The sequence below is a fragment of the Cuculus canorus genome, chromosome 27 (assembly GCF_017976375.1).
Source record: "Cuculus canorus isolate bCucCan1 chromosome 27, bCucCan1.pri, whole genome shotgun sequence".
Taxonomy (NCBI): Eukaryota; Metazoa; Chordata; class Aves; order Cuculiformes; family Cuculidae; genus Cuculus; species Cuculus canorus.
Window position 1 is genome coordinate 2,686,886 of NC_071427.1, and position 141,721 is coordinate 2,828,606.

The 141,721-nt window shown below is 54.7% G+C and overlaps 1 protein-coding gene across 16 annotated transcripts; it reads right to left on the reverse strand.

Moving 5' to 3' along the window:
* Positions 1 to 4,270: 4,270 nt before the first annotated feature.
* Positions 4,271 to 104,279, reverse strand: TCF3 (transcription factor 3). 16 transcript variants are annotated; one of them, XM_054049791.1, is made up of 20 exons: positions 104,148 to 104,279; positions 95,984 to 96,091; positions 87,394 to 87,466; positions 47,173 to 47,246; positions 46,005 to 46,098; positions 36,764 to 36,831; positions 32,756 to 32,885; positions 29,839 to 29,888; positions 23,135 to 23,237; positions 22,698 to 22,837; positions 22,465 to 22,591; positions 21,562 to 21,620; positions 20,769 to 20,847; positions 19,057 to 19,130; positions 17,878 to 18,081; positions 16,754 to 16,877; positions 16,160 to 16,307; positions 11,894 to 12,117; positions 11,205 to 11,349; positions 4,271 to 10,101 (listed from the first exon to the last, which is right to left on the reverse strand). In XM_054049791.1, exons 2-19 carry the CDS (start codon positions 96,059 to 96,061, stop codon positions 11,207 to 11,209), a joined length of 1,992 nt encoding a protein of 663 aa, XP_053905766.1. In that variant the 5' UTR covers positions 96,062 to 96,091; positions 104,148 to 104,279; the 3' UTR covers positions 4,271 to 10,101; positions 11,205 to 11,206. The 16 variants fall into 16 exon arrangements, with proteins under 16 accessions (XP_053905766.1, XP_053905765.1, XP_009568803.1 ...); XM_054049790.1 differs by having other exon boundaries at positions 11,894 to 12,120; XM_009570508.2 differs by lacking the exon at positions 11,894 to 12,117 and adding an exon at positions 14,996 to 15,234.
* Positions 104,280 to 141,721: the final 37,442 nt, after the last annotated feature.

The window sequence follows — 141,721 nt, forward strand, 5'->3', positions numbered from 1 at the left end:
TTCTCCAGGCTGAACAACCCCAACTCTCTCAGCCTGTGCTCATACAGGAGGTTCTCCAGCTCTCGGATCATCTCTGTGGCTCTTCTGCACTCCAACAGCTCGAAGTTCTTCTTATGTTGAGGATTCCAGAACTGGACGCAGGACTCCTTTACAGAGCAATCCCAAGCACAAATCCATTCTGTGCGGAGAATGGATTGAGAGCAGCCCTGAGGAGAAGAAGTTGGGGTGCTGGGGGAGGAGAAGCTCAACATGAGCCAGTAACGTGTGCTCACAGCCCAGAAACCAACCGTGTCCTGGGCTGCATCCAGAGCAGCGGGACCAGCAGGGAGGGAGGGGAGGCTCCCACCTGGAGCCTTGTGTCCACCTCTGGAGTCCTCAGCACAGGGAGGACATGGAGCTGTTGGAGCCAGTCCAGAGGAGACCACAAAGGTGATCCGAGAGCTGGAGAACCTCCTGTATGGAGGACAGGCTGAGAGAGTTGGGGTTGTTCAGCCTGGAGAAAAGAAGGCTCCAGGGAGACCTTAGAGCAGCTTCCAGTGCTGAAAGGGGCTCCAGGAAAGCTGGGGAGGGACTCTGGATCAGGGAGGGCAGGGATAGGATGAGGGGGAATGGTTTTCAGCTGAAAGAGGGGAGATTGAGATGACCTACTGGGAAGAAATGTTTTTCTGTGAGGGTGGGGAGGCCCTGGCCCAGGTTGCCCAGAGCAGTGGTGGCTGCCCCATCCCTGGAGGGGTTCCAGGCCAGGTTGGATGGGGCTTGGAGCCCCTGATCCAGTGGGAGGTGTCCCTGCCCATGGCAGGGGGTGGGACTGGATGGGCTTTGAGGTCCCTTCCAGCCCAAAGCATTCCGTGATTTCACGAGTTTATGACTCTATTCCAACAGCAGAGGGAGTTTCGAGCCAGATTATTTTTCAGCAGAAGGTCCTAAATCCACTATCGGTTCTATAACGTCGCTCAGGCTCTGCTCTAAGCCAGCTCAACCTCTTGTGACCCTGCAGTGTTCATGTGCCCAGGACCTTCACCTGGGCTGCCAAAGCTCCAGGGCTGAAAATGCTTCCCATGGTCCTTGTGAGGACCTGCAAAAACAGTGTTCCATCAATGCTGCCGGCAGCCATCACCTTCCCATCCACCCTGGAGAATCATAGAATAGTTTGGGTTGGAAGAGACTTTGATAGTCATCCAGTTCCAACCCATCTGCCATGGGCAGGGACATCCCACTGGATCAGGCTTCTCAAGCCCCATCCAACCTGGCCTTGAACACCTCCGGGATGTGAGAGTTGAGAGCCCTTTGCGTCCCCAACACCACCCATTTCACATGGATGGTTCTGGTGTTTCCGTGCCTGGGTGCCCACAGGGTGATGCGGGTCATTGTACTGTGTGATTTTGGGTTCGTTCCAGCGAGTGATTTCCCTGCTGCTCAAGATGCACAAGGACAGCAGATGGGAGCTTCCTGGCATGAGTTCCTGCAGGAAGCCAGGGCCTTTGCCGCAGCCACCGCATTCCCAAGGGCTCGGTGGGGAAAGCAAGCCTGGTGACCAGGCTTGCTTTTCCTTGATAACGCTTAGCTCTGTGTAATCGCACACGCAGGAGAGATCTCTAACCTGGGGCAGAACATGTGCTACCCCGTGCAAGCAAAGCTTCAGAGGTGGTGGGGGATCCCATCGCCAGCACCTACACCTCTGCCGAGGTGGTTCCAACAGCTGCTGGAGAAGATGCCCAGATCCCACATTGATGGGCAGCACTGGAAACCTTCTCTGAAGGCCACTGTGTGTGGTTCAGGCTGCGTCACAGCGCTGATTCGGGTGGGCAGGACTCATGCCTGGAGCACAGGAAGAGGGACAATCACAGAATCGTAGAATAGTTTGGGTTGGAAGGGACCTTAAAGATCATCCAGTTCCACCCCTGCCATGGGCAGGGACACATCCCACTGGATCAGGCTGCCCAAGGCCCATCCAACCTGGCCTTGAACACCTCCAGGGATGGGGCAGCCACCACTGCTCTGGGCAACCTGGGCCACTGTCTCACCACTCTCACGGTGAAGAAATTCTTCCTTATGTCCAGTCTAAATCTGCCCCTCTCCAGTTTATACCCGTTCCCCCTCGTCCTATCCCCACGAGCCTTTGGGAACAGCCCCTCCTCAGCTTTCTTGTAGCCCCTTCAGGTACTGGAAGGTCACTCTAAGGTGCCCTCAGAGCTTTCTCTTCTCCAGGCTGAACAACCCCAACTCTCTCAGCCTGTCCTCATATGGGAAGTTCTCCAGCCCTCTGATCACCCTTGTAGCCTCCTCTGGACCCGTTCCAACAGCTCCATCTCCTTCTTACGCTGAGGATTCCAGAACTGGACCTAATCCTCCAGATGAGGTCTCTCAAGACAGGAGCAGAGGGGCAGAATCCCCTCCCTCCCTGCTGGCCACGCTGCTCTGGATGCAGCCCAGGACACAGTTGGTTTCTGGGCTGTGAGCGCACGTTCCCGGCTCATGTCGAGCTTCTCATCCCCAGCACCCCAAGTCCTTCTCCTCAGGGCTGCTCTCAATCACATCACCCCCATCCAGGACTGAAACTGTGGATCATCCTGTCCCAGGTGTAGGACCTTACCCTTGGCCTTGTTGAACCTCCTGAGGTTCTCACAGCCCCACTTCTCCAGCCTGTCCATGCCTGAAACTCGCCCTGTCTTGTCTTATCTTTTTTAGTACAAGGTAAAAACCTTTATTACAACTTTTCATTCATCAGTATACAACACCTGAAAGACAGATATGGGGAAAAAAAAGGTAATATTGTTATAAAATGTCACATTTATTGCTACATTACTGTTATATACAGGACAGTTCTCAAAATCTACTTTAAAAAAGTTAGGATTATTTAAAAATTCCAAATAATCCAGCCAGCTGTTTTGACACTTGTATAAAATTATTTAAAAAAATGAAAACAATTCATATCTTGAGGCACTCAGAAACACAATTTTATCCCCCAATTGTGATTCCTTTCAGAGAACAATGCATTTTCCCACCCCCAAATACTTTATTTTTCACTTCTTTTTTTTTCTTTTTTTTTCTTTTTTTTTTTTTTTTGCTGGGTTAGGCATATATATATATATTTACTATATATATAGTTCAAAACTATAATGTGTATCTGATTTAAGAACAAGGATTTCAGCCACTTAAGTACATCTGGATTTACAGGTAGGCAGCATAAACATCAAAAGCAAGGACCATTTGTTTTTATTTAAAGGCCAAAAACCAAAAACAACCCAAAACTTTCTACAGGGTTAAAAATAAAACAACTTCCGCAGGCATTTCCCATCTGGTCTCCCACCCCCTCGTCCTACAAAAATATATAGGAAGGGCAGCCCAGCTTTGTTTCCCCACCACGCTGGAGCCCTCCAGAGAAAATGGGTCATTTCCAGCAGACCATGAGGTCCAAGTGTGGGGTTGTGGCCATCCTTGCTCCACTTCTTCTCCTTTCCCTTCTCCCAGCAAATTGACTCCCAGAAGGTTCCTGGTTTCCCATGGCTCCATCCCTCCTCGAGAAGCTCCAGGTTTGTCCAAAAGCTGGTGGGTTTCAAGTGATTTGGGAAGACGTGGCATGGGGAAGGGGGGATCCACAGTGCTCCCAGCTGGTTGCGATGGGAGTTCCGTGGTTCCCCAGGGGATGCCGGGCACAAGAATGCTCTTCAGCTAACGAACTCGGTACCCAAACGGCCTCGGTACCCGGGATGCCCCGTTGTGAAGCACAAAACCCGCTGTGCCGAGATGTAACAGGGGAGGAGGTTTATTCCCCCTCCTTCCAACGTGGTGGGTGCTGCTGGGCAGGACCAAAGTGGGCGTTGAAAGACCTGAGGAGCAAGAGGCGTTCAAAAGCCAAAGAATGGAAATACCGGCGTGGAAACTCATGGCAGGGCTGCCTCGTGCTCCTGGAAGGTGAGATGCAAGATGGACACAAGGTTCACCAGAAAGGACACCGAGATCTCCTCCACGCTCGGCTCTGGTGGGAGCCCTGCAAGCAAAGGCACTACTGGTGCCGGCTCTCTTGAACGGATGAATTGCCCTGAAGATCAAACCTCTGCCCAGGCACCCGGTCCCTAAGGGCAGTGGGGGAGCGAGAGACAACTGTGCCATGGACTGACCTGCAGCGTCCACCTCCCAAATCCTCCTGCCTCCACCGGTAGCTGGTGGGATGGTTCTGCCCCACTGTGAAGACACCCACGGTGGCTGCACGCAAAGGGAAACGGCTCGGAGGTGCTGGCTGGAGAGACTGGGGAGCACAGGAGGAAGGAGGAGCACAGGAGGAAGGAAAACACACCTTCAAGCTTGAAGGAAGCCAAGCCAAGCCAAGCCTGAGGCTCAGGCATCAACGGAGCAGCCCATGGAGCTGGGCAGCAGTGTGGTGGGACACAGCTTCTCCATTCAGGGGCAGAAGAAGATCATGCAAGATAAAGGATGCTGGCAATGAGCTGCCAAGCATTGAGCAGAAGGCACAGGAGGGTGAAGGGAGCATGGAGAAGCCCTAGGGACAGGCCTTGCCCCCTCCAATTTAGTGCTCAGCTCCTGCAGAGTGAGCTGGAAGAGGTGTTCCTGCGGTCTCACCTCTCACATACCCATCCCGGCTCCAGGGCACAGGTCTTGAAATGCTTGGGGAGCTGCAAGAAATGAAGCTGGACCCTGAGAGCAGAGGGGAGCAGGAACTCAGCGATCACGGACAAGAGCAGAGAGAATGGTCTGGGCTGGGATCTGGAGAGCCCTGGTGAGAGGAGAGGGGGTTGCATAGGATTTAACAGGGGAAAGACGTTATGTGAGCTCGTGGTATGGAAAACAGGTCTTGCTATTGCTGGTGTCAAGCAGGAATGGGGGAACCCAGTGGCCACGGCTTGCTCCAGGTTAGCCTGCAGGGGACTGATGGCTTCTCCCAGTCCAGCTCTGGTACGAGCTGTGCTTCAGCTCCCCATGCTCAGCCCTTTTCTAAAACCCCAGGCCAAGGGCTTGCTGAAACTGGAACCAGCCTGTAGTCACCAGTACAGCACAAAGAAGGGGCTGCAAAGGGCTCCCCGGTACTGAAGGTGGCAGCTTCTCCATGGGAGCAGAGCTCAGGGGTGCAGGGGATGGGGGTTTCTCCCGTTTCTCACGGCTGCCGAGGGGGAGGATGTGCTGGGTTGCCCAGCAAGGGCCCAGTGCCCAAAGGCTCTGCTGGCTTCACTGGGTACAGGCGTGAGACACAGAGGACCTTTGAGAGCACCTTCTGCACTGAACCTGAAATTGTAGACTCCTGGGGAAATCCCAACCCGATTCTGTCCTTCCTCTTCAACCGCTACTGCGCAGCCAGAGCAAAACCTCTAGGAAACCAGCTCGTCACTGACACACAGGCTGGGGGAAGAAGCGGTTCACTGAAGTCACAGCTGGGGAGGTTTCACATCCCAATTCTGCATTTCTCTGCTGGAAAGGGCAAAAACCCCAATGGCAAAGGAACCAAATCCCTGACCCGGGAGTGCTGGCGCACAGGGAAGGGGCAGCAAGTTGACTCCATGGTGTGGGGCTGGCATGGACCTGCTCCCAACAGCCGGATGCGAGATCTTGGGGTGCAATTCAGCTACAAATCGTCTGCCCAGGCACTGCTGCGCCTCTTGCTCCCACGCTGGAGCTCAGTGTGGCCAGACTGGGATCCAGATATCCCAGGTCCTGTCCAACAACACTCTGAAGGACACCAGAGTGAGCTGTAAAAGCAGAACAGAGGAACCTGAGGAGATGTTGGCAAAGAGCTGGAGCTGAAGTCAAGCCAGGCAGTTGGCTCGGCTGGGAGAAGGCCTGAGTGATGGGTCACAGGCAGGGAAACGACTGCAAAACCAGGGGTCAGCTGGAATTTTGCTCCCTGGGGTGCACTGGCAGCAGCTGTGGGATTGGGAGCAGGAGCAGGCAGGCTGCCACCACCTTCCATCAATGCTGAGCACCACCAGGATGGGACTATAAAGATGCAGTCTTGGAGGCTGCAGCTGTTTTGCTCTGGGGCGAAAGCAGGCGAAGAGGGAGAAAGAACCAAAATCTGCAAGTTTTACTGTTAATAACCTGGATTCCAGACACTCCCCCGCACCTGGTGGCACGCATGGCTCCTGGGCAGGATGCGCAGGGAGCTGCTGGAGCGGGAGGAAAGAGGAGCTGCTATGGGCTGGGGAGGTGAGGATTGCACCGCAGCAGGTGGCCCGGCTGCACATGGAGTGTCCCACGGCAGCCCGGCGCCCCAGTTCTGCTGTTCGGCTGCGACGCAGCTCAGCCTCTCCTGCCTGGGAAAAAACTAGGAAAGGGGGAAGCAACCTCTTCCCTGGTTCCTTATCCGAGGATGGGAGCTTTGGGGGTGTTGGGAGCCCCAGTGGCGAGGGGCACACAGCCGGGGAGAACCCATGCATGCAAGGCTGAGAGAGGAAGCAGAAAACCCAATGCCATCCTGCAGCACATCACCCACCCGGGACACCTCTTCATGCAGGACCGCAGGTGCAAGGGACACACAGAGAAGCAAGTTTGGGGAGAAAAGTGATCTGCAAGCCTGAACAGCTGAACGCCAGCAGAGCTGTGGGCTGCAGAGGGCACAGACCCTGATATCTCTGACCATAACACCTAAAGATGCGAGTTTCATTGCAACAGGTTGGGATTTCAGGGCTGGGCTGATGGTATTCTGAACATAACGCCTGAAAAGCCACTTTTCCTGGCAGGTTGTAACACCAGCCTCAAACAGAGCCAAAACCACCGTCAAGCCAAAGTAACTTTTCCTTGCTGTGCTCCACACAGCCGAACACTGGGCTGACCTTCGCCCAAGCCTTGCTAAAGGTGGTCCTGCTAGCAAGAAAACAGCATCTGAGCCACCTAAATTCAGATGAAAAGCCCTGTCTCTCTCACAATGCCTGGTGGATTTGGGATGATGGGAAAGGCTCCATCCCATCTGAAGTCACCCCTGGCCTGCGGAGCGTTAGCCAGAACTCGGAGGGGATGACAGAGTTCAGCAAAGTTTGCAACAAATCACAAATCTTCTCAAATTTCCAGTTTGGTTGAGTTTCTGGATTTTTCTTGGCTACAATCTCTTTTCTTTAACTCCAGTTGTACGTGACTGCCACCTCAAACTCTTTTTTGCAAAACCAAAGTGTGGGGGAAGCACTTTTGAATGATTTTTGTCCAGTTTCATGCTTGCCAGGGCTGGGACATTGCTTTATCCCTCCTGGTCCTGGGGCAGTGGCACCGAACCGGCAGAAATCCCGGAGCAGCAAGCGCCCCGCCAGCCCCAGTCCCATCCTGCTGACATCGCTCGTGGGATGAAGCAGCTGAAGAGTCCCCAGTTTCTACCCCAGAGCATGGATCGGGGCTGTCTGAGTGCCCAGATCTGGCTGGTGGGCTACAGAGGGGCACTGCCCCCTCCCTGCCTGTTTTACCATCCTCAACTTCAGCATCCGAAGCACAACCCAACCTGGCGGGATGCTTTGGGAAGACACGGCTTTTGCTGCAAGGGAACAGCTCCACGGGGACAAGGATGTCACACATGGAGGAAAACCTCATCCATCTCACGCTGGCCAGCGTTTAAGCAGGCAGAAGAACCCAAGGGAAGGAAGAATGTCATAACCTGATGAGCTAATTAGGCTGAAAGACGTCTGTTGACACAGGGAAGAACACAACACGTGTTCCTGGGCTACGGGGACCACGGCCACCGGCCTTTCTCAGCCTTCCTGAAGGCAGAGCTGGAGGTGGCTGTGGTCTCAGGTCTCAGCACACAGAAGCAAGCAGTGGGCTGCAGGCAGGAAAAGCCAGGAGCACCAGAAAGCCTCAGAGTTAGGGTTGGACCTTGCAGAGGCACAGGGTGACGCTGGTGCCAGGGGCAGCAGGGAGAAGATGGTCCCATACAGCTCCGCCTTGGTACGTGGCTTGGCTCTGCTCTGCGATGCTACAAAGGCTGAGCCCATGGTACCCGGGCACAGGTGGGAGCTGAGCAATGTCCTGAGCATTTCCAGTGGGCTTTGCTGGAGCACAAAGCACAGCTATGAGCGCAAAGGAGCACCAGGATGTTACACCAAAGCCTGGGGTTGCTAGGAAGTGCCACAGGACCTAACCCTGCTCACCAGTCCTTCCCTTTCCCCGGGGCCAAAGCAATACGGTTTCCTCAGGAGAACAGGCCAGAGAAGCCGAGGGGAGAGATGGACCCTGCTGCCACGGTCTACCCTATTCCCTGTCCCCACGTCCCCCCTTAGGGCCACCAACTCATGAATTATCCTTCCTGACTGATCTCTGCCAGGCAGATCCGGGCAGCAGCCGTTCCCAGTCCGAGAGCATCACAGGCACCACCGATAGGATTGAACACCCCCCTGGGGAGCTGAGCCAGTCAGCCTGCAGAGCTGGGAAGAACCAGGCACAAAACGTTTCAGAAAGGGAAGGAGAAGGAAGAAACAAGAATAAATTCCTGGTGGATGCTTTCCCATTGCTGACTCTAGAACAGCTGCAGCAGCTCAGCACCACCAACCACCTCTTCGTCTGCTCTTGCATCTCTGAGGCACCCTGCCACGCAGCGGGGCTGCTGCTTCCTCCCACTGAGCACACCAGAGCAGTCTGGAGCGATGCTGGGAAACCCTCGGAGGGAAGAGATGCTGCTGGAGCATCTCGTGCAGAACAGGCGCTCGCTGCTCCCCTCCTTGCCAGCATGGAGAGAGGAGCCCATGTGCAGCTGACAGTGGCCACTCTGCACCCCACAGCAAGCCGGGCGGCACGCCGAGCTGAGATTGCTCCCGAGGATACTTTGGAGCTAGAAAAGCGGGTGAAGGTGGGGTATGAAACCACCTTTCTCGCAAGCCTGCAGTGTGTCGCATTTCCCAATGGTGGGAACTCCAAAGACGTGTGGAGACGGAGATCCTGCTGCTGGTTGGGGCTTGTCTAGGGCTGGAGCGAGCGCTCCCATTCCTGCCACCTTGAATTCCGCCGGTCTGTCTGCTGCAAGGGCGCTGAGCACAGTGTCCTGCTGCTGCCTTTGCTCCATCTGCCTCTTCCCAGTCCTCCAGCTTTGTTCAGTTCATCTTTGTTCAACGCTACCCCTGGAAGCGCCTCTGACAGCGGGTGTTCGCTGAGACACGTGGGCAAAGGGCGCTTTCCTCCTCCCTGGGGCTTCCCTCTTGCATCCGTGTCGCTTACCTTGAAATTTTCCAGCTCCTTGGTTCTCTTCCACCTCCTCGGCAGCTCATCCTCCCCGTTGCGATGCTCTGGGGTCCCAGGAGGGACGCCAGGATCCTCCAGGAGCAAATCGAATCTTGCAGAGACCCTTGATGGACCCTGGTCGGCTCCTGGGAGGAGCGGGAGCAGCGCTGAGGGACACTGCCGTGATTTGCTTTGCTGTTTAACTTCCTTTGCCCCCAAATCAGAAGTGGCCGAAGCAAAGAGATGGTGAATTCAGCGCAGGTGTTTGTTTTTTTATAATGGAAGGTACAAGCCAGGCAAGGAAGAACATCCCCTCGCTGTGGCTACATTCGCTTTTAGTGGCTTTCAGAGCCGAATCTGAGAATTCCTCTCTTTATATCCAGTCTCTCTTAATACAATTTTAATATTCTGGTTGATCCTAAAGATGCAACGTTAACTATCGAAACAGCAGCAGAAAAGCGTGGGGGTACAAGACATTATTTTTTTTATACAAAAAAGAAATTCTTTTTCGTTGCTTACAAAAAACATATGCAAAAAAGAAGCTAAAAAAAAAAACCCAAAAGGCATTGCTATTTGTTCTACATAAAAAATCTCATAACTAATGTTCTTTTTTTTTCTTAAAAAAAAAGAAATATCAAGCTTAGGCACAATTTTGCTGCTGGCTGCTTGTGAACAAGCCAAGAGAACACGCCACCCCCTCCTAACTGAGTGATATGTATTGACTGTTCCGCACTTTTCACTTAAGGCAATTTTGTTTTCGTTTGCGTTTTTTTTTTGTTTTCGACAAAGTATTTTGTGGTTTTGTTTTTTTTTTTTTTCCACCCCTTACGTCATGCCAGGATCCGTCCACGTGTGTCAGTATTAGCAGTACTAAAGTTTATGGTTCGAGAAGGTCGCAGGTCGCACCGAGGGTTTTCTTCCTACAGCTCTCTCTCTCCAGAGGAATTACAAGATCTACAAATGTAAAGAGAAAAAACAAAAGCCTCAAGTGAGAGAAGTCCAAATGAGAAGAAATCTCTGCTTCTGTCACAGGCTCAACAGCCCCGAGGGCTCCGTGGGGTTGAGATGTGAACTCGATCTTCTGTGGCTTTGCCTTTGATTATTCCAGGGCAGCCCAGGAACTCAGGGGACGTCGGAGAGCGCAGCTCTTCCGTGCGAGTTGGGTGCTGTGCGCTGAGGCACCGATGTGCTCAATCCCCCTCTGATAATCCCTCTCTGGAGCAAAAGTCTTAGCAGGAGCAGCTGAGGGCCCTGGGGCTGTTTAGCCTGGAGAAGGGGAGGCTGAGGGGAGACCTCATCGCTCCCAGCCACTACTGGGAAGAAGGTTGTGGTGAGGTGGGTGCTGGGTTCTTCTCCCGAGTAACAAGGAATAGGACGAGAGGGAATGGCCTCAAGTTGCACCAGGGGAGGTTTAGATTGGATATTAGGAAAAATTTCTTTCCTGACAGAGCGGTAAAGTCCTGTCAGAGGCTGCCCAGGGCAGTGGGGGAGTTTCCATCCCTGGAGGGGTTCAAATAGTGTGTGGCCATGGCACTTTGGGCCATGGTTTAGTAGGGATGGTGGTGTTGGGCTGGATTAGCTTAGAGGGCTTTTCCAACCTTAATGATTCCATGATTTTATGACACTCTGACACCACTCTGGTCAAACAAGTTCAGCTATTCCTGACCAAGCACAGTGTTCCTTTAAAAACGGGGACAGCCCTGCTGGGACATGTCACTTTCTATGTCTTTCTTGGTGTTTCTGGACCTGCCTGTTCCCTCCCACAGGACCACCGGGGAAGGGAGTTACTGGTTTCCAGTAGCCAACAGAGCAGAGCTGAGCTTGCTCAGGGTGGGGACAGCACCGAAACCTCCATCCCGGCTACGGGGCTGCACCTCTCCTGCGGGGCAGAGGCTTTGGAAAGCCACGGATGAGCAAACGCAACGCAAATGCGAGTCATTTACTTAAGGTAAATGAAGAAGGAGGTTGAGGAGGTCGGACTGAGTAGGGCTGAGCTCCAGAGCAGAGCAGCGCGTGCTGGCAGAGGGATGCCGGGATCACAGGGCAGGGGACGATACCTTTACATGTGTCCAACAGGGTTGTGACCATCTCCTAGACCAGGATGTGAAGCTGAAAGTGTCATCTGGGGATCTCCTACTACTCCGGACACTTTCTCCTCTTCCCGACGTTTCAAGCAGGCTGCTTTAGGGTTCAGATTGCGCTCTATGCCAAAAAAACAGCAAGGGAGGGAGGGAAGCAACCTCAGTTGGAGCAACAGCATCGCGCGCAGCAGCAGTAGCATCCAACAGAGAGAGCAAGGACAGCGTCCCAGGACAAACAGACAGGACCATGCGAGGAAAGAACCTCAGTGCAAGCTGCTCTTTGCCTGCAGTGGCTGCAGAAACTTGGCGGGACCCCTGCTAGAGCCAAACCCCATGCCCAGCTGGAGCACCACACCAATTCAAAACATCTGCTTGCCCACAGAAAAACCCAAGTTGAGGACCGAGTTTTCCAAAGTTGCTTAATTTGGATCCAGGTGCCAAATTCCCATTAAGCAGGAGGAAAGAAGGACAGAGCAGCCTTGAATCTACCCCGGGCTGGGGCTTTGAAAAGCTCAGCCCGTGGCACGGTGCACCCGAAAGTGCCGCTGGCGATGCGAAAACACAACCTCGTGCCGAAAGCAAGAGACACAACAGAGATGCACACGCATAGAGAGATGTGGGGGGAAAGAAAGGCCCCGAAATGCCCCTGCCAGCTGTTACCATACCTCGTACTTGCTGCTCCAGGCCCAGAATGACCTGCACCGCTTGCTGTAGGATGATCAGTTTGGTCTGTGCTTTGTCCGTTTTTAAGTGCATCTGACACATGCGTCCCAGTTCTTTAAAGGCCTCGTTAATGTCCCGCACACGCACCCTTTCCCTGGCGTTATTGGCCATTCTCCTCTCCCGGTCCCTCAGATCTTTGTCTTCCAGTGACAAGGCCTCGTCTGTACTGCTGGGTTCATAGCACCACAGGGATTAGTCAGGGGGGTGGTCCAAGGGTGGGGGGGGGCTGAACGTTGCCGTGCTGGAAGTGCTTCTGGTGTCCACTGGAATCGGCTCAAAGAGCCTCACTTCACAAAGCCAATTGGCCTCGGCGAGGCTGGGGAAGGTGCTGCCAGCACTCCCGCGGGGCTGGAGGGTGCTGCCGGGGGCGAGGCTGCAGTATCAACACCCACACCTTCTCCCCTCTCCAAAATATTGCCTTTCTGGGCATTTTGGGCTAAAAAAGTCTTAGTTCAGGGGAGATATCAACTAAAAACATCAAGTTCTGTCCCGAACGAAAGACTTTTTGGCAGAAAGCAAATTCCACTTTGTAAGATTTCCTTCAAAACTCCATCTGCAGCAAATTCCTCCCGGTGAAGGCGTTTTGGGGAGCCTGGCCCAGCACCCTCTTACGGGTGGGGGCAGCACCCAGGGTGCTCTGGCTGCTGCTGCGGGTCAGTCTTGGACGCAGACACTGAATCCATGACTTTCAACACAGCCAAAATCCCTCCTGAAGGGGGCGATTTTCTTTTCCAGACATGGTCAGATGTCTTTGGGAGAACCTCCACAACTGGCAGCACCCTGGGGGTGCCCGAAACCGGCGGGGACAGGGGAAAAGGCAGAGTCGTGCTGGCAGCATCTTAAACCATAGCTTGGCCCACAGCCCAAGTCTCCAATTTACTGTGCAGACGACCTTCTCCCCCAGAGCAAAAATTCCTGCAGGAAAGACACTTATCTGAGGAGGGTCTGGACTGGACTGGATGATCTTAGAGCTCTCTTCCAACCTTAATGATTCTACTGTCCTTGGGTGAGACCTGGCACTGGGACAGACTGTGGCCTTCAGCTCCAGCAGAGCCACGTGGGGATAAACCTTCATCGAAGAGGGGCTGCAGTCAGAGTCTTCCTGGGTGTGTGCAGGGTCTGGAGAGGCTCCAGATGGTGCCCAACCATGTAGAGGAGGAGCAAAGGCTCCCCAGGAGGGCATTCGCCTGTGTGGGACAGAGGGTTGCCCACTGGACCTGCCTGCATCCTTTCCTCACTGCCTTGTCCTGCCTGTGTCCCCTCCTCGCTGCCCCAGCTGGCACTGCCACCTTCTCTCCAGTTCATCCAAGAGGGCTGGGAGAGAACGGAGATGTCCTGGCAGCCGTACCCACCCACAGCAGGAGCCCAGCTCCTTCCTCCGAGCTGCAGCTTCTGGCTGATGGCTTCCCTGGCAGGGACCCAGCGCCCCGCTCAGCGCAGCTGGGCAGGATGGAGCTGTCTCCTCACGTGCTGCTTCGTGCTCTGCATGGCCACAAGGGTCCTCTGGATTATAGGGATGTGCGGTGGTTTGGCTGCCTCGTGTCCTGCTTCAAGCAGGCACTGACCTGCCTACCCGGCCCCGCAATGGCCCTAAATCTTCTCTTTTTTCTCCCTTCCTGCCCCGTAGCAGCAGGAGGATTCCAGCAGCCCCAACTGGGACGTGATGGTCCCACTCCACGGCAGCCCTGCAGGAGGGGAGGTTGAGATCAGCTCCTTTCATTGCCCGAAGGCCAAACTGCCAGAAGAAGGGGCTCTCTCACTGCCTGCTGACAGCAGCACACGGGGCTCCGTTCGTTTCCCGGCTGCATCCAAGAAGGGTTTAAAAAGGGACAAGCGTGGGAGACCAAAGTGAACACGGTGCCAACTCTGTCTACCCCTCGCCCACCGCCGCCCCTCGGCTCCTGCCTCGATCCGCGAGCAGCAAGTACAAGGTAGAGAGTGGGACCAGCGAGAGGTCACGGCTGGGGACTGTCTGTAGGAGATCAGAAAGAACAGAACGACGAAATAAAAAACTCAAAATAAAAATAAAAAAAAAAATTAAAAAAAAAATAAAAAAAAAGGAAGGGGAAATTAAAAAAGAGACAGGAAAAAATATACATGTTATGAAAGGCAAAAAATTACAAACTGGAGAGAGGCACAAAGGACTCCAACATCAATGCAACAGCAGAGGCCAGCAGAGAGGAGCACAGCCAGGCACAAACCACCGATGCGTGTTACAACAGCCTCTGCAGAGAGAAAGGGAGTTAACCTGCCACGGCACCCTGCGCGGCGGGGCCGGCAAGCGGGAGCATGCACTGCGGGATGCGGGAACAAAGCAGCCAAGTCCTTGGGAGAAGGAAAGCCAAGCTCTCTGCTTCCCCTCCCACCGGGCCACAGCAGTTGGGACAAGCACAAGCGGCTGAGACGGGCGTGGGGACGGGAGAGCCTGTGCGCCCGCCTGCAGCTCCGGGCTCTGCTAGGGATGCACAGTGCTTCCAGCTTGTGTTGGAGACCGCTTTGTACAGGCACCGTGAGCTGCCCAACCCTGAGCTCGGCGTCTCCACCCCTAGCGATCCCCAAGGATTCGCTGTGTGCCCCTAAACCCAGGGGTGGGGACAGAGCCCCGCAGCAGGCGGGCAGCGAGGACGGGGCATTGCTCACTGCAGCCACGGGCAGAGATGGGCTCTGTGCTCAGAGCAACCCTCGGAGAGATCTCAGGTCTGGGAGATTTGCTGGGTTTTGGGTTTCTTTTTCATTTTGCTGGCCAAGCAGCTGAGCAGAACACCTGGCTGGAGGAAAGCGAGGACGGCGCAGGTGCCCCGTCGGGGAGCAGCATGCAGCACAGGCAGCGGGGAACAAAAGAGAACAGCAGGGATGCAAAAAAGGGGAAAAAACAAAATTAAAAGAAAAAAAAAAAAGGACATCCACAGCCTTGGGAATGCAAGGCCACAGAGGAGAGAGAGAGAGTGCGAGGCACCACAGCACGTGTCACAGGAGACAGACAGACAGACAGCCCCGTGCCGATCAGATACGTAAAATATCACCACTCCGGGACCCTCACTGACCTCTAACTTGTTGCTCCAGGTTCAGTATGACTGATACGGCCTGGTGTAGGATTAGCAGTTTGGTCTGCGGTTTTTCGCTGTTTAGATGGAGTTGGCACATGCGTCCGAGCTCTTTAAAGGCCTCGTTGATGTCACGGACCCGCAGGCGCTCACGGGCATTATTGGCGACCCTCCTTTCTCTTTCTCTCTCGGCTTTTTGCTCTGGGGGAAGAAGATCGTCCTCCTCATCCTCATCTTGACTAATGGTTTAAAATAAGAACGAGACAGGGACATTCCTCGCGTGCACTCTCAGCACTGGTCAACTCACAGAACAGAAACACATGGTGAGGTACCGAGACGCCAAACCCCGCACGTTGTACCGCACCCCACCGGGACGTGCCAGCCCGGTGCCCCGCACTCAGACACGGGGACACGCAGTGGCTTTGGAGAGAAGCAATTAAGGCTCTTCTTTGCCTCTTTTTTTTTTTGTTTTGTTTTGATTTTAAACAATCAAAAGAAATCACGGCAATGCAATTCAGGCCTGAGCTTGTTGTCAGGAGGTCGCAGGTTGGCATGGAGAAGGCGTGGGGGCCAACACCAGAGCCCCAAGCTTCGCGACACCGCAGCCCTCTGCCTCCAGGGCAGGAGGTGGCTGCAGGTGGCAGGAGCAGGACTGGCACTGCTCCTCCGGGCAGCATCACCCTGGCGAGGTCTCTGAGCTGATGGAGAGGTCGCCGACATGCTGGTGGGCTGGAAGGACTCTACCTGATCAGCTGCCACATATCTGGCTGGATGTGACAGAGGATACAGGAGCCCGAAGCTGACAACGGAGACAGCTGGAAGCAGGGAGGAGGTCAAAATCTTCCCTGCTCCTGGCTGAGGGGAGCTGAGCGCTCGGTCCTGCCACAAACAATGCCCTGAGCGAGCACGCCAGTGGGTGTAGCTCATGTGGATAAATCATAGAATAGTTTGGGTTGGAAGGGACCTTAAAGATTATCTAGTTCCAACCCACCTGCCATGGGCAGGGACAAGTGCGAGCCCTCTGCTTTATGCAAGGGCTGAGGGGGCTGTGTCGCTGGATGACCCCGGCCCAGCGTCCGGTGGGTCACCACGGCCAGACACCAGCCCAAATGCCCCCAGCCTGGGAACAGAGTAAGTGAAGGGAGAGACCTGTTCAAAGAGCACCTTGTTCTATTCCGGGAGGGTTTTAGTTCCTTCTTGTCCTCTTCCGAGTTATCTGCCACCGACGTGTTCTCTTCATCCTCCTTCTCTTCCCTCTTTATTTCACTGGTTCCGGAGGAGACGCTGCTTCGTCCCAGCCCCCCTGACAAGCCTGCCGAGGAAGCAGAGCCACACACGGGGGTTAGAGGGACCTGACCCACAAGAAAGGTTGGCAGGGAGGCAAAGCCCTGCTGTGCTGCATTGCCAACAGACAGCAGCCCAGTCTCATCCCGCATCGCTGGTTTGCAGGAAGAGGAGCTGGAGGGGTGCAGGCTCTGCCCTGCCTCCACTCACTGTTCTTTTCCCCCAGCCTCCCAGACCCTCCGAGCTGGAGATCAATCTCCCCAACCCGAGTAGGTCCCAGGGGCATTGTGCACCCACAGCTGGCAGGAGGGGCAGGAACATACAGGATAAACCTCTGGAAAACGTTCAAGGTAGAAACTGTCCTGCGGATGCTGCAAGGAAGCACCAACCTTGCATCTCTCCCAGGGTTGGACCTACAGGGTGACCCAAAACCCTCTGTGGCAGGTGAGCCTCAAGCGTGCAGAGCTGCCTTACCGCTGTACGTGTCTGGCTGCCGGCTGAGGTCAGGGAGTGAGCTGGGCTGAGATGGAAGCGTGACGTGGTTGTGGAGCATGCTGGGGTTGCTGGACAACCCATCTTCGGCGTGACCTCCTCCCACCTACGGCAGAAAAAGGAGAGCAAGCCTTGAGCAAGGGAAGCGTCGCAGCCAGCAGGCATGGGTACAGCCACGGCTCCACACACCAGGAGCGGGCACAGGCACTCGGAGCACAGCCACAGCTCCGCAGGAAAAGGAGCAGCACTTCCACCACCTCTGCTTGCCCAGAGAAGGGCATGAGGGAACTGTATGCAGGGCTTGTCACCAAAAGCCACCGCTGTGCCGACTGCAGATTCAATCTCTCTGCACAAAGATAACAAACCACTGCGCTTCTGTGCATATCACCCATTCAACGGTGACCCAAGCTGGACCACCCCGAGCTGTTCTCAAACCAAAAGCAATGTCTCTCTGAATCACAGAATCATGGAATGGTTTGGGTTGGAAGGGACCTCAAAGCCCATCCAGTTCCATCACCTCCCACTGGATCAGGGGCTCCAAGCCCCATCCAACCTGGCCTTGAACCCCTCCAGGGATGGGGCAGCCACCACTGCTCTGGGCAACCTGGGCCAGGGCCTCCCCACCCTCACAGCAAAACATTTCTCCCTAAGATCTCATCTCAATCTCCCCTCTTCCAGCTCAAAATCACCCCCCTCATCCTCTCCCTGCCCTCCCTAATCCAGAGCCCCTCCCCAGCTTTCCTGGAGCCCCTTTCAGCACTGGAAGCTGCTCTAAGGTCTCCCCACAGCCTTCTCTTCTCCAGGCTGAACAACTCCAACTCTCTCAGCCTGTCCTCATACAGGAGGTTCTCCAGCCCTTGGATCACCTCCGTGGCCTCCTCTGGACTCGCTCCAACAGCTCCATGTCCTCCCTGTGCTGAGGACTCCAGAACTGGACATGAGGCTCCAGGTGGGGGTCTCACCAACGCGGAGTAGAGGGGCAGAATCCCCTCCCTCCCTCCTGGTCCCACTGCTCTGGATGCAGCCCAGGCCATGGTTGGCAGGGGACTCCGTGATGTGGGTTCCCAGCATGTCCCCACCAGCTCCCACAGCGCTTCCCCACTTACCAGAGTTGGGTGCCTGTTCCCCAGGGACATGACGGAGGTGGGGAAGGCCTGGCCCAGGCTGCCCACGGTGGCACTGTGAGCCGGCGCTGAGCCCAGGAGTCCATGCATGTCCCCATGGTTGCTCGGCATGGTGGCTGTCTGGCCCACGGCGTGATTCCTCAGCACGTGGATGGCTTCGTCCAACCTGTCTTCCATTTTGTTTTGCTTGAGGGACAAGACAGGACAGAGAAATAGGTCTGTGCTAACGCCTGAAATGCCCGCAGCAGGTCTCTACGCCAAGGAATGGCTGGTGGCAACCACACGCTCAGCTTCCGCAAGGAAGAGAAATAACTCCTGGCCCCACCACTGCCATCCCCTCAATGACAAAGGGTGACACAAGCAGAACCACTCAGGAAAGGGAGGAGAAGCCAACCAGGATCTGTTTGGCTGGGCCAGGCCCTCAGGGATGTGCATGGGCCCTAAACAGGGGTAGGAAATAAGACTGTGCGTCTGCCAGACAGACTCTGGGCACAGGGACCCAACTCTGCTCGGCTGCTTCCACTCACGTGTCTATCTATCAACCACCTACCTTCCCTCCAGCCGTAGATGCTGGGGATGAGGACTTCACCCCAAAGCTCTTCACCTACATGTCTATCTATCAACCACCCACCTTCCTTCCAGCCGTAGATGTTGGGGATGAGGACTTCACCCCAAAGCTCTTCACCTACATGTCTATCTATCAACCACCCACCTTCCTTCCAGCCGTAGATGCTGGGGATGAGGGCTTCACCCCAAAGCTCTTCACCTACATGTCTATCAACCACCCACCTTCCCTCCAGCCGTAGATGTTGGGGATGAGGACTTCACCCCAAAGCTCTCCACCTACATGTCTATCAACCAACCACCCACCTTCCCTCCAGCCGTAGATGTTGGGGATGAGGGCTTCACCCCAAAGCTCTTCACCCCAAAGCTCTTCACCTACATGTCTATCTATCAACCACCCACCTTCCCTCCAGCCATAGATGTTGGGGATGAGGACTTCACCCCAAAGCTCTTCACCTATGTGTCTATCTATCAACCACCCACCTTCCCTCCAGCCCCAGATGTTGGCGATGAAGACCTTCACCCCCAAACTCTCCACCACCAGATATGCGGGGATGGAAGAAAAAAGGAGAAGGTGAATCCTTCGGCAACACTTACCAAAGTGTGGAGGCTCCCTTCGTAGCTGGGAGATAAGGCACCCTGTCCACTTGCTCGCGACCACTGAGATGTGCCTGCAGAGAAACAGGGAGAACTTGCCACTAGATGGGGCTGGAAGCTGGGCCACCACGCACGGCTCCGACACGGGCCACCACGCCACCGCACAAGCCATTGTGCCAAGCATGGGACCACACAGGCCACCACACTGCTAGATGGGGCTGGAAACTGTGCCACTGCGCTGAGCACGGACCACCACATGGGCCACTGTGCCACGCATGGCACTACATGGGCCACCACATCACTGGATGGGGCTGTAAAACGGGCAACCACAGCGTTGCATGGGCCACTGTGCCATGTATGGTACTACATGGGCCACCACGCTGCTAGATGGGGCTGGGCATGGGCCATCACGGCACTGCACAGGTCACCATGCCGTGCATGACTTTGCATGGGCCACCACACCACTAGATGGGGCTGGAAGCTGGACCACTGTGCCACCACTCTGGGTACGGCAACATATGGGCTACCACGCATGGCTCTACCTGGGCCACCACATTGGACATGGGTCACCAAGCCACGCATGGCTCTACCTGGGCCACCACATTGGACATGGGTCACCAAGCCACGCATGGCTCTACCTGGGCCACCACATTGGACATGGGCCACGACAACGGGCCATGCCTGGCTCTACGTGGGCCACCACGATGGGCATCAGACCTCAAGATGTTTTTAAATGCACATTATCTCTGGGAGGAGAGGACACCGTGCTCACTCTGAGCCCACGTACGTCACTCTGCACCCCATGTACCAAGGAGCCTCAGCACCAGCTCTCCTGGGCAGGAACAAGACCTCTCCCACTGGACGGGAGTAGAGACGGGCTTTTGTCTCTAAAAATGGCTTTAAGGAGTTGGCTGCTTCCCAGTTCCCACTGTGCTCCTCCTACAGGTGACAAACCCAGAGATGAGTCCTCCCAGGCTCCCCCAGATCACGTACGTGGGGACAAGGTGTGTCCAAAGGGCAGGAGGGGTCCCAGAGATGGGGCCAGGCTCGTGCCATGGGCAAAGCCGCTGGCTAAAATGCCTCTGCAGGGGCAAAACTGGACATAGGCAGAGCTGGTGTCTAAGAAAGCTGGGGAGGGATTTTGTACAAAGGTATGGAGTGATAGGATGAGGAGGGATGGCTCTAAATTGGAAGGGGAAAGATTTAGTGTAGACATTAGGAAGAAATTCTTCACCACGAGGGTGGGGAGGCCCTGGCCCAGGTTGCCCAGAGCAGTGGTGGCTGCCTCATCCCTGGAGGGGTTCCAGGCCAGGTTGGATGGGGCTTGGAGCCCCTGATCCAGTGGGAGGTGTCCCTGCCCATGGCAGGGGGTGGAATTGGATGGGCTTTGAGGTCCCTTCCAACTCAAACCATTCTATGGTTCTACGATGCCTGCACACGCGTGGGGTTCGCCGCACCCAGGCACCGCTTGGCTCCAAACAGGGAAACAGCTAAAATCGATTCAAGGAGATGCAACCTCTCAGGAGTCTTTAAAAAGCATCTTTGAGACCGCTCGTCCTTCCTCCTCACTCCCCTGCTTTTAAAAATCAAGAAGTTTTGGCAAGATTGCCCCAAGTGTCTTTAATGGGGAACTGGGGCTACTCTGGGGAGTAACTGCCTTGGCAAGCAAACCCGACACCGCCTTTACATGAAGAGCGAGGTTTGTCACCTACCTGCAAGCCCCTGAGGGGAGCCGACTGGTGTAGAGGGGTTTGACGAGAAGTTATTGCTAGAGTGATCAGGGGAATAAATCTGGAGCGAGAGAAGCAGGGCATGGTCAGCAGCGCCCACTCTGGGATGGGACTCCCCCACCCCAGCAGCCCTGCCAAGTGAGAACCTCGCTACGAACCTCCCTTCCCGTACCAAAACTGCTCCCAGTAGCCCAACAGCCCAGCCTGAAGGTCCCCAATTAATGCTGAGGTCCCTCTCCGTCCCCACTGCCACCATCTCTGCAGCTCCAGCCTCCATCCTTCAGGTCCCACCTTGGAGGGAAGCGCAAGCCCCAAGATATCATTGCAGGAGATGCGGTGCTGAGCACCCCTCTGCCATCCTGCAGAAGCAAAGGTCCCTGCACTGCAGGCAGACCAGTGGGACCAGTTTGAACCAGCACACGCAGGGCCAGGACTATTGGGACCTGCAAGTCCTGCTCTAAGGGCTGTTGGAGGGTCTTCTTGCCAAACCAGGACCAGGCTGGCTCATGGATATGGGTCTGTGAGGCCACTGTAACAGCCAGCGCCTCAGTTTCCCCATCTGCAAAGGTGCTTTGCACAGCACCAGGACATAGGATGGCAGCATGCAGAGGGGGGAACCCCCTTCCCTCAGAGGATGCAGTGGGTTTGGGATGCGTTCGCCCAAACATCTCAATGTGTCCACCTTCCCCGCTGCCTAGAGGGTTCCTGTTAGAGAGGGGAGGTTTAACGCTGCGACAAGACAGGGATGGGGTCAAGGATCTACAGGAACTCTTACTGAAGCTAGTGCCTTCCCGAGTGCGTCTCCTGAGCTCCCAGCCGTGGTTCCTCTGTTACCTGTTGAGAAAGGACACAGAAGTCAGTGCCAGGGCACCAGAAATCCAGCAGGACAAGGCACCCATACAAGACCTTCTCTGCTCCAAGATGGAAATTTCTTGCTCCGACTGCTTTGCTTGAAAATGAAGTGGATGCCCAGCTCAGAGCAGCCCAGATGAGGGTACACACGTCTTTATGAGACACCAGGTTGAAGGTGTCATGCCATCAACAGCAACCAAATGTCTCTGTTCTGCAGCACAGCCCATTTTCATGGCGCTTCTGAAGCCCCTGCAATCTCAAACTTGCTTCCCCTCCTCTAAACAAGGGTTTTTCTATGAATGAAGGCCAGGATCCTCATTTCCTGGGGAACACGAGTTCATTTCAGCAACAGGTTTTGTAACAGGTTCAGCAAGGTTAGAGATTAAAGCTCTTGGGGGTTTAACGTAGTATCCAAATGCAGCACAAACATTCCTACTCCCGATTTAGACAAACGGCTTCACACGTTCCCCCTACCTTCCCTCAATACAGGTGCAAATCCTTCCCGCAACTCATTTGAGCCACGACACCTCCAAGAGGTAAAGTCACAGCTCCTGCTCTCCTCCCAAATCCACCAAACAAAGCCAGCACCTCGTCCCTGGACCAGAGCCTGCTCAGGATCCAGCAGCAATAATCTCACTGCGCCTCTTCCTCGTGCACGAGGTGATGCACGAGGGATAAAAAGTGTCTGGGTATGTGGAACATGGATATCGCAGCCTCAGGTACCAGAACTTTGCACAAGGCTTTGATTTACCAGTTAGGTCTCTGCCAGGCAAAAAAGTGAGGTGGGAGATACCGGGGACCACCGCATCCCCGGGGCCGTACGTACCCATCATGCTGTCTGTCCCGCTGATCGGCGGGGTGTGACTGGAGACACCGTATGGCGTGGAGGCAGAGGAAAAGCCGGACACAGAGGGGATTCCACCGTTAACCTCTCCTGAATGAAGCTGGTAGTTCTAACAGAGAGAGAAAGAGGAGTGAGACGTGCCCTCAAAAAGCCTGCCAGGCTTCAGCAGCCAAGTCACCTTGCAGAGCCCTCCAGCCCACCCGGGGACACGTTACCATGCGCTCGTGCTGGTGTAAACTGTTGAAGCCACTGGATTGCGGGAGCGGGGAGGAGGAACTGCCCAGCATGGCACCGTAACTCGACTGGCTCATGGCACCCGGTGAACTCCACAGGTCTGGCGAGTTATGGAGTCCGTCTGGAAGGAAAAACTGGAGCTGAGTGGAGCAAAGACACCGATGTGCATCCCACAGCCCACACTGGGGTGAGTCAAGCCAGGCTGAGGGGCTGAATCTGGCCCCATCGTGTCCTGCCTACGTTAAGCATCACCTGCTGGGCAAATCAGAGCCATTATGGGGCTGCTTTGTGCCTCAGGCTCTCCTGCCCTGAGCTCCCTCCGTCTCATGGGCTGTGAAATTCATCCCGTCATCTGTAAGGAGCCAGGCAGCCCCTGCTCTGTCCCCCTTGCAGGACACTGGAGTTGTTAATAACTCACCTGCCATATAAAAGGCTCCGGGGTACACAGTGCTGGGAGGCTTCGAGGGAGTATATCCAGCTGGATCCCTGCTGTAGTCATCACCTGAGTTGGATGGATACACCTGTGGAGCAGGAAAGGGGTTGAAGAGAAGTCCTTGGCCACCCCATGATCCCACATCCTCCTTGTAGGGCACCCAACCCCGTGCTGCTTCGCTTTTATCCATCACAGATGACAAAAGCTGGTCCTACAGCAAAGCCGGGGGGGAGGAACCGAAGCGGCTCAGCCAAAGTCACTGTGGTCGTACCGCACGGTGTCCATCTGCCTTCCCGTAAGAGCGCGCATCCCCGCAGCCCCCTCCGGCAAAAGACGTCGGTCCCAGCAGCAGTTTCAACTCTCAGCTCTAGTTCCTTTTTCTGCGGTTACAACTTCTGACGGGTAACCACAAAACCCAGCGTTTCTGCGGGCTGACCCCGCACCGAAGGCTGCCCAGAGGCGACAGGGACCGGCCAGGACCTTCTCCCCCTGCTCCAACCCCACCACTTGGGCAGCCTGAGCCAGTGGGATGTCCTTGCCCGTGGCCAGAGGGTTGGAACTGGATGATCTTTAAGGTCCCTTCCAACCCAAACTGTTCTATGATTCTAAATCAGCCGCTCCTGGAAATCAGCTCCAGGGGAAACTGAGGCACAGGGGAAGCTGAGGAATGAGCAGGGCACGCGGGAGGGAACGATGCTCAGACAACCTATGGTTAGATTTCTGCAGCACCGCTCAGCTACTTCATTTAACAGCACAAAACCAAAGAAAAGGCTTTTTTCCCCCCTTCTGAATGAATCAAACCCATCCTAGAAAGCCCTGACCTTGCGCCACAGCAAAAACATCCTTTTCTTCTTCTTTTTTTTTTCCAAACCCAGAAATTCAACACGCAAAGAAACCGAAATGTCACTCAAAATTACCTGAGAACTTTGGTTACAGCTTATTTTCATCCCCATCGAGTCATTCTGAAACCGCTAATCATTATTTTTTTAAACACAGACGAAAGCAGAGATGGGCACGGAGGCTGCCGGGAGGGCTCAGCCCGCTCTGCCTGGAAGACACCTCTCTCTCTGGAAAGGAAACCTCCTCGAGTTTCTCTTTCCCCACACCCATCGGCTTCCTCTGATCCCTTGTCACAGCGAAAAGGGGTAAAATTCTTCTCTATTTCTGTAACTGCTCAGAACACAAAGATTTTCTTCTTCTTTTGTGCGTTTGTAATAAAAAAAATGGGGGTCTTTTTGTTAAAATAGAAAGCACCAGAGACGGTATTTAACGATATTGCTCCATTTTCCCTTGGTAGCACAGGTTCTGGCTTCTGGAATCTGCTTTGTGCTCAGGTGGCCAAGGTGGCAACCAGCATCCTGGCTTGGATCAGCCTTGGCGTGGCCAGCAGAAGCAGGGAAGGGATCGTCCTCCTGGACTCGGCACTGGTGAGGCTGCACCTCGAATCCTGGGGTCAGTTTTGGGCCCCTCACTCAAAGAAAGACATTGAAGGGCTGGAGCGCGTCCAGAGAAGGGAACGGAGCTGGGGAAGGGGCTGGAGAACAGGGGTTATGAGAGGGAGCTGGCGTTGTTCAGCCTGGAGAAGACGAGGCTGAGGGGAGACCTCATCACTGTCTACAACTCCCTGAAAGGAGGTTGTGGTGAGGTGGGTGCTGGGTTCTTCTCCCAAGTAACAAGGAATAGGATGAAAGAAATGGCCTCAAGTTGCACCAGGGGAGGTTTAGATTGGATATTTGGGAAAATGTCTTCACTGACAGAGTGGTGAAGCCCTGGCAGAGGCTGCCCGGGGCAGTGGGGGAGTCTCCATCCTTGGAGGGGTTCAAAAACCGTGCAGATGTGGAACTTTGGGACACGGTTTAGTAGGGATGGTGGTGTTGGGCTGATGGTTGCACTGAATTAGGATGTTGAGGCTCTGGAGTGTGTCCAGAGAAGAGCAACGAAGCTGGTGAGGGGCTGGAGAACGTCTGACGAGGAGCGGCTGAGAGAGCTGGGGGTGTTTAGCCTGGAGAAGAGGAGGCTGAGGGGAGACCCTATTGCTCTCTACAACTCCCTGAAAGGAGGTTGTGGAGAGGAGGGAGCTGGGCTCTTCTCCCAAGGGACAGGGGACAGGACAAGGGGGAATGGCCTCAAGCTCCGCCAGGGGAGGTTCAGGGTGGATATCAGAAAAAAATTCTTCACGGAAAGAGTCATGGGGCACTGGAACAGCTGCCCAGGGAGGGGGTCGAGTCGCCTTCCCTGGAGGTGTTTAAGGAACGGGTGGATGAAGTGCTGAGGGACATGGTTTAGGGAGTGTTAGGAATGGTTGGACTCGATGATCCAATGGGTCCTTTCCAACCTGGTGATTCTGTGATTTCTGTGAATGAGCTTAGAGGGCTTTTCCAACCTTAACAATTCTTTGACACTGGGCGCAGCTCCCCTTGAAGCTGGAGGGTCAGAGCCCTGCAGCACCCCCAGCCGCTCGCGGGGTCCTGCGGGGCGATGGGGAGCTGAAAGCAACTTGTAGGCATCGATGCTAGAGACCAAGAGCAGGAGATTTGTAAAATAAAGGGGGGGAAAAAAAAAGAAAAAGACATAAAAATCAAATAAAGAGAGGGGGAAGGGAAAATCCTGACGGATGCTGGCAGCTGCCCTTCATCCTGAGCTCCGAAAAGAAAATTCATGGTGCTTTGCCTTTGTGCGATGTGGGTGCACGGAGCCACGCGTGGGTAGCGCGTGCGGCCGGGGCGAGCGAGGGAATGGAGGGTGGGAGGCTGCAAAGAACAAGAATCCAGTAAATTGACTTTTCCTATAATTTGATTAAATAGCGGGAGCCGGGCGAGGGAATCGAATGAAGCACAGCTAATAGCCCCGCGCCATCTGCCAGGGGCTGGCGCCCGGCCAGCGCGCGAGGCAGCTGTGCGGCAGCAGAGAGGGGGGGGCCGCAACAGCCATTTAATAAATCCAGAGCAAAAAGAAGAATAAAATAGCCAAGATGAACAGATCACGGTCGCAAAGCAAGGGAAGTCAGCTTTGCTGCTCCGCCATCCCCTCTCGGATCTCAAAGCTTTTTACGCCAGCAACGATGTTGGCCTCTTCTAAAATCTTTCATTTCCCTGCTCGGAGCAAGGGGGGAAGGTTGGGAAAAGCCAACTCCGCTCTTGAGGCCAAGCAAGGAGCATCCCAGCCGTGCTGTGCACGGGGGAGCCGGCCGAGCCCCCCGGCCGCCGGCCAAGCGCCACAGGAAGCGGTAAATCAGGGCCAGGGCCCCGCTCCCCACGCCATGGCCCCAGCCCTTGCACCGGCGGCGGCCTCAGGGACCTCCAGGTGAGGTCATTTCCTCCGGTTAAAACTGCCAGCGCGGCGAGGGAGCCGCTTGAAAAGCCCCAGCGCTGGGATTTGCAGGGCTTTGTGGCGTTGTGGGGTTTTCTTCTTTTCCCCTCACCCCTCGCCCTGTTGTTCTTGCTTAAATGGATGAACTGGGCTGGGATTGCAGGCAGGCGAAAGCGGAGCGGAGCGGTGACCAGACTGTGAATTCGCAGCCTGAAGCGGCTCTCAGATACCACGTTCGCTGCGGCAACAAAACCCTGCAGGAACCAACGGGCACAAAATCCCTTCCTGGCTTCCTCCAGCAAAGCCGGCTGATGGGCAGTGGGGGCTTGGGGGTCTCATCCAGCCCCCGGTCCTGTGTCTTGATGTAGAATCATGGAATGGTTTGGGTTGGAAGGGAGCTTAAAGATCATCCAGTTCCACCCCCTGCCATGGGCAGGGACACCTCCCACTGGATCAGGGGCTCCAAGCCCCATCCAACCTGGCCTGGAACCCCTCCAGGGATGGGGCACCACTGCTATGGGCAACCTGGGCCAGGGGCTCCTCACCCTCACAATAACATTTCTCCCTAAGATCTCATCTCACTCTCCCCTCTTTCAGCTGAAAACCGTTCCCCCTCATCCTCTCCCTGCCCTCCCTGATCCAGAGCCCCTCCCCAGCTTTCCTGGAGCCCCTTTCCATACTGGAGGCTGCTGTAGGGTCTCCCCAGAGACCATACACCAACGTGTGAGAGAGCAAACACCAACTCTGCATTCCAGCTCTGCGGCACAGGGAAGGAGGAAGGGGTTCGTGGCCCAGGGACAGCCCCAGCCCAGCACCTCTTTGCCAAGAATTAGCCCCAAAAGGCCAATGGTTACTCTGCACCCAGTGCAGTCAGCATCGAGCGGTCCTGTCACCCTTCCCATCTCTCTTCATCCATCTCACACCGTCTCTTCTTGGCAGAATCACTCCCCTTCGAACGAGTGAGGGCAGGCGGTGATGGATCCCGCTCCGCTGCCACCAGCTGCTCCGCGCAGGGAGCGTTGTGGCTCCTTCCCCCCAGTTCACTGCAGCCTCGTGGTTGTTCCCCATTTCTCCTACTTAGGAAGCTGTAGCCAAGACCTGCCTCTTGGGCAGAATCAATCCCCTTTCCTCCACCCTCAACTCTTCCAGCTGCTGACCTCTCCAAGTTTTCCAAGCAGCTTGGGAATTACAGATTAAAGCGCTTGATTTTAATAAGATGCTGATTGACCTATTTATCTTGCACAGGGTCCAGTGATAACACGGGGCGGGCTCCTGCGCGGGCGAGCTGGACAAGAAAGAGCCTTTGATCGGCTGCCTTTGAGGCCGGCAACTCCTTTTGCTCCACACTTCTTTTTGCCACCTTGGTGCCGATTTCTCTCCCAAGGTGTGGAAGTTCAAAATCAATCCATGAAGGCGGAGGTCACGGAAAAGAGAGGGCAGGGGAAAGAGGTAGCACCAGCCCACAGAGCAAAAAAATGGAGCTTTGCAGGCAAGGGGTGACCGAGATGACAGCCAGGGCTGACAAACCCATGTGCAGGTGCCGGCTCAGACACAGGGAAGGGGTTGATCTTTGAGAAATGCCGATCGAGGCCCTTCAGGGCATCAACGGGCAGAATGCTCCATCACCTTTGAAATCTGAGGCCAATAAAGGGCCATTTGTCAGGACCGATGTTTTCCCCACATGTCTACTGGGGTTTAAAAGCTCTGAATTTCACACAGAAACTCGAGGCAGCGATAGGGATTCTGCTTTGGGTAGGTTTTCCCAGCCAAAACACAGACACTTGGAGCAATCGGCACAGCTGACAGGAGCTGGTTTCTGCAGGAAGCCTCCAGCACCCTTTGGTCGGCGAGCCCATGCTGGCAAGCCCTCAGTGCCTTCCTCCCCATCCACCCTTCCATCACTGGCAGCTCAGGGTCTGCTCCCAACGGCACTGCCGTGGTGGAGGTTCCAGACCAAGCGGTGAAGGAACACAGCAGATTTCCCCCAAGGGTGGATGCACACAGGTGTTCATAGAATCATAGAATAGTTTGAGTTGGAAGGGACCTTAAAGATCATCCAGTTCCAACCCCCTGCCATGGGCAGGGGCATCCCACTGGCTCAGGCTGCCCAAGGCCCATCCAACCTGGCCTGGAACACCTCCAGGGATGGGGCAGCCACCACTGCTCTGGGCAACCTGGGCCACGGTCTCACCACTCTCACGGTGAAGAAATTCTTCCTTATATCAAGCCTAAATCTGCCCCTCTCCGGTTTATACCCATTCCCCCTTGTCCTATCCCCACGAGCCTTTGGGAACAGTTCCTCTCCAGCTTTCCTGTAGCCCCTTCAGGTACTGGAAGGTCACTAGAAGGTCTCCCCAGAGCCTTCTCTTCTCCAGGCTGAACAACCCCAACTCTCTCAGCCTGTCCTCGTATGGAAGGTGCTCCAGCCCTCGGATCATCCTTGTACCTTCCTCTGGACCCATTCCAACAGTTCCATCTCCTTCTTATGTTGAGGATTCCAGAACTGGACACAATACTCCAGACAGGGTCTCACAGGAGAGGAACAGAGGGGCAGAATCACTTCCCTCGACCTGCTGGCCACGCTGCTTTAGATGCAGCCCAGGATACAGTTGGCCTTCTCCCCAAGGAATAGGGGAGCTGGTGCCTGATTCCCACTCCCTCCGGCTCAGCCCTGGCCCAGGCTTCAGCTCTCCCGAGGGACAGAGCCTGCCCGAACCCCTGAAAGCACGTAAACGCTCCAGCAAGGAATGCAGCCTCGGCTGCCGCACAGCCAGACAGCTCCTATATTCCTGCGGGAACCTTCCAGCCCGCTCCAATTAGCTTTCCTGGAGATCCCATTACTTGCAGCCACAAAGACATTGTTCAGTTTATTCGCCGGCAACAGCCGCGGGAGCACGGCTAACGTATTCCTACAGGCTGCTCGGCTTTCTTATAAACCAGCCCAGCAGCGCACACACCTGGAGCAGCCCCAGCTGCCTGCCCGCCTCGCAACTGGCTTGCTTTCCCTCCTGGAGTGAAATCCGATCGCACCGAATATTCCATTTCACTCAGGCCCTCGCGACATAACGTCAAACAGGCGAGAGAGCCAGCGAGGGCAGGAGGCGATGGGTCCAGGAGGTGCCGCCGGCTGCTGCTCCACGCAGGGAGCGTTGCAGCTCCTTCTCCCCACTTCGCCACAGCCTCATAGCACTTCCCTATTTCTCCCACTTAGGAAGATGCAGCTGGAAAAACCCTTCTCCATCCTGCTAAAATCCAAGCCCTTGATGTCTAGGGTGGTTGGATTCCTAAGAGTAGCAGCTATCGCAGCGAAGGGAGCAGGGATGCCCAGGGGACGGAGGAGAAAAGGAGGGGATTCTTGCAGGGTAGATCCTGCCACTTACCGAGGAGGGGAGTCCAGGAGGCACCTTCCGAACCTTTTTGGGCTGTCCATCTGGTTTAAAGAAAAGAAGAGAGGATGTAAGTTTTGAAGGGGATTAAGGTGAGGGAAAACAAGTTACAGCGAAAAGTCTCCAAGGATGGATGATGCAGGTACAAATAGGGCTCAGATCCCAAATGCCCCACGGCCAAGGAAGCATGGATAGTGAAAATGCCTGAGGATGAACCCTTCCTCCTCACCTCCTCTGTGCCCTCTGAGTGCTTCACCCACAGAATTCACAGGGTTCACCTCGAATCCTGGGTTCAGTTTTGGGTCCCTCACTACAGGAAAGACATGGAGGTGCTGGAGCGCATCCAGAGAAGGGAACAGAGCTGGGGAAGGGGCTGGAGAACAAGAGTTCTGGGAGCAGCTGAGGGCCCTGGGGGTGTTTAGCCTGGAGAAAAGGAGGCTGAGGGGAGACCTCATGGCTCTCTGCAACTCCCTGAAAGGAGGTTGGAGAGAGGTGGGTGCTGGGCTCTTCTCCCGAGTAACAAGGGATAGGATGCGAGAAATGGCCTCAAGTTGCGCCACAGGAGGTTCAGATTGCCTATTAGGAAAAATATCTTCACTGAAAGAGTGGCGAAGCCCTGGCAGCGGCTCCGTCCCTGGAGGGGTTCAAAAAACGTATGGCTGTGGGCGATGGTTTAGTAGGGACAGTGGTGTTGGGCTGACCCTTGGACTGGATGAGCTTAGGGGTCTTTTCCAACCTTATGATTCTATAAGAGGTACTCACCACACAGAGGAGGGCTGTGCTTCATTGGAAGCGACTGAGCCCACAAATAACCCCCAGTTAGGGTTTTTTGGAAACCATTTTTAACCTCAAGTGTGTTTGTGGAGACGATGCAGAAAGAGAACAAAGGCAGGGATGGGGCTGTATTTTCATTTGCTCCTTGGACAATAATAACCTCAGGAAAGCTTCACTCGTGTTGGAAGGCAGGGACAGTGCTTGCCCTGGGCCTCGGTCCCTCCCCAGCCCATCTCTCCAGGTCCTGCTCCAAGGGGAGGACGCAGGGTCTCGGAAGGGGGAAGGATCCAGAGGAGCAGCTCAAAGGGAAGCACTGGTTAAAAATTTGAGGTTTTTTTTTAATTTCATAATTAAGAAAAGCCCGAGCTGGGGATGCAGCACACAAACAGCATGTCTACCAAGCCAGGGACTCTGCTGGGCTGAAGGTGGGGAGAAGAAACTCATCACAGAACGATCTGAAGCAAGAGAATCATTTTTGAGCCTGACAACACAGAATCATTGAATGGTTTGGGTTGGAAGGGACCTCAAAGCCCATCCAGTCCCACCCTCTGCCATGGGCAGGGACACCTCCCACTGGATCAGGGGCTCCAAGCCCCATCCAACCTGGCCTGGAACCCCTCCAGGGATGGGGCAGCCACCACTGCTCTTCACAACCTGGTTCAGGGCCTCCTCACTCTCACAGCAAAACATTTCTTCCTAAGATCATAAACCAGCAAGGCTTTCAAGTGGCAATATCAACGTGGAAGCCTTTTTCTGAAAAGCATTGGAAAAAATACATGTAACACTGGGTTGCTTCTGGTTTCGTTTGTTGGGGAAAGCCCGAAATAGCAGCACGGAAGTGACTTTGAAGGGTGCGAGGGGGAACTATGACAAGAAACACAAGTTCTGGAGAACTGGGGCTTGTCTGCACTCGAAAGTCACATTCACACCAGAATATAGCCTGTGTTAAAAGAAAAATGGTGTATTCCCAGGTATATCCAGACATCAATCATAGAATAGTTTGGGTTGGAAGGGACCTTAAAGATCATCCAGTTCCAACCTCGTGCCATGGGCAGGGACATCCCACTGAATCAGGCTGGCCAAGGTCCATCCAACCTGGCCTGGAACCCCTCCAGGGATGGGGCAGCCACCACTGCTCTGGGCAACCTGGGCCAGGGCCTCCCCATTCGCATGGTGAAGAAATTCTTCCTTATGTCCAGTCTAAATCTGCCCCTCTCCAGTTTATACCCATTGCCCCTCATCCTATCCCCACGAGCCTTTATGAACAGCCCCTCTCCAGCTTTCTCATAGCCCCTTCAGGTACTGGAAGGTCACTATAAGGTCTTCTTGGAGCCTTTTCTTCTCCAGGCTGAGCAACCCCAACTCTCTCAGCCTGTCCTCGTACGGGAGGTGCTTCAGACCCATGGGCAAATGCTGCTTTGGAACGTGGAAGCATGCAGGTAGGCAGAGAGAGGTCCTGGAGGAACCACCATTCACACAGTGCCTGGACCTCATGCTGCTTCTTAATGAGGTGTTCCTGGCCTTTCTGTTTGTTTGCAGCACGACAGGGCCTCCGAGAAGGGCCACTGGCTGTAAAAGCAGCCCTGATGGCAGCCCAAGGTTTTCCAGGAATTCCTCTTGATGTGCAGTGCGGCTGGAGGTCCTTTTAGAAGAACCTCAAACCATTTGCTGCTTTCACTTGACCTGACGTTCCCACAGAATCATAGAATCATGGAACGGTTTGGGTTGGAAGGGACCTTAAAGCCCATCCAGTTCCAACCCTCCTGCAGTGAGCAGGGACACATTCCACTGAAGACAATCAGATTGCTCAGAGCCCCTTCCAACCTGACCTGGAATGTTTCCAGAGATGGGGCAGCCATCACCTCTCTGGGCATCTTCCAGCAAGAAGGAAATTCCAAAGGACTGAATCTAACCCCTCTTTTTTTTTTTTTTTTCCAAATTAGCTCTCTATCTTTCCCACTCCCTCTCTAAAAAACCCAAAAATGGTAAATTCTCATCTGTGTATGCACCCACGGCAACACCAGGGCTTTCACTCCAAAAAGCAGATCTGAGCTTGGTGGTGGACCTTGTGGTCTCCCAACAAAGCTGTAGGACAAGGCAGAGTGGTGGCACCTGAGGGTGACACGAAGCCACTTACCTATGTTGCTCTCAGCACCTCTTCTGCGAGGATTGTTGGGGTATGAAAAATACTGAGACCCGCTTTTCACCCCGGTGGGAGAAAGTGTGCTCGGACTCGCGATTCCCATTTCGCCGGGCAGGAAACCAGTCTGCAAACAAGGAGACAGAAAAGCCCTTCCATGTAATTACGCTGGAAAACCACCACGCTTGCTGGGAGAGAACAGAGCCTCCTTGAGCTGCCTGTGCACACGTTCAGCCGAAGGGGAGGGAATAAAACACAAGCCAAGGGGGCCAGAAAGAAAAAGTAAATACATAAATATGAGGGTTGCTGTGGGGGAATAGGCGTGCAATAAGAAAAGGGGCTTTCAAGATGTGTTTTCCCAGCAAGGAAGTTCTCTACAAACCAAGGATGCAAACCAGCAGGTGCCATGGTGAGGAGCATCGTGATCTCACGCTCAAGGATGAGATCCTGCTGATGGCCCCACTTCTGAAAGGGGGTTGGGGGGCTCGTAGGCAGCATTGCCTGCCCCCCTCGCCAGCCTGTCTCAGTCCTAAGGGCTCAGCGGTGTCTGGGGCAAACGAATAAACTCTTCCTGCTCCTTCTCTGAGGCTTTACAGTGAGGGATTACAGTTTCTGATGGGATCAGCACTTTGGTGCTCACAGGGGACGTACCTGATGGGCACCATGTGTCCACCCATCCTCAACAGGCGCATAGAATCATAGAATAGTTTGGGTTGGAAGGGATCTCAAAGATCATCCAGTTCCAACCCCCTGCCATGGGCAGGGACACCTCCCACTGGATCAGGGGCTCCAAGCCCCATCCAACCTGGCCTTGAACACCTCCAGGGATGGGGCAGCCACCACTGCTCTGGGCAACCTGGGCCAGGGCCTCCCCACTCTCTTGGTGAGGAAATTCTTCCTTATATCAAGCCTAAATCTGCCCCTCTCCAGTTTACACCTGTTCCCCCTCATCCTATCACCACAAGCCTTTATGAACAGCCCCTCTCCAGCTTTCCTGTAGCCCCTTCAGGTACTGGAAGGTCACTAGAAGGTCTCCTCGGAGCCTTCTCTTCTCCAGGCTGAACAACCACAACTCTCTCAGCCTGTCCTCGTTGGGGAGGTTCTCCAGCCCTTGGTTCATCCTTGTAGCCTCCTCTGGACCCGCTCCAACAGCTCCATCTCCTTCTTATGTTGAGAATTCCAGAACTGGACACGAGCAGCCCGCGCTGCTCTCACCCCTGCGACGCTGCCAGGAGCTCAGCTCAGGCAGAGAACGGACACAGCACCCACTCCCCCAGCAAACCCAGCAGCCCTCAGGCTGTCACATCTCTCCACCCAAACCAACTGGAGGAGATGGGAAGAGGTTATGCAGCCGGTGCCCATCTGGCTGTGCCTCTCCCAGTCCCCGCCGGCTGCCGGCACTGATGGTTTCTCTTCCATTCCCATCTCCACAAAGCCGGAATGATGCGATGGAGCTGCAATATCACTGCTGGGGGTAGTTCACTCTTGCATTTTATCAGGGAAAAGCTAAATCCCTCTTTCTATAAAGAGGAAACTCCTCCCTCGTGTTTATCCCAGCTGACCTTGGGCATCCTGGGAAGCAGCGTGGAGCTGGCAGGAGCTGGAGCCCAGGGTGCTCGCTGGCTTGCAGGACAGAGCACACCCGCCAGCATCGCCCCTTTCACCTCCAGAGAAAGTAAAATGTATTTATATGGAATTTAAGAAGGTTGTTGAGGGGCCTTTGAGTAAGAAAAGCTCAGCTTTGACCCATCTTCCGAGGGCAACGTGTTGAAATAAAGGATGATTTCAGGCTTTTGAGAAACTGGAGAGCAAAAAACTCACTACTTTCAAACTCCTTTCTCCTCCAGTAAGGGGTTGGGAAGGAAAGCGGAGCTCGTGTATTCACAGCTGGTGAAATTCCTGCAATCTGTTCCACCGGTCAGATTACCTTCGCGCTGAAACCGCTACGCCCCACAAAGCAGCGCGGCCAAGAAAAGCAAGCAGCGCAGTACCCTGGAGATGCCGGAGGGCTGAGTCGCCGTTGCCCGGCTCCTCCAGCGGGCACCTCCGGAGAGACACGGAGATTTTTAAGGCAATTTCCTGGAAAAAGGGATTTTCTTCCCCATCCTCTTCCCTGGGGATGCCTTCAGGGGTGGGTGAGGGTTAAATGAAGGGGGAGTCGCAGGTCTGCCCTAAAAGAAGGTGTTTTAGGGAGAAAAGCGCTCCCCCATCCAGGGCATCGGCCACCAGCCAATTTTCCAGCGCTTTTTAAAAGGAAAAACAAACCAATGCCCCCCCCTAAACCAGAGCCAGAAGCAACAACTGTTCTAGGGGCCACAGCGAGCGTGCAGACAGCCCCGCTCGCCTCCCACCACCCCGTACAAGAGGGGTTTTGTCTCCCCTCCACATCAAACAGGCTCCGTCTCTCACTTGGCCACCCGATCCGCACCCACGAAGCCCGCGCCGGGGCCTCTCCCAGTCCGTGGCACCATTTGCCCACCCCATTTCTGTTACCTTATATCTCCTCCTCCCCCTCCTCCACGAAACCCCAGCAAAACCATAACATTAAAAAAAAAAAAAAGCTAAGACTTGGCAACCTTCCCGTTTTTATTTTAGCAGCTTCAGTGGTGAATTAAATCCACTCTGGCACAGCCAAGCCAGCACAGCTGTTTCAGCAAAGGAAACATCCTCAGTTCAGAGAAGAGGAAATTATGACAAATTTGTGTAAAATTAAAACATGTAATAGGTGTGTGTGTACATGTTTAAAAGAAAAAGCTGTCCGGCCAAGAGCTGCTCCCTCGAATAAAATGGTGGGATTGTTTCTCCAGGGCACTGAAGGGGCAACGCATCAAAGCGGAGGTGCTCGCTCCTTCCCAAAAAACTATTTATGGATGCCGGTGGCAGCAGGTTTGAGTATCTCAAGGTTGATGGACTGCGTTCCCAGGCTCTGATTTACACCTTGGGTATTCCCTGTGGGAAGCAAACCTTCTCCCCAGGGCCCAGCGCTGGTTGTCTCATGGGGGTTCACATGGGGTGACCCCACTGGGCAGGGACGTTGCTGCAAGAGGAGCTCTCCCTTGCTGGGTCCTTCCCTGACTGCGGAGATCATAGAATCATGGAATGGTTTGGGTTGGAAGGGACCTCAAAGCCCATCCAGTCCCACCCCCTGCCATGGGCAGGGACACCTCCCACTGGATCAGGGGCTCCAAGCCCCATCCAGCCTGGCCTTCAACACCTCCAGCGTTAAGGTGAAGAATTTCTCCCTCGTGTCCAATGTAAATCTTCTCTCTTCCAATTTAAAGCCATTCCCCCAGTCCTATCACTCCACGCCTTTGTAAAAAGCCCCTCTCCAGCTTTCCTGGAGCCCCTTCAGGTATTGGAAGGCTGCTCTAAGGTCCCCAAGAAGCCATCTCCTGGAGGTCAAGCATCAGCAAAACCACCATAAAACCAAAGCACTGCTTGATATCCACCCAAATGATGCTACAGCAGCCCAGAAACCATCTCACAGCCTCTCCCTCCCCTGAACCAGCAAACACGGAGATGTTGGCTGGAAGGAGGAACGTGCAGGACCCAGCATGGTGCTTGGAGGCAAAGGGAGAGCCCCAGGACAGGGAGCTGGAGGGAGACGGTGCCTCCTGGGCACCCTGTGACAAGGAACAATGTTTGCTTGGATCCTATCCCTGAAACTCCCTGTGTGGGCAGTGTTGGCTTGGCCATATCAGCTCAAATACAAATGAGCCAGGAACAGGATGAATAAGGAAAGAAGCGAGCCTGAAAAAGGTTTTGAAAAGAAGCGAGAAGCTGCTACAACCCTATTTTCTAAACTCTGACAACTCTTCCCAGCCAGCACCACACACTCGTAGAAACCTCCACCGCTCAACAGACATCCGAGCAGAGCAGAACCTTTCCAGAAGCTCATGTACAGAGATGAGATGGAAACTGCCAGGTTCCTTTTCACTCCCTGCCTCTTGCTCCTAGCAGCTCAGCCAGTAAATTGAAGTAAAAATCCACGCATTTTATCATTACCTGGTTTAGTCCTGGCATCCCTGTGTCTCTTCCGAATGTGGAGTACGAAGCTCTTTCACTGCTCTTCCCTGTGGAGAAAAGTAAAGACAAGGTTTTCGGTAAGAAGGAGAGGTTTTGTGTACACCACCCTCCCGGGGCATCCTGCCGAGGTGCAAAGCCGTTCTCGTAGCGCAGTTTCCTCCGCCCATAATAGCTTGTTGCTAAAACAGGAGCTCTTTTAAAGTCCACAAACAGCAGGGCTCGACCGGTCCATAAACAGCAAAAAACCTCAAACCTGCAGCAAAGCAGAGAAGTGCTTGTGGCCATGGAAACTGGTAGTGTGGGACCAGAGCGAAATAAAAAGCCCTCCAGACACATGGAAAAAAAAAAGCCAGGCGAATTTGGCAGAGGCACTGACAGAGCAGAACGAAAGCCAGGCACGAGTGGCCAGGCTCTGCGGGCGCTCGCCGTACAATAGGGAACACAATTCCAGTGCGTGGAGCTGAGCTCCTGCTCCTTACGACGCAGGAAAGCTGGAGAGGGACTTTTTAACTGGGCATAGAGCGATAGGATGAGGGGGAATGGCTTTAAATTGGAAGGGGGAATATTTAGATGAGACATCATCTAAAGAAGAAATATTTTGCTGTGAGGGTGGGGAGGCCCAGGTTGCCCAGAGCAGTGGTGGCTGCTCCATCCCTGGAGGTGTTCAAGGCCAGGTTGGATGGGGCTTGGAGCCCCTGATCCAGTGGGAGGTGTCCCTGCCCATGGCACAGGGTGGAACTGGATGGGCTTTGAGGTCCCTTCCAACCCAAACTGTTGGAACGGGTCCAGAGGAGGCTACAAAGATGATGCGAGGGTTGGAGCACCTCCCATAGGAGGACAGGCTGAGACAGTTGGGCTTGTTCAGCCTGGAGAAGAGAAAGGTCCAAAGAGACTTTATAGCGACCTTCCAGCACTGAAAGAGGCTACAGGAAAGCTGGGGAGGGACTGTTCATAAAGGCTTGTGCTGACAGGACGAGGGGCAATGGGGATAAACTGCAGAAGGGCATATTTAGGCTTGATATAAAGAAGAATTTCTTCACCGTGAGAGTGGTGAGGCCCTGGAACAGATTGTCAAGGGAAGCTGTGGCTGCCCCATCCCTGTAGAGGTTCAAGGCCAGGTTGGATGGGCCTTGGAGACCCCTGATCCAGTGGAAGGTGTCCCTGCCCATGGCAGGGGGTTGGAACTAGATGATATTTAAGGTCCCTTCCATCCCAAACTCTTCTATGATTAAAAACTGTTTCATGATTCTATGATTCTTCCCCTTTCCCAGTGGAGATTCAGCTTTCCAAAAACCCACCCAGAGCTAAAAAGCAGGCATCTTTCTTTTCCAAGCCCCTCTATCAGCTCCCACCAAGCAGGTTCCCACCAGACTGCATCCATCCTCACAGCTGGAGCATCCTCTCCGACCGGGAGCAGCCCCGTGCGAGCCGAGCCCACGTGCCCCAGCGCTGCCAAGTGAACTTTAGCACCCAGCACCGGGTTTTATCAAACGGGTTCAACCTCACCCTGCCCACACGCTGCTGAAAATAGTGTTTTCAAGAGGGGGGGGAAAAAAAAATACCCAGAAACCAAACACACGTGGTGAAATGTTTCCATTCTGAAATGTCCTTGCAGTCTCTTCCCTCATGAGTGCTGAACCGGAGCAAACAGTGGCTCCCAGCAAGCGGCACCCATGGGTGCCAGGGCAGCATCACAGCCCTGGAAAAGGATGTCAGGGCAGGGAGAAAGAGAAAAGCTCTGCACTGGGGCACCTGGCAGCACAATGAAGACCTTTGGGGTTCCCCCCTCAAAGCAAAATAGACATTTCTCTAGTGGGGAACAGGCACTTTTCCAGTAAAAAATGGAAAATCTGGCCTGAAAATCCATGAGGAATTTTTCTCTGCTGTTAACGGCGCCACCACGGAAAAGGGAGAGGGAAGAGGGAAACAGGAGATGACTATCATAGAAGCATAGAAACATAGAATAGTTTGGGTTGGAAGGGACCTTAAAGATCACCCAGTTCCACCCCCTGCCATGGGCAGGGACACCTCCCACTGGATCAGGGGCTCCAAGCCCCATCCAACCTGGCCTGGAACCCCTCCAGGGATGGGGCAGCCACCACTGCTCTGGGCAACCTGGGCCAGGGCCTCCCCACTCTCTTGGTGAGGAAATTCTTCCTTATATCAAGCCTAAATCTGCCCCTCTCCAGTTTACACCCGTTCCCCCTCATCCTGTCACCAAAAGCCTTTATGAACAGTCCCTCTCCAGCTTTCTTAGTCACCTTTCAAGGTCACTATCAAAAAGGTCGCAATCAAAAAGGCTCTGAAACCAGGGCAGGAGGGGATGCTTCTGCGCAGAAGCTGGATGGTGTTGGGCTCTTCCCTGAAAAAGAGGGATCGCATCCTGCCTCTGGCCTGGCTTAGTAAGCAAAATTGAGAGAGGAAGGATTTGGCCCATCTGCTTGACCTAAAGCTGTCACCGAAGCCTGCTAAGATGCAGGTTAATGCACCAGGGCAACGCTGGGGCTGGCAGGCAGCTCCATGCATGGATGAGAGGTCTGGGAGAGCAGACGAAGGCGAGCACCTGAAAGGGGACTACAGGGAAGCTGAGGAGGGACTTTTTCCACGGCCATGGAGTGATAGGATGAGGAGAATGGCTTTAAACTGGAAGGGAAAAGACTTAGATTGATTATTAGGAAGAAATTCTCCGCAATTCTTCAGGTGGTGAGGCACTGGTTGAGGTTGTCCAGGGCAGCTGTGGACACCTCAACCCTGGAGGTGTTCAAGGCCAGGTTGGATGAGGCTTGGAGCCCCTGATCCAGTGGGAGGTGTCCCTACCCATGGCAGGGGGTGGAACTGGATGGACTGTAATGTCCTTTCCAACCCAACCCATTCTGTGATTCTATGAGGAAGGTTTTGTTTCCCCAAACAAGCATCCCTGAAGCACAGGGCAATGGGAAGAGAGAGGTGGCCGCTCGGGTTTCAACCTTCGCATGGGGCCCTTGAACTCTATCCAGGAGTGGGTTTCCCCACAATAACCCCCAAACCCAAAACCTGATGGTGCCAGGGGTCAGAGAGCAGCACAACAGCATCCTGCTGCCCCTCACCTCCAGCCAGACACACCGAGCACTGCTGCCCTTTCATTTCAGAGGCTTAAATGTTAAGTAAACAAAGGTCAAAATGTCAAAGACAGGATCTCCTAAATGACCTAATTTCTAAAAGCGCTTAGCACTCGATTTGCCACAGCGCCGGCAACGCTGCACAAATATCTCCATCAGTTGTGGCATCTGGTGGGTCACAACTCCTCCTAAACCAGAGGAAAAGCACAGGGTAATGCCAGGCTCGTTTATCTGGCCAGCAACGGCCAGGACTCCCGGCTGATAACACATCGCCACTTCCACACATGGCACTTCCACTGCCTCCACCCGGCAGCCTTGGCACTAACCCACAAGGTGATCAAGGATGGTGGCATCAGACCACATCGGGACTGTGCTGCTCCTCCAGAGCCTGGGTACCAACCATCTCGTGGGATGGGGAATATGGGAGAAGGAGAGAACCTCCCCAGCCAGGCCCTGCGTCCTCCTTCGTCATCACACAGAAGAGGGAAAAGCGGCAAAAATCTCAGTAGTAGACATTTGACATTTCATTGACCAGGAAAAGAAGGTGGAAGAAGGAATGGCAAAACTTTTCTGGATTGAAATGTATCTTTGTTGCCTTCCAGAGGAGACCACAGATATGATCCGAGGGCTGGAGCACCTCCCATGCAAGGACAGGCTGAGAGCTGGGGTTGTTCAGCCTGGAGAAGAGAAAGCTCCAGGGAGAACTTAGAGCAGCTTCCAGGGCTGAAAGGGGCTCCAGGAAAGCTGGGGAGGGGCTCTGGATCAGGGAGTGCAGGGATGGGACGAGGGGGAACAGTTTGCAGCTGCAAGAGGGGAGATTGAGATGAGATTTTAGGAAGAAATGTTTTGCTGTGAGGGTGGGGAGCCCCTGGCCCAGGTTGCCCAGAGCAGTGGTGGCTGCCCCATCCCTGGAGGGGTTCCAGGCCAGGTTGGATGGGGCTTGGAGCCCCTGATCCAGTGGGAGGTGTCCCTGCCCATGGCAGGGGGTGGGACTGGATGGGCTTTGAGGTCTCTTCCAACCCAAACCATGCCACGATTCTAGAGCCTGTGGACAAACAGAAGTCCACAAGTTGGGCAAGGAGGTGTCCTGCTGTTCCTGCTGCCGGGGGGATGCCAGCCGGCACTGGCAGCACTCCCAGCTCCACTGGGATTCAGCCCTTCACACCCAAAGCCCAGAGGCACCAACCAGGAAAGGCAGCGAAACCCTGGGACTGGCGAGGATGGAGTCAGGACTTGGCAGAAAACCCCACGCATGTCCCCAGACACCATCTCATTGATGACTGAACTGCTGAAATCCCACCGATTGGTACTACGGGATCTTGGGGGCAAAGGGAGAAGAGAAGTCAGAAGTTGGTATTAATCCCTTGAGTGGGAGAGGGGATTCATTTAAGATTCCTACCTGTTGGATTTACCTCTGCACATTTTAGGATGCAAACTGGAAGCAGAGCAGAGCAAGGTGCATTCAGAAACCCGCTAAGAACATTTCTTTCCAGCTCTTCATGGCATTGCTTCCCTGTGAGTCCTGGCATCCTCTTCTCCTGCCTTTCCCACCCCTTCCAGCTCCTTCCCCTGCCCCTCGCCTGCCCACGCTGCCTTCAACCCTGCTTCATAAGCGATTTCCCAACCTCTCTCCTCTCCCACCATGTTCTCTCTTGCCGGATCCGGCTCTGCCGGGCTCAGACGGAGCATCCCTGAGGGCTTTCGCAGAGGAAACCCCGCGCCCCGTTTGTGTGCTCTCCTCCCAAAGGCAGGTTTGCTCCTGCGCTTGGAAACAAGGTGGAATAAAGATTCCTCTTTGCCGATGTTGCCGCCAGCTCTGACAGTGGCAGAGATTAACCTCAGCACCACGGCAGTGTCTCACGTCCACCCGAGCAAACCACGCTTTTAGGTAAAGGTGCAGCTCTGCTGTTTCTCTCCCCAGGACAAGCTCGCAAGATGTGTATCAATAAGCCAAGAAAAGGCAATTCAACACTACTGGTGGGTTTTGTCGGTGCCTGCCAGGAGGAAGGCAGGTGCTTTGCCAAGCTCCACGCTCCTGCCAGCCCACGGGGAGTTCACACCAGTGCCCCCGCTCCGAACCAGAGCCGCGGTGCAGCCCCCGGCACCCACCACCACAGCCCCAGCTCAGCCACCCACCGCGTGCTGCCTCCCAGCCCCAAGTTGATAATTTCATTAAGAGTTACGGCCCAAGGAAAAAGGGGAGGAAAAAACACAGCCGGGGATTAAAAGTGGGGAGAAAAAAAAAAACACGGTTAAAAAAACCTGGAGCAGCGACAAACCCCGTCCGTGGGCAGATTAAAACCATTGTCCAGGAAGAACCCAATCCACAATACACACAAGATTAGAAAGACTCCTCTGAAAAGAAGTTAATTACTAGAAATAATTACTAGAAAGAAATCTGTTATGGCTTATCAGTTTCCTCGCTGTTTAAGCAATCCCCCTTGCCCACCCCCGCTGAAGATGAATGGTAAAAGAGTGGCTAATGATGAAGACTGGTGACATAAAACAACAGAAAAGCCCTCCTCATGCTCTGGGATGAGCTGGTTCGTTACCAGGCGGTGTCCCGGCACCACCCTGGGCAGCCAGTGATGGTTCTTGTCACCTCTTCCTCCTCGAGGCTGGGATGCTCAGACCTCGCCAGGATGTGTCCCTTCCTCCAGGGAGCAGCACCAAGGGCTCAAAGGTTGGGAACTCAGAGGAGGGAGCGATGGAGCTTGAAGGCATTGCTGCTGCAACCCCGTTTATTGGGTTCACTGATCCCTAGGATTTCTCTTCCCAGCGCTGACACTACTTCCATTCAAAGATTTACTTCTTTTTATTCTCTAAAATTCTGGTTCTCCTGTCCAGCGCAGCCCTGTCCAGAACTCCCTGCCCAGTTACTTTGCAGACAGCTCTGATTTCCCCCATCACCTCGTGCAGCTGATGCTGTGGCACAGAGGGAACCTGGGGCTTAGGAAGCACCCAACTGAAGACTGTCCTTGCACCATCCCCTTCAAAAAGTGCATGAGTGGCATCACCCGCGCTTCCTGGGGAGCCCTGAGGGCAGCGAGGGCTTGCTCTGAGAGCAGCACCCAGTGTCAGTGCCCATCTCTCCTGCTCTGTGCTCAAGGTGCCTCCCAAAGCCAAGCTCCCATCGTGCCGGATGCTGTACGTTCATCCAAAGAACATCCCTGAGCCCCAGATACCACAACTGCATCGGCTGAATAAGAATCAGTGCTTTTTCTTTCAAAGTACGCTTCGTGAATACAAATGCATTATAGTTTTTCTCCTTTCCCTTCCCCTCCACGTATCATTTTGCCACTTGATAAGTTTTCTGAAGCAGCGTGGTAAAGATGAAGGGAAAATCCCACCCATGGTCTTCCTCCAGTCCATCCATCTCAGCAAACGAGCACGGGGGCAAAGCAAAACTTATCTATTTTGGAACCTGCTGCAGGAACTGAAGTTTTCTACTTCCAGCACATTCAATTTTAGGAAAAAATGTGACTTAGAATCATAGAATCCCTAGGTTGGAAAAGACCTTTGAGGTCATCAAGCTCAACTGTCCGTGTCCACTACTAAAACACATCCCCTAAGCACTCCATCTGCCCGTCTTTTAAACACCTCCAGGGATGGGGACTCCACCACCACCCTGGGCAGCCTCTGACAATGCCTGAGAACCATTTTTCCTAATGTCCAGCCTGAAAAAAATTGGGAAGACAAGGAGCCTCTGCTCTCCTGGATGCTCTCCTGGCCTCTCAAGCTCCCGTTTTGGAAGTGGAGCTCCTAGTGCTGACCTGTGAGCAGCAGCCAATGCGCCATTGTGGGGAGATGCAGACTTGAGCCCCAGGGACGGTGCGTGGCCACCAGTCTTGCCCTCCACCGTCAAGGCAGTGGGTGGAAATCGCCCACAGAGGCTTCAGCTCCACGTGCTGGGGACCGGCCGGGCTCGCAGCCTCGTGGGGGAGTGCCGCGCCGCTTGCCAAAAAAGTGGGAGCCCTGTCTTTGAGAGGAAGCCAAACGCGTCTTGCCTGCACACATCAAAGGAGAAACCTCGGTGTTCCTCCTCGGGCAGCTCCTTCTCGGCTGGAAACTCTCAAGGCTGCCTTGGCCGCAGGCGTGGGACGGGCTGGGCTGGGTCCCCCCCACGCATACCCCCAGGGAACCCTGCAGAACTGCATCAAGGCTCCCCCCTCCCCCGTCTGATTAAGACACATCTCTTCTGCTTTGCTTACATTCTCCTGGGGCAGAAAATGAGAAGGAATTACTGTCCTTGCAGAGGGACAAGGGGGAGCTGCTGGGAAATGCTCTTCCACGCCTGCGTGGAATTAAACAGCGTTCCCCCCAACAGCAAGAGGAGCGAAAGAGGGGAGCAGAGCTGAGCGCAAGTCCCTAACCCCGGTCAAATGTGTGGCTGTTGGCTTCCCAGCACAACCCTGCTCCTCTCTTCCCCTTTCCGACCAGGAGGAACCTCCTTTCGTGGTGGGGTTTTTCTGTTTCAAACATAATTCCCTCTTCTAACTCACCCTTCAAAGCATAAGCAAACACCACCCTGCCCCGATGCTGCTCCTTCCATGCTCGCTGGAGGGTTTGAACCACTGCTGCGTGGGCAGAGGTGGGCAGGACTAACCCCAATTCCTGACCTAATGTCATTAGAGCTGCCTAATCCCTTCAGGATGGATATTTTCTGCTCTTAATACCTCCTCCCACCCTCAAGCTCAGAGAGGTAACTGGGTAAATTGTCAGACACATCAAGTCCCAAGGGATCCCTATCTCCAGCAGAGCTGCTGGGGCCACCAAGACACTTGCCGGTCCCCGCCAGCTCCCCACACCACCCAGTTGCTGGACGGGGTTGCTGGACACAAGAGGCAGCGTCCAACAATGTCTGGAGCTCCAGCCTCCAGCTCTGCAGAAACTACACTGTCCTGGAGCTCCGATGTCGGAGAGCAAAGCAGCCAGGAGCTGGTTGCAGGACCCTATCAATGAGCTGTGTTTTTTCTCCTCCTCACACTTGGTGCTTTTCCACCCTTGATTACCAGCTCCAACAAGCAAACTCAACCCATCCCATGCCAGCAAGGCAGGCATCAATCTCCACTATCGCCTCTGGGTGCTACTGTAAAGCAGGGAAACACCACAGAATGGTTTGGAAGGGACCTCAAAGCCCATCCAGTTCCACCCCCTGCCATGGGCAGGGACACCTCCCACTGGATCAGGGGCTCCAAACCCCATCCAACCTGGCCTGGAATCCTTCCAGGGATGGAGCAGCCACCACTGCTCTGGGTAAGCTGGGCCAGGGCCTCCCCACCCTCACAGCAAAACATTTCTCCCTAAGATCTCATCTCAATCTCCCCTCTTTCAGCTCAAAACCCTTCCTCCCTTGTCCTCTCCCTGCAATCCCTGATCCAGAGCCCCTCCCCAGCTTTCCTGGAGCCCTTTTCCGTACTGGAGGCTGCTATAGGGTCTCCCCAGAGACCATACACCACCGTGTGAGAGAGCAAGCACCAACTCTGCATTCCAGCTCCACGCCGTAGGGAAGGAGGAAGGGGCTTCCTGGCCCAGGGAACTCCTTTCAGCACTGGAAGCTGCTCTAAGATCTTCCCGGAGCCTTCTCTTCTCCAGGGTGAACAACCCCAACTCTCTCAGCCTGTCCTCGTACAGGAGGTTCTACAGCCCCTGAATCATCTCCGTGGCCTCCTCTGGACTCGCTCCAACAGCTCCACATCCTTCTAGTGCTGATGGCTTCAGAAGAGGACACGGGGCTCCAGGTGGGCCTCACCAGAGGGGCGGAATCCCCTCCCTCCCTGCTGGTCCCTCTGCTCTGGATGCAGCCCAGGACACAGTTGGTTTTTGGGCTGTGAGCACACGTTGCTGCCTCATGTTGAGCTTCTCCTCCCGGAGCACCCCAAGTCCTTCTCCTCAGCACTACTCTCAACCTAATCTCGCATGTAAAATATGGTAACGGTCACCATCCCCATGTCTGAAGAGACCCTTCAGACAGCAGCAGCTTTAACCACAGCTTTGAGAGCATCTTCTGGAGCAGGTCCGACACCTGGAACAACACCACTGGCCAGTGCAAACGCTCCCACCGCCATGTGCCGTTCCGTATTTCCCCTGTTCCGACCGCACAGCTGTCAAAGAGCACTCACCCACTAGTCCAGCTCCCAGGAATGGTGATGAAGATATGCTGTTGTGCGACGGCAGGTCCCTGTGCTCGCCGTAGTGGGGCCCTTCACCATAGCTCTGCCAAAGAAACATGGGAGAATTAGCGCCGGGCACATGGGGATGCTGAGCCAAATGCCAAAATCCAAGGCTGTGGGAGCTCAGGAAGGGTCAACGCCAAAGGCTCCTCATAAAAAGGACACAGAAATGATCTTATTTTCAAGGCAGGAGCAGCAGCCACAAGGCTGCGGCATTGGGAGGGGATGTGGCACCAAAGGAGGGACATGCAGAGGGTTTGCGCCATGCTGGCAGCTCCCTCCCCGGCCAGGAGACAACCCATAAATGTGAGAAATGACAGCACAGTGCCCTCTCCATCACTGAGCTAAAGGAAGGAAAAGGAGCCCTTGCTAAAATGAATCAGATGAACCTATTAAAACATGAGCATCTGTCAAAATACCACCGGTTTAATTAAGTTAACGACTTCTCTCTCTTCCCCTCTTGCCCCAGTTAAACACCACTGCAGCCTCAACTCCTTCCTCCCTGGGAGTGTTCAAGGCCAGGTTGGATGGGCCTTGAGAAGCCTGATCTGGTGGGAGGTGTCCCTCCATATGGCAGTGGGATTGGAACTAGAAGATCTTTATGGTCCCTTCCAATCCAAACCCTTCTATGATTCCATGATTCTAAACCCCAGCTCTCCAGCCCAACAGAGGATGGAGATTGGCCCCATATCAAGCCCTGGTTGGCTCCTCAGGCTTCCAAAGCTATGCCCAAAGTGCACCCCGTGAGCTTTGCCAAAGGCACAGCCCCTCGGGTGAGATCTCTCAGCCTGCTCGGATGTGACCGCCCTTGGGGTCTTCTCCCTGAGCCAAAGCCAACTGCAGGGAGCCCACACCGGGCGTGAGTCCGGAGAAGGGTTTTGGAGGAGAAGTCTTCTCCAGCGGAATCTCAAGGCAGCAAAGCCTGGGGAGATGGGACAGGGGGAACCTCTCCCCACTGTCATCTCTGCAGGGTTAACAGAACCAACCCATCCAAAACGGGGCAAGAAAAGCTGTTCCCAGGTTAGACCCACCCTGGGCACAAATGAGCATGTTGAGGAGTCACAGTGAAGCCCCCGTTTATTTTCGTTTGAGCTCAGTGTTTGTGCTTTGTCCTTACCCTTCCTTGGTCAAATGTGGAGCTGTTTTGATCTCCCGTTCCCCAGGAACCTGATCCCGCTCTTTCATCCAAACCTACGGAAAAACAGGAAGAACAAAGGTTACTCTTGCTTTATCAGCAAAGCCTCAAAGGTGTTCTCGCAAAATTAACTCTTCCTTCTACAAACAAAACAATATTTTCATTAATAAACCACTTCCACTTGGCGTGACTGATCCTCCCCTCTCCCTCTTCACCTTCCCACTCCAACTGGGAGTGCATTCCACAAACTTCAAAGCAAATCCCACCACAGCCTGGAAACGCTTCAAAATATGGGACAGTGGGAAGAGGAGAAACATGTATTTTAATTCGCTTTATTCAGAGAGCAGCCATGAAACTCTTCTCCCCAGAGATGATGATGATGAAAAGGACTTTGAATTAAAAACTCATCCCACAGCTCCAGTGGGAATGGATTTTTGTTCACGGTGCTGCTAGGTCACAGGACAAACTCTGGTCCTCATTGCACCCAGACTTGAAAGAGCCTTGGATAGAATTGCTGGGAACGAAATCATGGAATGGTTTGGGTAGGAAGGGACCTCAAAGCCCATCCAGTTCCACCTTTTGCCATGGGCAGGGACACCTCCCACTGGATCAGGGGCTCCAAGCCCCATCCAACCTGGCCTGGAACCCCTCCAGGGATGGGGCAGCCACCACTGCTCTGGGCAACCTGTTCCAGCGCCTCCCCACCCTCACAGCAAAACATTTCTTCCCAAGATCTCACCTCAGTCTCCCCTCTTTCAGCTCAAAACCTTTCCTCCTTGTCCTTTTCCTGCCCTCCCTGATCCAGAGCCCCTCCTCAGCTTTCCTGGAGCCCCTTTCAGCACTGGAAGCTGCTCTAAGGTCTCCTTGCAGCCTTCTCTTCTCCAGGCTGAACAACCCCAACTCTCTCAGCCTGTCCTCCTACAGGAGGTTCTCCAGCCCTTGGATCACCTCTGTGGCCTCCTCTGGGCTCGCTCCAACAGCTCCATGTCCTTCTTGTGCTGATGAAGCTAAGGTTACCTGTGGCTTAGACACTTGTTCAAAGGCGTTTGTTATTGAAGCCCCCTCCTGCTCCTGCCGAGGAAGGTGCGCTGCCAACATAGCCGATCAGAGCACTCTTCCATCCATCTCTCGTTTAGCCCTCCCAAGCGTATCTTTGGCAAAGAGGATCCATCCCAACATGGCAAGGGACCAAACGGGAGGGTTTTGCAATGTGCCTGCACACAGACTGCGGTAGGAAATCGTCTCCTTTCATCCCCTGCCAGGCGCACACAGGCTCTGCGTCTTGGGCTACCAGCACACGAGGCATCCAGGGGAGATGGCGATGTTCACCAGGACAATAAAAGCCCAGGCAGTCATCTCGGCAAAGCTCTCCCAGTTCAAGCTGGTACCACGACTGTGTGGAAGAAATCTTTCCTGGCAGGTGAGCCTTGCCTTGAATGTGTTGGTCCATCAGCTCTGCCGCAGTGGGTGAGCAGGAGTTGGTGAGCGGCACTTGGTGTCTCCCTATTCAAAGGCTCATTGAGGGAAAAGCCAGGGATTGGAGAGGGGCATCATTCTGCCCCGTGCTGCACAGACACTGAGCAGAGCTGGGGCAGACAGAGAGAAACCCCAGCTCTAATCCTGGATCTACAGGAGGCTGAGCGACTCGAGAGCCACCTCCTTGCGTCATTCCACAGAGATCCCAGCCCCACGGAAACCTCAGCCCCACTGCCAGGGGAATACGGCCCCAGTTGCAATGGAGCAGCACAATAAACCTCTTGCAGTAGCTCCTGGCGGCATCCAGCGTCACCCTGTGCCACCCTCAGCCTCGGGGCTCCCTGACGACCCTCTCAACACCAGTCCTGGGTATCCAGACTCACCCTGTGCCACCTCCAGCCCCAGAGCCCCCATGTACATGGGCTCTGGTCTCCCACCACCACTCTATGCCACCCCCAGCCCCAGAGATCCCCTCCACACGGGCTGTGGACACCCAGCACCACCCTATGCCACCCTCAGCCCTGGGGATCCCCAGAGATCCCATCTACACGGGCTCTGGTCTTCCAACATCACCCTGTGTCAACCCCAGCCCCGAGGGCTCCCTGGGGAACCTCTCCAAACCAGCTCTGGGCCCTCAGCATCACCCTGTATGGCACATAGACTCACCTCAGCCCCAGAGACCCCCTCCACATGGGCTGTGGGCACCCAGCATCACACTGTGCCACCCCCAGCCCCAGAGACACCCTCCACACGGGCTGTGGACACCCAGCATCACTCTGTACCACCCCGGGGGGCTCCCTGGGGACCCCCTCTGCACTGTCTCTGGGCACCCAGCATCACCTTGTGCCACCCTCAGCCTCAAAGGCTCCCGGGGAACCCTCTCCACACCAGCCCTGGGCACTCAGCATCACTCTGTGCCACCCCCAGCCCCAGAGACACCCTCCACATGGGCTGTGGACACCCAGCGTCACTCTGTACCACCCCGGGGGGCTTCCTGGGGACCCCCTTTACACTGTCTCTGGGCACCCAGCATCACCTTGTGCCACCCTCAGCCTCAAGGGCTCCCCGGGAACCCTCTCCACACCAGCCCTGGGCACTCAGCATCACCCTGTGCCACCCCCAGCCCCAGAGACACCCTCCACATGGGCTGTGGACACCCAGCGTCACTCTGTACCACCCCGGGGGGCTTCCTGGGGACCCCCTCTGCACTGTCTCTGGGCACCCAGCATCACCTTGTGCCACCCTCAGCCTCGAGGGCTCCCCGGGAACCCTCTCCACACCAGCCCTGGGCACTCAGCATCACTCTGTGCCACCCCCAGCCCCAAAGACACCCTCCACACGGGCTGTGGACACCCAGCATCACTCTGTACCACCCCGGGGGGTTCCCTGGGGACCCCCTTTACACTGTCTCTGGGCACCCAGCATCACTCTGTGCCACCCTGGGGTCCCTGGGGACCGTCTCCGCACCGGCTCTGTCACCGACAGCTCGTGGTGGCAGCCGAGGTCCTGCAAACCCTTGCGGGAGGTTTCCCACAGGAGCAGAGCCACACGCTCCGGGGACAGCGGAGGCGCAGCCGGTGGGCAGCAAGGACACGGGGCGGGAGCCGGGCTCACTCCCATTCCGTTCCAGCCAAGCTGATTATCACGGCAAACACGCCACGTATTTGTCTCCTCCGCTCCTCTCACTGTTCATTTAACCAGAAACTTCTTTCAAATTACATCCTTCTATTTCTGCGCCTTTGTGTTAATCATTTCCCTAGAGAATTGGTGTTTAATTGCTGTCTAATTTGCATAATTATGCATATTAATCTCCACACCTAATGAATATTCATAATTCTCATCTAGATTTTGTTTTCTAATCAAAAATTTCCAATGTGATTACTGTGCAGAGCAGGGATAAGCCTCTAATAATACCTTGGATACTAGAGAGAATTACTGCCAATTCTCCCACCTCCTACTTCCTAGAATAAACTTTTGCTTTGCTAATGTGTTTTTCTAAAGCAATGCATCTGCACACCCTGCAAACACCAACCGAGGAGGCAGAAATGCTCCTTCTATTCATTTTGCTTTCACGGGTGTTTTTTAAGCTCCCCAGCAGTCAGAGTGAAGCCGCGAGCAGGAGCCGCAGCCTCAGACATCCTTTGGCAATCTCGCTCCTTTGCGCTGGAAGGATGAGGATTGCGGTATCGACCAAGCTTTGGCTGCAACCCACAAGGCGCAGAGGGGAAACTGAGGCATAGAATCATGGAATGGGTTGGGTTGGAAGGGACCTCAAAGCCCATCCAGTCCCACCCCCTGCCATGGGCAGGGACACCTCCCACTGGCTCAGGGGCTCCAAGCCCCATCCAACCTGGCCTTGAACCCCTCCAGGGATGGGGCAGCCACCACTGCTCTGGGCAACCTGGGCAAACCTCACAGCAAAACATTTCTTCCTAAGATCTCATGTCAATCTCCTCTCTTTCAGCTTAAGCATGGAGGTCCCGATCCCCACGCCCATCCCTCCACTGAGCAGGATGGGCACACGGGTCCTGAGTCTACACCACCCGGTCCTGTCTCTACACCACCCGATGGCAGAGGAGCATCCCCAGGTCAGGATGCACTGGAAGGTGATGCTCAGCGCATCAGACTCGGGGGGGGCTGCAGGGAGTTTGGGTGCTTGGAAGCCCCAGATAAACTTGGCCCAAATTCCTGGGAAGAAAAATCCCAACATGGCCAGGTGTCCTCAACGAAGGAGAGAAGAGGAGGTTGCGTGTGGTACAAGTGACAAAAGCTGAGGCCAAGGGGCTCACAATGTCCCCAAGATGTGGAGAAACCCTCACCACGAGCTCCTGCCACGCCATGGTGCCACCAAAGAGGGGTTAAAACTACACTGGGTGCCGGAGGTACAGGCTGCGGAGGAGAAACCACTCTCCCAGGGTCTGGGTGAGTCCCAGGTATCTCTTCTGCTTCTGGGGAGACATGGACCTGGGGGCAAGAAGCTCCCACCCTCCTAGCACCAGCCAAGCAGGATCCAGGAGAGAAACCCTTCCTCTTCTCATCGGCTCTGTGACCCGCAACGGGGCTGCAGGCACAGGGGTGGCCAGATCCTAGAATCACAGAATGGTTTCGGTTGGAAAAGACCTTTAAGATCATCAAGTCCAACCATCGATCCAGCCCTGCTAAGTCCACCACCAAACCACGTCCCCAAGTACGACACCTACTCATCTTTTGAACCCATCCAGGGATGGTGACTCAACCCCTTCCCTGGGCAGCCTCTTCCAATGCTTGACAACCCTTTCAGTAAAGAAATTTCTCCCAATATCCAACCTAAATCTCCCTGGTCCATCTTGAGGCCATTTCCCCTTCTCTTGTCACAGGGTGAAGAGACCAACCACCACCTCACTATGACCTCCGTTAAGGAGCAATGAGGTCTCCTCCTCTCCAGACTAAACAGCCTCAGCTCCTCAGCTGCTCCTCAATAAGGTTTATGCTCCAAACCCAGTTCCGTGCCCTCCTCTGGATACAACAATCTCCCAAACCAGCCTCCAGGGAAACCCAAAAAGCCTTTTTTTTCTCTCCAGACGCCTGCGCTCACGTGGTTGCGCGGCTGCCAAGGTGAAGCGAGGTTATGGCTCTCCCACTTGAGCAGCACACATGGCGCTGGAAGAGGCTCCAAAGGCTCCGCTACCTCCGAACACGCCCGTGCCAGCCCTCTGTCCAATGCCTGCTGGAAAAAATGGTCTCACGCCTTCCTCGAGCTGCAGCCACCGGCATGAAAGGTGCCGGCAAAAAATCTCCCAGTTTCAGAGCGCAGGTGTTTGAAGAATTCAGGGATTTCTGGGATGAAGCCAGGAAAAAACAGACTGCCCTCTTTCGACTTCTGGCATCTGTCCTACGTTCAAAATGGCAACTCGCTCTTCCCTCCCTTCCTATCAGAGTAAGGATCTAAAATTTGGCAGCAGACGCCCTCCACCAGGCTTGTGAATTCCCGGAGCTTGGCCAAACGCAGGCACTTCTGGGAAAGTCCCCGTCAACAAGGCTTTGCTAAACTCACACCATAAAATCCCTGGAGATGGTGTCACCACCAAACACGCTTTCGCCAGCCCGCGGCGTTCACCAGCCATGCCCTTGAGCCGGCCTTCCCGTAGGCACCGCCTGGCACCGAGCACCTGGGCTTGATCCGAATGAGGAAAGGGAATGGAAGATGGAAAGGAAATCAGGAAGCCTGGGGAGCGAAGGACAATGCCGGGGCTCGCCCCAGGGCACCACAGAATCAAGGAATCGTTACGGTTGGAAAAGATCTGTCAGCTCATCCAGTCCACCCGTCAGCCCAACTCCACCATCCCTACTAAACCATGGCCCAAAGTGCCACGTCCACACACTTTTTGAACCCCTCCTGGGATGGAGACTCCCCCACAGCCCTGGGCAGCCTCTGCCAGGGCTTCACCACTCTGTCAGTGAAGAAATTTTTCTTAATATCCAATCTAAACCTCCCCTGGCGCAACTGGAGGCCTCTCATCTTATCACTTGTTACTTGGGAGCAGAGCCCAGCACCCACGTGGCTCCAATCTCCTCTCCAGGAGCTGCAGAGCGCGATGAGGTCTCCCCTCAGCCTTGTCTTCTCCAGGCTAAACAGCCCCAGGACCCTCAGCTGCTCTAGAACTCCTGTTCTCCAGACCCTCCCCAGCTCCGTTCCCTTCTCTGGACGCACTCCAGCCCCTCAACATCCTTCTTGGACTGAGGGGCCCAAAACTGAACCCAAGATTCGAGGTGCAGCCTCACCAGTGCCAAGTCGAAGGGGACGATCCCTTCCCTGCTCCTGCTGGCCACACCAAGCCTGATCCAAGCCAGGATGCTGGTGGCCTTCTTGGCCACCGGGGCCACAGTGGCTGGTGACCAGCACCCCCAGATCCTTTTCCACTCAGGATCTTTCCAAAGCATCTCTCCCAGACCCTGCTTTCCCAGCAGGTCGGGCGGCGAGACCAGGCACTTGGGGATGGTCAGAAGCACCTTAGACGCTGGGTTTGCTGCCCATGGGTGCTACTGGGCTCCCCGACCGAGATCCCACAGGCATCTCCTTCACCCTCCAACTCTTCCTCCCTCCTGGGCACAGAGCACGTACAGTCCCGGGCGAAGAAACTCTAAATCCAAATCAACAACATAAATTGTGTCAAAACTCACGTGGCACCGAGCTGAACTACGTTTGCACATGCCAGCTGAATCCTGGCACATCCCAGCGTTGCAGTGCTTGGCTTTGCAAGGTTTCCAACGCTCTTTCAGGGCGTGTGAGCGGTTCGAGAGACGCCCACGCGTGCACGCAGTCATCAAGAGCCAACTTCATTTTAAAATAAACCCATTTTCCAAGGAACCACGTTAAGGCACAATTTCCAATTCAGAAAAGACAAAAATAGGAACAACCTCCTCTCTCCATTAATACAGTTATTAAAAAGCGTACAGATTAATTGTGCATTTTAATAACCCTCATCATGAATATTCATAACACATTTCTCGCTCGTGTTCTAATTAAAACACACTAATAGAATAAGATGTAGCTGTCAGACAGTGATTTTTTTTTCCCCCTGTACGATTTTTGTGCCGCAGTGAAGAGGAGCTGAGAGACAAGAACCAACCTAAGCTCTCAGCGTGGATAAAAATAATTCATCCAAACTCAGGCTCAGCAAAAAAAGCCCTTCACCCGGTAACGAGCTATCAGCAAAGGCTACGCATGAGTGACTGGCGACACAGGGCACCAAGAGCCGTTCCCAACCCAGGAGGAACAAAAAACCATTTGAACCACACAACTCTTCATCATGGAAAGGCGTTATGGAGGGTGGAGGGCTTTTTGCCCCATCCCTACATCCCAGCAGCCACTTACGGTCCTTCCTGCTCAGTTCCTGGTCTGTGGCTTCCAATTTTCTCCCATGGTGCCGAAAATGCCAACACAAGAGATGCTACTCTTGTTTCAATAACCCAAGCCCCAAAAGCAACCTGGGCTCTCAAGTTCTGCAACCCAGAAGACGCCAATCCAAGCACAGTACTGGGACGGGGCTTGGGAGGGAGTGCGGCTTCACAGAATCACAAGGTTGGAAAGGACCCATTGGATCATTGAGTCCAACCATTCCTAACACTCCCTAAACCATGTCCCTCAGCACTTCATCCACCCGTTCCTTAAACACCTCCAGGGAAGGCGACTCAACCACCTCAGTGCCAGCCTTGGCTCTGTCCACCTGGAGATAGTCAAGAAGGACTCCCTGATGAAGGCCAAGGTCTTTCAGAACAAGCTCAATCCCTAAGGATTCCTTCGTGAGCAAAGCTCCAGGGCCGGGCAGCTGTTCCTCCATCATATGAGGACATGGAGGGATGTGGAGCAGGACATTTTGCTCCTAGCACCTCTAGGACACCATTTGTCCAGCAAGATCCAGAGCTTTTGCTCTTAAATCCTGCACAAAGGAATACCTGGAGGAGAACACACACAAAGTCACGGTCCAGAGGGCTCAAACAACTCAAAGAAGACCAGTTTTCAGTGCCACCAGGAGGATCACAGACTCATTGAACCATGAAGGTTGGAAAAGACCTCAAAGGTCACCCAGTCTAACGATCAGCCCAACCCCATGGGAACTACTAAACCATGTCCCAAAATGCCACGTCTACACGCTTTTTGAACCCTTCCAGGGGCCACACCTGGGGGCAGCGAGGGGACTGTCACGGCCACCCCACGGGTGACAGGGCTGGGGATGCTGCACTGCTCGAGCTGTGGCAGAGCCCGGCTGAGGGCCCCTCTCCCCGAGGCCTCCGCAATCTGCCAGCATCGAAGCGTCCTCCCTAATCTGATTCCCATCAAAACCACTAGGCTAGTTGGTTTTTTTTTTTTAAAGTCTATTAAAAATATTTAGGCCAAGCCCCTCACGTGGCTGAATGACGTTTGGAAGCAGCTGCAGCTGCCATGGAGATGGTTTCTTCCACGGAGATGGCTTCTTCCATGGAGATGGCTTCTTCCATGGAGATGGCATCATCCATCTTCAATGCTCTACTGACCACGAGGTGCTCGCAATGAGGTTCTGAAAGCCAGGTGGCAAATTCAGCTCTGCAGGTGTAGCAATGCCCATGGGTTGGAGAAGGACAAGGATGTGGTGGCAGCTGGGAATAAAAACCCAACAACCAGCAGCCCAGTACGAACACGCTGAACCTCTGATAGCCCCCAAACCAACCTGGGAGAAGCCCAGGGGACCCAGCCCCAACCTGCATCCATCAGAGGTGGAACAGCACGAGCCGTTATGGAGAAAGACACCAGGGCCACCACAATTTGATTTAAAACAAAGGTGACAGAAGGCTGCTTGATAAACACTTCCAAATTAAGCGGCTTTGTGTCCTAATCGCTCTGGCGATCAGCCTCCCAGCAAAATCTCTGCTAAAAGGGATTTGAAATCAATAAAATTAGTCGACTAGTAATTAGCTTTAGTCCCAGTCAAACCAGCAAAGTTGTTTTCCCTCGTAAGAGTTGGCTTCCCAGACCCATGAGGGCAAACCCATCGATGCATCTCAGCACTGGGAAAGGTCCGGGGGTGCAGGCAGAACCCCTGCGAGGGGAAAAGTGGGTGCTGGGAGATGCTATCAGAAGTGCCTGTTTATTTACCAGCCTCATCCACCCCCGAATAGGAAAAAACAGCTGGGATGGAAGGCAGCCGGTAGCTGTTTACAGGACGTCGATTGTGGATGGGACTATACAATTTGTTCACTTCCTTTTCCCGGCACACGACAAAACAATTTGAGAGAAAAAAAAAAAAAACAAAACCAAAAGGCAAACAATATCACCCAAAAGCAAGCGGTGCTGAAGACCTGGAGGGAACCCAAGGATGGTAGCTGATGGGAAGTCCTTGTCCCAGATACTGGAGCTCTGCTTCAACCCCTCTGCTGCCTAGAAATTTGAGGCTTGATCAAAGCTGGGTGGATGAGACAACCAGGCTCAGCTGTTCTGCTGCCAGGGGAGAAAGAAAGGACTTCTATTTCAGTGGATCACGGAATGGTTAGGGTTGGAAGAGACCACGTTGCACCAAGCCCCATCCAACCTGGCCTTCAACACCTCCAGGGATGGGGCAGCTTCCCTGGGCAACTTGTCCGTGTCTCACCACTCTCATGATGAAGAAATTCTTCCTTACATCAAGCATATATCTGCCCCTCTCCAGTTTATACCCATTCCCCCTCGTCCCATCACCACAAGCCTTTATGAATCGACCCTCTCCAGCTTTTCTGAAGCTCCTTTCAGGAACTGGAAGGTCGCTATAAGGTGTCCTCAGAGCCTTCTCTTCTCCAGGCTGAACAACCCCAACTCTCTCAGCCTGTCCTTGTAGGGAAGGTTCTCCAGCCCTCGGATCATCCTTGTAGCCTCCTTTGGATCCGTTCCAACAGCTCCATCTCCTTCTTATGTCAAGGATTCCAGAACTGGACACAATACTCCAGATGAGTCCTCACAAGAGAGGAATAGAAGGACAGTATCACCTCCCTTGACCTGCAGTCTCTCTGGACCACAACATCCCAGAGAAGCGGAGGGCAGCAATATTGTCCTCCAGATCAGGCAGACGAAGAGCGGACCCATACAATTGTGCCGAGATGTTGAACAAACAGGTCATCTTGTGGCCTGCTGACACAGACCCCTACAAGATTTATGGGGTAGACTCTCCTCCTTCATCTTTGTGATGATAAATGTGCTGAGAATTCCAAGCCAAGACACGCACACCCAGCCCTCCAGGGCCCCTGGTCCCCAGGGATGCACCCGCTGCTGCCTCCCCCCTCCCCAAACGCACACTCAGGGATAATTTTTGATGTAAAAAAAGCTGATGTCACCACTTTGGTGATCATTAATTCCTCCGCTTAGCATCTGCTCTGGCATCTCCTGCACCGTATTCTGGTTCAGCAGTTTCTGCACAGTTCACGCTTAGGAAATGTTTGGGGCTGGGGAAAGGTGGGAGAACATAGGGGAAAAATGAACCATTCCCCACTGGCTTTCGCTGGGAGAAGAGCATGGAAAGAACTTAATACAGCCAACACCTAAAAAAAGTCAGAAAAGGTGGAAGAATGGTGAAATAAGTACTTTACTCCTGGTCTTTGGGAAGATGATTTGGAGGATGATGCACACAGCGTTTCAAAATGAAGGTGCATTCACAGCTTCTGCTGTAGGTCAGGACACTGCTTGGCTGGGATGTCCCAGAGCCTATAGGAAGGTCCCTACTGTGTTACAGAGGGTGCCTTTTTGGTAATCACATATAGACTAATCACGCTTAAAGTAATAATTAAGGAAATAAATCATCTAGACCAGCCCAAACCTCATTAAGGCCTTGGGTTACCCCCTCCACCGAGGACAGGATTTACTAAACTAACAAAAAGCCAGTGAGACCAAGAATCATAGATTCATGGAATGGTTTGGGTTGGAAAGGACCTCAAAGCCCATCCAGTTCCATCCCTGCCATGGGCAGGGAAACCTCCCACTGGATCAGGGGCTCCAAGCCCCATCCAACCTGGCCTTGAACCCCTCCAGGGATGGGGCAGCCACCACTGCTCTGGGCAACCTGTTCCAGGGCCTCCCCATCCTCACAGCAAAACATTTCTTCCTAAGATCTCATCTCAATCTCCCCACTTTCAGGTGAAAACTGTTCCCCCTCATCCTCTCCCTGCACTCCCTGATCCAGAGCCCCTCCCCAGCTTTCCTGGAGCCCCTTTCAGCACTGGAAGCTGCTCTAAGGTCTCCCCACAACCTTCTCCTCTCCAGGCTGAACAACCCCAACTCTCTCAGCCTGTCCTCATACAGGAGGTTCTCCAGCCCTCGGATCATCTCTGTGGCCTCCTCTGGGCTCACTCCAACAGCTCCATGTCCTCCCTGTGCTGAGGACTCCAGAACTGGACACGAGTGAAAGCAGCAAAGCCATAAGACAGGGAAGAAGTCCGCTCCCTCTGCAGAAAGGCATGGAGACCAGAGATGTCCGACCTCCCAGCCCCGAGGAAAGCCAGCAAGATGCCATAGGGAGAAAGAAAACAAACCTGTGACGACAACCAGAGGGAAGAAAATAAACTTTCAAGCTCAAAACACTTCCCCCAGCTGTAATAACAAAGGCACAGCAATGACCAAACAAGAGCACAAAGGAGCAGCGTGGAAAGGGGACGGAGGAGAACACAGGGCATGACCAGTCGGCGCTTTCAAAAGGTCAACAGCCTGTGGGACAAACCCACCGTGTCCCTTGTCCCCAGCCTCTCTGGGATGAGCCTTCCCACGTCTCTCATCCCAAGGCTCCACGCAAGCCCAACAGCCCATCCATGCTTGGCAAGAAATGGGCTATCAAGGAGGGTCCAAGGAACAAAGGCGCGGGGAAATGGGCCAAGAATAACACTGGTTTGAGTCAGAGCGGTAACAGGTGTCAGAGAATTCCCCTCTTCTGTACCAGCACCTTGGATCAACACGGATCCTGGAGGAGCAGCTTTGCTACGCTCCTTGTGGATGGAAACAAAACCCAAGGCAAGGTGACAGCAGGATCCCCATTGCCACCAGACAGCCCTGTGGCCCCACCGCACCATGAGATAGCAAAGTAGGGCTGCAGAGGGTGGGAGACGAACGAGAAGCTGCTCAAAGCTTTGGGGATGAGCCCACATTCGGAAATGAGCCCTCACAGCTAATGATAAAACCAACCCTGCAGAAGAGCAAGGAGGTGGCTGAGAAGTGGCCCCCGAGGATCTCTTGATTGGGAGGTGCCGTGAAGTACCTCAGCACTCCCCAAATTGATTTTCGATGGGAGGCTGGGGAACACTCCCACACATGGAAAGCGGGCTCAGACGTGGGGATGCTGAATCTCAGCACGTAAAAGCAGTGCTGGATACTGGCGGTGCCACCCCTGCACCCCTCCAGCAGCCCTTCAGCCCAAGCTTCCCAAGCGCTGCCAACACGCTGCTCCGCACTATTTCATAGAATCAGGGAATTGTGGAATGGTTTGGGTTGGAAGGGACCTCAAAGCCCATCCAGTTCCAACCCCTGCCATGGGCAGGGACACCTCCCACTGGATCAGGGGCTCCAAGCCCCATCCAACCTGGCCTGGAACCCCTCCAGGGATGGGGCAGCCACCACTGCTCTGGGCAACCTTTTCCAGGGCCTCCCCTCCCTCACAGCAAAACATTTCTTCCCAAGATCTCACCTCAATCTCCCCTCTTTCAGCTCCAAACTGTTCCCCCTTGTCCTATCCCTGCCCTCCCTGATCCAGAGCCCCTCCCCAGCTTTCCAGCATGCAGTTTGAAAACATTTAATTCTAGTAACTAAATACGAAACCCCACGGAGCTACGAGGGCCTATGGAGTCAGGAGCCCCCGGAATGACACCAGTACATGTGTTCACAGACCTCTGAAGCCTCCTGAGAACTGCAACCCTGCAAACAAACAACACAGCCCTGTGGAGAACTTTTACTCATGTTCTGCATCACACGTACTCAACAACACCAATATGTTTGCTACTGCAAACAATTTCACTTCAGTAGATACGGGCTTATTCCCAAAGCAAGGGGTTATATTCCATTAAACAGAAAGCTTGGGGAAGAAGAGCGAGGGTAAATCCACATCCTGTTTTTTCCAGCTCATTTATTTTACCACAAAGTTGCACGCTCATGAAAGATGCAGTCGCTTGATGCTAACACGTGTATTGTTGTCCAGGGAAAGAATTTATTTTGCTGAGCGTGCACAGCAGCCCGATGCCAGCAAGGAATGAAATACGATGGCTACGGGTCCCTGGAGAGGCGATGTTATAGAATCACGGAATGGTTTGGGTTGGAAGGGACCTCAAAGCCCATCGAGTCCCACCCCCTGCCATGGGCAGGGACACCTCCCACTGGATCAGGGGCTCCAAGCCCCATCCAACCTGGCCTGGAACCCCTCCAGGGATGGGGCAGCCACCACTGCTCTGGGCAACCTGGGCCAGGGCCTCCCCACCCTCACTGCAAAACATTTCTTCCTAAGGTCTCATCTCAATCTCCCCTCTTGCAGCTCAAAACCGTTCCCCCTCATCCTCTCCCTGCCCTCCCTGATCCAGAGCCCCTCCCCAGCTTTCCTGGAGCCCCTTTCAGCCCTGGAAGCTGCTCTAAGGTCTCCCCACAACCTTCTCCTCTCCAGGCTGAACAACCCCAACTCTCTCAGCCTGTCCTCATAGCAGAGGTGCTCCAGCCTTTGGATCATCTCCGTGGCCTCCTCTGGACTCATTCCAACAGTTCCATGTCCTTCTTCTGTTGGGGATTCCAGAACTGGACACAGGACTCCAGGTGGGGTCTCACAAGAGCGGAGCAGAGGGGCAGAATCGTGTGCTCTGCACACACGGGCAGATGCACGGAATAGGCACACGCACCCCCACTCCTTTACTTAGAAGCTCTGACCTCTGTTTCCGCTCCGATTTGCATCTTTCCAAGTATTGTTTAATTTGCAATGTAAAATAAAACTATGTGAGCGGAGATGCAACCAGAACATCATCGTGTGCAGAAGAGCAGAAATCTTTACCCACTGGGTTTCCATTACTCGCAAAGCAAAATGATAGGGGATAAAACCCTGTTTACTTATACCGGACGAAAAAAAAAACCACCCAAAAAGTTTGCAAGAGAGACATTTCAGATCAAACAAAGAGCCTTTCCTTGGCACGTCCTGAGAGCGGTGCCAGCCATGGGGATGTGAGTTCTCCCAGCCCACCTCTACGTCCACGCGCCAAAGCCAGCAAGGAAGGGAGGCCAGAAGTGGTTAAAAATTAGACAAATTAAAGTCCGCTTCCAAATGATGTGGAAATTACGTGGGGAAACGGCCAAACGCACACGCACACAGTCACAGTGGCCTTGGTAGTTTATTTGCAAGTCTCCTCATATGGGGAGAGGGATGGGGGTTCCTGACTTGTATACTTGATTGTGCATGAGCCAACACTTCATAGAATCCTGGAATGGTTTGGCTTGGAAGGGATCTCAAAGCCCATCCAGTTCCACCCCTGCCATGGGCAGGGACACCTCCCACTGGATCAGGGGCTCAAAGCTCCATCCAACCTGGCCTGGAACACCTCCAGGGATGGGGCAGCCACCACTGCTCTGGGCAACCTGGGCCAGGGCCTCCCCACCCTCACAGGAAAACCTTTCTTCCTAAGTTCTCACCTCCATCTCCCCTCTTTCAGCTGAAAACAGTTCCTCTCGTCCTCTCCCTGCACTCCCTGATCCAGAGCCCCTCCCCAGCTTACCCTGTAGACTTCCCTAGAGCAAGGGGAAATCAGCTCCCCAAAGCAGAGGAAGGCTGAGGCAAACACACTCTCAGGAGTGTTTACTCCAATCCAAAGCACAGGGGATGCAATCCTGCAGAGTGCAGGGCAGCTCAGCACCCTCCAGGTCCACCAGCAGCACAAAGATGCCTTGGACAGCACAGGATGCGGCCAGGGGCTGGCTAGACCAGCTAACGTGTTTGCCGAGAGGATGATTCAGCCCACAGGAAGGATCATCTAAGAAGAATTGTTCGACACGATGAGAAAAACTTTCCCAAACAAAGTGTTCTCAGCACCACCTGCCCTCAGCTCCAGCTTTTGTTTGCAAATAGCTTCAAGACTCTGGTTTCCACAACAACAGTTCTTCTTTTTGCCTTCTCCTTTCCCGGGGCAAGCATCGCCAAGTGCAAGGCAAGCATCGCCAAGCTCAAGGTAAGCATTGCCGAGCTCAAGGCAAGCATCGCCAAGCTCAAGGTAAGCATTGTCGAGCTCAAGGCAAGCATCAACGAGCACACAGTGGATGCCCAGTTGCCATCCTGTCCCCACGAACGAGCTGGTGCCCAGCACCCAAGCCACCAACACCAGTCGGAGACCAAAACTCCTGACCAGACCCAGTTACGCTGCTGTAAAACAGCAGGATTGCATCTTCAGCAGCTGACTACCTGCAGAATGCACAAGCCGGGCTAAGGCATCCCTCAAGCAAAACCAAACACAAGTAGTACACAAGGTGCAGAGTTTGAGGGATAACTGCACGTACAGCCAAGTTTTCCCTCTTGGACACCAGTTCTTACAGCATTTGGTCAACAAAACACAGGGTGGTGATATATTTACCTTGAGAAGAGTTTAAGGACAGATGTGATCTATTTAGAGCTCTGTCAAATATTTCAGTAATTGAATATACCATTGATTATTTAAATTGCATTAAAAAGGGCTGTATTCAATCTATTTGCTACTAAGAAGCACCACTGCCAAGAACCACGACTCTTTTTTCCCCTCTTTAAACATAAAGATTTCAAGATGTTCACTTGTTCCTTCGCCTGCGAAGAATCCACATCTTTGCATAACCATACACTGTGCCCCAAATTCCCCTTGTACCCCTGAAGCCAAAAGGACAAGTTACAGGAAGAACTTACTGAAAACCAATATAAACCCAGCAGCTTTGTTTTAAGCTCTACAGAGGCTCAGGGTGAAGAACCCACCAGGCAAAGTCTCAACCAGCCTCCTGACCATAGTAGAGATCTATGATGCATCACACCGTGGCTTTAGGTTGTCGATCAACCTCTGAGACCTTGTTTCTACTCACACATCAGCCAGGAGACACCAAAAAGGTGCTCCAGCCCCTTACACCCCACTTCCCTTTGTCCATAAAACCAGATCAAGATGCTCATGTCCAAGCAGCATCTTGGCCTGAACGCCAGCAAAGAGATGAAGGGACCAAGCCAGTAGTGGTGGTTTGGGGTTTTGAATAGTCTGGATCTGTCACCTGCTCTGGCTCAGTTTGTAGACACATATCTGGGGCCAGCTGAAGGGAAGGGACAGGAAGAGATGGAACAGGAGGAGGGTGGCACATTTTCCAACAGCAGCATGGATGCATCCCACGTTAAATCATAGAATGGTTTGGGTTGGAAGGGACCTTAAAGCCCATCCAGTTCCACCCCCTGCCGTGGGAAGGGATACCTCCCACTAGGAGATATAGTATGAAGTATCCAGCTCAGGCTGGGACATGTCACCCTCAGCAGCTACCCACTTCTGAGCTCCTCCTCCACTGGGTGGTACCACAACTTGTTTGGACGACGAGGACATCGCTGAACGAGTGGAGGGGGTGTCCACCTTTACCATCCCTTCATCAACAGGTTGGGCACACTGAACCCTCCTCTGTAAGCTCCATGCCGGTGACCTTCTGACAGCTCTCCCTAGGCAAACGTGTCAATCCCATAGATGAGGTGCCAGTAGATGGCACTCAATGTGTAGAACGGCTCCTCTCTTTCCTAGGACGAACCAACACTTTTTCTCCTGTGTGTGCATTTCAAACCATCTCCCGGCTGCAACTTTGGCATCACTTAAGGACAGCCAGCAGGAGCTGGTCCTCCTTGGTCTGACCTGTCATGCTGAACAACAGAAAAAGCCCTGAGAAAACCCCACCACACGGTTCCTAGGAAGCCCTATGAAGATCTCACGAAAGCAGCTTCGATTCTTCTGACTATTACAACACCAAGGAGTAACATTTCATCGAATTTATATCTTTCATGTCACCCTGGCTACGCACTGACCCATCATTCGGGTTGTGGACTGGTGATGCAGCAAACCCCCATGAGCATCCAGCCTGGCTTCACGCACCGCGTCCAAGCCCTTTAAGTGCTCTGCACATCAAGGCTGTGTCCTATTCAGAGGAACAAGCTGGAGACAAAAAGAGATCTATTAGATTATCTTGTCTGTCTCTCCTCTACATGATGTTTTGTTTTCTAGCGCTTTTGTCTAGCCAAGCAGCGACACTTCTTATCAGGAATGTCAATATAACCGTCTAGGAAAATCCACCATTAAGAAGTCCCTTCGATATTTTGCTTAAAGCTTGCTTGCTCTTCACTACAAGAAGCTCAAATGACTTTTCCATGAACAAAAAGAGAGGCGTTGGTGCCCAAGTCATAAACGCAGCAGCTCTGGTTGCCTGAAGGGGGTTAAAACCTGCAGCTCCAGGGTTTGTTGGGATGGTTGAGAGCTGAGCCACGTGGCCCTGGCAGGCTCAGGTGAAAAGTTGCTGCCCTGCAGAAAAGGGCCTTCATCTTCAAATACAACTTCGGAATGGACATAGATGCATAAAACCAAGAAGGTCCAAAAAAAATCCACCTCCAGCCTCAGTACTGCAAGGAAAACCCTGCAAGGGGGGCAAAGTCATCATGGAAAGACCAAATTGCTTCCTGGCAACTCCTTTCTCCACTCCCAGGGAGACTCTGGGCCACCCTTGCCGCAGACCATGCTCCCCACCGGTTCCCTCTGCACTGGGTTCATGAAGCGACTCGAGGCATCGCAGCGCTCGCTGCTCTGGGAGGAAAAGACCCTTCTCACTCTGCATTTCTCTTAAGTTCTGGGGCCCACTGGACTTTCCAAGGCCTGCCGAACGTGTGAGACGGCAGGAAACCCAGCGAAAATCAGTTCCCCATTTGGAGCACAACATGGCCCAGAAGCCCCCGAGATGGGGCAGGCCAGGACGGATGGGAAGAGGAAGACCCAGCAAGCAGCAAGTGATCATTGGCTCAGCTGTTCGCAAAACCACAGCTCCACACCTCCTGCCTGGCAGGAGACACAGAGCCCCGTGGCAGAACGAGCAGGTCAACAGGCCAACAGCCTCCATGCAAGGTGGCCAGCTGGTCTGCTGGACCCCTCAACCCCAAGCAGAACTGAGGGGACGAGCAGCTGGTTGTAAACCTCTCTGGTGACAAGGAGCCATCACACTCGATGGTTTGGCTTCTCAGCTCCTGCCCACGCTGCTCTGATCAGGACAAGGAGCACACATCTACTCCTGGTGACCTTGGGCATGGAAGTTTAACTCTCTGGTGGGAACCTAATTCTGAGCTTGCATAGTTTTGTCCATCCTGTCCATTCCCCCTTTTCTCAGCAGCAGCCCAAAGCCTCAGCTGCTCCCCAGCATCCCAGGGGGAACCCTGCCTGCTCCGAAGCACGCCGCACAACTGCCTCACTTCAACACAAGCTCACGGTTACTTAAAACTAAGAGGTGTGGGTTTCCCAAGCAGAGAAGAACCCCCTGCATCCCACCTCGTTTCAAAGGAGGCACCGTTTGTAGCCATTCAGATAAATCTGTTTCTCTCCAGTTCAAACCAGACACGCACAAGCCACTCCAATTAAAGCCAGACCATCTCCAAAGAACCGGGCATCAGTTCGATTCCATTTTAAAAATGGATAAAATGAAAACCACCCCACAAGCCCTTTATAGGGCATGGAAATTCCACATCCAGGTCATGTTACCCACAGCTACAGGGACCAGGGGTCACCACCTCGCTCACGAAACCCTCAGCCGGCCACTAACTTCACTCCGTGCTGGAAGCAGCCTCCAGCTACGATCCCTTCTCTTCTCGCCGTGCCACTCGCCGCAGCTTGCTTTAATAGGTTTTAAGGACTATTAAGGGGGAAGCAGCAGAAAAACACGAGCTATTCTTGCAGAACCACGTTTCTTGCTCCCAAAACAGGATTGTGTGTCCTCAAGCAGCACTAAAACTCCCCGCTCCTGCCCCAAAAGCAGAACGATACTGAAAGGCAGAGCACGAGGAGGAGGAGAAAAGAATCCCTGAAGACTTCCAACCCCGCACTCCGGTCTACCTCCCTCCAAATCCCTCGACAGCAGAATTCCCAACCGAATTGGGAAAAATTATTCCTTTGCACCCCATCCTCCCAACCTCCGTCAAAAAATTCCCAGTGTCGCCAGCCGTCTGGCAGGAAGACCTACCCCGAAACGGCTTGTTGTGGGATGCCATGGCCATTGGGTAGTTGGCAGCTGAGAAGCTCAGCACCCTGTGCCGAGTGCTCCGAGCCCCAGCGCGCTCCTCCCACTCGCCCGGGAGTGCCGGGGAGGAGCGCAGCTCCCGGTTCCGCCGTCCCTGCCCACTCCTGCCTGCCTTTGTTTGGGGGACCATAAAGGAGTTCACTCTAAGGACAGGCAAAGGCAGTTAAAAGAAAGTTAAAGAGGTTTATGGAGTGGATTAAGTTTACCAGGGCATTTTACGATGCACTGCCCGGTGAGCAAAGAGCAACTCGGCAGCATCTCTTCCAGACCATAGGATCATAGAATGGTTTGGATTGGAAAGAAACTCAAAGCCCATCCAGTTCCACCCCCTGCCATGGGCAGGGACACCTCCCACTGGATCAATTTGCTCCAAGCCCCATCCAACGTGGCGTTCAACCCCTCCAGGGATGGGGCAGCCACCACTGCTCTGGGCAACCTGGGCCAGGGCCTCCCCACCCTCATCGTGAAGAATTTCTTCCTAATGTCTAATCTAAATCTTCCCCCTTCCAATTTAAAGCCATAGGAGCATCCCGGGCAATGGGGAGCTTGTGGAAAAACTCATCTTTGTGCCTCAATTTGCTCTTATCGCAGGTGTTACCTCCTTACGGGATCCGTGCAAGGCTGAGCTGCACCTCTCCTGCTTGCAGGGCTCCCCTGGAGCAGTCGCTCACCCTCTAACAAAAGCCATCCCCACCCCATCCTGCATGGCTCTGTTGTGGCGATACAGGGCATTGCTTTGGCAAGCCCCGGTCGCCTTTATTGTCTTTGCTTTCCTTTATCTGCCGATCTCAAAGCGTTTTATGAATGTTAAACCTCAAAGCCTCTCTAGGGAACAAAACCGTTCCTAGCTATTGTATGTATGGAGAGACTTGCCCAAAAAAAACTAGGGCAGAGCTGGGAACGCAGAGCTGAGAGAGCTTCTCTTGGCACAATATCCATCGATACAGATTATCCCTTAAATACCTGGGTGGACAGACACATCTCCAGCTATTAACCCATGAGTTGTTGAGCCACCTCTTGAAATAAGCCCCTGCGCTCTCCAGATCCAACATCCTCCCAAGCTGGAGCACCCTAAAGTCTTCACAACCGGCAATCCAAACCACAACATCTCACTCATCTTTCAGTTTTCTTCTTTGGGTAAAGAAGCACCAGTTTCAAATTTATTTTTTGAAGATTATTTAAAGAAAACAGAACAAAAACCCGCAAAGCTTTCAAAAATATAAAGTAAGCTGGGGGAGAAGGGCTGTTCTCTATTCCTGAGCTGACCCAGAAGAGCTGGAAGTTGTGGGAGATGCTCATGCCTGTATCTCCATGCCCTGTGGTCCATGTCGTAAGCTGCAGTGGTTTCACTTGGGACATAAAAACCCCATGCAGCGCTCCAGGCTTGGGATACAGTGGCTGGAAAGCTGCCTGGCAGAGAAGGACCTGGGGGTGTTGTTTGACAGTGGCTGAACATGAGCCAGCAGTGGCCCAGGTGGCCAAGAAGGCCAATGGCATCTTGGCCTGTGTCAAAGAGCGTGGTCAGCAGGAGCAGGGAAGGGATTGTGCCCCTCTACTTGGCATCGGTGAGGCTGCACCTTGAATCATGGGTTCAGTTTTGGGTCCCTCACTGCAAGAAGGACATTGAGGGGCTGCAGCGCATCCAGAAGTGGGGATGGGCTGGAGAACAAGGGTTCTAGAAGTGGCTGAGGGACCTGGGATGGTGTAGCCTGGAGAAAAGGAGGCTGAGGAGAGACCCCATCACTGTCTACAACTGCCTGAAAGGAGGTTGCAGAGACGTGGGTGCTGGGCTCTTCTCTCAAGGGACAGGAGATAGGATGAGGGGAAATGGCCTCAAGTTGCACCACAGGAGGTTTAGATTGGACATCAGGAAAAATTTCTTCACTAAAAGGGTTCTCAGTCACCAGGAGAGGCTGCCCAGGGAGGTGGTGGAGTCCTCATCAATGTAGGTGTTTAAAAGATGGGTAGATGAGGTGCTCAGGGATGGTTGAGTAGTGGACAGGTACGACTGGACTCGATCTCAAAGGTCTTTTCCAACAAAATGATTCTATGATTCACAGGGGGAAGCGCACATCAGGCTCCTCGCTTTTATCCTCATGCACTTCAGTTGAAAGGAACCTGAAGAGCGGCAAGAGGTGGGAATTCATTGCCATCCAAGCTCAGCTTTTCCCACCACTCCAGGATGGTACGAGAATCACCCCAGTGCTTTACTGGAGAGATCACTGCCTGTGCACTTCAGCTAGGAGGAAAAACTGCAATAACCACGTGCTGGGATGGGAAGGAGGCAACACAAGGGTGCCCTAGCAAAGGGAACAGCAGCTGGAAAACCTCAGAGGAACGAGAACAAGGAGCAGAGGGAGGCAGCCAAGCAGCCAGCACAAGCATCCTCTTGCATGCACGAGCTCCTGTACGACCTTAAACTGTTCCAGTAGGGCTGTAAAGGCTTTGGGACCAGCTCTTCCAAGAAGCACGCTCAGTTCCTGGCCAAATGACCTCCAATAGGGAGGACCCCAGTGTGACCTCGGTTTCCAGGCCCTTCGCAGAGCATCACCTCTCCCCCAAGCCCTAATCTCACACAACACCCCTCTGGTTTCTGACCTATGCTCAGCGCTCTGCATCACAAGGAAACCCCCAAAAGCAAAACCAGCTCTGAAGAAGGTGCAAAACCCCCACGGGACAGAACATAGGACTTGTTTTTCCAATCTGAGTGGCCTTTTCAGAGTGGCAGAACTCCATTTTACACCAACCTCAGACTTCCCTGCAGAGCTGGGAAGGCAGCGGAGAGAGAGCGATACCTCCTGACAAGAGAGTGATGTGTAGATCAACCAGACAACCACCTTCCACTGCTTCCCTGCAGCCCAGCTCAGGAAAGCTCGAGAGCCAGAGGGGCTACAAGTTTCTAGCAACAGGGAGAGGACAAGTGAAGGCTTGTAGGCACCACGGGTAAGAAACAGCAGCTTAAAAATAAGCGAGAACCAAGTTTTGAGTTCTGGCCTAATAGAAACCGAGAGGACTTCTGCAGATCTCTGCTGACCACAAGGCAGCAAAGGATTCTTCCTCTTCAGCTGTTTCACCCCTGGGTCGCTTTTGCAGGTTGTGGCTGCAGCCGCTCTAACCTCAGAGGCTGCTCGTTACATCATGACCAAGAAGCAGCTAACGGAGGAAAGGCAGCCAGGATGGGCACCACCTCAGAGCATCCCACTTAGCCAGCAGGAGAATTTGATTAAACCAAACCAAACTTGGAGGTGTTCAAGGCCAGTCTGGATGAGGCTTTGACCAACCTGGTCCATAGGAGGTGTCCCTGCCCATGGCAGGGGGTGGAACTGGATGGGCTTTAATGTCCCTTCCAACCCAAACCATTCCATGATTCTATGAAACCCAAAGCAGGAGTCTTACATACCAATTTCAAGCAAGATCCGAAGGGAACCTGGGCTGTTTGGGCAAACAGGAGCTGCAGACGAACCTCAACCTCCCATCCAAAGCTTCCAATTAACTGCCTTCACCAAACCCCTTATCCTGCCTCTTCTCTTCATCTCGCACCACTGATTTCCAGGGAAGGGCTTAACTAAAACCATGATGTCTGCTGGCTCTTGCAACATCAACAGTGAATTCACTGCAGGGAGATGGACGAGAACCAGTAGAGCTCCAGGATTTAGGGTAAACACTGCTCAGATGGGACCACTGCTGTGGGGAGAGACAACTCTTTGTGGTGAGCCATTAGAGTTGGGTGAGGCTTAGGGTCAGAGTTGTCCCCGTGGAGTTGTTCTAGACCCCCACTGCCACCAGGCAAGCAGCTGCATTAGAATCACAGAATCATAGAATCACTAGGCTGGCAAAGACCTCTTGGATCATCGAATCCAACCATTCCCATCTGCCACTAAACCACATCCCTCTGCATGAGCAAGGACAGGAGCTCAGGACCCATCACTGCCACGTTCCCAAGACTGGATGTGCCCCTTCTGCTAGCATGGAAATGGCTTTTGCCCTGTGCAGCCCGAGGCTCAGGTGAGACCTTTGGGTTTTCCCAATTAACACCTTCAGAGGAGCAGCGACAAAAAAGCTGGACCACAAAGGTGCAAACCTGCGCTGGTGGCTTGGACCAAACCAACCCTTCATCCAGGCTGCTCAGCATCCCGAGGTGTCCAAACCACAAGTCCTGCAGGTGCTCACCCTCTAACAGCACTGCCAAAGCCTTGTGCCTTGCTCCTCAAGCACCCAGGGAGGTCTCGGAGCTGCTCCTGCCACCCAAAGGAGCCCCAGTCCTCCCAGGACACAGCCCCTTGTTTTTCCTGGGAGAGTTTTCAGAGTTAAAGCAACACCGGTAGTGGGATTGTCAGCAGCACAAATGCACAATCAGGAGGGGAAGATGTGGGGGGAAAGCATCCAACCAGTGAATATAATACTTGGAAGGAAAAGGAGATTTTTTTAAAAAAATAAAAAATGAGGGGGTGGTAAAAAAAAAAAAATCTCAGGAAGTCATCGAGTCATTCCTGCTCTTTGCTGAAACAATGGACTCGGGATGCTGGCGGAGTTATAAATAATCCTGCTGGCTACACAACAAAATACACGGCAGGAGCAGGGTAACTATCGGCTCGATGGAAAGTGACTCATTACCTTCTTACAGCATGGCCAAAGAAGGGCAAACGCCGCCCGGCTGCGCTGACCTGGGGGCTCCACCGGCCGGTACCCCCATCCCAGCAGGGGAGGAGCCGCTCCGTAAGCCAAAGCCTGCGCTGATTCAAGACACAGGCGCCCTCAGAGGGCATCACGGTGTGATTTCGCAGCAGCAAGGATGTCTCCAACCCAAGGCAGACCGCTCAGGCTGATGCTGGGGAACTGACGGCGAGAAAGCACCCAAATTGGGGAAAATAATGGGAAGCCACTGACTCCGCAACATCCTTCTCTTTTTAGACAGGAAGTTGCCATCGCGAGATGATTTGGCTGAGCTCTTTTCCAGATCTCTCCTCCCAAATCTGAGTGAGCACAGGGAGTCATGGAATGGTTTGGGTTGGAAGGGATCTCAAAGCCCATCCAGTCCCACCTCCTGCCATGGGCAGGGACACCTCCCACTGGATCAGGGGCTCCAAGCCCCATCCAACCTGGCCTTGAACCCCTCCAGGGATGGGGCAGCCACCACCGCTCTGGGCAACCTGGGCCAGGGCCTCCCCACCCTCACAGCAAAACATTTCTTCCCAAAATCTCATATCAATCTCCCCTTTTCCAGCTCCAAACCATTCCCCCTCATCCTCTCCCTGCACTCCCTGATCCAGAGCCCCTCCCCAGCTTTCCTGGAGCGCCTTTCAGCACTGGAAGCTGCTCTAAGTTCTCTCTGGAGCCTTCTCTTCTCCAGGCTGAACAACCCCAACTCTCTCAGCCTGTCCTCGTACAGGAGGTTCTCCAGCCCTTGGATCATCTCCATGGCCTTCTCTGGGCTCACTCCAACAGATTCAAACCCAACACGCCTTGAGATGCTGGGGCAACACAGCACTGGGGGTCGTGCACGGTCCCTTTTGCCGGGCAGCTCTCACGGAGAAAGGCAGACCCATCTTTCCGGGCACCCAGAACAACCCTGTGGTTGCTCAAGGTTTGTGGCCAACCACGGCATAAAGCACAAAGTGCAGCAGCCCTTACACCAGAACCAGGGTGCATGGCCATGGAAGCACGGAGCTCTTGCGCCAAGTGCAACTGAGAAAAGGAAAGATCTTCCCAACTGGAGACTTGGATAATTTGGAAGTGACATAAATTCTCTTCTTTTTTTTTTTTTTTAAAAAAAAAAAGGGAAAAACAGAGCTTCCTGACTTGTTATTCCATTACCCAAATCTGGAAATGTAATCATATTAGTTCAGCTGCATTAACACAACAAAAAAAAAAACCCAACAAAAAAGGTCTTAAAGACTGAACTGATCTCCAAGGGGGCAAGAGAAAGGAGAACAAAAGTCAGAAGCCTGTGGCAACCAGCTTCCCCAGCGAGCAACACGGACAGCTCAGCACCCAAATCATCCTCTGAAGACAGATCCGCAGAGGATGTGAAATAATCAGGATGTGAAGTGATTTTTAAGGGTTTTTTTTTTGCCAGGTAGGTGAGGTAAAAGGGCATTAAGAGCTGTGGGAGCACACCCAGCTCAGCAACGTAATGCTAAGCTTGTTATAGAGTTTAAATGAACCTCACGTGAGGAGAAAAATCCAGCCTGCAGCCACCAGGAACACCCAGGAACACCTCTAGGAGGGTGTGGGGATGCACAAGCACGGGCACAGCCACCGTACGGCTCCTAAAAGTCCTCTAGTGACTCCTAGAAGCTCCTCTTCTAGAAGTCCAAGCAGCGATGAGATGCCACCGTTCCTGTTTTACAGCAGCTGGGAAATGCTGACCTACGCTACCGGAGAAGCAACGGCCACAGAGAAACCACAGCCAAGTCTGGGAACAGGCTTGGAGCTGCCACCACTCCAACAACCTAAAAATAAAAAGCCCAAAAGCTCTAGCCTCCAGCCAGGACACTTTTAGCCCAGTCCTACATGCCAGGAGACAAACCGAGGTGCATGTGCCAAACCGCAGCCGGAGGCAGGCTGGGAAAACGAAGTGAAGAATCATAGAATCATGGAATGATTTGGGTCGGAAGGGACCTTAAAGCCCACTCAGTTCCAACGCTTTTGCCATGAGCAGGGACACCTTCCACTCAATCAGGCTGCTCGCCAACCCGAACCCTCACCACATTCCTGCCACCAAGGCAACTCGGAGCCTGCATGGCCGGTGCATTAATGCTTTTGGAAAGAAAAGTGCCTGTTGATACCGAAGTCCTTTTGAAGTCATCAAAGGAGGTTACAAAACCTACGAGGACGGAGCAGATATGGGGAGATAATGGAGATATGGGGAGATAATGGGAGATTATGGGGAGATAACTCCTTGTCATGAGCGGAGCTGCCACCGAAAACATGTTATTTAAGAGTTATTTTACTCCAAATCTGTCTCCTCCAGGGGCTGAAGCCTCTGCATTCAGAGGCTGCTGGAATGACCACCCGGCCAGAAAACTCCACTTCAGCTTTTCGAGGAAAGGTGTGAACAGTTGGAACCACAAGAAATAAAGGAATGGTTTAGGTTGGAAGGGACCTTCCAAGATCATTCAGTTCCAACTTGAAACTTGCTTTTAAATCTTTTCTTTAAAAAGGGTAAAAAAAAAACCCACCGCATGCAACAGGGAGGAGGCAGATCCACCTTCCCACAGTCTCTCAGGCCATTCATCATTTGGATAAAATCCAGTTTCACATTGAAATTCAGCTGGACTTTCAAATGCAAATACAAGGAGAAGAGCAACATATGGTCGAGGTTAGTGCGTATTTTTCCTAATTAAATGGCATGCTGCTGTTTTGTATAACAATGTTAACGGGGCATTAAGAAGCCTTTGGAAGAGAGAGCACTGCACTTGAAAAAAAAAACAGGTCCCAGAAAGCTGAAGGGGCCCAGGAACCCCCGCTCTCCTCTCCCAGAAGCGGTCGCGCTCTCCTCTCGTAGAAGCAGTCATGCACTCAGCACCACAAGGCTGGGTTCTGTCTCTTGTCCCAGCAAAGCCACTCGTCCCCTCAGGTTGTACAGGTTGAGAATTGAAAGAGAGGTGATGAGCAACACCAGCATCCTCCAAAGCTTGTCCTGCAAGAGCTCGGCTGGGTCTTCTTCCAGGTGAAGGCCTGGGGAACACCTGGATGCCACCATGTCTGCAACCAAAGAGCATCACAACAGATGGGCTTTTGGAGGGGGAACACCCTCACTGATCCCCCATCCTCAAAGGCCAGGGATGAAGGATGAGCAGAAGATGCTTCAAAACTCTTCGAGGAGAGGAACAGCCCTGGCTTGAGTGGTGGCCAGTGAGCTCCTGGGGGCTGCCACCAAAACCTGCTTCCCATGGTTCCTCAGAGAGGGAAAGCCCATGGACATGGGGGAGCATCATGAGGGACAGAACACGGAGAGCATCACCCGCTTTCCTGAAAGGTTCTTTCAGTTTAGGACAGGCCAAAGTTTTCCAGATGGCTGTCCTTTGCCCTGCTTGGTATGAAGAATCCCACCTCCCTACACCCCCCGAGGTGCTGGAGGCTGCCCTAACTCCCAGCCTCGTCCTCTGATCCTCTGAAACGAAGCCTGTTTATTTATTGTCAGTCCCTGTCTAACCATGGCTAGAAAAAGCTTACGCCACATTAACTTCACCTCCTTCTTGCTCGTGATGCAATCTCCAGCTAAATTTAGAGGGAGACATTGCCTTAGGTCACTTTGGAGGTGGGGATCTGCTTCCCAGGGTTAACGGGAGGAGGGAGAGGATGTTTTTAATTCTTTCTCCTTTCTGTTTTGGAGCTGGGCTACCTGGAGAGGTAACTGAAAAATTCAACGTAAAATAAAAGGGGACAGATGTCCCGGAGTGCCTCCTTCTCTCCTTTAGTGCAGGAGGAAGGCGCTGAGAAGACATCCTCCCCCCAGGAACATCAATCACGGCAGTGAGAAGAGCATCACAACAGCCACTATCGAAATTCTCCAAAGCTGAATGAAGAAATCTTCACTCAGAGTTCAGCTTTTTCTTCTTCTGATCTTTCTTCATCTCTATTCCCACCCAGGCCAGGTTGGATGAGGCTTCGAGCACTCTGATCCAGTGGGAGATGTCCCTGCCCGTGGCAGAGAAGGTGGAACTGGATGGGCTTTACAGTCCCTTCCAACCCAAACCTTTCCAGGATTCTATGAAACTCAGGATCAATATAACCAGATGGCAAAACTCCTCATCTCATCCCAAACCAGGTGGAACTGGTTTCAAGACAGCAAAGATGCAACGGCCACAGACGCTGCATCCCAGGGAGTCCGGACCTTGGGGAGCTGCAGGCACGAGTCTCGTCCATCTGTTTGGCTCCAGTTGGATCCTCCGGCATAAAGACAGTGACAAACCCTTGGGTGCAACAGCACCTTCAGATGCTGCTTCCACTATGGGTGCAGATGCTGGCGTGCTCCTAACTCCCGGAATCAGCTTGCTCTTGCCGACATGGCCAGATGCACATGTTTCGGTGCCACGAGAGCTCTGTGCCTCGGCTTTTGCCTCGGGTGATCTCCTATCCCCAGCGCTCGCTGTGCTCCCAGGCCCCCGTACAATTACACATGCAGCGCTGCAATGTATTTCACACTGTATTTCATGCCTCATTTGGCAACAAAATTAATTAAACTTTAAGTCAACGCTGAAGGAGTGCAGTACCTTTCTTCCCTCCGTGGCATATATAACTCAATTTGTTTAAGCTAATGCGCTAATCAAGATTTGCAAAGGATTCAGGAACCTTTTGGCACGAGGGCCTCCAGAGCGTGCAGCGAGACACTCTCCATGTCGGATGGTCCCTGCTTGGAGGTCCAGCAGGGGTCCAAGCATCCCCCCCGATGACAGGCTGTCTGCAACCATAGAATCACTAAGGTTGGAAAAGACCTCTAAACTCATCCAGCCCAACACCACCATCTCTACTAAACTACACTCCAAACTGCCATGTCTACATGTTTTTTGAACCCCTCCAGTGATGGAGACTCCACCACTGCCCCGGGCAGCCTCTGCCAGGGCTTCACCACTCTGTCAGGAAAGATATTTTTCCTGATATTCCATCTAAACCACCCCTGGTGCAACTTGAGGCCACGTCCTCTCATCTTTTGTTAGTTGGGAGAAGAGCCCAGCACTCACCTCACTACAACCTCCTTTCAGCTAATTCCAGCCTCTGGAAAAGCCCTGCTTTTTTGAAAGCAAACTCCCACCAACGGCTCCATCACCAACAGGCAACCAAGCACATCAACAAAGGGGGTTTTGCAGTCTCCAAGCACCCAGGAGCTTGGAAGTTAGACGTCAAGCAGGTCATTGCCTATTCTCCCCTCCCAGGTCGATCAGGTCCAGGCAACTCCAAGCATCCAACATTGCTTGGGAATGTACTGGGAAAACCCCAACACCACGTCTTGACAATGCCCACGTCCCTTGTCCTCATCCCACAGGGACAGGCGGGTGAGCCGGTGCTCCTCCCTGCTACCCCTTTGCTGTGCTCCAGGGATTTCTCAGCTATTTGGAGGCGCTGGGTGAGGGCAGGATAATTCCAGCCCACACGGCTGGGAATCCCAAGGGGCAGATGTGGGCAAACTTTTTGGCATAGCTGAGACAGCTGCGTTGGCTGCGCGTCCACCACCGGCCCTTTCGTGGGATGGAGAGGGCGCTGGGCAGCCGCCAGCGCGCGGGCGGGCGAACCCCTCCGCTCCCGTGCCCTGAGCAGGTAAAACAGGCTGAGCAGAAGCGGAGAGGAGCCTCGCTGGGGAGGGAGCGCGAAGACAAAAGAGAAATAACAGCCAGCAACCAGCGACACGGGGTTTCCCTGCACTGCCAGGCAGGGAAGAGAATCATGGAATTATAGAGTCCCTAGGCTGGAAAAGATCTTTGAGATCATCGAGTCCAACCGTACCTGGCCACTACTAAACCAGATCTCTGAGCACTTTGCCTGCGTATTAACTGCATCCAGGGATGGGGACTCCACCACCTCCCTGGGCAGCCTCTGCATACACCTGAGAACCCTTCTGGTGAACAAATTTTTCCTGATGTCCAATCTAAACCTCCCCTGGAGCAACCTGAGGCCATTCCCTCTCATCCCATCACCTGCAGTTTGGGAGACAAGACCAACACCCACCTCCCTACAATCTCCTTTCAGGCAGTTGTAGACAGTGATGAGGTCTCCCCTCAGCCTCCTTTTCTCCAGGATAAACAACCCCAGAGCCCTCAGCTGCTCCCAGAACCCTTGTTCTCCATCCCCTTTCCCTTCTCTGGATGCGTTCCAGCCCCTCAATGTCTTTCTTGGAGTGAGGGGCTCAAACTGAACTGATTCAAGGTGTGGCCTCACCAACACTGAGTACAGGGGCAGAATCACTTCCCTGCTCCTGGCGGCCACGATGTTTCTCATGATGGTACAGGAACGCTTCTGCATCTTTGTGAGGCACGGCCAGGCTCATGCCGCTCCCAGGGCAGGTTTCCAGGGACGCAGGTAGCTCATCACGCCACACTGCTGCCAGCAGGCAGAGCAGCCCAGTTCAGACAATCATCTCACATCACATCTAGGATGGAGCACTTCCCACAAGGGCTTCACCCACCCAACAAGTTCAGTCGAAGGTCTCTTATGCTCTCAAAATGCTCAGGGAAACACAAATGCTCACGACTTCACTCCAGTGACCACAGTGTCAATGTTTCATTCTCCCACCTAAACTGGTCGATCACTATCATCCTCCCACTTGCAAAAAAGTCCCTCGTGAGCAACATCATTATCTGATTGGGGTCAGAGTCTGCCCTTGTGTCAGAAGAGCATCGAAAATATCACCTTTACCAGTGATTTTGGGCACCAGTGAGCTGAGATGATAGATGCATTTTATAGCATCCTTCAGCCAGGTTAACACTGCAGAATGGAGTGCCAGGTCAAGAGGAAGCCATCCAGAGTAAGAAAATCACAGAATCATGGAATGGTTTGGGTTGGAAGGGATCTCAAAGCCCATCCAGTTCCAACCCCTGCCAGGACACCTCCCACTGGATCAGGGGCTCCAACCCCCATCCAACCTGGCCTGGAACCCCTCCAGGGATGGGGCAGCCACCACTGCTCTGGGCAACCTGGGCCAGGGCCTCCCCACCCTCACAGCAAAACATTTCTCCCTAAGATCTCATCTCAGTCTCCCCTCTTTCAGCTCCAAATCGTTTTCCCTCATTCTATCCCTGCACTCCCTGAACAAGAGCCCCTCCCCAGCTTTCCTGGAGCCCTTTTCAGCACTGGAAACTTCTCTAAGGTCTCCCCGCAGCCTTCTCTTCTCCAGGCTGAACAACCCCAAGTCCCTCAGCCTGTCCTTGTATATGAGGTGCTCCAGCCACCATCCTCGGATCATCTCCGTGGCTCTCCATCTCCTCAAGACACTTTGGGTGGGGAGGTCCTGGCCCAGGTCGCCCAGAGCAGTGGTGGCTGCCCCATCCCTGGAGGTGTTGAAGGCCAGGTTGGATGGGGCTTGGAGCTCCTGATCCAGTGGGAGGTGTCCCTGCCCATGGCAGGTGGGTTGGAATTAGATGATCTTTAAGATCCCTTCCAAGCCAAACCATTCTATGATCCTATCTGCTGTTACAAACTGAAAAAACCCCAATACTAATGGTCCCCATTTGAGACTCGCTGCATATCAACCTGAACAATGGAGATGCAATAGGCAGAGCAAGTGGTCACACGCGGGCCACGCGCCGGTGTAGGGCACCCTACAGAGCATAGAGAATTTGAAATTAGCAGCAGCGAGGTCCAGCAGAAACGCTTGCCAGCCCTGCTGGGCTCTTTCCAAAGCCACGTCTCCCCTTTGGAAAGGGCACAACAAGCATACAAGGCTTCGAGCTGGGACGCTGAGCCAAAGACAAAACATTTCCAATCGCAGCCCCACACCAAAATGTGCTGCTGGGGCAGGACTGGAGCAGAGCTGCTGCATCCCAGCACCAAACCCCAACCCTGCTGCCCTCCAAAAGATCATTTGTGCTGAGATCCTGGCCCTGGTGATGGACAAGACAGCAATGGGAGCAAAGCAATGACATGAGGCACGTAATTAATACACAACCAGCTTCTCATATAAGAAGGAACACAGGTGCTTGAGCTTGTACACGTTCTTCTCAAACACAGAAGGTTCAGTCCTTGCCCAGCTTCGCGTCAGCCTTAACCTGGGCAAGGCACGTGGGTTTTACATAAGAAACACAACCCCTTGAGCAGGCACAGTTCTACTAGGATAGAATTGCTTCCTCTAGGGAAGGAAAATGCTCTGCCGGCAGGAGAGAACTGTACCACTTCAGCTCTTCTGGCGAAGTTAAAACTCTGTGTTTAAACAAGGTCTGTGTCAAATTTGCAGTTCCTAAACAAAACCTGTCACTTTGCTCAGTACAGCTTCAGCTCTCAGGCACCCCTGTCATTCCCTGTGCTCTCCCCTAGCTCAAACCCAGCCAAGAGAACTCTTCCCTGCGGTAGGAGAAGAACAAACTCCCCCTCAGGACCCCCAAAACCGTTTCCCCTGAAAACATGGACCCTGAATTTAAACACACACCCAGACAGGGCTCTATTTGCCTCTCCTCAGCTGTGGGGAAGCACGGAGCTGCTGGCAGAGCATCCCCACTGTCCTGGCAACACGGTCACCCTTCTCCTGCTCTTCCCTCGCTCACACCTCGTGTGTCGACTGGAAGCCTCTGGCAGGATGCCCTCGCTCTCAGCCTTGCCCAAAAAATCAAGGAAAACAAATAAACTTGCAGAGAGGTAACAGACAGAGGAAAGCCTTTATGTTCCAACCTCACTGCAAAGGCACAGGAGGTGCCCTTTTCCAGGTGGGGAAGCCCTGGGAGCAGGAACACGCGCCCCGGGATGCAAGGATCAGAGATGCCACTGGGATGCGACACTGGATAAGGGGAGATGGGCGTGAAGATCTGCCCCTGCCATTTGTTCCCCCATGCTTGCTATTTCCTGCCGATCTGTGTTCCCTGCCCCCAGCTTTTGGGCTATCCAAGTCTTCCAAACCCTGTTTTCTGGTTAATAGGACGGGAAAAACAGGGAGAGGAAGGAGAAGAGGAGCTTCCCGAAGGCAGAGACAGAAACAAAGGAGAAAACCATTTAACACACCTGACAAGCACGTGGGAGACAAACTCCACTGAAAGTCCTCCAGGCTTTGTTACTGGAAAGGCTGGGACTGCTGTTCGCTGGGTGTTTCCCTGCGATGCCCTCGGCATGCCGGCAGCATCCTCCTACATCCAGAAACGGGGCTCTGCCGGTGGCAGGAATGGAAACGCTCCAGGAGGGCAGAGAGCAGGGATTGTCCCCAGGCTACGGAGACCCCACGGCTTCACAAGCCTGACTTGTCCACGGCAAGGCTTCTTCACAGAACCACACAGAATGGTTTCTGTTGGAAAATACCTTTCGGATCGAGTCCAACTATTGATCCAGCCCTGCTAAGTCCACCACCAGACCATGTCCCCAAGTACAACATCTACTCATCTTTTAAACCCATCCAGGGATGGTGACTGAACCCTGGGCAGCCTCCGCCAGTGCTTGACAACCCTTTCAATAGAGAAATTCCTCCCAATATCCAGCCTAAATCTCCCCTGGCGCACCTTGAGGCCATTTCTGCTTTTTCTGCCACTGACTTCCATGGAGAAAAGATCAACCCCCACCTTGCTACAACCTCCCTTCAGGAGTGATGAGGTCTCCCCTCAGTCTCCTTTTCTCCGGACTAAACAGCCTCAGCTCCTCCTCAAAAGGTTTGTGCTCTAAACACTCCGCCGGCTCCATGCCCTTCTCTGGACGCACTCCACCATCTCAATGTCACAGAATCACAGAATCACCAGGTTGGAAAGGACCCATTGGATCATCGAGTCCAACCATTCCTAACACTCCCTTAAACCATGTCCCTCAGCACTTCATCCACCCGTTCCTTAAACACCTCCAGGGAAGGCGACTCGACCCCCTCCCTGGGCAGCTGTTCCAGTGCCCCATGACTCTTTCCGTGAAGAATTTTTTTCTGATATCCAACCTGACCCTCCCCTGGTGCAGCTTGAGGCCATTCCCCCTTGTCCTGTCCCCTGTCCCTTGGGAGAAGAGCCCAGCTCCCTCCTCTCCACAACCTCCTTTCAGGGAGTTGTAGAGAGCAATAAGGTCTCCCCTCAGCCTCCTCTTCTCCAGGCTAAACAACCCCAGCTCTCTCAGCCGCTCCTCGTCAGACGTTCTCCAGCCCCTCACCAGCTTCGTTGCTCTTCTCTGGACACACTCCAGACCCTCAATGTCCTTCTTGTGGTGAGGGGTCCAGAACTGAACACAGTACTCGAGGTGCGGTCTCACCAGTGCCGAGTCCAGAGGGAGAATCCCCTCCCTGGCCCTGCTGGTGACCCCATTTCTGATCCAAGCCAAGATGCCGTTGGCCTTCTTGGCCCCCTGGGCACACTGCTGGCTCATGTTCAGTTGGTTCTCAACCATTACCCCCAGGTCCTTCTCCTCCGTGCAGCTCTCCAGCCACTCTTCCCCCCGTCTGTAGCGCTGCACAGGGTTGTCATTCTTCCTCTGTAAGAAACGCTCAGGCCAACAGGCAGGCAAGTCAAAAAGCTCTGCTTAGACTTTTTTTGTTGTGGTGGCTTTGTGTTTAGTGACAGTTTTGCGAGCCTGCTGTACGGGCACGCACGCAACCGCAACATAAACAGGCAGCCTGAAGCGCGCGCGCTTGAATGGCAAGTGCCAGCTCCAAATATCAAGTCACATATTGCGCACCTCATGGCTGCCTTTCATCATCTATCAAAATAGCAAGCGAAGCCCATCACTCCCACTTCAGCGTAAGCAAAACATGTGGGAAATGGAGGCAGGCAGCACAAAACCGCCATCCAGCCTTACTAATAAAAGCTCCTGCTTTCCTTGCAATGGGAAATAGTCGCAAATGAGTTTCTGCAACCTGAAACGCAATCGCTGACAGCACGGCAATAGAAAAGCTGTGCTTAGCTCTTCCCAACTCGAGATGTTTTTACCCAGCCGGCTGCTCCATAAGCTGCCGGGACAGGACTTCGCACCAGACTGACCCTCCCCACCTTGGAGCTTCCTAACACAAGGCTGCCTGCACACACTAAATAATTAAATCTTCAAACAGCTCACCCATAGCTCCAATTAAAGAGACAACCTCGGCTTTGAGAGAATTTATTACTCTCAGTGCTGTTGCCACAGGTATCTAAGTTTGAACGTTGTTTAAAGCGGGCGTTCAAAGGGGATACAGACTCACCTTCCTCCGGGGAGAACACATTTACTTTGTTCAGTAGACTATAACTTCAAATTTGCTACATGCATCAGCTTGTTTCTCTTTGAAAAACTCCTGGGTTAGCCAGCTTCAAATGTATTTTATGAACTTGCCCCGATCAAAGCAACTCCCTCGACAATGAGCCTCACCTCACCATCTCCTGAGCAAAAAAAAAACACCGAACAAATTTTGGGGGTGGAAAACAAAGGAGGGGACTGTCTGTTCCAAACGTACCTTGGAGACCCCAAGCAAGGGAGCTCCCTCAGCATGAAGGAAGAAAGAAAAGGTGTTCAAGAGGAAAATGTTCAAAAGAGGAAAGGGAGATGTTCAAGAGAGGAAAGGAAGATGTCCAAGAGAGGAAAGGAAGATGATCAAGAGAGGAAAGGAAGATGTTCAAGAGAGAAAAGAAAGATGCTCAAGAGAGGAAAGGAAGATGTTCAAGAGAGGAAAGGAAGATGCTCAAGAGAGGAAAGGAAGATGTTCAAGAGAGGAAAGGAATATGTTCAAGAGAGGAAAGGAAGATGTCCAAGAGAGGAAAGGAAGACGCTCAAAAGAGGAAAGGAAGATGTTCAAGAGAGAAAAGAAAGATGTTCAAGAGAGGAAAGGAAGATGCTCAAGAGAGGAAAGGAAGATGTTCAAGAGAGGAAAGGAAGATGCTCAAGAGAGGAAAGGAAGATGATCAAGAGAGAAAAGAAAGATGTTCAAGAGAGAAAAGAAAGATGTCCAAGAGAGGAAAGGAAGACGCTCAAAAGAGGAAAGGAAGATGTTCAAGAGAGAAAAGAAAGATGTTCAAGAGAGGAAAGGAAGATGTTCAAGAGGGGAAAGAAATTGAATGGTGAATTTGCTTACTTAAAAGGGAAAAAAAGGCTATTTTTTAGCAGCTTTTCTTCACTGTGAGCAGAATTATCTGGCAGCAGGAACTTCCATTTCAATAGGACACAAACCTGGCATCACGACCATTTCCGACACGAAAGGGAGATGCTTCTCATTCTCCATATTATCCATGGATGCAAAACACTGCTCAGGAACTGTATTACCTCGCACAATCATTTGCCTCGGGTTTATTTCCCTGTTCTACACAGCCCCAACTCATTTATTGAAGCAAAGGCACAGCCGGCACGCGCTGACCCTGCCAAAAGCTCAGCAGCGCCAGCACAGCCCCGTGCCGCGGCGGCAATGCCCCGGCCGGTGCTGGGAACAGACAATGCAACTTCTTTGCCTCCTGCCACTCCTACTGTCTTAACATCAATTAAAAATGTTATTTCCATGTGAAATTTAGCACGAGCGGGTTCTGCTAGAGGCAGAGTTTAATTAAACGCACCGGGAGGGAGCTCGTCGCTGATCAAATCGGTCATTTATGAACGATGACACGGGGGAGGGGGATGAAGAACAAGGTTTGAAATGGTTTGCTACTGCAAATAATAAACAAACAGTTTGGCCACGGGATGACGAAACCATAGCCTTCCAGGACCAGGACAATAGGCATACTCTGAGTGTTGCGGCTAAAATAAAGCACCAGCAGCAAAGGACACGGCTCCTGCTGGAAAACACCAGTTGCAGCTCCAAGCCCCAGGAAGACCAACTTCCCCGCGGTGACCTATATGTACTATAAATGCCGCAGACACGGTCGGCATGACGTCAGCTCCATCCCAGTGGCAATTGCTGGGTTTCGCCTTGCCAAGAAAACGCAAAGCGGAGGTGCTGAATTGTCCATGCGGCGGGGTAGCTGAACCAGTTCCTCTCCGGTGCATTTAAGGACAGAAATCAGGGAAACAGTGGCAGAGCTTAAAATAAAAGCAGGAGACAAATATAAAAGCAAAAGGATCTCAAAGCCGGAGGGCTTGCATTAACACTTTGAATTTTCCTGGCCTGGGAGAGAGAAACAAGTCCCCTTATGCAAAGGGGCCACCGGCACGCGTGCCAGCAGCTTGGCTGGGGCGAATATTCATCTGGATTTGACAAGGATTTGCATTCGGGGCAATTTTATCACTGTGATTTTCTAAGAGCCTGTTTCAAATATCTGCGCTACCTTATTTACCAGCTGGACTTTGGAAGGAAGAACCTCATCTTGGCAAGTGGGGTGTTTTGGCCGGGATTCATCGGTCACTGCCGTGCTCCCTTCACTCCCAGCCTCCCCTGGGGAGGGAAGAGTCAAGTTCATGGCTCTTCCGGAAGGGGAAAAAATAAAAGCTGCATGCTGCCTCAGGATTTCCCCCAGGAGGAGAGAGAGAGGAAAAGTGGGAGGCCAGAAATTCACGTGTCTAGGGGTGGGCAGGAGCATGAAAACCCAATTTTTTCTGGCACATAAGACAATATCAGTTTATTAACCTGAGCTCCTGTGCTATGGTGCACAGCACTGAGCTGAGACTGAAGCGCATCGGTGTTTGCTTCTCCTTTCCAGGCAGAGGGACAGCACCAGAGGGGGAATGCGAGCTATCCTTATCAGGGGTGCGGGATACCCAGGGAACAGGAGTGCTGGAAAACTGTGAGGCATGTTATTGATGAAGCCCAGGCCTTCCTGCAAGGCAAGAAGATTTAGGGAGCTAATCTGAAGGTCCAGATTACGGCATGGCTACAAGGCCCCTCAGCAAGTCCAGGTCCCCAAATCCAAGGACCATCTGCTCTTCACCCTTTGACCACATTAAGATCGGTGACGATTCGACTTCAAATCCAATTTGGAGCCGGATGGCTGGCTGTGCCTTTGGGGATGAACCAGTATCTGATTGTACCTTGCTGTTAATTAGTGGATGATGCTAAACCAGCGTCAACAAACCATGAAAACAACCACTTGCTGCTATCCAGCGCTCAGTTTAGTCACCTTGGACCCTTCCACCATAGATAGCGAATCACTCTGTGTGCGTATCTCCTTAATGCCTTTCTGCAGTGATTCACCCCACCAGCAAAAGTCATAGAATGACAGAATCATGGAATGGTTTGGGTAGGAAGGGACCTTAAAGCCTGTCCAGTTCCACCCCCTGCCATGGGCAGGAACACCTCCCACTGAATCAGGGGCTCCAAGCCCCATCCAACCTGGCCTGGAACCCCTCCAGCGTTAAGGTGAAGAATTTCTCCCTCATGTCCAATGTAAATCAGGGTCTCCAAGCCCCATCCAACAACCCCAGCTCTCTCAGCTTGTCCTCATACAGAAGGTTCACCAGCCCTCACATCATCTCCGTGGCCTCCTCTGGACTCACTTCTACAGATCCATGTCCTCCCTGTGCTGAGGACTTCAAAGCTGAACACAGGACTCCAAGCAATCGTCAAACCTTCAGGACCAGAGAGAAACCACCAAGCCAAAATGCAGAAAACACGTCCTTAATCCCCAACGGGAGGAGGACAACTCTGCTGCTGGAGCACAAGGCTTCCCCTAAACCGAGCCCTGAGCTGCATTTCAAACCTGGGATGCCCCGGCAGGACGGAAGAGCCGCTGTGGAGCACCGCGACCCAGCCAGCAGCGATTGTGCAACAGCCTTAACGCAGTTGTATAACAACAGTACTGGTTTGATGAACTGCTCACAGCCAGACTCAAAAAGCAACAGCCCAGAGGAAGGGTGGTGTCAACATTACCTTTCACTCACCCGAAAGAAAAGAAGAGGGGAGGGGGGAATAAAAAAAAGATTTTGTGTTGTTTCGGCTGCCTCAGAGCCAAGCGGAGGGGGTCCAGCCACGGCTCCTTGCTGGCCAGCACTGTAATCCTGGCAGCCAAGGCAGCCTCCGAGCAGGAAACGGATTAATGCGCGATTGCTCCGTTACTACTCTCTCACCAGAGTGTAGCGCGTCTTCTCTGGATCATTTTAACAGCAAAAAGTCACACACAGGAACATTCGCTGGAGCAATCAGCTTCCATCTGGGTTAACCCAACCCCTCAAATTCCCTCCAGCGCCCACTCAACAGCTTCCCTCCGTGTAAAAATATTTGCTCAAAACCATCTTGATGTGCAAACAGCCCGACCTGAACACATCAGATTTCCCTGGCAGGAGCAGGGCAGAGCGCATCCCTCCTCTCCTGTGTCTCCAGGTTTCCCCAAGCGCTGCCCCACTATCCTGAAATCCCACCCCAGCCTCCGGGATTCTGCCTGGTATTAGAGTCCAGACATTCCACGCGGCCAGGAGTTTCCCTGGACAGCTTGAGTCAGCTCAGGGTAGAGAAGGTCAAGTCTTAACCATCCACAAAGTATCAGCGTGTTTCAGCAAGAAGGACAAATGAACTGAGCTTCCTGCATGCCAGGGGCTGCAGCAAGTACAGCGTAGAGCGGCTTCCCCGGGCATCAAAAGCCTGGCACGGCACCGCGCCGGCCGCCTGGCCGGGGAATTCTCTGCTTCAGCCTCAAATTAACCAGCACCGCGTTTCCCCATCAGACATCTAAAGCTACGCTGCCCTTCAGAGGCTCCTTTTGCAGCCGGATCGCCAGCCCGCTCCTCCCCGCAGACGCCCTTTGATGTTGGCACCCCTGGCCCATCCTCAGCATCCTGGCTGGCATCCTGGCGGCCCCGCAGCGCTCCTGGGGAGCGGGGCCAGCTGCTGGCTTCAGGGCCCTGTGGCAAGGCAGGACAGGCGAGGCGAGGCTCGGCAGCACCCCAAAACCACAGCAGAGTCCAGCTCAGAAGCTGGTGAAACAGCTCCAGCCACGCTTGCTGCCCGTCTCCCCAAGGCAGCTGTGCTGCTCGCAGGAATCTGGCCAGGAGGGCTTTGCAAAGGTCCCTTTGGGAATGCTGAGATCTCACCCACCGGCAAAGAGCTGCTGGAGGGGCTGAGCGGAGCAGACAACCAAACTGCACCAGAGCAACCTTTTGGGGGGCTGAACCCTAGGAATTAACCGCCACCACCGTGTCTCCTCGGGGACGTAGAGCAAGAGAGACTGCTTGGCTGCAGACCCGCGTTCGCCTAAGCGGCTTAAGAGGAAAGCGTTGACTGTCTGCTCTCAAGCTGCTTCAATCAGAGCAGTGAGAAAACCACCTTCAGCTTAGGTAGCAACTTTTGAACTGGAGATGGAGAGCAAGAGCAGTTTTGCCTACGCAGGGACATATGAAGCAACAAGAAAACGATCCAGAGAAGACCACCACCAGGAAAATCCATCACACACACACCTACAGAAACCCCTGCTTCTGGGTCTCTGGAAGGAAACACACATTTATTGCAAGAAACATTACGGTGTAAAGAAATAAAAAAACCATAAAGATGACAGTACCTGATCCTCCAAACTGAGTGCTCGCTAGGGTCGTGGGTCTGTTTTTTCCATTAGCCACTGGCAGGGGAAACATCTAGAAAAACAAGATGAGAGAGAAGGGAAGAGAAAAGAGATTTCAGTATGTTGGTTTTACCGTGCTGCTGCAAAGGGGGGGCAGCTTGGGCAGGCGGGGGGGGGGGGGGTAAAAGGGGGAGGAGGATTGCTTTATTGATGCAAAAACCTTTCCTCTCCTCGTGTCCCTTCTACACAGCTCTGCTGCGGGAGGGAGAGGGGAGCAGCGCAGCTGGGCGCTGATATACACACACATTCCTGCGTGCATAAACTTCTCCTGTGTACACAGCACGGCTGGGTCCGTAGGTGCAACTGAAAACCATCCAAGAAGCATCACTGCTGTGGTGAAAGCCAACAGTTCCTCCCCGTACTTATCCACCGCGGCGCAGACTAGAGGGTGCCCGTGGGGCCATGGAGAAAGGCTCACTCCATTCATAAAAAGCAAGCGGAAAAGTGACAGCACCACGCTGAGACCACAGTGCCCAGCACAGCTCCTTTTATCCCCCAGCACCCACAGCGGTCCACGTTTCATCCCACATCTTCCACGCTTATGTCCAGCAATTATAGAATTGTTCGGTTGGAAAAGACCTTTGAGATCGAGTCTAATCATACCTGTCCACTACTAAACCATCCCTGAGCACCTTACCTGCCCGTCTTTTAAACCCCTCCAGGGATGGGGACTCCATCACCTCCCTGGGCAGCCTCTGGCAGTGCCTGAGAATCCTTTTAGTGAAGAAATTTTCCCTAATATCTAATCTGAACCTCTCCTGGTGAAATGTGCCTGGGTAGGACACGGGCAGAGATGATTGGGCACTGGCAGAGGCACCTCCGGAAAGGTGGTGGAGTCCCCATCCCTGGAGGGATTTAAAAGCCAGGTAGACGAGGTGCTCGGGGACACGGTTCAGTGGCAGATAGGAATGGTTGGACTCGATGATCCAAGAGGTCTTTTCCAATCTGGTGATTCTATGACCAAGCCACACACCCAGGCAATGCTCAGCTTGATGAACCCTCCAGCCTCATGGAGCTGCTCCCACCCTGCTGTTTTGGGGGTTCCATCAGCACCATGACCTGGTGTCCGGCGGGAGAAGCTGCACCAAGAGCAACGGTATTTAATTCACAATGAGAAAGATTAACGTATTTGACAGGATGGGTCATTCTGGGCACTTGTTTGCTGCGCTGCTGCAGCTTCAGCATCACAAACCACCTCCTTCTGCCAAGGAGCTTTCTCAAAAACACCGCATACCCCATCAGTTAACCCGGATAAATATTTTCAATATAAGTTGGGACAGTTTCAGAAGCTGTTATTTAAAAATTTATATGCACCTGCGTGCAGCAGAAAAGAAAAACTAATTCTTCTCCACGCAAATGGAGCTCCAGCCAATAAAACAACTGGTGGGAAAACGCTTAGTGAATTAACATTTTAATATCCTTTTAGTACTCGGCTCGAGCTACTTTCACCACAAAGTCATTTGAATTTTTATTATTTTTAGCTTTGCGATGTCTGAGTAACTCGAAAAGTTTAATGCTTTGAAGATTAAACAATGTAATGGCACAAGAGCCTATAGAAAAGCAGCACTTCATGCCCTGACATAGCTGGTGTCTGGCTGCGGTCAGGAACATTCCTTTGTACAAAACCGTCTGCCCAGCTTTGTTTTCACAAATGCTGGAGAAGGGGGGGAAAGAAAAAAAACCCCAACCAACAGTTAAATGTGGTGGAGATGCAAAGAGAGTAGTTTAGAAAGCGAATGCCAGTCAAGAAGAGAACACAAATTTGGGATCACATCGCGCGCGCGTTCTGTGAGGGTAGTTAAATAAAGATTTAAGCGGTGTTTAGGTCTCAGCCCGCGTGTGGACGGACAGTCCTGCCAGCAGACACCTGCCTTCCGATGGCTTTGCCTGTGCTGCTCCACCGGGAGCCTCGCGGCCAGAGGGGCTCCCGCTGCACCCCCAAAGCAGGCTGCCCACCCCAGGGGCTCCAGAGCTGCCCCCCATTCAATCTGCTTTGTTTCCTCAGGCTAGAAAACAACAACAAGCCTTGCTGGCACACCGCGCCTAATCTCCCTCCCTCCAAAACACTTTTCCTGTTCCTTCCTGCCTTGTTTTTTAATGCAAAGATCTCCAAAATGATGAATAAATGGCATTCCATAGCTGATCCCACCTGGGCTGCGCCCGCTCCCTCCTCATAAGGTAGGGAAGGAGAGGAAGGTGATTGTGCCCCTCTATTCCTCTCTTGTGAGACCTGATCTGGAATACTGTGTACAGTTCTGGAATCCTCAAGAAAAGGAGGAGATGGAGCTGTTGGAACGGGTCCAGAGGAGGCTACAAGGATGATCCGAGGGGTGGAGCATCTTCCCTATGAGGATAGGCTGAGAGAGTCGGGGTTGGTCAGCCTGGAGAAGAGAAGGCTCCCAGGAGACCTTATAGGGACCTTCCAGTACCTGAAGGGGCTACAAAAAAGCTGGAGAGGGGCTGTTCATAAAGGCTTATAGTGACAGGACGAGGGGGAATGGGTATAAACTGGAGAGGGGCAGATTTAGGCTTGATATAATGAAGAATTTCTTCACCATGAGAGCGCCGAGGCACAGGTTGCCCAGGGAAGCTGTGGCTGCCCCATCCCTGGAGGTGTTCAAGGCCAGGTTGGATGGGGCTTGAGCAGCTTCATCTAATGGGATGTCCCTGCCCGTGGCATTGGGTTAGGACTGGACGATCTTTAAGGCCTCTTCCAACCCAAACTATTCTATGAAGTGGGTAGAACTCCCCAGTGGCAGCTCTGCAGGTACGAGAGGAGGGATGGGATGCACAAACACAATGGTACCGAGCAACAATAACGACACAGCAAGTGCTACTGGCTCTCTTTCCACCAGCTTTCCTGCTCGATACTTGCTGATGCTGAAAAACCCAAGGACTGAGCGGAGAAAACGCACAACCTTGTTCCACTGTGCAGGAGCACTTTCTGCTCCGGCAAAGGAGGGGTCCCCTCCACCGCCTCTCTCCTGCCTCCAAAGGCATTTCAAGACTGATGCAACACCTTTCTGCTCTCCCTCCCCAAGCGATTCAGGAGGCACAGATCCCTTTCCACACCGGGAAACGGACGCAAAGCGATGCCAGAGATGGGGGAACCCCAGGTTACCCCTCACCACAATAAAGGCTTCAAACACACTTTATCATTTCCCACCTCCAGAAAGGATTTTGGGTTTTTTTTTAACTCTTGCTGGCAGCTCGTTTTTCCACTGGTGTGGGCTGGGGCTGATGAGGTCTGCTGCCTCGAGGAGCGTGGTGCAAGTCATACGTGAAGTGCCGGCTGCCTTCGCTGGCGGTGTCACTCACAGGCAAAGTTCACCCACCCACTGCAAATTTCCTTTACTGCTTTTAAATACTGCTTTAAAAATAAATGGGGGGAGGGAGAAGACAAACCAGAGCGGATACATACTGGAGGGACACAGGCATCGAGGAGGGAACCTGGCATGAGCACCTGAGGAGCTGGAATTGGGTCATTATTTGGCCTTTGTTGAATTTGAATAATGTAGATTTAAACAGTTATATAAGATCCCCATCTTAAGTCGCTGCATTTGGTTTCTCAAGTCCTATCTCCAGCCCCCTGACAGCCAACAATTTCTGTGTCCTGCCCCATAGCTCAACCCCCAAAGAATATGTTTTCTCCCTCTATTTCTCCTGGGCTAAAAGATGCAGATCCAGCGCAGGGGCAGCTCCCGCACCAAGGGGGCCAGAGCTGGGGACCCCACACCTTCCACAGCCAACACCTAAGCGAGAAAGGGAATTTGCCAGACGCAAGGAACAATATCCAGCAGTGTTGCATTTATTGTGTACTTTTACCAGGGCAGCAGTGTTTTCACATTAACTACCCCTTTTCACTGCCCCCGCTCCACCTTATGAACTCCAGGCTGAGCCAACCTCAAGCCTGAACTCAAAACCTGAAATGTGTTTTGCAGCGCGGAAAGTATCCAGCTGTAAATTCAGGGAGAAGAGGGAATTCGACTCAATAAGCCTCGCCAGCAGGATATTTTATACGTGTTCATTTAAGACACCTGACTACAACCCCAAACGTCCACTGCGGGGTAAAGTCAACCTTTATGACTGCTTCACTCTAAATGAATGGGTGAGTTTTATCATGGAAGCACAGGCACTGAGCGAGGCAGGGCACGGCTTCGGCATCCTCGGCGAGGGCAGAGGGAGCTCGCTCGAGTCCTGCTGGCTGCCTTTCGCCTGCTGTTCCACGGCTGGGGCCACGAGGGCTGGCACACAACGCTGGCGGAGAAATCAGCCGGCAGGTCCGATGTGACTGCTCAAGCCTCTGCCCACCCTGCAACATCTCACCATGCTAGAAACCCACCCTGACAACCGGCATCGCCGCAGCATATGGTTAATACTCTGCTAATAATCATGGCTGTTAACAGCATTTCATTTCTGCCAGAGACCGAGGCTGGCACGCAGCCGCCTGCCTCTATCTAGCTTGGCAGGCGCGCTCTGCAGTACGGACACCCCCACTTCATCCGCATCTCACCCTGGGCTGCTCCAGCCCAGCTCTCCTCGTGCCACAGGGTGCCCCTGCCCTGCGTGCACCCCATCCCAGCTGGGATACCCACCCACACCTTCCCACAGCCACCACGGATCATCCCTGGAGGTGTTGAAGTCCAGGTTGGATGGGGCTTGGAGCCCCCTGTCCCAGTGGGAGGTGTCCCTGCCCATGGTAGAGGGGTTGGAACTGGATGGGCTTTGAGGTCTCTTCCAACTCAAAACGTGCTGTGATTCTGTGATTAATATGTCCTTCCCAAGCCATTCCACAATTGCACAAATGTCACAGCATGGCACGGCCAAGATGATGCCCGGGATAGCCACAGCAAGCCCTTGTGGCCAAGCATCTCCCGATGGCAGCTCCGACCATCCACAGCCTCTGCAGACCAAGCTGCAAAGCTTGCCAACCCCCAGCAAAAGGATAACACACCAAAACTCAAGCCTAATAAATAGGTTAAGCCGGCAACCGGAATCTATAGGCGGGATGCCTTCTCGAAAGCTCTCCTCCAGATTGGTGAGCACTGGAGCACTGCCAGGGAGCAGTGGCGAAGGAGAGATGTCAAATTACCTGCACTTTGGGGCAATTATAAAAGGCAATTTGCTCAGAGGCAGAGGGAAGCACGCTGCCGCATGCACCCAGAGTAGCGATCAGACCACGTAGCTGGGCGTTTGGCTCCAGCTCCTTTAGATCCAAATTACTGATTCCTTCGATTTTCACCCTTATTGGCAAATTACGCCGGCACAAATCTTTGTACAAGCGCTTTGCAGCTCAATAACTACCCAATGTATTTATTTGTTACAGAATAATCATGGAATGGTTTGGGTTGGAAGGGACCTCAAAGCCCATCCAATTTCAACTCCCTGCCATAGACAAGGACACTTCCCACTGGATCAGGGGCTCCAAGCCCCATCCAACCTGGCCTTGAACACCTCCAAGGATGGGGCCTCCCCACTCTCATTGTGAAGAATTTCTTCCCGATGTCTAATCTGAATCTTCCCCCTACCAATTTAAAGCCATTCCCCCTCATCCCATTACTCCCATGGAAGAAAAAGTTCCCCCCCCCAGCTTTCCTGGAGCCTCTTTCAGGACTGGAAGCTGCTCTAAGGTCTCCTTGGAGCCTTTTCCTCTCAAGTTGAACAACCCCAACTCTCTCAGCCTGTCCTCCTACGGGAGGTGCTCCAGCCCTCGGATCATCTCCGTGACCTCCTCTGGACCCGTTCCAACAGCTCCATCTCCCTCATATATTGAGGATTCCAGAACTGGACACAACATTCCAGGTGGGTTCTCACAAGAGAGGAGCAGAGGGACAGAACCCTCTCCCTCCCTGCTGGCCACGCTGCTCTGGATGCAGCCCAGGACACGGTTGGCTTTCTGGGCTCCAAGCGCAGATTGACAGCTCTTGCCGAGCTTTTCATGAACCAGTACCCCCCAAGTTCTTCTCTGTGGGGCTGTTCTGAATCACACGAGGCACAAATCTCTTTTTGGGTCTGTAAGACGTTTACAGAACGTCTCACAACCCTGCCTTTCACTGACCCCACCAAGTCCAGCCCCATTAGGACCAGACCTTAAACCTTAAGTCACTGCACAGCAAACCTAGCACAGAGCTGGACCACAAACTGCGAGGGCTGAACATATTTTCCCTAGATAAAAAGGAATTGAAACACTGATCTGAAGCAAATGCTTCCAGCTGCTCTGGATCCCTCTCTCTAGCCTTCCCTCCCATCTACTCTCCTAGTGAGGATTAGCAGAGCAATGCTCCGCTCCTGCTTATTCAAAGAAAAATATAAATATACTTGAAAGAGCCAGCTCTGTGGTCAAAAAAAACCCCTGCATCCACAAGGGAGAGCAACCCACGGAACAGCCTCTTCGACAGACCCACAGTGTGCACGAGCAGCCTGCGATGCCAGGGTTCAGAGCGTCCACGAGCGAGGAAGCTTTCTGTTTTAGCTACTCATCCGTTGGGAGAGATGTTAATATTCCCTTTATGCAAACTCAGGAGAAGGGCGTGCGGAGATGAGGGTTTGTGAAACAGATCTGGCTCCAATCCAGACTGCGTCAGAGCCCATCGGCCAACTTCTCCTGGAGGGAACGTCTTCGAATCATTCGCTGGCAAATGACATTTGCAGGCCCTGATCCTGCGAGCAGCCGCCCCCGGTGCCGAACACGAGAGCCTTACACGAACACGGAACGAGTTCTGGTCGCTCCCAGGTTTACACCGGCGTAAGAGCATTGGAATCGAACCCCAATTCAACCGTTAGGTGCAGATTAATCTCCAAGGACAGAAATAGTTTTGTACAGAGGGAACAGGTCAGGACCTCTCCAGGGAATACAGCTCTGAGCATGCAAATGAGGACGGTTCGTTATGTTTGAAAATAAAGTCTCGGGGCTTTTTTTTAAGCTTTAAATGGTGAGTGGGATTTGATTCTTTCCTAAGGGGGAGAAAAAGCAAAGTGGGAGCTGCTGCATCCCTGTGCAGGGAGCAGGTTATGGGTTATGCTCCCAAAGCGCAGTTCCGAAGCCAGCACTCTCTGGGGCAGGAGGTGAGAAGCTCCAGGGCTCCTGCCGACCTGCAGGACCGCTGGGATGAACCAGGGACAGGCAACCAGGCATCGCTTCCCGAGCATATTTTCCCATTTTTAAACGTGCCCCATCCCTGTGGTACCCCTGCCGACGGTAACACTGCTGTAAAACCACACCACTGACAATGCAACCAAACCAGCCTCCCAACAGAGGCGCCGAACTGGGAGAACTGGGCTACTCCTGCAGCAGAATTGCTCTTCGAGGGACTGGGAGACCCCCACCATCGACCTCTGCAGCGCAGAGCCTCGCAGGGACAGGTACAAAGCGCAGCTGCATAAAAAGTTCTATTTCCCATCGCTAAACCTTTTCTGCTCGGGTGCAGAGAAGCAACTGAGTCTCAGCACCTCCCACCGGCGTAAGAGGGACCAAGACAGGGGGTGCCCTTAGTTCTGCCACCGCTTTTCCCCCCCTTTTCCTCCTTTCTTCTCAATGGGACGAGAAAACCAATTGGGCAACACCAGACAGCCCAAAGCCACTTACGGTTATTCCTCCTGATGGAGCTGGTTTTTTTTCTATCTCCACGATACATTTGCTTATCTAAAAAGCAAGACACATGTTCCGAGTGCCATGAGGGTGCAGCACACCACAGAGGAACCCAACCAAGTTATTTTCTGTTCAACACGAACTCTCTCTCCTCCCTGAGTCACCTGCCAACAACAGCCGCACCAGCACGGTAAGCGTACGGCACATCGCGGACCCCCGATGGATGGCAGCACGGGTGGACAAACCCTCGGCTCTTATAACCAGAAGGGACTTTTCCTCCCTCTGAGCTGCACACACCCTTCTGGTGGAACTCTTAGGTCCTGTTTCTTCAAAAATAAGCAGCTCCTAAACGCAGTGAAAAGGTTTCCAGGACACAGAAGAGCAGAGCGTGGGGAACAGAAGTGTCCAACTCCTGCGAAAATAATGCGCCGGAGAGCTTGGACACGTTTCAAAGTGTGACAAAATAACCTGTGGGAGCAAAAGTTTAATAGCCTGGATCTGGGGAGAGGGAAAAAAAAAGCTCAATTAATCAGCTACTGAAGTTACATCTTCGCTCCAGAAACGGTCACCCAGCCCGTTTTGCGGTGAGCATTTAAACAGAGAACACAAAACTCCGTTATATTCCCCCAGAATTTCCCATCTGAAAAAAACCCCTCAGCCCACCTCTCTGCAAGGAAACAATACACGGGTGAGGGGAAGGAGGGGGAGAAAGGGGGGGCGGAGAGCAGAGGCTTCGCTTTAACTTGAAAATAAACAAGTTGCAGCACATGTGCACGCACACAAACACGGCACATCTGAAACCCATCATGTCCAATTTACAGGCTCACATTTCCTCCCTTCTGCAGCTCCAAAGCTGCGCACGAGCAGAACCCCCCCCCCCCCAGGGTTTTTAAAGCACCCCCCCCCCCCCATCCCCCTGCAAACCCAACAGTGCTCCCTTACCATACTGAAGTCCAGCAGGTCACTGAGCTCTTTGTCTGTCCCAACTGCAGCCATTCTCTGCTGCTGCTGCTGATTCATACTCCCACAGCCTCCTCACCAGTGGCAGTCCTGGGGAAAGCGAGGGGGAGGGGAACGAGATATTTTAATGACTCGAGCAAACTACCCACCCCATTGATGAATATTTTAAAAAGACAGAGCTGAGAAAAGAGGGGGGAAAAAAAAATATAAAATGAAATTAAAAATAAAATAAAATAATAAATAAAATAAAAAATAAAATAATAAATAAAATAAAAAATAAAATAATAAATAAGATAAAATATAATAAATAAGATAAAATAAAATAGAAGGAGAGGAGAGGAGAGGAGAGGAGAGGAGAGGAGAGGAGAGGAGAGGAGAGGAGAGGAGAGGAGAGGAGAGGAGAGGAGAGGAGAGGAGAGGAGAGGAGAGGAGAGGAGAGGAGAGGAGAGGAGAGGAGAGGAGAGGAGAGGAGAGGAGAGGAGAGGAGAGGAGAGGAGAGGAGAGGAGAGGAGAGGAGAGGAGAGGAGAGGAGAGGAGAGGAGAGGAGAGGAGAGGAGAGGAGAGGAGAGGAGAGGAGAGAGGAGAGGAGAGGAGAGGAGAGGAGAGGAGAGGAGAGGAGAGGAGAGGAGAGGAGAGGAGAGAGAGGAGAGGAGAGGAGAGGAGAGGAGAGGAGAGGAGAGGAGAGGAGAGGAGAGGAGAGGAGAGGAGAGGAGAGGAGAGGAGAGGAGAGGAGAGGAGAGGAGAGGAGAGGAGAGGAGAGGAGAGGAGAGGAGAGGAGAGGAGAGGAGAGGAGAGGAGAGGAGAGGAGAGGAGAGGAGAGGAGAGGAGAGGAGAGGAGAGGAGAGGAGAGGAGAGGAGAGGAGAGGAGAGGAGAGGAGAGGAGAGGAGAGGAGAGGAGAGGAGAGGAGAGGAGAGGAGAGGAGAGGAGAGGAGAGGAGAGGAGAGGAGAAGGAAAGGAAAGGAAAGGAAAGGAAAGGAAAGGAAAGGAAAGGAAAGGAAAGGAAAGGAAAGGAAAGGAAAGGAAAGGAAAGGAAAGGAAAGGAAAGGAAAGGAAAGGAAAGGAAAGGAAAGGAAAGGAAAGGAAAGGAAAGGAAAGGAAAGGAAGAAAGAATAAAAGAAAATAAAATAATAAATAAAATAAAATAAAATAATAAAATAAGATAAAATAAAATCATAAATAAACTCCTTTACGCCACTCCAGCATCCAACCCAAGAGCACAGTCGGAGTCCTCACATAGCACCCCGAGGCTGGAACAAGCGCTCTATTGACCAGACACACTTGTATGTTAGTTTTTTGCTGCCAATTCCACTAGTTTGGGGCCAATTCTGGTCCTGGCGTGTGGCGAATGAAGAGAAGGGGGTGGGAAAAAGAAAAAGAAGTCAACTCATTTATCAAAAGGTTCAGGCAAGTTATCACTCAGGCGCTTGTCTGGCTCAGCTCGCCCCTCGCCTTCCCCACAGCCGCTCCCCGCAGGAGCCTCTTGTCCTTGCAGAGTTTTGTTTAAAAAGAAGTGGAAAAAAAAAAAAGAAATAATAAAAGGCTGAGTTTACGGCTTTTTTCCTTCGGGCTGTGCAGCACCTGCAGCTGCTTTCGCAGCGGCTGAAGTTGCGGATGCCCACAAAGAGAACTGAACCCCCACGACACAACCAAACCCCGACAGAACCGCTCCCCCCAAAAAAAAAAGGACTCAAAAAACAAACAAAAAAAAACTTAAATTTTGCTTTTCTGAAAGTTTTGCAAAAAATAAAGCCTGCAAGATTAATAACCATTATTCTTCCTAATTTTACAGGTTATTATTTTTCAAGGGAGGTTGATCTTTTTGGCCAGCTCGCTCTGATAGAAAAATATTTCTTCGGGAGGAAGGGAGGCCCTGGGATGAGATAAAAGATTCCCTTTTTTTTTTTTTATTTGGCTTTTTTTTTTTTCTCTTTTAGGAACTCATTCATGGTTACGAAGGGCAGCTGGCCAATACATTTAACTCATTAATCATACGGTGCAAAAAAAAAAAAGGAGGAAAAAAAAAAATAAAAGAAGAAAACTCCATACGATTCGGAGCGTTTGCACTCGGCCACCACATTTCAATGAAGTTTTAAAGCGCTTAAATCAGCCCAGACTGTGAAAACCCTTCGCCACTATAAGAGAAAAAAAACAACAAAAAACAAACCAGCCAGGGCATTTCTTTTTTTGGCTTTAAAAAGCTATTTCTTTCTGTGCCACCCGTGTGTCTGGTGTTTGCAAAGCCGCTTGTTCCCTGTTGGAGCCCAGGAATAGGGGGAAAGGGGGGTGACCCCCTATTCAGCCCCCCCAAATCCCGCATCTTCGCCCACATCTCAGTCAATTCCACCCCAAACTCAACCCTGGAGCTTATTTTGATACCCACACCCCCTATTTTGAACCCCAAATCCCACATCCTCGCCCACATCTCAGTCAATTGCACCCCAAACTCATCCCTGGAGCTTATTTTGATACCCACACCCCCGATTTTGAACCCTGAGAACCCCCCCTGGACCCAACGCCTGTAGCCTGGAATGGGAAAGGGAATAAGGGGAGGGCAGGTGCCCCCCCTTCAGCCCCCCCAAATCCCACATCCTCGCCCACATCTCAGTCAATTCCACCCCAAACTCAACCCTGGAGCTTATTTTGATACCCACACCCCCGATTTTGAACCCTAAGAACCCCCCCCGGGACCCAAAGCCTGTAGGTGGGAATGGGAAAGGGAATAAGGGGAGGGCAGGTGCCCCCCTCCAGCCCCCCCAAATCCCGCATCCTCGCCCACATCTCAGACAATTCCACCCTAAACTCAACCCTGGAGCTTATTTTGATACCCACACCCCCTATTTTGAACCCTAAGAACCCCCCCCGGGACCCAACGCCTGTAGCTGGGAGTGGGAAAGGGAATGAGGGGAGGGCAGGTGCCCCACTTCAGCCCCCCCAAATCCCACATCCTCGCCCACATCTCAGTCAATTCCACCCCAAACTCAACCCTGGAGCTTATTTTGATACCCACACCCCCGATTTTGAACCCTGAGAGCCCCCCTGGGACCCAATGCCTATAGCTGGGAATGGGAAAGGGAATGAGGGGAGGGCAGGTGCCCCCCTTCAGCCCCCCCAAATCCTGCATCTTCGCCCACATCTCAGACAATTCCACCCCAAACTCATCCCTGGAGCTTATATTGATACCCACACCCCCTATTTTGAACCCTGAGAGCCCCCCCGGGACCCAACGCCTGTAGCCTGGAATGGGAAAGGGAATAAGGGGAGGGCAGGTGCCCCCCTCCAGCCCCCCCAAATCCCATATCCTCACCCACATCTCAGACAACTCCACCCCAAACTCACTCTCAAGGTTTATTTTGACCCCCCTTTTCGTACCCTGAGCCCCCCCAGGACCCATCACCCCCAAGGAAGAATAGCGGAGGGGGCAGGTGTCCCTCCTCCAGACCCCTCAAACTCTCCATCCTCGCTCATATCCTGAACAATTCCACCCCAAACTCACCCTGAGAGTTAATTTTGACCCCCCCACTTTTGAATTCCGAGTTGTGTCCCCCCCTAGGACCCAGCACTCATGGCCAGGAATGAAGGAAGGGGGGGGGGGGAAACGAGGGGGAGGCAGGTGTACCCTTCCAGCCCCCCTAAATCCCACATCCTCACCCACATCCCAGACAACTCCACCCCAAATTCACCCTGGGAGCTTATTTTGACCCCCCTTTTTGAACCCCGAGTCCCCCCAGGACCCAACACCCACAGCCAAGAATGGGGGGGGGACACACACTGGTGTCCCCTTCCAGGCCCCCCAAAACTTGCATCCTCACCCCCATCCTAGCAAACTCCACGCCAAACTCACTCTGGGTATTTATTTTGACCCCCCCTTTTTTTGAACCCTGAGCCTCAGCACCCACAGCTGGGAATGGGGGGAGGGAAGTGCCCCCCCCCAACACCCCTAATCCCATATCCCTGCCCACATCCCAAACTCCACCCCAAACTCACCCTGGGAGTTTATTTTGACCCCACCCCCCCTTTTTTGAACCCTGAGTCCCCCTCCCATAGCAGAGAATGGAGGGGGGGACACAGGTGTCCCCATCCAGCACCCCCAAATCTTGTATCCTCACCCCCATCCCAGCAAACTCCACCCAAAACTCACTGCAAGAATTTATTTTCACCCCCTTTTTTGAACACTAAGGCCCCCCCACACCCAGTGTTTGCAGCTGAGAAGGATCGGACCCACCCCAACCCACAAAGGCTTTGGGGGGCAGTGCCCCCCACCTCTTCCCGAGGGACAAAGCCTACATTAAAGCGGGGGGGGGGAATGATGGGAGGGGGGGTCCCAGCTGAAGTTTGAGGCAAGATCAGAGAAGGGGGACCCCTTCCCGACTCAAGACACTCTTGTCACCCCTGTAGATGGGGGACCCACCTCTCAAGATGCCCCCCCCACCCCAGCAAATGGGGTTCACCTTCACGCAAGATGCCCCCCTCGCCCTGGCAAACTGAGGAACCCCCCCAAAACATCTCCCTCCAGCCAACAGGGATCCCCCAAATCAGCCCCCCAACAATCAGTGATCCCTCCCACTACAACACCACCCCCCCCCACGCAAATGGGGGAGCCCTCCCAAGGCACCCCCCTGCCCCACCTTAGCAAATGGGGTTCCCCCCCAAAAGCAGCTCCCCCCCTACCCCAGCAAATAAGGGATCGCCCTCCTGAAGGTGACCCCCCTGCAGCAAACGGGGGATCCCCCCCAAAACAGCCGCCCCAGCAAACGGGGGATGCCCCCCACTCAAGACACCCCTCCCTGCAGCGAACAGGGTTCCCCCTCCCCAAAACAGCCCCAGCAAACGGGGGATCCCCCCCAAAACAGCCCCTCCCCTCTGACAACTGGTGATCTCCCCCGGATCCCCCCAAAACACCCCCCCCAACAACGGCTGATCCCCCCAGTAAATGAGGTTCCCTCTCCCCCAAAACACCACCCACATCCCAGCAAATGGGGGATCCCCCCCAAAACAGCCCTTCACCCCGACAACTGTTGATCCCCCCTCCCCCAAAACAGCCCCCCCCCAACAACTATTGACACCCTCCTTTCAGCAAACGGGGCTCCCCCTCCCCGAATCTCCCACCCAGCACACAGGGGACCCCCTCCTCAAAACCATCCCCCCTAGCAAACTGGTGAGCCCCCCAAAAACAGCTCCCCAACAACAACCGGGGCTCCCCCTCCCCAAAATCACCCTCCCCAACACACAGGGCTCCCCCTTCCCAAACCTCCCCCCCAGCACACGGAGGAGCCCCCCCCAAAACAGCCTCTTGTCAGCAAATGGGGGACCCCCTCCCCAAAAACACCTCTTCCCAGCACACGGGGGAGCCCCCCAAAAACAGCGCCCCCCACCTCAGCAAACGGAGCAGCCCCCCAAAACAGCCGCCCCCAATAACTGGTGACCCCCTCCCAAGCAAACAGGGGATCCCACCCCTACTCAAGACCCCCCCCAGCAAACAGGGTGCTCCTCCACTCAAGCCCCCCTCCCCTCAAGCCCCCCCTCCAGCAATCAGAGGACCCCTTCGCTCAACCCCCACCCCCAGCAAACAGGGGACACCCCCCTCACTCAAACCACCCCCCCCAGCAAACAGGGGGCTCCTCCACTGAAACCCCCCCCCAGCAAACAGAGGACCCCCTCACTCAAACCGCTCCCCCAACAGAGGACCCCCTCACTTAACCTCCACTCCCAGCAAACAGGGGATCCCCTCACTCAAGCCCCCCCCAGCAAATAGAGAACCCCCTCACTCACACACCCCCCCCCAGCAAACAGAGGACCCCCCTCACTTAACCCCCACTCTCAGCAAACAGGGGACCCCCTCACTCAAAGCACTCTCCCTCACCAAACAGAGGACCCCCCCCTCACTCAACCCCCCCCCACAGCAAATAGACGACCCCCTCACTCAAACCACCCCCCCAGCAAGCAGAGGACCCCCTCACCCAACCCCCCCCGCAGCAAACAGAGGACCCCCTCACCCAAACCACATTCCCAGCAGAGGACCCCCTCACTCAAACCACCCCCCCAGCAAACAGGGGACCCCCTCACTCAAAGCCCCCCCAGCAAACAGAGGACCCCTCTCACTCAAACCACCCCCCCAGCAAATAGAGGACCCCCTCACCCAACCCCCCCCCCGCAGCAAATAGAGGACCCCCTCACTCATTCCACCCCCCCGCAGCAAACAGAGGACCCTCTCACTCAAACCACCCCCCCAGCAAACAGAGGACCCTCTCACTCATTCCACCCCCCCCAGCAAACACGGGACCCCCTCACTCAAATCACCGCCCCCCCCAGCAAATAGGGTATCCCCTCACTCATTCCACTCCCCCCCAGCAAACAGAGGACCCCCCCCCGGCAGAGAACCCCCTCACTCAAACCACACACACCCCCCCCCCCGCAAACAGAGGACCCCCCTACTCAACACCCCCCCCCCCAGCAGAGGACCCCCTCACTCATTCCACCCCCCCCAGCAAACAGAGGACCCCCTCACTCAAAGCCCCCCCGCAAACAGGGGACCCCCCCTCCTCACAAACTTTGCACTGCGGACAATGGATCCGATCCCGACTCCCCCCCCCCCGCCCTCCACCCCCCCTTAAAATCCACGGAACCGCCCGGTGCCCCCCGGGTCCCGCGGTGCCTCCGGGACCTCAACCGTCATTTTCCTCCTCTTTATTCCAATTCGGTTCATCCCGATTGGGTTTTTTTTTGTTTTGGTTTTTTTTGGTTTTTTTTTTACCTGTTCCGGGGCAGGCGCGGGGGGGCGGGGGGGGCAGCGCATGAAGGAGGAGGAGGAGGAGGAGGAGGAGGGGGAGAGGGGAGGAAGGAGGAGGGGGGGCGGCGGCGGCGGCGGCGGCTCCTATTGTTCTCGCGCCGCCGGCGGATACAATGTAGCGAGCGGCGCGATCGCCCCGCACCGGGCGGCGCGTGCGCCCCCGGGACCGCCCCCCCCCCGCGCTCCTCCTCCTCCTCCTCTTCCTCCTCCTCCTCCTCGCGCCCCGCCCCGCTCGCAACGCTGCTGCCCCGCGGGGCTCCGGCCCGCCTCCTGCCCCCCCCCCCCCGCCTTCGCCCTTCCTCACGCCGTTCCCCCTCCTCTCCCTCCCTCTCTTCCTTCCTCCCTCCCTCTCCCTCCTTCCGCCCTCTCCCTCCCTCTCCCCTCCTCCTCTTTCCTCTCTCTCTCCCTCCTCCTTTCCTCTCCCTCCCTCTCCCCTCCTCCTTCCTCTTTTTCTCGCTCCTTCCTCCTCCTTTCCTCTCTCTCCCTCTCCCTCCCTCCTCCCTCTTTCCTCTCTCTCTCCCTCCTTCCTCTCTCCCTCCTTCCTCTCTCTCCCTCCCTCTTCCCTCCCTCTCCCCTCCTCCTCTTTCCTCTCTCTCTCTCTCCCTCCCTCCTCCCTTTCCTGCTCTTTCCTCTCTTTCTCTCTCCCTCCTCCTCTGTCCTCTCTCCCTCCTTCCTCTCTCTCCCTCCTCTTTTCCTCTCCCCCTCCTCCTTTCCTCTCTCTCCCTCTCCCTCCCTCCTCCTCTTTCCTCTCTTTCTCCCTCCTCTTTTCCTCTCTCCCTCCCTCCTCCCTCTCTTTCCTCCTCTTCCCTCTCTTTCTCTCTCCCTCCTTCCTCCCTCTCCCTCCTCCTCTTTCCTCTCTCCTTCCTTCCACCCTCTCTCCCCCTTCTGCCCTTTCTCTCCCTCCCTCCTCCCTCTCCTCCTCTTCCTCCTCTTCCTCCTTCCTTCCTCTCCCTCCCTCCTCCTTCTGCCCTCTTCCTTGTCCCTTCCCTCCTTCCCTCTTCCTCCTCTCCCTCCTGCCCTCCCTCTTTCCTCCCTTCCTCCTCCTCCTTCCTCTCCCTCCTTCTTCCTCCTCCCTCTTCCTTGTCCCTCTCCTTCCCCTTCCCTCCTTCCTTCCTCCTCCTCTCTCCCCTTTCCTCCCTCCTCCTCCCTATCCCTCCCCCTCCTCTTCCTTCCTCCCTCTCCCTCCCCCCCCTTTACCCCTCCCTTCCCCCTCCTCCTTCCCCCTCCTCCTTCCCCCTCCTCCTTCCCCCTCCTCCCCATCCCATACCCCCATCACGCTCCTCCCCTCCTTTTGTATCCTTCCGCCACCCCGCCGCGCTGCCCCCCTTCCCCCTATCCCGTTGTCAGCGTAGCCTCACCTGTTGCAGTGCGAAGGGAGCGCTGTGACAGTGGGAAGGGAGGGGGTTCCTCCAACGGGGGCCCCCCACCCCGGAATGGGGAACTATGTTTCCTGGCGGAGGGAGACAGGACTACGCAGCACTGAGGGGGCGTGGCGGGAGGGCCGTGACGACACGGGAGCTCCGGGGGCGATTGACTATCCAATGGGAGCGCGCGCCGCACTGAGTGGCAGCCGGCGCGGCCAATCAACGCGCGCCCTGCGCCAGACCCCGCCCACCGAGCGCGGGGGCGGACGCTGGTTGACGTCGCCGCCCGCAGCTGCTGCGAGTTTGGGGCCCCCGGCGGGGACGAGCGGGCGGGCGGGATTTTGTGGGCCAACCTTGGGGTGCGGGGCTGGCACCTCACGCCTCCTCGCTACCCCGCCATGGGGTTCCCTTTGGCAGGGCCTGCCCTGGCGGGGCTCGAGGGCTGCGGCCTCGTGGTGAAGTGTGGGGAGGAGCATGGTGAGCTGTGCAGTCAGTGCAGTGCCTGTTCCAATACAAACCCCGTGTTTATGTCCCCACCTTCACTCCTTTCCACCTGTTTTGCGGCACTCAGAAGCCACTCGGTGTATGCTTTGTGTTACAGAGGTTGGAAAAGCCCTCTAAGCTCATCCAGTCCATCAGCCCAAACCCACCATCACTACTAAACCATGTCCCAAAGAGCCACGTCTGTGTTCTTTCAACCCCTCCAGGGATGGAGACTCCCCCCTGGCCCTGGGCAGCCTCTGCCAGGGCTTCACCGCTCTGTCAGGAAAGAGGTTTCCTCCTATCCAATCTAAAACTCCTCTGGCAGGGACATTCCCACTGGATCAGGGGCTCCAAGCCCCATCCAACCTGGCCTTGAACCCCTCCAGGGATGGGGCAGCCACCACTGCTCTGGGCAACCTGGGCCAGAGCCTCCCCACCCTCACAGCAAAACATTTCTTTCCAAGATCTCATCTCAGTCTCCCCTCTTTCAGCTCAAAACCGTTCCCCCTCATCCTATCCCTGCCCTCCCTGCTCAAGAGCCCCTCCCCAGCTTTCCTGAAGCCCCTTTCAGTCCTGGAAGGAGAATGGGAGAAGGAAGCCAGGAGGGCATCTCTCGGCCCGATGTTTCATCCCTGCTCTGGGCAGGGTGTAGCAAGGAGCCGGTGCTTTGCTCCGAGTTCAGTTCACTCCAGCAGGTGTAAAAGTAGAGGCAGAATTGTATGAGCGTGGGTTCACCCCATCCGCACCGGCACAAAGGGAGGCAGTGAGGATGAGCGAAGCTGTCTGTCAACGAAGCGGCTCTCATTTTCCTGACCTCATTCTGCAGCCGGGGTCCTGGGCCAGCTCTCTCCCCTGGGCCTCCGGGCCATTTGGCTTCTTTTCTCAAAACAGAATTTAAATGGAGATGGTGACCAAAGTCATCTCCTGACATCGGCATGGCTCCTCCTTGGGGCGCGAGAACAGCCCCCATGCTGATTTTGCAAGGATGAGGATGTGCCTGGGATGGCATCCTGCTTGTGGTCCAAGGCATGTGAAGGGGCAACGACTGGCCACGAGCTCGCACACGACCATCCGCACCCCTCCGGGAGGAGAGGACAGCAGTTCTCATTGCAACTGTGACTGCTAATGACGTACAACTAATAAGTAAGTAAATGGAGCTGAGATTGTATCGTAATCCTACAATATCAAGAGCTGTGGCTTAAATAAAATGGTTTCAACAATGATTCTTGGAATGCTCAGAGTTGGTGATGCCAGGGGAAAAACCCATTGCATAGTGGAGGCTTCAGGACAGGCTTTGGCTGAAGGAGGCTTGGAGAGCATTCCCCATGGGTGTGTTATTCGCTCGGGCTCCGCTCCCCTTGCTGGAAGGGGAAGAGCCTACCCATCCAACGCTCCCTCTTTTGAGGAACGGCGGTTGGTGTTGCAGAAGCATTTGGTACCTTCAAGACGGGCTTTGCAGAGAAGATAAGCCGGAGATAAACCTGGCAGTGTTGGTGGGGCTGATGCAGCCCAGCCACTCTCTGGGCATCCAGTGTGAGACCCAGCAAGGAGCCTCCAGCTCTACCCACGCTGGATTTGCCATTGTCTGCCAGCTCCTGTGTAAATGAGCCCTTTGGTTGATGGGAGTCATAATCACAGAATCATGGAACGGTTTGCGTTGGGAGGGACATCAAAGTCCATCCAGTTCCATGGACAGGGACACCTCCCACTGGATCAGGGGCTCCAAGCCCCATCCAACCTGGCCTTGAACACCTCCAGGGATGAGACAGCCACCACTGCTTTGGGTAACCTGGGCCAAGACCTCCCCAATGCGGTATGGCTGAGTATGGCACTGCTTGCTGGGATCTGGTCCCCCTGTTTGGGATCCTGACTCTTGCCCCATCTGTTAATGACCGGGGACAATGTGTGACAGCCACTTGCACCACAAGTGACGCGGTGTCCCGTGCAGTAGAGACAGGACTGCCCAGCAAGGCTTGTCCCTGCACAAAGTCCCCATGCCCCTAAAAATCAGCGTGGGGGTCAGCGAGAAGAAGGACAGGGCAAGCATCTCCCCCATGGAGCCAAGATCCAGCCCCCCAAGCTCTCCTTTTTTTCCAGTTTCAGGGAGGTAAAACAAACTGGGAGATGCAGAGCATCGCTGGTCCCTGTCACCGTGGAGGATGCTCCCGTGGATGCCTGTCCCCAGGGCCACCGAGCCAGGGACGAGCATGTGTCTGGGCTTGGGCCAGCTCACCAGGAGTCCTGGGCTGAGGGAGACGGTGGGAGCTTAGGGCTTCGCTCTTCATCCAGGCAACTTTAAGGAGCAAGTTTGAGTTCATATTTGCATTTAGTCACAGTGTGAGTCAGACATTCCAGCTCCGGCTGCCGAAATGCCTCAGCTCTGACTTCTGATTTCCCACTGCAACATCGAGGGTTTTTTTTTTTTTTCCTCTTTTCTTTTAATTTTTTTTTCCCCTCCCCTTCTCTTTCCCTTTCTCCTCTTTTTTTTTCCCTTTCTTGCCTGTCCTTTGTGGCAGGTCAGGCTCCCGAGGGAGTGGAACCAGCCCTGAGAACGGGTCCGCCAGGATGCCGCAGGGAGGATGGGGCAGAGCAATGGTCGTGGGCATCCAAGAGAGTTTAATTTTCCCTGCAGCAGTGGAGAGGGGGGATTAAACCCCACCGGGCAGTTCACCTGTGAAGGGGGTTGAGCCAGGGAACTCCCCTTATCTCACCAGCAACGGTGCGGGGGGACACAGGGGTGGCAGGAGCCCCACTGAAGCCATCAGCAGCTTTTGGCTGCCCCAACCATTGCAGCGATGCTCCAGCACAGAGAAAAACAGGAGGAGAAGGTAGAGAAAAATGGGGAACCCCTCCACGAAAAGCCTTCCGCCAGACCCTCTGCTTTGTGGCAGAGCACATGTTGAGCTTGCACGGGTTTATTTGTCCTCAGCAAAGCGCCACTTCTTGATTTGTACCGGTTTTAATTAAAAACCACCCAGAGCTCAGCCAGCGCAGCCCAAGGAGCTGCCTCTCCCCCCTCTCCCCCAGCTGCTCCCTCGCCCTCCTCCTGCAGGCACCCAGAATTGGGGCCCGCGGGAGCATCGAGGATGCCCAACCCAACCCTGGGGGCTGCGGGACCCCCGCACCAGGGGTTGGGGGAAGAACATATGCCAAGTATTTGGCCAGAAAGGCAGTTTTGTTTTTGGTTTCCTGCATGATGCATTCCACATGGCGTTGCATCACACACAGCTGTTACATCACTTTAGCCAGGAAATTTAAAACAAGTGGCCTCGGCTGGAAATGGTCGGTTAGTTCTTATTTATGGACAACAACAACAACAGGGAGAGAGGGGGGAAAAAAGCCTCAAAATTCTTTTTTTTTTCCCTTTTAAAACCCGCCCATCTCTCACATTACAGCGACTTCGTCCCCAGCTCCCTGTGAGGGTGCAGCAGTTGGGCTACAATGAACATGGGCTCTCGGCTTTGGGCTTGGCTCAAGCTCTCCAGGCAGCTCCGCCAGTGGTTTTGGCCCCTTTGGCTACGTTGTCCCCCTCTTTTCTGAGGGTGCCCCCTCCTTCCCATCTGCTCTGCAGCACCCACAGCGGAGCAGGATACTCTCTGGCTCCTGGCTGCGTTGCAGGGTTGCTCCTCATCCCTGTACATGGATGTTTCCTTCACAAAAGGGCAGGCAGATGCCACCAGCAGCACCCCAAAACCATCCTTTGTTATTAGTGACCACCTCCAACAGCCTCCCACAATGCCTGGTGCTGTTATAACTCCACCAGCTAAGTGATGGTAGTGGATGTCCCACACGGGATGGTCCAGAGAGCCGTGGTAGATCTGAGCTCATCCCTGCTGGGGCTGCCCACCAGCATGTCCTGCCCATGTCCCATGGAGACCAGCCCGAGGGGACATCGGTGGAAGCGATGTGTCCACTTCTCCAACCTATTTCACTCCTTTCCTTCCACCTCTGGGGACAGAAGTGATGCCAAGGACACGATTGTCCTCCTGCCTTCAAGGAGAGCCTCTTCTTCTTCTCTTCCTTCCTCCTATCTTTCAGGCACAATGAGGAGCAGGGACACCAGTGGGTCCCCATCCCGAGGGTCCCCATCACCAGGCCAGCAGGGGGGACCCCATCACCGATCAGGTTCAGCTCCTGGCAGCATGTGGGTGATGGAACCGCATGTGTCCCCAGGATCCCGTGGGTGGACAGAAGGTGGCTTCAGCAGGAACTGCGCGGCTGCTGCTCCACATTCCGTTCCCAGAGCCCCCAAGCCCCATTTGCAGGTGGGGAAACTGAGGCAAAGGGAAGGACAGCAGCTTTTCTGCTGAAGCACAGACCTCAATGGTGTGGAGTGGCCATTGAGCATCTCCACAGGCACCTGCCAGGAAGGGTCACATCCCATCCAGAGCAGCAATGGGATGGAGAGGGGGCACCGAGGGGAACGGGGCATATCCCAGCCCTCTCTCCAGACCCGCTGGAAAGCTGGGCACTGGTGGGTCCAGCCGGATTCAGCCCTGCAGAGGAGCACGGCTGCTGCACCCGCCTCTGCTTGCCTCTCAATGCCGGCAGAACAGGGATGGAAAGTTCTCAACCACACATTGAAAAGCTTCAGGGCAGCTTGCTGGAAAATTCTGTGGGGAATTCTTCTGAGTGCAAACCCCCTCACTCTGTGCAAACATGGAAAAATGCAAAACTGCTCCATCAAAACGCTGCCCTGGTGCATCGGTGATGGCAAACGCTGTGGCCACCTCCTGCTCCCGTTGTGCTGTTTCTCTCCATAATTACAGGCAGAATAACATTTTCCAGCCCATCATCCACAGACCACTGGGTGCTGATGGGACCCCTGGGAAATGTGAGGTCATGGCATCATAGAATCATGGAATGGTTTGGGTTGGAAGAGACCTCAAAGCCCATCCAGTTCCACCCCCTGCCATGGGCAGGGACACCTCGCACAGGATCAGGTTGCTCCAAGCCCTATCCAACCTGGCCTTGAGCACCACCAGGGATGGGGCATGATGCCATGATGCAGCTCATCCCAGCCCCACAGGCTTTCCTGGGGCTCAGGGGAAACTGGTCCCCTAAATTGTCATGTTCAGTTGACTCACAGTAAAGAAATCCCATCCTGGGTGCCCCAGGTTCAGGGCACCCTTTATCTCCTCAGCAACAGGATCATAGAAGCATAGAATCATGGGGTGGTTTGGGTTGGAAGGGACCATGAAGGTCATCTAGTCCAACCCCCTGCAGTGAGCAGGGACATCTTCAACCAGATCAGGTTGCTCAGAGCCCCATCCAACCCGATCTTGAGTACCTCCAGGGATGGGGCAGCCACCACTTCTCTGGGCAACCTCAGCCAGGACACAGTCCCACGGCTCAGCAGAGCCTGGGGATGCTTGTGTCTGCCTGGAGGATACGATCCCGCTTGGGTAGCTTGGAAAAACTGCCTTCAAATCAACTAAGAGTGGAGTGCGGTCATGCAAGTGCCCTCGGCACAATGTGGTGGAGGAGGCACTGTGGCATCCCCAGCCTCAGGTGGGGTGTACCCCTCCGCGCCGCTGCAGCCCGCGGCCCAGGATAGCATCCGCCTACGAACAGGAAACCCTCTGTAGGTGTTCACCGGGGCGGGGGAGCTGGGGAATCTCCTCTGAATGGAAAGAAAAGGCACCTCCACACCCAGACACTGCATTAACACCTCCTCCAAAACTGGGGGGCAGGGGGGTCTCCTGGGGTGCCCCAGAACCGGAGGGGACAGTGGGGTGTGTCTTCCCCTGCAAGGGTGCAGTGCGAGTGTTGGTGCTGGATGGGACAGCTCGTGGATGGGAGAAGGTTAATAATAGAATCATGGAGTTGTTAAGGTTGGAAAAGACCTCTAAGCTCATCCAGTCCAACCGTAAACCCACCGCCACCACCGTGCCTACTAAATCGTGTCTCGAAGAGCCATATCTACATTTTTCTTTGAACCCCTCCTGGGATGGAGACTCCACCACTGTGCTGGGCAGCCTCTGCCAGGGCTTCACCACTCTGTCAGGAAAGAAATTGTTCCTAATGTCTAATCTGAACCTCCCCTGGCACAACTTGAGGCCATTCCCTCTTGTCCTATTCCTTGTTACTTGGGAGAAGAGCCCAGCACGCACCTCGCTGCAGCTTTCTTTCCAGGAGCTGCAGAAAGTGATGAGGTCTCCTCTCAGCCTCCTCTTCTCCAGACTAAACAACCTCAGATCCCTCAGCCGCTCCCATAAGACGTGTTCTCCGGAATAGAGGCAGGGAAATTCTGTTGGGCAAAGGCAGAAGAGAGTTTGGTCCTTGCCTGTCTTGGCAGCCCCGGTCTGGGCAGAGACACAAGCAGGAGGCTCCAGGGAAGAGGAATGGGAACAAAGGGAGGGAGAGGAGGGAAGGAGCGAGGTGGAGACGAAGAGAGAGATGGAGGAAAAGAAGTGCCTGTCACAGGAGCTGAGTGCGGAGCAGGGGACTGGGATGGGACCCTTGCCTGTGGGTGCCAGTCAGGGTGACAAATGGCCCATCTAGTACTTCTTCACGCTGAAAACATCTGAGGATACTGTTAAACCTGGGGCTAAATATTCCCCGCCAACAAGGAAGGTGGTAGCACCCAGCTAATGCACCACCAACATATTCCCTCCCAGCTGGAAAAGTCCCCTCCACCCAGCCCAAAGTCATCGTGAGGAAGAGGCAGGAGGAGATGGGAGGATTTTGCCTGTGTCTGGGGGTTTGGTTGCTGCTGGGATGTAAATGTGTTGCTAACAGGGCGCCTTTCCAGCTTCTTTAAGCTCGACAGCCAAATAAATACATCATCGCAGTAGGTGAGGCTCAGAAAGTTTCAGTTTGCAAACATGCCCCAAAGTGGAGCTGCTTTGAGCCCCGGGACCGCGGTGGCCTCTGTACCTTTTCGCTTGGGGAAAGAGAAGGCAGGGGTGGTGCCTCTTTGGGACCAGCTGGGGGATTTCCCTTCCCTACCCAGATTTCTTCCCTTAGCGGGTTTCATGATATAATGTCAAGTTTCAGCATCATTTGAGGAGTAATAGAAACCACCCTGGTGAGGTGAGTCCCTGCTTCAGGCTCTTTCCCCAACACTTTGGGGCACGGCCATGGCAGAGGATGTGGCCACATCCTGGCAACATCTTTTGCTGCAGCAGGAGCAGGCTCAAGCCTCCTCTCCAAGAAAGAGAAGAATTGTAGTGGGTCCCATCTCAGCCCCATTTTCCATCCTCCCTCCTTGCCATCTCTGCCCAGGGTGGGTTTTGGGCGCCTTCCTGCCAGATCCAGCCCCACCTGCATGGGGAATCATAGCATCATGGAATGGTTTGGGTTGGAAGGAACATTAAGGTTCCTTTGGTGGAACCCATCCAGTTCCACCCCCTGCCATGGGCAGGGACACCTCTGGCTGGATTAGGTTGCTCTGTCCTCTTCTATACAGCCCTAGTCCTCGACCTCTGTGTCTGCACTGTGACCTCGTCCTACTGCGTGTGGCTCTGGAATGTGTGGAAGATGCTGAAGACTCCCCCAAACCTTGCGCACAGGAGCAAAGATCAACCTGACAGTGTGCAGGCACCTAAAAACTGACCTGGTGCCTTTGGGAAACCGGCCCTGAGTCACCTAAATTTATAGATCAGCTCCAAAGCAAGGGGCTGAGACCTGGATGTGCTTCTGATCAGCCTGATCTAGTAGGAGGTGTCCCTACCCATGGCAGGGGGGTTGCAATGAGATGATCTTGAAGGTCCCTTCCAACCCAAACCATTCTATGAAGCCCTTGGAAAGACACACGAGTCCAGCTCGCCTTGTCTGAGAGGGTTCTGGAGGCTGGAGCCCAACGACACCCCTCAAACCCACCCCTCTCTCCCAGGAAAGGGCGGACACGAGGATGCCGTAGCTCTGCCAGCTCTTGCCCATCCTTCTCCATGGTTGCAGGTGCATCTCCACTGTGTCCTCCCACTCGGCCTGACCCACAGTGCTGCTTCTTTTTCGCTTCCCTGGGCAGACGCGGTGCGTGGGTGGGGGAGCCAACCGCACCAGCACGGTGGTAAAATTAGATACGGGCAACCCCCGGGAGCTCACGTCACTTCAGCTGAGAGGAAGGAGAAGCAGAACCTCCTCGGGAGGGCTGAGCTACAAATGGAGGAGACTGGGGGTGGCGGGGGGGGGCTGCGCTTGAGTGGCCTGGGGATGCAGCAAAGGGCAGCCGAAGGGAGCAGAGCATCCTTCCCCACCCGTGTGGCAGGGGCAGAGGAGTGACATTGGATGGTGTCCCCATGCGGGGAGCAGCCACAAGTCCTACAGCCTGGTCGTAGGTTCCTGTTTTGCAGCTGGAGCTGCTGGGTCCCTGCCAGCGTCTTGCAGGGTTCTCGCCCTCCTCTGCATCCACAGCTTTGCAGGGGGTGCAGAGGGGAGGTGGAATGAAATCCAAAGGTGGGTTAAGGAAGACCAGAGGAGGAAAAGGAGGAGATGCCTTGGGCATGCGAAAGGACACAACAGTAAAACCTCATCTCCTCCCAGCTGTAGTGTTTGCCAGTGCCGGGGGAAAGAGGGGGATGTGGGCACCCCCTCACTGGGGTCCAGGCTGTGCCCAAGGAGCTCTTAAGGACGGAGCAGGGTCTGGTTGGTCCCCCTGCCAAAGCCTGGGGACACCTGATGACCATCTTTATGCCATGTCCTCAACCCTGTGTCCCTGCAGGACCCCGCCACCCCCCACCCCAGCAGCAGGGAGCCCAGGGACAGCCCAGAGCCGTGGGGAGGTGGGCTAGTGTGTCGGGGGGGAGGGGAAGGGCTCAGGAAACCAGATTAACGGCAGCCAGTCATGAAATCTAGGGCAGACCCATCTGTCAGGCATCTCCCGTTCGAATCCGGCTGCGATGCCTCCCTCTGCGTTGCCCCCACCTCCTGCACCCCCTCCCCACCCTGCAAACCCGCATCCGGGGGGGCCCTTGGGTTGGCGAGGGGACTTTTTACCCTTATTAAACCTTGGCTGTGCCTTTTGTTCCCTCTGACAGACCCCAGCCTGGGCTCCCTGCTCTCCTCCAACCCAGTTTTTCAATACCTGGAGGGCTTTATCTTCTTTTGAGGGCTCTGAGGAGGTTGGAGTGAGGTGGGTGTTGGTCTCTTCTCCCAAGTAACAAGGGATCGAGCTAGAGGAAATGGCCTCAAGTTGTACCAGGGGAGGTTTAGATTGGATAGGAGGAAAAATTCCTTCATCAAAAGGGTTGTCAGGCCCTGGCAGAGGCTGCCCAGGGCAGCGGTGGGGTCTCTGTCCCTGGAGGGGTTCAAACAACGTGTAGCCATTGCACTTTGGGACATGGTTTAGTAGCCACGGTGGTGTTGGGCTGATGGTTGGACTGGATCAGCTTAGAGGTTTTTCCAACCTTAATGATTCTAAGGTTGGATGGGCCTTGGGCAGCCTGATCTAATGGGACATGTCCCTACCCATGGCAGGGGGCTTGGAATTAGATGATTTAAGGTCCCTTCCGACCCAAAGCATTCTGTGATCATCATAGAATGAACATCCCCCTCACCCCAAGAAGGATGTTGAGGCTCTGGAGTGTGTCCAGAGGAGAGCAACGAAGCTGGTGAGGGGGCTGGAGAACGTCTGACGAGGAGCGGCTGAGAGAGCTGGGGGTGTTTAGCCTGGAGAAGAGGAGGCTGAGGGGAGACCTTATTGCTCTCTACAACTGCCGGAGAGGAGGTTGTGGAGAGGAGGGCGCTGGGCTCTTCTCCCAAGGGACAGGGGACAGGACAAGGGGGAATGGTCTGAAGCTCCGCCAGGGGAGGGTCAGGCTGGACATCAGAAAAAAGTCCTTCATGGAAAAAGTCATGGGGCACTGGAACAGCTGCCCAGGGAGGTGGTTGAGTCGCCTTCCCTGGAGATGTTTAAGGAACGGGTGGATGAAGTGCTGAGGGACATGGTTTAGGGAGTGTTAGGAATGGTTGGACTCGATGATCCAGTGGGTCCTTTCCAACCTGGTGATTCTATGATTCTGTGACCATGAGGCTGAAGCATCTGGACAGCAAGAAAAGCCTGGGAGTTGGCAGGATTGTGCTCTGACAGCCGAGCCCCACATCAACCCCATGTCAGCCCCACGTCCACGCTGAGAGAGAAAACCCCCAACACCTTGCTCCAACTGTGAAATAGAAAAAAAACCCTCTGCCCAAGAAATTACCCCTCTCCCACGGAGCATTGAACAAAACTAGGCAAAAAGTGGCTTGGAAGCTCCCAGCCTTGCCATCAGCTCTGGTGCTGTGGGAAACGGTGCCTTTTGGGCAGAAGAGCCAGGTGGAAGGATCCAAATCTGCCCCAAATGAGAATTTACATCTAGCGGGGTGTGTGTGTGGAACCCGGGGCTGCGGGGGCACGTTCGCCAGCCTGGGTTTGCAGTGACCTCAGTTTAACTTGGCAGCCGGCAGACGCCTTATCTCGGCATCGCGCCGTGCTCACAGCTCAACAAGTGCCAAGCGCCTCGGCTTCCCCTGCTCCTGCCTGCTGGGGCACCCGCAGCGGGCAGGCTCAGCACCCTGGTGCTCAGCATCAGCAGGACCTGGCTGCTCCTCTGGGTGTCTGCACATGTGGGTGCTCCGTGGGTGCCTGCACATGGGGGTGCGTTGGGTGCTCCGTGGGTGCCTGCACTCGTAGATGCGTTGGGTGCTCTGTGGGTGCATCCATGCATGGGTGCGTTGGGTGCCCTGTGAGTGCCTGCACACACCTGGGTGCGTTGGGTGCTCTGTGGGAGTGTGCACACGTGGATGCATTGGGTGCTCTATGGGTGCCTGAACGCATGTGGGTGCATTGGGTGCCCTGTAGGTGTGCACACACACGAGTGCATTGGGTGCTCTGGATGTGTGCACGTAGGGGTGCTCTGTAGGTCGTTGCACATGTGGATGCTATGGGTGCACACACGTGGGTGCATTGGGTGCTCTGTGGGAACCTGCACACACGTGGGTGCATTGGGTGATCTGTGGGTGCACACACATGGGTGCTATGGGTGCACACACGTGGGTGCAGTGGGTGCTCTGTGGGAACCTGCACACACTTGGGTGCGTTCAGTGCCCTGTGGGTGCGTGCACATGGGTGCATTGGGTGCTCTGGATGTATGCACATATGAGTGCTCTGTAGGTCCTTGCACATGTGGGTGCTGTGGGTGCTATGGGTGCACACACGTGGGTGCAGTGGGTGCTCTGTGGGTGCACACACATGGGTGCATAGGGTGCTCTGGGTGTGTGCACATATGGGTGCATTGGGTGCTCTGTAGGTCCTTGCACACATGGGTGCTGTGGGTGCTATGGGTGCACACACGTGTAGATGCATTGGGTGCTCTGTGGGTGCACACACAAATATGTTGGGTGCTCTATGAGTGCATGCACATGAGGTTGTGTTGAGTGCTCTGTGGGTGCACATATGGGTGCTGTAGGTGCACACACAGGTGTGTGCGTTGCCTGTACATGAGGTTGCATTGGGTACTCTATGGGTGCGCACACATGGGTGCATTGGGTGCTCTGTGGGTGCGCACATGTGGGTGCATAGGGTGCAATGGGTGCATGCTCATGTGGGTGCGTTGGGTGCTCTGTAAGTTCTTGCACATGTGGGTGCTATGGGTGCACACACATGCAGATGCATCGGGTGCTCTGTGGGTGCATCCATGCATGAGTGCATTGGGTGCCCTGTGGGTGCATGCACACATGGGTGCGTTGGGTGCTCTGGGTGCCTGCACATGTGGGTTTGTTGGGTGCACACACACACATGTGGGTGCACTGGGTGCTCTGTGGGTGCATGCACACACTGTTATGTTGGGTGCCCGCACCACAGCACGCCGAGCTGGCACTACAGCTTCCTCACAGGGTTAATGGGGAATCTCTGATCCCACCGTTGGCTGAGTTATCAGGTATCATCCTTATCTCTATTTTCACCAGCAGCGAAGCTAAAACTTGCTGTGCTCCAGATCTGGAGGCGCCCAGGGCGTGTGGGTGCTGTGCATGGGCAGCCAGGATGCTCGGGGCTGGCTGAAGGGTCGGATGCTCAAGGCTGGGTGATGGATTTCGACGTAGAGCCTGGGTTCAACTCTAATCCTGCCTCCACATATGCGCTCCCAAAATAAATCATGGATGAAAAGGCTTCACCTGCTCCAACTTGCTGCTCAGCAGGGAGGATGTCACTCTGATTTATAGCTTACTGTTTTCCTTTCCTGCCAGCTTATAAACCCAAATGCTGGCATTTTTTTTCCCCATACAGGGGAAGGAGATGGGAATGGAGAGCCTAGGAAAGACACCTAGGAGCAGCTTGTCCTGTGATGTGCTCCTCACGAGTTGTGCACGGAGGATGGAGTGGTCCTTTGGACTGGACTTTGGTACAAGAGTTTGTACCAAACTGGGTTTGGGTGCAAAAGGGAGCTGGACGGGGAGCTGTGCACCCCCAGCCCTGCCTCCACCGCCTCTGCGGTTTCCCTACCTGCTCCAGAGGCCCCCCCCGGGCTGGGGTGACAGCGCGACGCGGCAGGCAGGATGTCACCTCAAACCTCAAGAGGTGCTGCCACCGGGGCTGGGGGGGTGGGATTCACATGTCACCCTGTGTAAACACGGGTGCTCCTCTCCCAACCGTCCTTCACCGCAGCCTCCCCTCGGCCTCAGTGCTCTGTGAGCCCCCCCCCAAGCAGGGGGTACACAACCCATTCCCAGGACCATACTGGGATGATGGCTAAAGAAGATGCCCTGATGCCCTCAGGGGTCCTTCTTAGGGTGGTAGCACCAGGGTGGCCCCTTCTCTCAGGGTCAGCATAGGACCCCATATGGGGGGACCCTGCCAGCCACCCTGAGATGGATTTGAGGCAATGATTGGGGACCCTGTAAGCCCCTAAGCTCATGGGGCAGGTGTGTCCTCAGGGCCAGAGAGGTGAATTTGGGGTTCTGCACTCAGCCCACTCAGTTTCTGGACCTGGTTTGGTTTCAGTTCATGAGCCATCACCACCACAAACCCTTTTTGTCCATCTACCATCCAGGTAACCCCCATCCAGCAGCTTGCCTGGGTCACAGGCTCCCTGAAAGGCAGGAAAACCAGGATCTCGGGATGCACTGGGCTCCGTGACCCTGGCCGTGGGGCTTGGACACCGCAAGGAAGTTGCCCAGGGAGGTGGTGGAGTCTCCATCCCTGGAGGGATTTAAAAGACAGGTAGACGAGGTGCTCAGGGACATGGTTTAGTGGCAGATAGGAATGGTTGGACTCGATGATCCAAGAGGTCTTTTCCAACTTGGTGATTCTATGAAGGAGGGGGCACACATCGTCCCTAAAGGACCCTGTGCTGCTCAGAGCCCTGCCAGCACCCTCCGGCCTGAGTGGAGCTCAGGAGGGCAACAGGGAGGGGGACACGTGGGTGCGACAATGCCAACCCCATCTCCGCAGCACCAATGCTGCTCAGTGGAGGTGTCATACGGGGACAGAACGCGCCTGTGCATGGATCCAGACAGCACCCAATGCACCTGGTGTGGATGCACCCACAGAGCACCCAATACGCATGGGTCTGCACACACCCAGAGAGCATGAAATGCACCCACGTGTGCAGGGACCCACTGAGCACCCAACGCACCCATGTGTGCACACACCCACCGAGCACCAAATGCACCCACGTGTGTGCACACACCCACTGAGCACCCAATGCACCCGCATGTGCAGGGACCCAGAGACCACCCAACACACCCATGTGCGCACACACCGACCGAGCACCCAATGCACCCACATGTGTGCATACACCCACCGAGCATCCACATGTGGATTCACCCACTGAGCACACAATACACATATGTCTGTACACACTCACAGAGCACCCAATGCACCCGCATATGCAGGGACCCAGAGACCACCCAGTGCACCCATGTGTGTGCACACACCCACCGAGCACCAAATGCACCCATGTGTGTGCACACACCCACTGAGCACCCAATGCACCTGTGTCTGGATGCACCCACAGAGCACCCACTACACGGGTCTGCGCACACTCACTGAGCACCCAAATGTACCTGCGTGTCCATGCACCCACTGACCACCCAGTGCACCCATGTGTGCACACACCCACTGAGCACTCAATGCACCCGCGTGTGCACACACCCACCGACCACCCAATGCACCCATGTGTGCACACACCCACTGAGCACTCAATGCACCCGCGTGTGCACACACCCACTGACCACCCAATGCATGTGCACCCATTGCACCCACATGTATGCACCCCCAGAGCATCCAACACACCCATGTGTGCCGACACCCACAGGGTGCCCCCTCCCCTGGGGTGGGGCAGGGGGGGCTCTGAGCCTCCCAGGGCAAAGGCAGCGCTGTTCTTGCCGCCCACCAGTGAGGGGTGAGCAGAGGGTGTGTGGAGATGGAGCCCCCCCTGCCCCCCAGCTCCAGCTCCACCAAAATGGTGAAGGTTTCCGGCCTCGCAGGTGCTTGGGGATTGGTTGGGGGGGACACACGAGGGCTGTGGTGGCTGAGGGGGGGGGCGGAGGGGCTGCTGGCTGTGCCTCAGCCTGGCTGCGGGCACCTGTGTGGCACCCCGGGCATGGGCTGAGGATGAGGATGGTGCTGCTGGGGATGGTGGGTCCCCTGACATGCATCCAGTGTCCCCTGCCAGCTCGGAACCCCCTGGGCAGGGGGGACCCTTCCCTGTGGTTAAGCCAAGGGGAAAGTGACATGTGTGACATGGGGTGGCAATGGGTGACATGGGGTGGCAGTGGGTGGCAGTGGGTGACTGAGAGTGGCAAGGGGTGACATGGACCGGCAGTGGATGGCAGAGGCAGTGGGTGACAGTGAGTGGCAGTAGGTGACATGGGATGGCATTGGGTGGCAGTGGGTGACAGTAGGCAGTGACAAGGGGTAACAGGAGGTAGCAGTGTGTGACAAGGGGTGTCGATGGGTGACAGAGAGTGGCAAGGGGTGACATGGGGTGGCAGTGGGTGATGGTGGGTGGCAGTGGGTGATGGTGGATGGCAGTGGGTGATAGTGGGTGGCAGTGGGTGACACAGCGTGACAGTGACCTGGGTTGGGAGTGAGCTCCGCTCCACCTCTCTGGGCCCTTGGATGGCAATAGTGCCTTTGGGCACTGCCCCAACCCCTGCCCACCTCACCGTGGCCACGGGGCAGGAGGTGTCACGGATGGGGGCTCCCAAGAACCTTGAGTACCTTTGCAAGCAAGCAGCGAGCCCTGTGTCTTGGGGGAGCAGCTGTTCCTCTATGCCCGGCTCCTCTCTTTCTTCTTCAAAATAATCTTCTCCTCTCGCCTCGACCACAGCGACTGCTGAGATGGAGCCGCTTCCCTCTCATCTAACCCATAACCAACTCCCCCTTCCACCGCAACGATGCCAACACCAGCTGCAGGGGTTGCGGGTGTCCCTTCCCCCTCTCCCACCCCTATTGCTGTCCCCCTCCTTGTCCCCAGCCCCCTCCACCCCAGAGGAGCCCCCCGAGTCCCCCCGGCCCCGAAGCTTTTTGCCTTGACATTTGAAAAATGCCAGGCTGAGCCGGGAGGCGGCAGCTGCAAGGTGGCACCCGGCCAACTCTTTCGGGTTTGGGGGGGTTTTGGGTTGTTTGCCGCAGTGGGTGATGCTGCTGGGAATGAAAGGAGAAGGTTTCACCCTGGCTTTCCACCTTCTAGGGTGGGAGCTATGGTGGCGGGTGTTGGGGGCACGTGGCACCCAAGGACTGGTGACCCGTTGGCTGGCGCGTTGCTCACTCGACTCAGAGATCTGGCTGCCCTCATCACCCCAAACCCTGGGGGTACCCATGTTATATCCCCCAGTTTGGTGTCTCTGCCATCCTGGTGCCCAAGGGTCCCTGTAGAACATTCAGTGCCAACCTCCGTGGGGTCCTGTCCCCCTGTGCCTCAGGGGGTGGGAAGGTAAGGATGGACAAAGTGTTCTTCAGCATCCAGGGGGATTAGCCAGGAGTGGGATGAAGGGATCCTGATGAGTTCAGACACCAGGTCGCAGGGAAAACCTCCCCCCCGCCCTTGCTTGATATCCTGGATCTCTCTTTGACTCCTGGGAGGATGGAGAGTCACCACAGGGATGGCACCAATGCCAGCAGTTGGTTTGCAGGGATGTGGCACAGAGGGAAGGGAGAAGGAGAGGCTGTTTATCCCTGTGATTGCGATATACAAGTCCCCTGGTGATGGGGGACCTTGTCTTGGTGATGGGAACCCTGCCTTGGCAATGGGGGACCTTGCCATGGTGATGGGGATGTTTCCTTGGTGATGTGGAACCTTGTCTTGGTGATGAAGGACCTTGCCTTGGCAATGGGGAACCTTGCCTTGGCGATGAGGGATCTTGCCTTGGCGATGGAGAACCTTGCTTTGGTGATGGAGAACCTTGCCTTGACGATGAGTGAGCTTGCCTTGGCGATGAGGGACCTTGCCTTGGCGATGGAGAACCTTGCCTTGGCGATGAGGGACCTTGCCTTGGTGATGGAGAACCTTGCCTTGGCAATGGGGAACCTTGCCTTGGCGATGGAGAACCTTGCCTTGGCGATGAGTGAGCTTGCCTTGGCGATGGAGAACCTTGCCTTGGCGATGAGTGAGCTTGCCTTGGCGATGGAGAACCTTGCCTTGGCGATGAGGCACCTTGCCTTGGCGATGGAGAACCTTCTCTTGGCGATGAGGGACCTTGCCTTGGCGATGGAGAACCTTGCCTTGGCGATGAGGGACCTTGCCTTGGCGATGGAGAACCTTGCCTTGGCGATGAGGGACCTTGCCTTGGTGATGGAGAACCTTGCAAGGACAACTCTTTGCTACTCATATTTTATATTCATGTAAGCAACATAAATCCGCCTGGCTGCTCTTTCCCTGACAATAGAATTCATTATGATGGAAATATCCTCCAGAGGACTGCAGCTTAATTACCTCCTGATTTGCATTTTTGCATATTAATGACTGCAGAGCTGCTAATTTTGCTGCATTATTTTAAAGGCAAAGCAACCCCACTCCTGTTGTCTCGCCTGCCATTTTCTTTTCGTCTTCCTTTCTCCCCGTTAGGACTGGAGCTCATCGGATGCCGCTTTGGTTGTGACATCAGGGCTGTCCCAGCTCTGTCCCAGTGCCACCCTCAGGAACATCCAGGCTTTCTCATTAGCACAGTGCCCTCATGAGCCACCCAACACCATGGGATGTCCCAGGGTGGGTGCCCAGAGTTCTTTGGTGAGCGTTCGGAGTGGTGTGGCTGTCGGCTTCCTCTGAGTTCCTGACTATTGTTCTGGTGGTGGCTTTTTGGGGCAGTGGTGTCACCGCCTGTTACTTCCACTCCACAGCTCCAATCACAACAGCCCGGGGAGGAGGAGAGGGGCTCCCATCCTCCTACTCCTCTCCAGCCTCGGCCACTTGCCAGCATCCTTCCTGCCCCTGGCACCCTGCACTGGGCTGGGTGTGAGAACGGATTCGGAGCAGCCCTGAAGAGAAGGACTTGGGGTGCAGGGGGATGAGAAGCTCAACATGAGGTGGCAACGTGCGCTCACAGCCCAGAAACCAATCGTGTCCTGGGCTGCATCCAGAGCAGAGGGACCAGCAGGGAGGGAGGGGATTCTGCCCCTCTGCTCCTCTCTGGTGAGACCCACCTGGAGCCCTGTGTGCAGTTCTGGAGTCCTCAGCACAGGGAGGACATGGAGCTGTTGGAGCGAGTCCAGAGGAGACCACGGAGATGATCCGAGGGCTGGAGAACCTCCTGTAGGAGGACAGGCTGAGAGAGTTGGGGTTGTTCAGCCTGGAGAAGAGAAGGCTGTGGGGAGACCTTAGAGCAGCTTCCAGTGCTGAAAGGGGCTGCAGGAAAGCTGGGGAGGGGCTCTGGATCAGGGAGGGCAGGGATAGGATGAGGGGAATGGTTTTGAGCTGCAAGAGGGGAGATTGGGATGAGATCCTAGGGAGAAATGTTTTGCTGTGAGGATGGGGAGGCTCTGGCCCAGGTTGCCCAGAGCAGTGGTGGCTGCCCCATCCCTGGAGGGGTTCCAGGCCAGGTTGGATGGGGTTTGGAGCAACTGGATCCAGTGGGAGGTGGAACTGGATGGGCTTTGAGGTCCCTTCCTACCCAAACCATTCCATGATTCTAATATCTCCAAATGTTGGTCTCCATTCCCTTTCCACTTCTCACCCCATGTCAAAGGGGCGGAATCATAACTGAGGTTTTCTCACACCTACCCAAAGGTCTCGGTGTGACTAAGTGTCCTGATGGCACCAGGTGGACCAGGTGCCACCAACCCAGGGGTGCCCAGGGTGCCATCACGCGCTGGGCAGGGGGAGAGCTTGGGGCTGTCACAGCCTGCAGGGTGCTGAGCATCAGCCCAGCACCGTGGGCTGGGCAGGGCGGGCAGAGCAGGGGGACAGGGCTGGGGACAGGGCTGGGGCTGGGGACAGGGTCAGGGCTTGGGGACAAGGCTGGGGACAGGGACAGGGCTTGGGGACAGGGTCAGGGCTTGGGGACAAGGCTGGGGACAGGGACAGGGCTTGGGGACAGGGTCAGGGCTTGGGGACAAGGCTGGGGACAGGGACAGGGCTTGGGGACAGGGTGAGGGCTTGGGGACAAGGCTGGGGACAGGGACAGGGCTTGGGGACAGGGTGAGGGCTTGGGAACAGGGACAGGTACGGGGTCAGGGACAGGGCTGGGGACCGGGACAGGCTTGGGGACAGGGTCAGGACTGGAGACAGGGACAGGGCTGGGGACAGGGACAGGACTGGGGACAGGGACAGGGCTTGGGGACAGGGACAGGGCTGGGGACAGGACCGGGACTGTGGAATGGGACAAGAATTGGGACAGGGACAGGGCTGAGACTGGGGACAGGGACAGAGTCAGGGGCTGGGGACTGGAACAGGGCTGGGACTGGGAACTGGGACAGGAATAGGATGTGGCTGGGGTTGGGGACAGGGTTTGGGACAGGGTTGGGCGTGAGGATAGGGAGAGGGACAGGGTCAGGACTGGGGACAGGGCTGGGACCGTGGAATGGGACAAGGATTGGGACAGGGCTCAGGCTGGGGACAGGGACAGGGTCAGGGTCAGGGTCTAGGACATGGTTGGGGCAGGGACTGGGACAGGGACAGCGTAGGGACAGGAACAGGGATGAGACTGGGAACTGGGACAGGGATAGGTTTGGGCTGGGGACAGGGACAGGGATGGAGTCAGGGGCTGGGGACAGGGACAGGGCTGGGGACAAGGAAAGGGTTGGGCTGGAGATAGGACAGGATTGGGGACAGGGACAGGGTTGGGGTTGGGGACAGGGACAGGATTGGGGACAGGGACAGGATTGGGGACAGGGACAGGGACAGGATTGGGGACAGGGCTGGGGACAGGGATAGGATTGGGCTGGGGATAGGACAGGATTGGGGACAGGGTTGGGGACAGGGACAGGACTGGGGACAGGGATAGAGTTGGGGACAGTGTTTGGGACAGGGTTGGGGCTGCGGAGTGGGACTGGGAAGAAGGACAGGGACAGAGTTGGGGCTGAGCACAGGGACAGAGACAGGGACAGATGGGGGTCGTGGCGCCACCTGGCGGGCAGGAGAGGCTCTGCGGGGGGGGACAGGGGCAACCCCTGGATATTGGGGAGGGGTCTCAGGGGGGACAAAGGCAGCCCCTGGATGCTGGGGAGGGGTCTCGGGGGGGGGCAAAGGGAGCCCCTGGATTCTGGGGAGGGGTCTCGGGGGGGCCAAAGGGAGCCCCTGGATGCTGGGGAGAGGTCTTGGGGGGGGCAAAGGGAGCCCCTGGATGCTGGGGAGGGGTCTCGGGGGGGGGCAAAGGGAGCCCCTGGATGCTGGGGAGGGGTCTCGGGGGGGGGCAAAGGGAGCCCCTGGGTGCTGGGGAGGGGTCTCAGGGGGGCAAAGGGAGCCCCTGAATTCCGGGGAGGGGTCTTGGGGGGCCAAAGGAAGCCCCTGGATATTGGGGAGCGGTCTCAGGGGGGCAAAGGGAGCCCCTGGATGCTGGGGAGGGGGCTCGGGGGGGCAAAGGGAGCCCCTGGATGCTGGGGAGGGGTCTCAGGGGGGCAAAGAGAGCCCCTGGATGCTTGGGAAGGGTCTTCGGGAGGGGGCAAAGGGAGCCCCTGGATTCTGGGGAGGGGTCTCGGGGGGGGGGGGAAAGGGAGTCCTTGGATGCTGGGGAGGGGTCTTGGGGGGGAAAAGGGAGTCCTTGGATGCTGCCCCCGGTGCCCTCCCTGTCCCCTTCACCCCGGGGTGACAGCAGCTCCACACGGGACCCCACGGGGGGGTTTGGGGGGGACGAGGAGGTGCCGGACCTGCCCACTAGAGGGCAGCGGGAGCCCAGGAATGGGGGTACCGGGCAGACACCTCGTACTGCATCCCCATCCATCCCCCTGCATCCTGCTCCGCACCCCCATCCTGCCCTGCACCCCTCCGCCCTTCATCCTGCACCCCTCCATCCTGCCCTGCACCCCTCCACCCTTCATCCTGCACCCCTCACTCTACACTGCACCCCTTCATCCTGCACTCCTACATCCGCCACCCTAACATGTACCCCTTTACCTTTTATCCTGCACCCCCTCATCCTGCCCCGCACCCCTCCACCCTTCATCCTGCACCCCTACATTCACCATCTTCACCTATATCCCTTCACCTTTCATCCCTCACCCCCTTATTCTGCCCTGCATCCTGTGTTCCCCCCATCCGAATCCTGCCCTGCACCCCTCCACCCTTCCCTGCACCCCTCCATCCTGCACCAGTTTACCCTTCATCCTGCACCCCCAGTCTCCCACTCTGCCTCGCTGCACCTTCACTCTTCATCCTGCACACCCCCTCCTGCCTTGCACCCCTCCACCCTTCATCCTGCACCCCTCATCCTGCCCTGCACCCCTCCACCCTTCATCCTGCACCCCTACATCCACCACCCTAACCTATATCCCTTCACCTTTCATCCCTCACCCCCTGATTCTGCCTTGCATCCTGCATTCCCCCCATCCGAATCCTGCCCTGCACCCCTCCACCTTTCACCCTGCACCCCTCCACCCTTCCCTGCACCCCTCCATCCTGCACCAATTGACCCTTCATCCTACACCCCCAATCTACCACTCTGCCTCGCTGCACCTTCACCCTTCATCCTGCACCCCCCCTCCTGCCTTGCACCCCTCCATCCCGCACTGTCCCCACCCCAACCTACACCTCTTTCCCCTTCCACCCCCTCACCTTCCCCTCCTCCTCACCTCCCCGCTTTTCTACTCGCTCTCCACCAGCTCCCACCCTGGGTTCCTGCTGTGCCTCAGTTTCCCCAAGAACACGCTACAGCAACCTCACTGGTGACTTCTGGCTCCCACCCTGGGTTCCTGCTGTGCCTCAGTTTCCCCAAGAACACATCACAGCAACCTCACTGGTGGCTTCTGGCACATCCGTGTCCTGCACCCCTTGGGGGACACTTACCCCTTGGGGTGACACCTTGGCCAAGAATTTAACCTCGTCCTCCCCAAGCCAGTAGCATCCCACTAACGCACCGGCCTTGACACGCTGACCTGCCCCGGCACCCCCCCTGCATCCCGGAGCCCCCCATCCATCCCTGGGGACCGCTGGTGTCACCGTGGCAACCAGTGATGGTCAGCAGCCGGTGACCTGGGTGCCCTGGAGGGAGCCCTGGCCCTGGCCGGGGTCACGGGGGTCAATCAATCTCATTGCTATGCACAGAGCCCTTCGTTACCGCCAGCACTGGTAACGAGTGCCAGGGCTGGCAAAGCACGGAGAAAAAGGGACAAAAAAAGGGGGGGGGGGGAAAATCATATGAAAGGAACTCAAGGAATTTTCTGCCTGTCCCCATCCTCTCCATTCCATCCCAGCTTCTGCCCCATCAGGGGACCCTGAGATGAGTCCCTCTGGAGCTCTGTGGGGATCTCAAGGAGCTTGGGGCACCCCTGGGTGGGGGTCCCTGGGCAGGGTGGGGGTCTGAGTGGGGGTTCCGCAGGCAGGGTGGGGGTCTGGGTGAAGGTCCCTGGTCAGGATGGGTGTCTGGGTGAGGGTCCCCGGGCATAGTGGGGTCTGGGTGAAGGTCCCTGGGCAGGGTGGGGGTTCTCCAGGCAAAGTGGGTGTCTGGGTGAAGGTCCCTGGGCAGGGTGGGGGTCTGAGTGGGGGTTCTGCAGGCAGGGTGGGGGTCTGGGTGAGGGTCCCTGGGCAGGGTGGGGGTCTGGGTGAGGGTCCCCGGGCATAGTGGGGGTCTGGGTGAAGGTCCCTGGTCAGGATGGATGTCTGGGTGAGGGTCTCCAGGCAGAGTGGGGTCTGGGTGAAGGTCCCTGGGCAGGGTGGGGGTCTGAGTGGGGGTTCTGCAGGCAGGGTGGGGGTCTGGGTGAGGGTCCCTGGGCAGGGTGGGGGTCTGAGTGGAGGTTCCACAGGCAGGGTGGGGGTCTGGGTGAGGGTCCCCGGGCATAGTGGGGGTCTGGGTGAAGGTCCCTGGTCAGGATGGGTGTCTGGGTGAGGGTCTCCAGGCAGGGTGGGGATCTGGGTGAAGGTCCCGGGGTAGAGTGGGGATCTGGGTGGAGGTCCCTGGGCAAGATGGGGGTCTGGGTGGAGGTTCTCCAGGCAGGATGGGGGTCTGAGTGATGGTCCCTGGGCAGGGTGAGGGTCTGGGTGAAGGTCCCTGGGCAGGGTGGGGGTTCTCCAGGCAGGGTGGGTGTCTGGGTGAGGGTTCCCAGGCATAGTGGGGGTCTGGGTGGAGGTCCCTGGGCAGAGTGGGGGTCTGAGTGGAGGTTCTCCAGGCAGGGTGGGGGTCTGGATGAAGGTCCCTGGGCAAGATGGGGGTCTGGGTTGGGGTTCTCCAGGCAGGGTGAGGGTCTGGGTGCCCATGGTTGGATGGAGGTGGTGGCGCAGTTGTGCTGTGCTACATGTCAGCATCTGGGGGCTGCTGGTTACCCACCTCCCCCCCCCGCAACGAGCCCACTCCCACCAGTGTTTCCACATCATGCTGGAGAGCATCAGCAGATGGCTTTGGGAAGGGGCAGGGAGAGGGGGGCTTTGCTGCACCCCACCAGCCTCCTCCTGCCTTGTCCTGGGAGGAAGGGGGGCAGGAAGCCTTTTGCCCCCCAGCAATGGGGAACCCCCCCCTGGGCAGGGCTCAGGGGTCCCTGGATGAAGCAAACTGATGGCAGCCTTCCTCCACCCCCATTGCTCTGAGTCTTCCTCACCCTCACATCCAGCCCCGGGCCAGGAGCCACGGCTGCAGGACCTCCTGGCCTGGCTGAGACCCAGCAGACTCATCTCCCCAGTGGGATCCCTGCCCTCACCTCGGCTGCTTTCGATCGGCCGCTGCCGGCTGGGCTGAGGCTGCACAGCCCTCTCCGAGACAGGGGGATGGGATGGGGCACTGGAATCTCCCCCAAAAAGGCGTCCTTGCTCCTCAGAGCCCCCCATCCTGGCAGGATGGATGGGAGCATCCCTGGGAACCCCACTTCTCAGGCAACCTTGCATCCGGAGATGCTCTTCAGGATGCAGCTGCTCACAGATAAGGTCTCAGCTTAAAAAGCCACCAGGTCCAGGCAGTGGCTGCTCCAAACCCCTCAAAGGACACCCCAGAGCTGGAGGGGGTGGCTTTAGGGAAGGGGTAACAACCGGCCCCGCAGCTCTTCTGCTGCCCACTGTATCCTCATCCATCTCTCCGCTGCTCCGGTCTGGGGTTGGAGCCTGCGGAGAACAGACACGGTGTCTCCAGCTCCCAACCACACTCACCCCGCAGAAGGGGGGCTGCTGGGAAAAGGCTCCCCCCGCCTCTGCCAGGTCACCCACAGGCAGGGGCACCGCCAGGATTTACCGGTACTGCGTTAACAACACCGTCTCGGGGGCTTCCCGCTTCCTTTGGGGTCTCCTTAGGGATGCAGAGCCCAGGGCTTGTGTCGTAGGAGTGGTGACATCCCACTCACTCCATGCTCCTGGGACCCCTCTGCTGAAGCACGACGGACAAGCGGGGTGGGATTTGGGTGCCTCATTTCCTTCTCCCTCCCTTAAGGTCACCCCAAATTCCCATTCTGGCTCCTGGACCCCCTCTCTGGACCAGTGATGCCAGGGATGCTCCTTCCCCCCCTACCCCAGCATCCCGCCCGGAGCTGCGCGTGAACGGCGACAAAGGCGGATGGTGGCTGACGGCTGGAAGATGGATTTATTGCAATGATGCAAAAATTAGTTTATAGAATATATATAAATAAAGATTTCCTCCCTTGATGGGCGAACTCAGCACAGCAGCAGCTCCTCTGGCAGGATTTATTAATCACCCCAGCGCGCTGCTTGTGCAGCGGCAACGGTTTCCCTGAGTGAGCGGGGCTGGCAGGGACCCGAGAGGGAACACAAAACGCTTAATTTTAGCTCAGTCCTCAGCTGGGCACCATTCGTTGGGGCTGTGAACAGTCTCGGCCACAAACTAAGGCAGCCTGGCAGAGCAGAACCTCCCCTCACCCTAAAATCATCTGGTAAGGAGACATCCTGCTAGGTGAATATGGGGAAACTGAGGCACAGATGAGCTGAAGAGAACCAAAGGGACTGTCATTTCGTGGCGTGGTTTAATAGACACGGTGAGGTTGGGCTGATGGTTGGACTGGATGAGCTTAGAGGGCTTTTTCAACCTTCATGATTCTTTGAAAGGGAGGATACGGGAGTGTAAAAGCAGGATGTGCTTAGATCTGGGAAGAGGAGGCAGTTGTCCTGGTGGGCAACTCTCCTGCCAGACCCCCTGCTTCCACCCAGGGTGACACGCTGCCTCCCAGTCCCCCTGCTTTGTTGGAAAAGAGGGAATACCCCCTAGGACGGCTGCACCCTGGGTCCCAAGCACCATCAATTCACCCCCGTCACCGTCCAACTCCCAAGCACCATCATTTCATCCTCATCACCGTCTGGCTCCCAACCACCATCACTTCATCCCCGTCATGACCTGGCTGCCAACCACCATCGCTTCATCCCCATCACCACCACCACTTTCAAGCACTATTGCTCCATCCCCATCACGACCTGGCTCCCAACCACCATTGCTTCATCTCCATCACCACCACCCCATCACCACTACTTCCAAGCACCATTGCTCCACCCTCATCTCCACCACTCCATCACCACCAGTCTCCCAAGCACCATTGCTTCATTCCCATCACAATCCAGCTCCCAACCACCATCGCTGCATCTCCATCACCACCACTCCATCACCAATACTTCCAAGTACCATTGCTCCACCCCCATCTCCACCAATCCATCACCACCAGTCTCCCAATCACCATCGCTTCATCCCCATCACAGTCCAGGTCCCAACCACCATCGCTTTATTCCCATCACAATCCATCTCCCAACCACCATCGCTTCATCCCCATCACAGTCCAGCTCCCAAGCACCATCGCTTCATCCCCATCACTGCCCAGCTCCCAAGCACTATCGCTTCATCCCCATCATGACCTGGCTCCCAACCACCATCGCTTCATCTCCATCACCACCACTCCATCACCACCTATCTCCCAACAACCATCGCTTCATACCCATCACAGTCCAGCTCCCAAGCACCGTCACTTCATCCCCATCACTGCCCAGTTTCTAAGCACCATCGCTTCATCCTCATAACTGCCCAGTTTCCAAGCACCATTGCTTTATTCCCATCACAATCCAGCTCCCAACCACCATCGCTTCATCCTCATCACTGCCCAGTTTCCAAGCACCATTGCTTTATTCCCATCACAATCCAGCTCCCAACCACCATCGCTTCATCCCCATCACTGCCCAGTTTCCAAGCACCATCGCTTCATCCCCATCACAATACAGCTCCCAACCACCATCGCTTTATTCCCACCACAGTCCAGCTCCCAACCACCATCGCTTCATCCCCATCACTGCCCAGCTCCCAAGCACCATCGCTTTATTCCCATCACAATCCAGCTCCCAACCACCATCGCTTTATTCCCATAACTGCCCAGTTTCCAACCACCATCGCTTTATTCCCACCACAGTCCAGCTCCCAACCACCATCGCTTCATCCTCATAACTGCCCAGTTTCCAAGCACCATCGCTTCATCCTCATAACTGCCCAGTTTCCAAGCACCATCGCTTCATCCCCATCACTGCCCAGCTCCCAACCACCATCGCTTTATTCCCATCACAATCCAGCTCCCAACCACCATCACTTCATCCCCATCACCGCCCAGCTCCCAGGCACTATCGCTTCATCCCCATCACGACCTGGCTCCCAATCACCATCGCTTCCTCTCCATCCCCACCACCCCATCTCCATCATTCCCCATCCCCGTCGCTCCACCCCACGGAGAACGAGGGCACGGAAGGGCTGCAGCGGGGGTGTCAGCGGGAGCCGCTGGGTGCCTGGGTCTCCCCGTGGGGCGCCAGGCGCAGGCGGGGTGCAGGCTGCTGCTCTCTGTGTCTCCTTGTTGGGCGGTCGATCCCCAGACAGACTCCTCGCCTTGCTGCGTGTGCTCTTTCGAGCCCATTGATTTCCCTGAGTAAGTGAGTTTGTATGGATCATGCAGCATGCAGCCCGGGCTGCCCAGCGGTGCAGCAGCCGGCGGGGGGGAGGGCGTGCGAGGGAGGGGGAGCCGAAGAGAGAGCAGAGCCGATCAATATGGACAGTGTGAAGTGAATTAATGGAAGACGTAGAGGCTGGCTGACAGCGCTGCCGAGGCCGAGCTGCCCTTCGGGGGCTGCTTGAAGGCAGCTGGCGATGCTACGAGGGGCCCCCGGGGGAACCCGGTGCTGAGCCTGCCCGGGGAGCAGGGGACAGAAACGGGGCAGGGGACAGCCGTGGGGACCTTGTGGCATTAGATCTTCTCACCGACAAGAGATTTGAGATCCTCTCGATCCTATGCCAGGACATCGTGGGGTGCCCAGCTGTGCAAGAGCATCTGTAGCTGCTTTTCCCAAGCATCTCGGGGTTAAAAAAAAATGATCTTTTCTTGTGGCAAACAAAATCTTTCTTCCTGAGAAGAAATTTGGGACCCTGTCACTCTTGAGCCAGGACCATTTGCCTGAGCTCTGCCTCTACCATCACCTTCCAGGACACTGCTGTGCTCAGGGCGTCGTAGGGTGCGCAGCTGGGTGAGAGCATCCAGAAGCGATTTCCCCACAGCCAGGCATCTTGGGGTTAAAAAATGATATCAGGGAGGCTGTTTGGTCAGGATTTGCATGAAAATCTTTGGTGGGCTGTGTTGAAAATAAAAGAAAGAGAGAAAAATCCTCAGTTTCTGATGAAAATCTGTTGGGTTTTGCTTTCAATAGGGTTCCCCATACCTGGAGAGCCAGGTGCAACCAGGTCCTTGCCTACAACCAGCTTGGAGCAAGCGCAAAGGTTTCTGATATCTCATTTGCCTTCGCAGAACATTCCACAGGGAGCACAGAAAAAGCCAAGCCTGAAAAATACCCCCCAAAAACACAGGAAGGATATGGATCTGTCAGAGCGAATCCAGAGGAGGCCACGGAGATGATCCGAGGGCTGGAGAACCTCCTGTAGGAGGACAGGCTGAGAGAGTTGGGGTTGTTCAGCCTGGAGAAGAGGAGGCTGTGGGGAGACCTTAGAGCAGCTTCCAGGGCTGAAAGGGGCTCCAGGAAAGCTGGGGAGGGACTCTGGATCAGGGAGTGCAGGGATAGGATGAGGGGGAACGGTTTTGAGCTGAAACAGAGGAGACTGAGATGAGATGTTAGGAAGAAATGTTTTGCTGTGAGGGTGGGGAGCCCCTGGCCCAGGTTGCCCAGAGCAGTGGTGGCTGCCCCATCCCTGGAGGGGTTCAAGTCCAGGTTGGATGGGGCTTGGAGCCCCTGATCCAGTGGGAGGTGTCCCTGCCCATGGCAGGGGGTGGGACTGGATGGGCTTTGAGGTTCCTTCCAACTCAAATCATTCTGTAGTTCTATGAAAAATGCTCTCCTTGGCACCGAGGCGCCAGGAGCAGCAGCCACCAGTGTTGGTATTCTCTTTCATGATCTTGGGTGGGAGTGGGTGATTCCTGTTACTGGTATTGGAATTTAACCACCTGCTGAGCACATGGTTAGTGCAGAAATCTTCCAAACTTCACTCAAAATAATACAAGATGCAGCCCTCACCACTTGCTGAGGCTCACGGAGTCTTTGAGCGTAACTACTCTTCTTCTTTCTGACACGTCTTTGTTGGGACTGGAGATGGAGAAGGCAACCTTAGCTGGTAGCATTACATTTCAGTGTTAACACATTTAGGGGATGGATGAGTTCCCACCAGTGCAGACTCTGGTAGGGGTTTTCTGGCTCATTTTGCTCAGGCTGTGCAGTGATCATAGAATTGTGGAACATTTTGGGTTGGAATGGACCTCAAAGCCCATCCAGTTCCACCCCCTGCCATGGGCAAGGACACCTCCCACTGGATCAGGCTTCTCCAAGCCCCGTCCAACCTGACCTTCAACACCTCCAAGGATGGGGCAGTCACCACTGCTCTGAAGGACTTGGGGAGGCACCGTGGCCATCTCAGAAGACATCTCTAGGTCCTGCCATTGCTTTTTCCTTTTTGTTACGGGAGAAAGCAGGTGAGTTGGGCACCACCATCAGGGCCCGTTTGTAAACTTGCTCCAGCTGGGACCACAGGTGCTTGAGGAAGGGGATGGTGCCTTGAGGGCACAGCGTTGGGTCTGGTAGTTGGTGTTGCAGGATGAGATTTGTTACAGCCATGCCCACGTGTGCGAGGCTGCTCCCAGGGAGTTTATTCCTGGTGGTAGATTAAAGCCAACAAGGGCTGCGAGGAGATGATTTCCATTTCTGGGGTATGTAGAGCTCTGGGGTCCCTCATGCCTGTTCCCAAACCCATAGTGATGTGTGCAGGGAGCCACTGGGCAGCAGCTGGAGTGGCTTTAGGTGCTGCCTAGTTCTGTGCTCCAGTTCCGTCCCGGTCACTGTCAGCTCCTGGGAACGGGAGGGATGGAAAACCCATCCCAGATGGATTGATGGAACACAACTTGCTTTGCTCACTGCTTCTGTGTGCCCACGGGGAGGCTGCCCTCAGGGGTTCTGTGGTTGAGTCGAGGAGGGAAAAGCTGCATGGATGGTGGAGCTGCAGAGCAGGGAAGAGGCTCCTGAGCTGCATCCTGGAGACGGGCGCCCGTGTGCCCGTCCTGAGCTCTGCAACAAGGACATGGTGCAAAGAGGATGCGATGGGTGAAGAAGGGCAGCACCACCAGCTTGGCATCGTGTCCTGCTCGGCAATGCCTTGCACGCAAGACTGGAGGGTGAGTGGCTCCTGTGGGCCCAGCGTTGGGTACCACGAGGCAGATGGACCTGGGGAGGGGGAGGAAGAGCCGTGCTGGCCCTTTAAGAGAATAATTTCGGAGCTGGCCTACTGAGTTATTGATTGGCGCTATGGTAACGTATATTAGATTATGTATGGCTGGAAATGTGTTGTGGACTGGGAGGCTTGTTTGGGAAGCCAGCACTCTTCTTCTTGTAAACCAGCTCCCCGCAGAGGGGTTGGGTTGGGAAGGGTCTGCAGAGTGGCAGCTCCAGTGGAGCTGAGGATGGGCAGAGCTGGATGCACGCGTGAGACCGTGGGATACGGTCTTCCGAGGGCATCTTTACATCAAACGGATGGACGCTGAAGGGTTTGCGTTCAAAAGGGCAGTATCAGGTGGATGGGAATACCTGCAGAATTGGTGGAAAGTGGGAAAACCCTGCAAGCAGCCACTTTCCTTCCAAACCAGCTGCTGACAGCTCCCACCTCCTCTCTTCCTTGGAAAAGATGAAACACACAGGGAAGGACCCAGCCCCACCGAAACAGTGAAACCTCTGGGTTCACCCCAGGCTCTTGGGCCCTTCTGCCAGGGCTTTGGTTTATTTGGTGAGGTGATAAAACATATTTTTTTTCCCCCTATTCCTGTGGCACAGAGGGGGCAAGCGGCTTCAAGGCAGTCAGGCTTACAAAAATTCCTCCTTCGCCAGCAAACTGCTGCTTGCAATCCTGGTCATTTGGCAAGTCTGAGACCTCCACGTCTCGGATGCACCCTTGGCTGGCAGGGGAGGCTCCGTCCAAACCCACCTGATAAGTTTGGGAAGACACATGGGAATAAGATCATAGAATCATAGGATGGTTTGGGTTAGAAAAGACCTCAAAGCCCATGCAGTTCCACCTCCCACTGGATCAGGGGCTCCAAGCCCCATCCAACCTGGCCTTGAACCCCTCCAGGGATGGGGCAGCCACCACTGCTCTGGGCAACCTGGGCCAGGGCCTCCCCACCCTCACAGCAAAATATTTCTCGCTAAGATCTCATCTCAACCTCCTCTCTTGCAGCTGAAAACCCTTCCCCCTTGTCCTATCCTCTAAGGTCTCCCCAGAGCTGAACAACCCCAACTCTCTCAGCCTGTCCTCATATGAGAGGTGCTCCAGCCCTCAGATCATCTTCGTGTCCTCCAACAGTTCCATATCCTTCTTATGTTGGGAATGAGGGGCTGAGGTTCAACCCACACCCTTCCCCTGCCAGTGCCGGTGGGCGAGCAGCTCTCATTCACAGATTCATGGAATGGGTTGGGTTGGATGGGACCTTAAAGATCATCTAGTTCCACCCCTGCCATGGGCAGGGACACCTCCCTCTGGATGAGAACTTTTTTATTCAGGCAGAGAAAGCTCATCCCCAAATCCCAGCAGGTTGATAGGACATGGCTCATCCCACTCCTGCAGGATGGTCCTTTCCAGAAGGAGATCCTCTTGCCGTCACTTTTGGGTGCCGAGCGCCGCCAGCCGCGGGGCAGCTTGGGCAGGCAACGGACCGTGCCGCCGTGCTTAGAGCGCGGTCGGGGGTATTGTGCCGGAGTAATTGGGCTTAGAAAATGAGAGGCTTTGCAATCGTTTAAAAGCAGGGAGGGAGGGGAAGGCGATGGGGAGAGGCAGCTGCTGGAGGAGCCAAGGCAAGGAGGGATCAGCTCCTGAGAGAGGGTAACGGAGCTGCTGGAAGGGAGGATGTGCTTCGAGGTGTCCCCGCAGCACCCGTGAGGTTTGGTGGGGAACTGTGCCTGCTCCCCTCTTTTACCACTCCCTGGCTACTGGTGTTACTGGATCTGAGGGAGCAGCAGCCCCAGGAGGGGCTCTGCCAGCATGAGGGTCCCCAACCATCCCAGATGCCATGTCCTGGGTCAGGGAAGCAAATCCAGGCAGGGACAGGGATGCGCTGGGGACAGTGAACGGAGGGAAGGGGACGGGAGCCTTAGTGTTGTCCGTGCACAGCGGTGGGGCTGTGGGAGACTGGCTAGAGGTGGGAATAGGGATTTTTTTTGGGGGGGGGAAAAAATGCTATTTCTTGCATCTTGCAGGGCTGCTTTTTGCATCCAGCACCGGTGCTCACAGTTGGCCGCTCAGCAGTGGGATGGGGATCTCTGGGTCCAGCAGCTCCCGGGTATTGAGATGTTTCACTCTAGGCAATTATCAGTAACTGCTCCAGCGCTAAATACACTGGCTTCTCCTCCCTCACCTTCCTTCCCCCCCCTCTTCTTCCTCACAATGTAACACAAAAAACCTATCGATTGCTCAGCCAAGGGCTCCGAGCACGCGTGCAATGGAAGGGGGATGGATCCAGCCAGTGGGGCTGCCTGAAACACCGGCGGCTGAAACGCTTCCATCCCTGGTACCCCACAGCATCTCCCAGCTCTGTGCGGGACAGGCAGGGATGGGATTGCCAACGTTGTCTTGAATCGAATCCGTTGAGCCCGGAGTGTTGGCTCTGCAACCTCAGGGCTGGCCCAGGAGCCTCTGGTCGTTTCTCCCTGGACTGGAGCTCCAGGCTGGTGCTGAGGTCGTGGGGAGCCCTGAGCTTCTTTGGGAGCCAGAGCTGCTTGGAAAAGGATTGCCTGTGGCCGGGTCAGGTTCTGGTCTTTAAAGCCTGAGGTCCTGAGATCTGGGATGTTTTGAAGTGCATTTCTGACTTTCTCATGCATGGGGAATTGCCTGATTCGATTGTTTGAAGGGCTGGAAACACTGGTCAAGACCTTCCATGGCTTTTGTGAGCTCAGAGAGCTGGGATGGACCATGGGTACCACAGCAATGCCTGGGTGGGGAAACTCCCAATTCCCAGCTCCTGCTCCTCACCGAGCTGGTGGCCCCAGAGGTTCTGGGGGAGTCTCTGAACTCTAAAGTGTGCAAAGTGATGGTCCCTGCTTTTTCTCTCTCCTCTCTCCTCTCTCCTCTCTCCTCTCTCCTCTCTCCTCTCTCCTCTCCCTTTCCCTTTTTTCCTTGTGCTATTCCTTCATCCCAGCCACCTTCGAGGGCTGGAAGAGAATTAAAATACAATAGAAAGCGAAGCACAATGAGAAAAACCCCATCCCATTTCCCCTCGGATAAGCAGGGGCAAACAGCTGTGTGTGCACACAGATGCTCTGAGTCCTGGGAAATGGCACAGGGCTTGGGTTGGGTTTTCTCCCCTTCCAGCTGGCTCGAGCTGCCGCAGAGCAGGGTTCCCGGTGCAGAGCCAGGAGCGAGCCTGGCAGTGTCAGCTCCCGGCTGTGGGCAGCAGATCTGGGCTGGGAGAGAGAGGAGAAGACTGTGCCACAGGGTGATGGATGGAGGAAGGCGATAGCGCTTGGCTCCCCAGCTCATCTCCAATATGCAGCTTGGAGCACTTGCCAATCAATTAAGCCAACACTCTCGGACTCCTTCGGATCTATTTAAAGAGCCTGGCTGCCTGGCCCTGAAACAGAGAAGCTGCTAAGAACCCCCTCCTCTCCTCCCCTGCCCCTCGCTCTCCGCTCCCGGGAGGGGAAGGAGCCCCGGCATGGTCAGCTTCCCTTCCCTCTGCCATGGGGATGTGCCAGCCCTTCCTGATGTCCCCAAGGGTGACAACTGCCACATCATCCTTCAGCTCCGATCCCTGAAGGGGGAAAGGAGAGCATCCTGCTCAGGTCCCAGTGGGGGTGGAGGAGCTGCTGAGGGTCAGTCCAGTCTTGCCGTGGTCACAGCTCTGGGGGTGGGCAGGACCCGCTCCAGCTGATGGAACCCATCAGGAGGAATAGGTAAGGTCATTCTGGTGACGCTCTCCATGGCAGAGATGGCCAAGAATTGAGACCCACTAGGGTTAACTCTGCCTGAGGGTCTTCTGGAAAGCAGAAGAGCCTGAGGGCATCCAGCTCTGACTGCTGGAGGCACAGAGACAGCCCTCACTTTGACCACTGATGCAGTGAGTGAGTGGTCTCAGGGGAGGGGAGATTGAGATGAGACCTTAGGAAGAAATGTTTTGCTGTGAGGGTGGGGAGGCCCTGGCCCAGGTTACCCAGAGCAGTGGTGGCTGCCCCATCCCTGGAGGGGTTCCAGGCCAGGTTGGATGGGGCTTGAAGCCCCTGATCCAGTGGGAGGTGGAACTCCATGGAAGGAGGTGGAACTGGATGGGCTTTGAGGTCCCTTCCAACCCAAACCATAATGGCATGTGGCCCATCCCTCAGCAGCCTGTTAGAGCTGGAAATGGGAAGAGATGAATGCTCATGTGGGGAAGAGGAAGGAGGAAAGAGAGGGAACGGATGCTTGGGATCATCCCCTGTGGCATCGGTGTGGGGCTGGGTTGGCTGCATGTGTTGGGGGTTGCAAGGACAGCCCCTTGCTCACCAAACACAACGGTGCCACCACACTGGAGCATCCTTTGTCTATCCTATGTCTCAAAGGGCCTCTGAGACATGAGGACCAACATAAGCCCTGACCAGGAACCTTCTGGGCTGATGAGGTTTGAAGTGAGGCCATTTCTGCAGTGAGAGTGTGCAGGATGCAGCCCCAGCCAGGGAAGGCAGCGCTCCCACTCCACCCCAGCACCCAGAACTGGCGGCACTGTGGGCGCCGATGCCAGGAGGCAGCCGAGGACCAAGGCAGGAGGGATCCCAGCTCCCCACAGCAGCACATGGAGTGGTACCAGGGCTGCCATCGAGCTGACCTTGGTGGCAGAAATGGGAAGGGATGGGGAGGAAGGAGGTGAAGTGAGTGGTGCAGGGATGCCCTGATAGCATTCACACAGATTTTCAGCCCAGGATCTGTTGACAAGGAGGAGGAGGAGGAGGCTGGGAGAGGAGGCAGGATGATGCCTATTGACTACACTGAGGAGCAGGGCACCCTGTCCTGGGGCTCCTTTCTCCCTCGTCTACCCCGAGGTGAAGGGTACAAACCTTTCCCTCCCTGCTCTGAGGTCTGGGGACAAGCACAGAAAGGGGGAACAAGACCAAAAGTGGGGTGTTAAGTCCTTCTTTGGCTTTAAATGCTCCAGTTTGGCTCCAGAGGTGTCCTGAGGGTTCACGCATGGCCACGTGGATCCAATGCTCCCAGTGGGTCGGAGACCTGCTGCACCCATCAACCTTCAGCGAGCCCCATCCTCCCACCACGCTCCGGCTCTTCTCTCCTGATCCCCTCATTAGCTGCAACACAGAAAGTGTTTTGAAACCTTCACAGAGGGGTCTCTCTTCTCCCCGTCCTCCCCCCACTCCCCCAGCCTCAGCCACTTTTCCCGTCACGCTCATTAGAGCCCTGAGTATCAATCAGGCGGAGATGAAAGCCAGCTGGGGATACATTACAACACCTTGGAAAGGGATGAAAGGGCCTCTTTAGTCCTAACAAACCTCTCAAAGCCGAAATGCATATGGACGCGAGCCTTGCACACGCTGCCTTTCATCTCAATTTTCACCTTTTGGGCCCTTTGGCAGCAGCAGAGTATGGCCATCCTGTGTGACTGGGACAGGGGTCTGCGGTCCCCAGGGATGGGTGGCACAGGACGCTGGACATGCTGGAAAGATATTAGGAGAGGTATGGGTTTTAATCATCATAGAGTCATGGAATGGTTTGGGTCGGAAGGGACCTCAAAGCTCTGTTCCCTGTACGAGACAATTTAAGAGAGCTTTGGATGTGGGATCATGAAAACATGGGCTCTGGAGCATCATTTTGATTAGATTAATTATAATTTCTATGTAATATAAACATATTAATCATAGAATCGCAGAATGTTTTGAGTTGGAAGGGACCTCAAAGCCCATCCAGTCCCACCCCCTGCCATGGGCAGGGACATCTCCCACTGGATCAGGGGCTCCAAGCCCCATCCAACCTGGCCTGGAACCCCTCCAGGGATGGGGCAGCCACCACTGCTCTGGGCAACCTGGGCCAGGGCCTCCCCACCCTCACAGCAAAACATTTCTTCCCAAGATCTCATCTCAGTCTCCCTTCTTCCAGCTCCAAACTGTTCCTCCTTGTTGTCTCCCTGCCCTCCCTGATCCAGAGCCCCTCCCCAGCTTTCCTGGAGCCCCTTTCAGCACTGGAAGCTGCTCTAAGGTCTCCCTGGAGCCTTCTCTTCTCCAGGCTGAACAACCCCAACTCTCTCACCCTGTCCTCCTACAGGAGGTTCTCCAACCCTCGGATCATCTCCATGGCCTCCTCTGGCCTCGCTCCAACAGCTCCATACTCTGCCTGAGGACCTCGGAACTGAACACAGAGCTCCAGGTGAGATGGGCTTTGCCCCTCTGTCCCCTCTGATGTCTGAGGACCATGAGGATGACCCAAAACATCACCAGACAGACAGAGCCTCCACGGACACCTCTGTGTGCAGTGTTGGCCCCGTCTCAGCTCCAGCTGTGGGAGGGTGGCAGGATCAGGCCCTCGCAGGGCTGTGCTATGCAATGGGTTTTAAGTTTAGAAATTGTTCAGATTTGTGCTTCGAAAAAAAATCCATGGGGCATTAAATATTTACAGAAAATCAGCAGCTGTGTAAATAATAGAAAAATCCAATATTCTGCGAGTGGACCGGTTTTCAATAAATTTGAAAATTTTATGATATTGTTATTATTATTTATTGCCCATTTTATTTGTCAGTGTCTCTTTTCACAGGCTGCATGGATCCGGGTGTTTGACCACCTCGTGCCAACCAAACATCTGAACTTCCCTCGCTGAGAGCCAGCGGCGCCGCTGCCTGCTGAGCCCTGGAGCGCTCGCTGCACTGATCATGGAATGATGGAGTGGGTTGGAAGGGACCTTAAAGCCCATCATGTTCCAAACCCTGAGATGGGCAGGGACACCTCCCACTGGATCCGGTTGCTCCAAGCCCCATCCAACCTGGCCTTCAACACCTCCAGGGATAGAGCAGCCACCACTGCTCTGTTCCATTGCCTCCCCACCCTCACGGCGAGGGATTCCTTCCTTATATCTCATCTCAATCTCCCCTTTTTTCAGCTGAAAACCATCCCCCCTCATCCTATCCCTGCCCTCCCTGATCCAGAGCCCCCTCCCCAGCTTTCCTGGAGCACCCCCTTCATGGACCATGCCCAAGGTCAGGGTGAAGTGTCCACTGCCCCACCAGTGGTGCCCATTCTAGAGCGATGTGGTGGCACTGGGAGGTCCCAGTGGGGCAGGGGGTGCAGCAGGACCCCGCGGGGGTAGAAGGCTGCGGAGGGTGACGGCAACGTAGCACCTACTCTAATGGGATCCTCTCCACAAGTAATTAAGCCTCGGCTAATGCTAACCGTAATGTGATGTATGTATGCCTTTAACTAATCATTTATTAGCCTCGTTGATGGTTTGTCAATATTAATTCATTTATTTAAACAACTCCGAGCTGTAATGAAGATGTTTGCTTTAAGGGGGGAAAAAAAAAAAAGAGATGGAGCTGCCAGGAGATTTTTTTGTTGACTCGATGGATGTCGCCCTGCTCAGGGTGATGGGGTTGTGGTGGGACAAGGGGCTGTGGCCACCACTTACCCCGGGCTGGTGACCTGTCCCGCCACCCCAGGGCTTGTGGGGAGCTGCTAAGGGGATGCTAAGGGGACCATATGTACCAGAAGGAGCTCAGGGCTTCCTGCATCACCCAGGGGAGAAGAATCAGGCGATGGGTGATGCTGGGTTCCTGCAGAGCCTGCTCTGCTGACTCCCACAGGAGCAGCTCCAGCACCAAGCAGGTCCAGCTCTGCCACCAGAGCAACTTTGTTTGGAAGACTTTCCTTCAGTTTGACCTTAAAATGTTCGAGCTGTGCCTCAAAGCCTGAAATCAAACCCAAACGTGCTGCCTGACCCAGAACAATTGGTTTTTGCTTGACTTTCGATTTGCTAATGATTTCGAAATGGTTTTCATTTCAAATCAAATTACTTCTATTTAATTTTTTTTTGAGGTGGGGAACAGGAAATCATCAATAAACTGGAAAAAATGTATTTTGGGTCTGATTTGCCGGATCCGATTTGGTCCT

Bases quoted from the DNA above. Each gene is read 5' to 3' on its own strand.
- TCF3 (XM_054049778.1), bottom strand. From the start codon at position 66,539: ATGGTCCCCCAAACAAAGGCAGGCAGGAGTGGGCAGGGACGGCGGAAC. The intron at 29,889-32,755 runs GTAAGTGGCTTC...TCTTTAAACCAG, and splicing joins AGGTGCTGAGAGCAACATAG to ATGGACAGCCCAAAAAGGTT. The intron at 19,131-20,768 runs GTAGGTGACAAA...GTTTCTCTGCAG, and splicing joins CTCCCCTCAGGGGCTTGCAG to GCACATCTCAGTGGTCGCGA.